At 40.0% G+C, this 144,179-nt stretch overlaps 1 protein-coding gene and 1 non-coding gene across 7 annotated transcripts; both read right to left on the bottom strand.

Moving 5' to 3' along the window:
- Positions 1–38,748: 38,748 nt before the first annotated feature.
- On the bottom strand, positions 38,749–137,714 carry LOC149005188 (protein STICHEL-like 3). 6 transcript variants are annotated; one of them, XM_089168795.1, is made up of 9 exons: positions 137,504–137,714; positions 134,575–137,357; positions 133,548–133,767; positions 129,512–130,057; positions 126,389–126,774; positions 126,126–126,292; positions 124,275–124,338; positions 103,773–103,861; positions 76,993–78,940 (listed from the first exon to the last, which is right to left on the bottom strand). In XM_089168795.1, exons 2-9 carry the CDS (start codon positions 136,633–136,635, stop codon positions 78,793–78,795), a joined length of 3,681 nt encoding a protein of 1,226 aa, XP_089024921.1. In that variant the 5' UTR covers positions 136,636–137,357; positions 137,504–137,714; the 3' UTR covers positions 76,993–78,792. The 6 variants fall into 6 exon arrangements, with proteins under 6 accessions (XP_089024923.1, XP_089024921.1, XP_089024920.1 ...); XM_089168797.1 differs by lacking the exon at positions 76,993–78,940 and adding an exon at positions 38,749–38,808 and having other exon boundaries at positions 126,126–126,774; XM_089168794.1 differs by having other exon boundaries at positions 76,994–78,940; positions 126,126–126,774.
- Positions 59,745–59,851, bottom strand: LOC149005189 (small nucleolar RNA R71). Its single transcript, XR_016170013.1, has one exon. It is a non-coding gene; the product is annotated as a small nucleolar RNA R71 (small nucleolar RNA).
- Positions 137,715–144,179: the final 6,465 nt, after the last annotated feature.

The raw sequence follows: 144,179 nt of genomic DNA, 5'->3' as shown, positions 1-144,179 counted from the left end.
CAAATTCCTGGCGATCGAAGGAGCAAGAGCGAGGGAGCTCCATTCTGCAGGCTTTCTCGGGATCCCGAGTCACCTGTCGGTCGGCTTCGGGGTCCACTCGGGGGTGAAGACCTCCTCATTATCCGTTGAAGCTTTGGATTTTTTATTGGAGGGAGCATCAATTGTGTCATGCCTCCTCTTGGTTCGGGCGGAGGAAGAGACATTAGACCTCTCCACCATCGGTTTCTTCCCTTTACCCGAAGCATCAGCCACGGGCCTGATATTCCTGATACCCCTATAAGAGGGGTCGGGAGAGGGAATAGAAGCCTCTTGATCTACGGTCAAGGCTCTGGGCGATCGTTGCTCGGCTGTCACAACGGCCCTAGCGGCCTTCACCCGCAGAGCTTTCGGGGTTCATTCTTGGAGGCACTTGCAAAGAAGAAGGACAAGAGTCGGAATTAAAACATATCACTTGAGTCAAATTAAAGGATGGTGGCTAGAAGCTCACAATGAGCCAAGCCCCAGTACTGAAGGATGGAGTTATACTCCACTTCAAGTCCATGTATCTCTTGATACCACGGAATGGATTTGATCTTCCTGATGGCCGCCTCGTCTTCTCTGGATAAGGGAAGGCCTCGGTTATTCTCGGAAGAAGAAGCACACCTCCTCCAGGTGGTTGGGAAGTTAAGATCTGATGGAGGCGCTCGACAGAAAAAGTATCGTTCGCGCCATCTTTTGTGGTTAGAAGGACAAGTTCCTTTGACAAGGATGCTGCCCCTCCAATCAAGTTCAGCCTTATTGTGTTTGGATAGAAAAACCCATCCGGGAGGATGGGAGATAGAAAGAACATGAAAATGTACAAAGAGAGAAAGAGATGGCGTAATGCCAAGTTCAAAATACAAACCCAAGAAGCTGACGATAAGACGCCAGCTATTGGGGAGGAGCATTCGGGGACAAATGTTCCAATGATTCGAAGCTGCGGAGAACAAAGGATTAAAAAAGGGAAAGCGAACCCCGCTTTCCGGTGCATCTATATACCAGATTCACCCGAAAGGGTATCAACCCCCTCGGTGGGAGCCCTAACCTGATATGAGGAAGGAAAATCAAAATCTTGGACAGCTGAAAGAAGGGTTTCCTCATCGTAAATGGAGGGAACAGAGCCAGGTCCACCATCGGACCCGGAAGTTTGAGGCTGCCTAGAAGACTCGACAATCTTGGAAGATCCAGACTTGAGAAGGACAGGAGAAGTTTCGGTTTTTCTTTCAAAACCATTTTGAGAAACTTCAGCAAACTCGCGCCAGAGGACAGTTAGGGTTTTGTTATCACTATCCGACTGTTCGGAAGTAGGAGAAGCAAAAGCCTCACTGCTATTACCAACACTGGGTACCAGAGAAGCCCTATCGTCCGCCATTACTTGTTTCAGTAAACTACAAAAAGAAAAAGACCAGTAAACTTACCGATTCGGTGAGGCGGAAGCTTGAGAGCGAGGAAGGCGCGAAGGCGCGACAACAAAGGTTCAAATTCCAGACAGGAAGAATGAAACCTACGAAGACAACGAACCGCTTTTAAAACTCCCGCACGAGTGTTCGAGAATCTGAACGATCGAGATTGATTCAAAATCAACGATCAAGATTGAAAGCCGTTTTGAAAGTTTGAACTCACGAATCCGAAATAGGCGTTCGGAAACCGTCGCTTGGATGACGTGAGCCACGACAGATAAACTGCAAGGAGATATGTGGCCTTACACTCACAACGCTCGAGGAAATGTGACCACCACATTAAATGTGATATGACATTTAATGAAGCATGCAGAGATTATCACCTGACGACGAACCCAGTTAAAAACCAAGCCCTCGGGATCGACCGAACGCTTGGTCTGGGGGGCTCATGATATGGAGAGATTATGATCAGACCGGGTTCATACCTGGTCCGACCCTCGACCCCGGTCGAGATAAAGAGATCCGACTCGCTCCCAAGCGAACCTGATCCGGAAGATGGCTTGCTGAAGAAGAAAGCTTATTCGGCTGCAAGCGCGCCCTAATCCTACTTATGGATTAGGGTAATCACCCTAATAATGGCAGACTTGAATTGACGGCTGCGGATAATCATTATCGAAGGGATAATCATCACATAACCTAAAGGTTATCTCAGGAGTCCTCTACTAGCCCAAACTAGTAGAAGTCTATTGCTCAACGGATCTAACTGATAAGATCCAACGACTACCCGAAGAAGGCTCAAGTGCATCCAACGAAGGAGATTCGAAGGTACACTCTATATAAACCTCACTACCATACAAGGTGAGGGGATCGAAAAGAATACTATCTGAGACTCAGGTTCAGATACATACTGATAGACCTAAACTATCAGCGATCTGCTATCTAGATCACCTTTCCCAGTTCTTCATTCCTTAAGCTCTGCGCTTCTAGCAGAGCCGTTTGTGATTAAGTTCATCAACTGACTTAGCCTTCGGAGGTGGACTCCCGACCCCAGCGGTCGGGCCACATCTGACGCTTTCGTTTTGCAGGACATCACGAGGAGATCTAAGGGCTGTGCAGATTTTTGACACATCAATAAGTCTATGTGGCTTTGCATGAGAATTTAGTTGAATTTTTGTTAGCATCTCTTTTGGTTTAAATGCGTATCCCATAGGTTGACTATGCTAGTGTGAATTGATGTTGCTTGTGTTGTGTTTTATGCTAGAATAGTTGAACTCATCCTTGCATATATATTGTCTCTAGTTTAATGGCTGCTACCAAGAGCAAAGTTGTTGACCTCACAAAAGGAGATAAACTGAGTAAGAGGAATTAAGACCTTTGGCACCGAAAGGTCTATTATCTCCTGGAAGAGCAGGACATGCTGGAAACCATAAACCAGACCATGTCCCCACTTGAGGAAGGTAACCCTACACAGCATTGTAGGGACCTTAAGCTTTACAATTCATGGAAGAGGGAAGACCAGGTAGCTAGGATAACTATCTTGAGCTCCATGAGGAATGACCTGATGCTTCAGTTTGAGAAGCATAGGACTGCAAAGTCTTTGTGGGAGGCAGTGATGTTCCAATATGGAGGGACTTCCACCACAAGAGGACGCAAGCTCGGCACTTTTGATGATTACAAGATGCGCCAGGGTAACACCATAAGGCAGCATATAACCATCATGTCCAACATGATTAGTGAGTTGAGTGCATTTGGGCGTCAAAAGACTGATGAGGAGCAAGTCTTTGTAGTCATCAAGTCATTGCCTAAGACTTGGAAGCACATGAAGTACTTGCTAATGAAGCTAGCACTAGTAGGGATGCAGGCTTTAAGCGCAAGAATGAAAAAGCTCAACCTCAACGGTTTGGGCAAAGTAACAAAGGTGGCAACAGAAATAAGAATGGCCCCAAGCATTCAAGAGGGACCAGTGCTAGCAAGAAGAAATCGTCTTTGATTTGCTTCAATTGCCGAAAGCCTGGTCATTTTGCTCGTGGTTGCACTGAGTAGGAGGTATGTATTGTGTGTTATACATCATCTTGTTATGTAACAAGTTCTACTATGCTTGCTGAACTAAATCCTTTGTGGATTGTTGATTCAGGTGCGATAGAACACATAACTAGGGAACGCTCGAGCTCCGTGGAATACCATCGTGTTCCAAGAGGAAGCAGGAGAATAACGATGGGGAACAACTCAAGTGTGGAGGTTTATGGCATTGGCACGTGCAAATTAGTTTTGCGAGGTGGCCAGACGTTGTTACTCCTTGACGTGTTGTATGCTCCATATATTAGGAGAAATCTTGTCTCTGTTATTTTTCTTATGGGACATCGTTTTAGAGTTGTATTTGAGAACAATTCTTTGGTTTTGTATCTCAGTGATACAATTTATGGTTTTGGTTTTTCTTAGAATGATTGTATTGTATTGGATACAATTAATAATTTATCTAATTCTAGTAATGCTTTTATTTGCCAAAATACTGTGTGTATTGATTCTAATATGTAGCATGCTAGACTAGGACATATTGGCTTAGATAGGATGAATAGGTTGGCAAGAGAAGATCTCTTGGGCCAAGGTTCACTATCTGATTTGCCAACCTGTGGGTCATGTCTAGTAGGAAAAGCAACTAGAAAACGATTCAAAAAGGCTTTGAGTGTGAAACCCAGCCCTATCCTAACCCTGACCCAGACCCGGATCCTTTGATGTTTGTAGGTCCGAAGACCCGAAGTGGTGTAAGAAGAGACTTGTGGGCCCTCGTAGTTGAAAACTTGGTGTATGATTCAAAGCCCATGGACATTGACAGTGATGCCCCTTACTTGGATGCATTGTCAGTGTTCAGTGAGGAACTACACCTAGAAGAAGGGAAGCTTAGTTGAAGTACTTGGTGCACTTCCAATCTTGTTTCAAAGGTATTTCTTTAATCTATACTTGTTAATTGACTTGTAGGAGAAAACCCAACTCAATTTGGATCAATCTAGCCCTTCATTTCCCTCGATCAAGCATGCTGTGTCCATGCTTGGTCGACTAAATTGGTCGACTGGGCCCAGTCGACCAAAGGATTCCCAAATTCGAGAATTAGATGCTTTTTGGAAATTCTCTTTTCTACTTAAGGGAACCTCGTGTCTTGAACCCTATTTTACATTCCTAGCTTGTTGAGAACGAGGGGAGAGCTTCCCAAAGCATTTCCTTGGTAGTGGTGAAGATTATTCCATTCAAATCATTGTCAATCATTACCTCTTGTCTCCATTTGCATCTACAAGGTATGATTCCTCTCTTTTGTTCTCTATTCTACTCTTTTCTCTTCTTCTTCTTGCTGTGTAACCTTGGAGTTGGTGCTGCAACCTTGCAACCATCACTCCAAGTGTTTATTCCTTGCTAATGCATGATTTCATTTCATTCCTACCTATGCTATGCTCTCATTTTGATTCTTGCATATGCATTGATATGCTTCTCTTCTTAACTTCTTGTATTCTTGTCCTAAACTGAAGTATGTAGTGTCACATCCCCCCAGCCGGTACCCTAACTGGCATACCCGAGGGAGTGATCCACAGCCCAAAAGATCAAGTTTAGGAACGATCATATCCATTTCGCAAAATAACATAATCAAAAGCAAGAACAAATTATAATGTTCAAGCAATTTATAATAAAAGTCAAGAAAGGATCTTAGAAGGATCACTATAGAATATCAGAGTGCGGAATAACAAGATACCAAATCAAAAGACAACTGTAGAGTATAGCGGAACTATACTCCACAAACATATGCGGAAGGTAGATAGAAATCTAAGTAAAGCTCTAAGCTAATACAAGTAAAGTAAAAGATAAGTCTAGAAGAAACAAAAAAAATCTAATCCACATCTTCAGTCAGCTCTTCTTGCTCTTCAGTCTTCATCTTCTTCACCTTGTGCTTCCTCATACGGACCGTCAAAGAAATCCGAACCTGTAGAGAAGTCTAACAACAGATTGTACAAAAAAGGAATGAGTTTCGAAAGAAGATGAAATATCGAACAAATAATGTATGTATGCATCTAAACTCTATGTATGCTGGTCTCTATAGTAGACATGCTTTAAGTCATAGCACCGTACTTCTTTGGGTAGGTCCGCTCACACCCTCAACCATATAAGATATCTTGGGTTCCCTCACCCATTTAAGGTATTCTTGGGCAGCCGGTTGGTAATGGGTCCCTGACGATCCTTTCCGGTATCCTTTCCACTAGAGTCCTAATAGTTCCGAACTACGGACTCATCAACCCTATTGGTTATCCACATATGGTAAACGGGAAGCTCTCATGTCCTCTCAAGGGTTGGTTACTGGTCTTAAGCGCCCATGAGCCCAAGTCTAGCCATATGCAACCCTCCAATAAATGGCCTCTTTCGAGTATCCACAATGTGATCCATGTCCTCTCACGGATTGGTTACCGGTCTTGAGCGCCCACGAATCCCCATTGCTACCACGGGTCGTTCGGTCTCAATACCCTTCCGATTTGGGTCTTATATAATAGGGGTATATCCTAGCCAAACACTGCTAGACAGCCCTAGGTATGACAACCATTGATTCGGGAAAGCGTCGATGGGCATCTTCGGAGAACATCCCATACTATTCCCTCCGATGTCCAAGGACAGAAGTGTCAAAATGACACTTCCCAATCCCAAACCAAACTTAAGCAAACACATTCTCAGATCAGTCATAACATATACAACCAACAGTTCATCATATACAAGAGAATGTAAAAGAAAAATCAGATTAGGCAATAATAGGTAATTCATATAACATGAAAAATGAAAAAGATAATATAAACAAGTGCTACTGATCTCACAGTAAGAGATCAGAATTAAATTATAATAACAGTAAGTAATCTCATAGTTTCACAAGGTAGAAACCAGAGAACAAGCAATCTATGTAGTTATGGAATTAACTGTCCTTACCTTGATTATCGAAGAAGATGATCCAAAGATCAAAGAGAGCAACTCCAAACTTAGCAAATAGACTCCTAACAATCATAGATACAACATTAGGGAAGATGCCTAAAAGATCAGAGAGCAAACGAATCAATTTGGGCGAAAAATGAAGCTACTGACTCCTTTGGTCGAGTGCTTGGTAGACTGGCCAAGTCGACCAAGCAAGTCAAGCAAGTCGGGTACAGAATAGTGAAAATTGTTTTGGCCATAACTTCTTCGTTTGAAGTCGGATTGATCCGAAATTCGAAGGGGAACTTCCTAAGGTATATTAGGATCATATAGGAAGATAAAATCATCAAGTCATGGTCAAAATTTGGGTTCTTGATCTAACCCAAGAAATTAGGGTTTCAACCTTATGGTTCCCATAAAAAGGTTGAGATCACAGAATGAAAGAAAATTAAATAATTAGCCAAAAGCAATAAGAAAATCATAGGAAAACTAATTTAGGTTAATAGAAAAATTGCCCATGAGGTTTCCCTCGCATGGGAGGTTACCAAGATTTTCCAGAAGGATGATACAAGGGTTAGGGTTTCAAGAAAATCTTCGGCTAAGGTTGAGATCATGATGATGATCATAGATCTCAAAGAAACGAAGGAGATCACGAAGGGATGGTTGCAAGGATGCAGCATCAACTTCCTGATCTCAATCAAGAACAAGATCAAAGAAAGATAATTATAATTTCAGAACAGATACTAACCTTGAATTGTTAGATCAAAGAAGAGAGGTTTCAGATCTGCAGAGGAATCGTTCGAAATCACCAGAGAGAGTTTCGGAGAGGTCTTCTCACATTCAAAAAGTGTTTAGGAGGCTGCCGTAACTAAGAAACTCGAAGTAGGGTTTAAATAGAAGTGAAAAACCCTAAAAATTACAAATTCTCGGATTTGGCAAACCCTTTGGTCGAGTGCTTGGTCGATTGGTCCAGTAGACCAATCAGTCGACCAAGCAGAACAGCAAGGTTCAAACAGGGATTCCGAGGGCTATAAAGGGTCAAATTGAGTGAGGTTTTCTTCTACAAGTCAATCAAGAAGTCTAGTTTCCAGAAATACTTTCAGATCAAGAATTGGAGTTCATTAGGTGCACCAAATAAGCTCATCTTCTTTGATGCGCAAGCAGGATTTGACAGACATAGTTCATAAACTTCAGACAGAGATTTGAAAGGTTATATGGGGTCAAATTGAGTGGGGTTTTCCCCTGGAAGTCCATTACGAAGTCTAGTTTCGGGAAATATATTCAGATTGAGCACAGGAGTTCATTAGGTATTTCAACTAATTCACCCCTCTTTGGTGCGCAGATTCAGAACAAAACTGATGGCTCTCATGGAAAGGCTAGGGGTAATCAAGATTCACCCTAGGAAAAGAGAAACAAAGAATGCACAATCTGAAAAGGTGTTGGGAAGTTTCCAACAGATAAAAGAACATTAGGGACTCAGATATGGTTACCTCTCATAAGAGTTGGTTACCTCCCATGAGAGTTACCCATAATAAACTCTCACAAAAAAACAACCCAAGATAGATAAAGGAACATCTCATTAATATTTCAAAATCAATAATGGAAATAGGAAGGGTGTACCAATGAGAGAAAAGAATGTAAATAAATTCAAAGGAAAGAAATCCTAATATCCCATGGGAAGACTAGGGAGAATAAAGATTCACCCTAGGAAATAAAGATAAAGAAATCATAATAAAGAAAGTCTTGGGGAGGATCCAATGAATTAATAGAAAATAGAAGGGTTGCCAATTGGTCCAAGGAAAAACAAGGATCAACTCCTCAATCATGAGGACACAAGGGAAGGTCATGGTAATAGTATGAGACCTTCCCCACAATCATAAAGATAGGTAGGAAATTCAGGGAAAGTATCATCAAGATTTTGGTGGAGTCAAATTCAAGAATCATCGCCATATGGCTTCAAGAACATAGAGTGAATTGAGGAATTCACTCTAGGGCTAAAAGAATTAGAGAAGAGGTCATTACAGCAGTGTAATACCCTTCTCATAATCAGAATATCAGAAGTAGAGAAGAAAGAATGAATTAAAGAAGAAACGAATTGAATACTAACCTTTTAGAAGAGAAACCGATGAAGAAATCTGAACAGATGTTTGAGGGTCTTTCTTGGCTTCGAAGGAGAGGATCTAGGGCTCTTCCCACGTTCTCCAAAGGCTTAGAACAGATTGAGAGTGAAAAACATGGAGTTCCCCCCTTTTAAATAGCACAAAGAGTCCAAGAATTACTAGGATTTCACCAAACTGACCAAATTGACCCTGCTGATTGATTGGTTGCCAAAGAGGAAGATCTAAGGTCCTTTCCACGTTCCATAGAGAGTTTGAAACCTAGTGGGAATGTTTACCACGAAATTAAAAGAAATAAAGCTTTTAAAAACCTTAAAAACAGAAAATTACCAAAATGCCACTACCTGGACAGCTTGTTCAAAAATAGGGATTTAATGGGCCTAACTTCAATATTTTTGGATGGGCTTCTTTCAACACATCATACTACTTACCTAGTATGGAGGGATGTCTTCAAACCAGGTCCAACTAAGCTTTAGGTCCATCAACCAAGTTCTTCTTCACTAGTGAGTAGTTCAACACCAAATCAATTAAAGTTTCCATAAGGAAACACCATCATCAATATCCATGGGTTTTGGGTCAAACACCATATCTTCTACTGAGATGGCCCACAAAGACATCATCCCTCATTTTGGGACATTGGATCAACCCTAAGAGAAAGGTCTGACATGGCTTCCTAAGATTTTCAAAGATAGTAAAACTGAAATCACGGTCAAACTTCAAAGTCAACATTAAACAAAACTGAAATCACGGTCCAACTTTAAAGTCAACATTTAAACTAACCCTTCTTTACGAAAAACAGATAGGGTGACCTGGCTAGGTTTGGGCTGGATTTCATATGTAGTATGCTAAGTCTAATTTCTATGCTAGCTAACATACGATCCTAATCCATTGTATATCAATTCCCCTAGCTAATTCCTTCAATTCCATTGCAATTTCATTTGATTTCAATTCATGCTATGATTCTTGTATTTAGAACATAGGGTTTCAATTTGGGGATTTCTATTTAGACCATTAGATTATGCTATTTACTTGCTAGATAGTGTTCTTATACTGTTACAATCAATCCCTCCAAGTTTCGGATCGATCCGAGCCCCGGAAGCTAGGTCTCAGATAAAAATCACTATTCAGCCCCGCATTGTTCACTTGGTCAACTGACCCAGTCGACCAAGTCAGTCAACCAATTGGTTGTTGAATTGTGTGCTTCGCCAATTTGACCCATTCGACCTTCAGTTTTCCCGAATTCTTTTCTAATCTTTCATTTATATTTGTCTAGGGTCTTAATACCATCTTTGGATCATTTTTTTGAGAATATTGGATTATCATCATCACGACTTAAGGTAGGACGGTTATACCCATATAACATAGACTATGTGATTATTACACTGATGTTAGCAACTTAGTAGGCTTAGCTTATTGGTTGTATTTGGACATCATATGACTATTGTAGGTACCTTGTCACTGTAGTATCATGTTTATTTACTCTTGTTTATCATGTCTATTCATTCTTGTTATTTACTTAAACACTTGATCATGTGATGTTATGACGTATCTTTCAATATGATGATGTATCATGTATGTATGATATGATGAAACTAAGAATGTGATTGGATAAGTATGATTTGGGATTGGGGAATGTCCTTTTGACATTTCTGTCCTTGGACATCGGAGGGAATAGTATGGGATGTTCTCCGAAGATGCCCATCGACGCTTTCCCGGATTATTGGATGATATACATAGGACTTGTCTAGATGTGTTGGCTAGGATGTCCTTGTTGTATCAGACCCGAATCGGAAGGGCATTGAGACCGAACGACCCGTGGTAGTAGTGTTATTTGATGGGCGCTCAAGACCGGTGAGTTATATCTGTGAGAGGACATAAATCACACTGCGGATACCCTAAAGGAGCCATTCATTGGTAGGGTTGCAAATAGCTAGACTTGGGTTCACAGGCGCTCGATACCAGTGAGTTATATCCGTGTGAGAACATGAGAGCTTCCTGTCTACTATTTGTAGATGACCAATAGGGTTGGTGAGTCCGGTGAGTTATATCCATTGACTCTAGTGTGAAGGATACCAAAAAGGATCCCGGGATGGGAGGAATGGACGTATCCAGATCTAACATGATATGACTGAGTAGATGACTTGCATTGGGCTAGGCTTTACCTTGACATGCGCCAATACTTAGACCAAATGGAGGTGTGAGAGAGCGGTGACCGAAACCCCAGCCATGGATTGTCCGAGATGGATGCAGGATCCAATTCCCACCGGTGCTGAGTGATTGAGACTTACCCAAAGAAGTATGGTGCTATGACTTAAAGCATGTCTACATTAGAGACTAGCATATGTAGAGTTAGAATTATGTTTGCATCATCTGTTTCATATCATTTTGCACCATGTTATGTTTTGTATCATATGACTTATGTATTATGGAATAATTGCCTTGTTGAGTTCTTTTGAACTCATTACTTTCTATGCAATTGTTTTGTTAGATTTCTCTGCAGGTATTGAAGAAGCTGATGGCTCCTTCCTCGAGATAGACCGGGATCCCTCATACTACTCTGAAGGTCTTGGCCACTATGAAGGTTACGGTGAAGATCCTGAGGGTGGTTACCCTCCGTACCAGGATTAGCCCGACCTTAGTGTGGGAAAGGCCGTGTTTGGTCTCCTATGTGTACACCTATGAGGATATCTTGTATAAAACCAAGGAGACCTTAGTTTAGACCTTTATATTGTTATTTCTTTGGAACATGGATCTGTAACTTTAACTTCACTGATTTACTTTCCGTTGTGTACTGAAGGAGTGAATTCCGCTCACTTCCTTCCTTTTGATTATATATTTGGTATCATTTTATTCTGGCACTCGATTAGCTATTCTTAACTTATTCATGATTCCTTTTATTATATGCTTTAACCTTGATTATTATTGTTCATGATTGTGTTATCGCGTATGTGAGAGGCATGGTTGCTCGATACTTGATCCTTGGGACTGCGGATCACATACCCGGGGATGGCAGGTAGGGTACCGGCTGGGTGGATGTGACATTGAGAGCCTCTCTTCCTCTATAACTTATTCATTCAGATGTATCCACACCCATGAATGTGCATACTAGAAAAGGACAGGCTTATTTCATCACATTTATAGAGGACTATACACGGCATGGTCACATTTATCTAATTTCTCATAAGTCTGAAGCTCTTGAATGTTTTAAGAAGAAGTTCATGAGCTTAGTTGAGAATCGGTTAGATAAAAGGATTAAAAGTCTTAGAATGGATAGAGGTAGACAGTATCTCTCTAATATGTTCAAAGGGTTGTGTGATGAAAAGGGGATATCTAGGCAACTTACTATTCTAGGGATTCCACAGCAAAATGGGGTTGCTGAGAAGAAGAATAGAACCTTGCTAGACATGGTGAGATCCATGATGGTGCAGGCAAACCTACCCATTTCTTATTGGGGAGATGCTTTGTTGACTGCGGCCTATATCCTCAAAAGAGTTCCAACCAAATCGGTTCCTTCCACACCATATGAGTTGTGGACCGGAAAGAAGCCAGATTTGAGTTACATGCGCGCATGGGGATGTGCAGCATATGTTCACTCCACCTCTCACCAATATGGGAAGCTTGGATCCAGAGGAAGAAAGTGTATTTTTGTAAGATATTCTGAACTCTCAAATGGCCATGTCTTCATTGGACTAAATGAGAGTGAGAGGATGAAACTTGAGTCTAGGGATGCAACATTCTTGGAAAATGATTTCCCATCTCTTTCAGGAGTTAGCAAAGAATCATCGGAATTCTTTGAAATACAAGATAATGATCTTGTCACTCTAGGGATTCGGACTCTAGATAATGAACCTAGGGTTCATCCAGAAGATCCTAGTGGGAGTGGGAGTGCAGATGTGACAGCTACCTCAGAGGGTGAGCAATATGACATGCACTTGCGCCGTTGTGGGCGCGGGCTAGTTCCTCATTGATGTTTCGACATAGAGGATGAAGCCTACATGGTAACTCCTGAAGAGACCGACTGTGAGATGACTCCAACCGATAAGCATGAACCGAAGAGCGTGTAGGAAATGGAATGTCTAAAAGGGATGCAAGACCCGATTACCACCGGAGAACCCAAGATACCGAGATGGTTGAGGGAGAGTGATTTGAGACCTACCCAGAGGAGTATGGTGCTATGACTTAAAGCATGTCTGCCAATAGAGACCAGTTGTAATATCCAGCCCTATTCTAACCTTGACCCTGACCCGGATCCACTGTTGTATTCAGGTCCGAGGACCCGAAGCGGTGGAAGAAGAGATTTATGGACCATCCTGATTGATGATCATGATTCGGAGACCGAGCCCATGGACATTGACAATGATACCCCTTGCTTAAATGCATTGTCAGTGTTTAAGGAAAGTCTGCGCATCGGAGAAGATTAATATGGTTGATGTACCAAATGACCTCCTGTGCACAATCCGAAGGTATTCCCCAAAACTAGACTTCTTGATTGAATTGTGGAAGAAAACCTCACTCAATTTGACCTTGTATAGCCTTTCAAATCCCTACTTGAAGTTGCTGTTCTAAACCTGAGTTTTCTGCTGAAAACATTTTGGTCGATCATTTTGGTCAATACCATCGACCAAAAGCATCGACCAAAATGTCCTAGTCTGCCAAGTTAATGATTCCATGGAATATTCCTTTTCTATTTAATATGACCTCGAGCCTTGAGCCTTTTGCAATCATTTTTTTCTCACCTGGGAACGTGGGGAGAGCTTCCCAAAGCAGCTCCTTGGTTAGTGTGAAGGGTATCTCATCAAAGACACTTAGTTTATCATTGATTCTTGCCTTCATCTTCTACACTAAGGTATGACTCTACATTCCACTCTCTACCCTACCATTTTCTACTCTTTTCTATTGTCATCTTGCTGATGGGACATTTGGAATGGTGCTGCAACCTTGCAACCACCACTCCAAGTGCCTACTCATGCTCAATCCATGACTCCCTTAGCCATTCATTGATGCTAATGCTTATATCTCATGCCTAGCATATGATTCCAATCGAATTTCTATTAGTTCCTCTAGCTATTGCATGCTATTCCTCATCAATGCAATCAATTCCAACTCATGCCATGATGTTTATCACTTAAACTTGATAGCTCAAATTGGGGCTTTTTAATTAGACCATTGGATTGGGTTAATTCCTTGATTTATAGTGTCCTACTACTGTTGTTAAGTATGCCTCCAAGTTTCAGATTGATCCGAACACCGGAAGACTCATTTCGGACCAAAATCCCCAAAATCCACTATTCTGCCTCGAGGATTATTTTGGTGGGTCATTTTGGTCGATACCATCGACCAAACCATCGACCAAAGTTGTTGCCGACAACAACCTTGGTCAGTTTTGACTCAAATGACATCCGATCTTCCCGACTTCTTTTCTAACTTATTATTGATGTTTGTTTAGGGCCTTAACACTTCTATTGGACTATTCTTGGTATTCTCAATTCATCATCAACTCATCCAAGGTAAGGATGGTTATATCCATAAACATATAAGTCATCAAATATTGAACTATGCTTTATTCAAAGAATGAAATCCCTAAATTTCTTTCAATCATTATGATACTGATACATATGTGTTAGAACAGTAATATTTAAATCTTTATACATTTGTTGTGTTACTCTATCATTTTGATTTGCTTATGTTTATAATGATTCGTTTCAATATCATGATTTGAGTACTATTATGAATATGCATTTGATGCATGAGAAATGATGAGATTTGATGTGTGATTGCTTACGTATGACTTGGGATTGGAGGGTGTCCTACTGACACTTCTGTCCTTGGGCATCGGAGGGAATAGTAGGGGATGTTCTCCAATGGTGCCTATCGACACTTTCCCGAGTTATTGGATGACATACATAGGAGTGTCTAGTTGTGTGGCTAGGTTCATCCTTGTCGTGTCAGACCCGAATCGGAAGGGCATTGAGACCGAACAACCCGTGGTAGTGTATGGTTGGATGGGCGCTCTAGGCCGGTTGCCAATCCGGTAGGGGACATAAACCATGCTACGGATACCTGAAAGGGGCCATTTATTGGTAGAGTTGCATATGGATAGACTTGGGCTCACGGGCGCTCAAGACCGGAAACCAATCCGTGAGAGGACGTGAGAGCTTCCCGTTTACTATATGTGGATGACCAATAGGGTTGATGAGTCCGAAATCCGGGATTTCGCTGACTCTAGTGTGAAAGATACCGGAAAGGATCGCCGGGGGCGAGGAATGGACGTATCTGAATCTGACTTGACCGACTGAGTAGATGACTTGCATTGGGCTAGGCTTTACCGTGACATGCGCCAAGATCTTGACCAAATGGTGACGTGAGAGAGCGGTGACCGATTCCCCTTACCATGGTTTTGATGACTTTACCGATCTTCCCCGGGCATTCCCAAGATATGGAAATGGGAGAGTGACTGACGACCCAGAGAAGTACGGTGCTATGACTTAAAGCATGTCTACCTTAGAGACCAAAGCATTCATAGAGTTAGGCTCATATCTGCATCATATGTTCCATATCACATTGCATTATTATATGTTCTGAATGTGTATGATTTCTAATTATGGAATAACTTCCTTGTTGAGTTCTTCGAACTCATTCCTTTTGTGCAAATGTTTTAGATTACATTCCAGGTACCGAAGATTACGATGGCACCTCCTATGAGGCGGACTATGATTCCACATACTACCCTCCGGGTAGTGGCGTCGGTGAGGATGCGTATATTGGAGCCGAGGAGGATTATTATTCGCACCAGGGTTAGCCCCACAGTTGTGCGGGAGCGGCAGCGCTGGGTTTACTTCATCCGTACTATTGAGGAGACTACCATTAGTATAGAAGAAACCCTAGCATAGTGCCCCATTCCCCTGGTGTATATGTGGAACCATTGGTCTTGTAACTAACTTATCTTTGAGGTTATCTTTTGACACTTAGACATGTATTTGACGTTATCACACTTCTTTTCCGCTGTTCTGAGAGAGTGGTTATCATACCTTCTCTCACCCTTATGATTATGCTTTAATGTTATTGCCTTCCGCACTCTGATTTATTTAGTCTTATCTTATTCATGATATTTAGTATTAACTGTTTTTACCATTGATTATTACTGTTCATGATTGTGTTACCATGTATGTGGGAGGCATGGACCTCAGTTCATTGATCCTTGGACTGTGGATCACATCCCGGGTATTCCAAATGGGGTACCGGCTAGGTGGATGTGACACTAGTATACATAGAGTTAGAATTAAGTGCATGTTTGTTCCATATCATGTTGCATCTTTTATGTTTTGCTATTATGCTTTATTGTATTATTGTGGAATGAATTGCCTTGTTGAGTTCTTTTGAACTCACTCCTTTTAGCAATAACTTTGTTAGATCTATTTGCAGGTGTGGATGATTATGACGGATCAGCATATGAGATTGCCCCGAACGACTCATACTACACACAAGGTGCTGGCTATGATGATTACGACGGTGAAAACTATGAGGAGTGTATTAGGATAAGTCATACTCTTGTGCTAGTACAATGATATTTGGATATAAAGACCTTTACTTTTAGAAGTGTTCTCTATAGACTTGAAGAAACTTTAGTTTAGATTTTGATTATTTCTTTTCTTTTCCTTTTATTTTGGGAATCGGTTGTAATCTTAGTCTAGTTTTGAGCTACTTTTCTGCTGCTATTGTGGAGTGATTTTCCACTACACTCTATGTGAAATCCAGCCCAAACCCTTACCTAGACACCGTGTTTGTTTTGGATGAAGAAGTGACTTGAATGGTGTTTAACCTTGAAGTGGGACCCAGAGTTTAGTGTGGATATCTTTGGAAGGTCCAAGGAAGTCAATTCAAACCTTTCCCTAAGTTGGTTGAAGGCCTAAGTGTTGGTTTTGACCTTGGAGATCCAAAATTCAGCAAGTTGACAAAGGGAGACCCTATGGTCGATCCCATCGACCAAAGCAACTCCGAAAACAGAATTTGTTTTTTTTGGAAGTTTTGGATTTTGGAAACTATATATTGCAACCTCGTTCTAAACCTAACTGTTTGACCTCTAAACAACTGGAGAACATGAGAAGAACCCGAGAGCCTCCTCCTCAAGCCAAGGAAGATCCCCAAGCATTCAACCAAGGTTTCTTCTTTGATTTCTCTCATTCAAGGTTTGTGATCTACTTCCTACTGCCATAATCTCTTCTCTCTACTGTTGTTTCTTATTGTTTTGATTATGAGGAAAGTATTACACTACTGTAATGACCCAACCTCTGATCTCCTTTGTCTTAGAGTGAAACCCCATTCACTCTATGCTTTCCTTGAAGCCATATGATGATTCTTTATGATTTTGGTTTAGTTTTGATAACATGATCTATTCTTAATGTAGTTTTCCAATATAATCTATGTTAGACTTGTTTCTTATTAGTTTTCTATGATGATCTACTGTCTTCTACCTTTTTGAATGAATCCCCATTCATTCTAGCCTTTCCGTGTTGATCTGTGGTTTAGCCTAATAGGGGCTTTGTTAGAATTATGTTCCTTTGACCTTATTAGATGTTTAAACCTTCATAGATAGTCTTAGTATGTTTTTGCGGAGCTTCCTTTCAAATTTCGGAGTAATCGGACTTCAAACGAAGAAGTTATGACCAATTTAGTGTATTTTGTCCGTACTATGTCTGCTTGGTCGATCCTCTTAGTGAATCCCATCAACCAAGGACCATCGACCAAGGGGTTGTTGATAGCAGATTTTCCCTCTTTTGTCTCCTTTTCGACTCCTATCTTTTGAATTTACTTCTTATGGTCTATACATGTTTTCTCAAGCTTGTTTAGGTGATTGTGGAATTGTTTTCTAAACTCTTACTTGAAGATTATAATTTCGGAATACGAGGTGAGTATTCCACTCACAATTTGCATATTTACATACCTTGTTATGATATGATTTGAATGCATGAGTTAGCTACTGTTATTTACTTTCTTTACTTTGTATTACTTCTACAACTATAGTAGCATGTTCATATTAAGATTTACATATTGGAATTGATTATTGAGTAATGAGAATGTGATTTGGACTATGATGTGAATGCCTAGGTTGTAGTTGTGGAATGGGGAATGCCCTTTTGGCGTTTATGTCTTTGGACACCAGTGGAAGTGGTATGGGACGCTTTCCTCTGGTGCCCCTTGACTCTTTCCTTGACTACTGGTTGACATACCTAGGGCATGTCTGGATGTCACATCCCTCTAGCCAGTACCCTATCTGGAATACTCGGAGGTGTGATCCATAGCCCTGAAAATCAAGTTTAGGAACAATTATATCCACTTAGCACAATAACATAATAAAAAACAAAAACAAATCATTGTATTCAAGTAATTTAATAATAAAATCAAGAAAGGATCACAGAAGGATCACAAAAGAACATCAGAGTGTGGAAATAACGATACCAAATCAAAAGATAACTGTAGAGTATAGTGGAAATATACCCCACAAACAAATGCGGAAGGTAAATCGAAATCTAAAGCAAATTCTAAAGCTATCAGAAATAAAATAAATTCTAGAAGAATAAAGTAAACTAGTCAAAATCTTCTGTCGGCTCTCCTTCTTCTTCAGTCTTCATCTTCTTCATGATAGGGTTGTGCTCTTGTAACATCGGATCAGCTTCTAGCTCACAATCCCATCGACAAACAAGACGATGCCGGCTGCCATCAGTAGGAGCCATCAATGTACTCCAACCCTGTGTGCTGGTCACACCACTAGTCATGACCTTCTCCAAGGATTTCTGAAGTTGCACCAAGTAGGGAAGGGTCCTCCATACCGAAGCACAGGTTCTCTTCTATTCTTACAAAAGCATCTAAAAACAAGTCCCTCGAAGGGTAAGCTTAAAAGAACTTAGCAAGTAGTTCAATCACAACAGCCATCTACAAACAATTCAAAGGCAAACATAAATGCAATGACATGAAACAATGAATGCAAATATGCTTCTAACTCTATATATGCTGGTCTCCATTGGCAGACACGCTTTAAGTCATAGCACCATACTCCTCTGGGTAGGTCTCAAATCATTCTTCCATCAACCTTCCCGGTATCTTGGTTTCTCTATTGGTAATTGGGTCATGCATCATTCCTGGACATTCTATGGCTGGGATTTAGGTCACCACTCTCTCACATCACCATTGGTCTGAGTATTGGCGCATGTACAAGGGTAATCTTAGCCCAATGCAAGTCATCTACTGAGTCATATCTACTTAGGGATAGATACGTCCATTCCTCGCTTCCCGTGATCCTTTCTGGTACCTTTCCCACTAGAGTCACCGTCTCCTTCTCGGCTACGTAGACTCTTAACCCTACTGGTCATCCACACATAGTACACGGGAAGCATGAGAGGACACTCTCATGTCCTCTCATGCTTCCCGCAATCTCGAGCGCCCACGAGCCCAAGTCTACCACATGCAACCCTACCAATGAATGGCCCCCACAATGTGATTCATGTCCTCTCACGGGTTGGTTACCGGTCTTAAGTACCCACAAATCCCCATTGCTACCATAGGTCACTCAATCTCGATTCCCCTTCCGATAGGGTCAGATATGATAGGGGTTTCCTAGCCAAACACTTCTACACATGCCCTAGGTATATCAACTAGTAGTTAGGGAAAGCAAAAAAGGGCACCATAGGAAAGCGTCCCATACCACCTCCACTGGTGTCCAAAGACAAAAACGCCAAAAGGGCATTCCCCATTTCACAACTACAACCTAGGCATTCACATCATATCATGATTCCATATATATCACATTCACATTCACATTACTCAATAATCAATTCTAATATTTAAATCTCAATATGAACATGCTACTGTAGTTACAGAAGTAATATAATGTAAAAAAAGTAAAACAACAGTAGCCAACTTATGCATTCGAATCATATCATAACAAGCATGTAAATATGCATATTGTGAGTGAACGAACTCACCTTGAATTCGACTTCGTAAACTTCGAGAAAGAGATCAATGGGCAAGTCCAAAATCACCAAAATAACCCTAAACAAAAATGGGTTAAGCATTAGGAACAAAACATAACGATCGGAGACAAAACGGAAGCAAAACATAGCAAAATTGAGGTCACTGACTCTGTGGGTCGATTGGCTGGGCAGCCAAGCCTAGTCGACCCAATGAACCCTAAATCGGCCATAACTTCTTTGTTTCAAGTTCAATTACTCCGAAATTTGAAGGGGAGTTCCCCATAAACATATTAAGACTATCTATGAAGGTCTAAGCATCAAACATGGTCAACGGAATAGATTTCTAATCGAACCATAACAATTAAGGTTTTACCTAAGAGAGTCCGTGTATCTCACGGGAAGACTAGAGAGAAAGGGGTTTCAGTCTAGGAAAGAAAGAATAGTATTCCAAAATCAAGAATTGGCATTGGGAAGGGTCTAACAAGAAAAAGAAAACAAGGTCTTTGAATGGATACCCCTTCTTGAAGGTTACCCTAAAATTTTCTTCAAAATAAACCCATAGTAGATTCACAAAGGGAAAAGGGAAACGGAATTCACCTAAAAATTATGGCGATATAAGGAGAGGTCAAAATCAATGTCATGAGACCTTCCTCACAATCACAGAGGTAGATAGAAGACAAAGAGAGAGTAACTAACTCATGATCAAAATATAAGAAACTCACCATATGGCTTCAAGGAAACATAGAGTTAACGGGGATTCACTCTAAGACTATGAGGATCAGAGAATCGGCCATTACAATAGTGTAATACCTTCCTCACAATCAAAAAAATTAGAAGAAATAGAGAGAGTAGATCTAGAGAGAAACAGATTGGTTACTAACCTTGAAGAAGAAGTTCCGACAGAGAAACTCTAATGGATGCTTGGGGATCTTCCTTGGTGAGGTCAGCAATGATGCTCTTAGTTCCAGTCATAACAACTAAAGATAATATAAGTAATGATGAATTCAAAATTTCTAGCATAAAATACAAGCAACAGTAAATTCACACTAGCATAGTCAACATACGGGATAAGCATTTGAACCAAAAGAAATGCTACAAACATCCAATCAAATCCTCATGCAAATCCACATAGAATTTATATGTTAGTTTTATTCTATGCTAGAAGCATGATTTAATAATTAAATAATCCAAATTAAAATTATTTTATTATTTACAACAATAAAACATAAAGTCATGTTCATTCTATGAGGTGGTTCACACATAACATTTCTATCCCTATAGCTCCCACTTAACTCCATTAGGTTTTTAATGCCCAAAAATTACTCAGAGTGTCGGGCTATAGGTGTCTAGAAAGTCTGAATGCATTTCAGCAATCAGACGGACTGCAATTTGGGATCAGAAGAAATTTTTCGTTTGGTCTTTGTGACTAGAAGGACGTCCGTCTTGTATTAGACAACACTCCATCTGGACGGGAAAATTTGTCCCCTCAAAAACGAACCAAAACGTTGCAGGATTGGATTCCTAGAACACATCATTCCTATGAAATCCAGCCCTAACCCTAACCCTAACCCGAAAACCCTATTGTCTATAGGTCCGAAGACCCGAAGTCAAGGTAGAAGGCAACTATGGGCCATCTCAATGGAAGACATGGTGTTTGACCCAGAACCGATGGAGATTGATGATAGTATTCCATACTTAGAAACCTTGTCTAAGTTGGAGAAGAAATTGCACACTGATGAAGGAGAGCCTGGTTGTTGGACTTAAGGCCTATTTGGACATGGTTTGAAGGCATCCCTCCATGCTAGGTAAGTTGTTTGATGAGTTGTGAGAAGCCCATCCTAAGATATTGAGGATAGGATTAATTCCCTATTATGGAGTTGTTGAAATGGTTGGTCAACTGATTAATCGATTGGTCAATCGACCAACCAATCGACCAACAGTGACTATAAGGTCAGAATTGGAAATCCTGATATTTTTAGGAGTTTTTGTGCTATTAAAGGGGGGAACTCCGTGTTTTTCACTTACAATCAGTTCTAAACCTCTGGAGAATGTGGGAAGAACCTTAGAACCTCTTCTCCAAAGCCAAGGAAGATCCTCAAGCATTCGTTCGAGTTTCTTCATCAATTCTTTTTCTAAAAAGGTTAGTAATCAAATCGTTTCTTGTTTGATCTATTCTCTCTTCTATTCTTCTGATCTCTTGAGTATGAGAAAGGTGTATTACACTACTGTAACAACCTCTTCTCTAATTCAATTAGCCCTAGAGGGAATCCCCCTTCTATCCCATGATTGAGGGGTTGATCCCTAATTTTTCTTTTTACCATGGGAAACCAAAGTGGTTGATTTTGGGGAAAACCCTTGGGTAACCCTCATGAGAGGGTATCCAAATTGGGGAACCCTAATCCTCTTTTAATTCGTTGGATCCTTCCCAACACCTTTCTTTGATTGTAAATTCTTTACTTCTCTTTACCTAGGGTGAATCTTTATTCTCCCTAGTCTTCCCATAGGATACACGAATTCTAGTTGGTAAAACCCTAATTGTATGATTAGAATTTGTTTCCTTTGATTTTATTTGAAACCTTGTTTTCTCTCATTGCTATACCCTTCCCAACACCATTTTTGATTTTGAAACACTAATTTTTCTTTACTTAGGGAGAATCTTTATTCTCCCTGATCTTTTCATGAGACCCATGGACTATATACAATAAAACCCTAATCCTACGGTTCAATTAGGATTCTACTTTTGACCATGTTTTGATGCTTAGACCTTCTTAGATAGTCTTAATATGTTCCTAGGAAGCTCCCCCTTCAAATTTCGGAGCAATCAAACTTCAAACAAAGAAGTTATGACCAATTTAGGGTTTTTCGCCCCGTACTATTCCATTGGTCAACTGGTTGTCGATTGACCCAATCGACCAACCAAGCTACCAACAATGACAGCAGCTTGTTTTTTCATCCGATTTGATCCATTTGACTTCTAATCTCCTAGGGCTTATTCCTAATGATTGTAATATGCTTATTTAGGGTTTATTTGCTAGTCTTGGACCTCTCCTCAGTATTCTCTAGAATTCTTTGAAGTTTGTTTTAAGGTAAGGGCAGTTGATCCCTAATAACCTAAGATAAATGTTTACCCTGTAATTGATCGATTGCACGATTATACTACTGTTGTAATACCATTCTTATAATTATATTGCTGCTGTAGTTTCTTCAACTACAGTAGTACTTGTTTATGTGATTCAAATATTATGATTGTTTACTTATGTTTTATATTTTCAGTTGTGCTTGTGAATGACCGATTTGGGAATTTGATTGCTTAAGTTGTGATTGGGGATTGGGGAATGCCCTTTTGACGTTTCTGTTCTTTGGACACTAGTGGAGGTGGTATGGGATATTTTCCTATGGTGCCCCTTGACGCTTTCCTTGATTACTGATTGACATACCTAGGGCATGTTTAGAAGTGTTTTGCTAGGATGTCCTTGTTATATCAGACCCGATCGGAAGGGAATTAAGACCGAGTAACCCGTGGTAGCAATGGGGATTTGTTGGCACTCAAGACCGTTGAGTTATATTTGTGAGAGGACATAGATCGCATTGTGGGGGCCATTCATTGGTACAGTTGCAGAAGTGGAACATGGGCCTTTGGACATCAAGACAGGTGAAATGACCCATGAGAAGATATGGGAACTTCATGTTAACTTGATGTAGCTAACCAATAGCGTTGATGAGTCCATAGTCCGAGTTAGTTGTAGCCATAGGATACGCTGACTCTAGGGAGAAGGATATCGGAAAGGATCCCGAGAGGGGAGGAATGGAAGTATCTAGATTAAGTTGATATAACTAAGTAGAAGACTTGCATTTGGTTAGGCTTAACCTTGACATGCGCCAGTACTCAGACCAAACGGAGGCATGAGAGAGTGTTGACCTAAACCCCAGCCAAGGTTGTTCGAGAAGGTTTTAGGACCCATTGCCAACCAGAGAACCCAAGATACATAGATGGTTGAGGGAGAGTGATTTTGGACCCTACCTATGGGAGTATGGTGCCATGACTTAAAGCATGTCTGCCAATAGAGACCAACATACATAGAGGAAGAAGCATATCTGCATTGTCTGTTTCATATCATATTGCCTTCTGTATTAAATGCTATCATGTGTTATTATGTTATTATGGAATGATCTGCCTTGCTGCGTTCTTTTGAACTCACTCCGTTTTGCAACATCTTTTGTTAGACTTATTTGCAGGTACTGATGATTATGATGGTCAATACTATGAAGACCAAGCTGATGATTCATATGGTACTCAAGGTAGTAGCTACGATGACTACATCGGTGAAGACTACCATTACAAGACTGATGCTTATCAGGATTAGTTCAACTCTAGCACTTGTGTGCCAGCAATGGGACATCGTCTCTTCTCTTTTTTATCTTTTTAGATTCGATGAGACCTTAGTTGTTTGTTGCCCTTTCATTTTGAAAGTATCTTTCTTTTGCTTTTGATCTACTTTTTCGCCGCTACTGTGGAGTGATTTTCCGCCTCACTCTACATTTCGATTTATTCTATTGGTATCATTTTCCGCACTCTGATTGTATTCTTGAACCTTATCTTGATCTTTTGATTAATATGTTAACTTTGATTTAATCTTGTTCTCGATTATATTATTGTAAATGTGGGAGGATGATTTCCTCAAATACTGGATCTTTGGGGTTGTGGATCACACACTCAGGTATGCCAGATAGGGTACTGATTAGGTGGATGTAACAATCCCATTCATCAAAAAATTCACAATAAAATTCAAGAAAAAAAAAATTTTAAAATATTCCATGGATTAACATATTAATGCATGTTAACAAATGATCCTTCACTTGAATCAATTAGAATCAAATTATCTAGTTTTCCATTTAGGATTCCAATAAAACCTTGGATCCTCCCTCTTGGATCCAATCCAAAATATCAACAATCAAATTCAGAAGGAAAATGGATCAACCATCCAATGATTCGGAAGGAAACAAAATATGTGGGAACCTAGCTCTAATGCCAATATTGGTTCTATTTAAAAGGACAAAATGATATGTAAATTCATCAATCCACAAGAAGAAAGAATAGAATCCTACCTAGATACGCTAACATGAAATAGTGTTGCAACCGAAATAGAAAATGGATCCACATAATTGTTCCTCCACACAATTCGTCAATAGAAAATTCTTAATCTCGAGGATAGAGAATGCAATCCCACAACCCAAGTACTGTTGTGGATGGATGGTCAAAAATGTGAGATCAAGCAAGATCAAGAAGATGATCCAAGTATGCATCTCTTCCCTTTGGTTTTCTTCTTACGTTTCTTGGAGAGAGAGAGAGAGAGTGTGTCCCACGAATCCAATATCACTTGTGATGTGTCTTAGTTCCAATCTTGGTTCCGACTGAGCCGTTCTAATATTCGGTTACCTTCCCGTTCCCAGAGACAATGAGCCCTGCAAGAAAGGTTAGATGCGGGCCTGCTAGGATGCCGAGTAACCGCCTCCGATGGCTAAGTCAGACAGTGATCAGATTAAGATCCCGTGCAAGAGCTACATAGGAATTCGCTAAGAAAGTGTTCATTTCTTACCAGAGGGATGAGTCTTTGTTTAAATAGTATGCGGGTTACCTTTTTGGTTACATACAGGCTTCCCCGATGGTGGTTCCGCCTAATCATCTCTAGAATTGACCTTCGGTTAATGGTGATGTTGCCATATAGGTCCAGCATGAGTGGGGCCTTCCATATACATGTTGCGGTTGGCTAAGATCCTGACTACGTTATTGATTTTGGCTCTGGTCGGGTCTAGACCCAGTCGGGTACAATCTTCCCGTATCACTAGCCCCTAGCCCGTGCGATGATTTTGACAGCGTCGAGCACGGTAGAGCTCCAGAACTTATGTTGAGGGGTATTTTTTGATTACTCCCGTCTTGGAGCATTGGCCTTGATGGTTGGGTTTCCCTAGGCGTTACCCCCAGTTTGGTGCCTCCACGTCATGCGTCAGAGTGGTTGGTTATTTATAATGACAACCTCGGGAAGTCCAAACATCTTTCGATTTGAACCGTTGATCTCATTGCTTTGTAATCATTCAATCGTGATTATCTTCTCTCCTTCTGGAGGTATAAATACCCCCTTCCATCCTTGTTTCGTTACATTACTTTCATTGCTCTCGACCAAGATCCCAACTAGTTTTTGCGTTCAGTTCTTCAGCTCTTTATCAGTAAGTAATTTGTTTTTTCTCGATCATGATTTCAAGGGGTGGTTTTAGGTATAGACCCAGTGTTCTCCTCCTCACAATTCGAGAGAAAAAAGGTCCTGCCCATGAGGGCTATGCCATTTAGGGTGATAGTGACCAGACGAGAGCGTTAACCTTGTGGGGGATCATTTGAAGGATTTGCATGAGCAATCCTTAGAGGATGAGTTCAGTTGCTCCTCGGGTGATAGTCCCCTTGATGACGACCCGAGGGCTTATAGAGAGGTTGTTAGATTGGCACGTTCGTTCGTGTCGAATGAACAAGCGGGTCCATCTTCTGTCCCGATTGCAAAAGTCCCCGATGTGGCATCTCGGATGTTTCCAGGTCTAAGGATGAATCTGCCACTCATTTTGTTTCTGCACATAATGCTCCTCTTCGCCCGGAATTGACAGCCACTTCCTCTCATGATCGTCCTGTATCTTCTTCTTGGACCGTTCCTTCCCGGTCTAGGACTTCTACTCGTCCACCCTTTCAGCACCCGAGCGGATTCCAAGGTCCTATCCCTCATAAGCCGGATAGGAAGAAATTGGATGCTAGAGCTTTAGCTTTGGCTCTGGCTGATCCCCAGACACCTTATCATGTAGATTTTGTTGTGGGTACATTAGGGCCTGAGTTTTACCCATGTTCTCTTACTTTTGCTGACCTTAATAAATTTCTTTCTTGTTTTCCTCTTCCTGATGGGTATGACAGTTGTCTTCTGAGAGACGAAGATCGGGTGAATAGTCCTCCGAGGGGTTTTTACCCTTTGAATTACGATGCTTTCATCGGGGGATTGCGTCTCCCTTTGCGTCCTCTTTTTGTTGAAGTCTTAAATCATTATTTGTTCAGCCCGGCTAACCTTAGCCCGAACAGTTGGCGTAACATCATTGGTTTTGTTGGCTTTTGCTACAATCTGGGCATTGTCCCGACCTCTAGTCTTTTTCACACTTTTTTCATGTTGCATCCCCATACCTACCGAGGTTGATACTTTTTGGCCAAGAGGCTATCTTCAGCCCTTGTGTTTCAAGGGAATTTCATTGAGAAGGATTCCCTCCCGTCCATCACTAAGAAGTGGAGGGAGTTTTACTTGTTCTTCCGTCCTCCTTCTCCCGAGCCCTTTACTACCAATTTCTAAAAGAGGACGAGGGAGGAGGTCTGTGAAATCCAGCCCAAACCTAGCCAGGGATCCCTATCTGTTTTGGGTAAAGAAGGGTTTGTTTAAATGTTGACTTTAAAGTTGGACCGTGATTTCAGTTTTGTTTAATGTTGACTTTGAAGTTTGACCGTGATTTCAGTTTTACTATCTTTGAAAATCTTAGGAAGCCATGTCAGACCTTTCTCTTAGGGTTGATCCAATGTCCCAAAATGAGGGATGATGTCTTTGTGGGCCATCTCAGTAGAAGATATGGTGTTTGACCCAAAATCCATGGATATTGATGATGGTGTTTCCTTATGGAAACCTTAATTGATTTGCTATTGAACTACTCACTAGTGAAGAAGAACTCAGTTGATAGACCTAAAGCTTAGTTGGACCTGGTTTGAAGACATCCCTCCATACTAGGTAAGTAGTATGATGCGTTGAAAGAAGCCCATCCAAAAATATTGAAGTTAGGCCCATTAAATCCCTATTTTTGAACAAGCTGTCTAGGCAATGGCATTTTGGTAATTTTCTGTTTTGAAGGTTTTTAAAAGCTTTATTTCTTTTAATTTCGTGGTAAACAATCCCACTAGGTTTCTAACTCTCTATGGAACATGGAAAGGACCTTAGATCTTCCTCTTTGGCAACCAATCAATCAACAGGGCCAGTTTGGTCAATTTGGTGAAATCCTAGTAATTCTTGGACTCTGTGTGTTATTTAAAGAGGGGGAACTCCATGTTTTTCAATCCCAATCTGTTCTAAACCTTTGGAGAACGTGGGAAGAGCCCTAGATCCTCTCCTTCAAAGCCAAGAAAGACCCTCAAACATCTGTTCAGATTTCTTCATCGGTTTCTCTTCTAAAAGGTTAGTATTCAATTCGTTTATTCTTTAATTCATTCTTTCTTCTCTACTTCTGATATTCTGATTATGAGAAGGTTATTACACTGCTGTTTACCTCTTCTCTAATTCTTTTAGCCCTAGAGTGAATTCCCCAATTCACTCTATGTTCTTGAAGCCATATGGCAATGATTCTTGAATTTGATTCCACCAACGATCTTGATGATACTTTCCCTGAATTTTCTACCTATCTTTATGATTGTGGGGAAGGTCTCATACTATTACCATGACCTTCCCTTGTGTCCTCATGATTGAGGAGTTAATCCTTGTTTTTCCTTGGACCAATTGGCAACCCTTCTAGTTTCTATTAATTCATTGGATCCTCCCCAAGACTTTCTTTATTATGATTTCTTTATCTTTATTCCCTAGGGTGAATCTTTATCCTCCCTAGTCTTCCCATGGGATATTAGGATTTCTTTCCTTTGAATTTATTTACATTCTTTTCTCTCATTGGTAGACCCTTCCTAATTCCATTCTTGATTTTGAAATACTAATGAGATGTTCCTTTATCTATCCTATGTTGTTTTTGTGAGAGTTAATTATGGGTAACTCTCATGGGAGGTAACCAACTCTTTTGAGAGGTAACCATATCTGAGACCCTAATGTTCTTTTATCTGTTGGAAACTTCCCAACACCTTTTCATATTGTGCATTCTTTGTTTCTCTTTTCCTAGGGTGAATCTTGATTACCCCTAGCCTTTCCATTAGAGCCATCAGTTTTGTTCTGAATCTGCGCACCGAAGAGGGGTAAATTATTTGAAATACCTAATGAACTCTTGTGCTCAATCCTAATATATTTCCCGAAACTAGACTTCTTGATTGACTCGTATAAGAAAACCTCACTCAATTTGACCCTGTATAGCCCTCCGAATCCCTGTTTGAACCTTGTTGTTCTGCCTTGGTCGACTGACTGGTCGAGTGGGCCACTCGACCAAGCACTCGACCAAAGGAAGGTGAAATCCGAGAAATTGTAATTTTAGGGTTTTTCACTCTTATTTAAACCCTACTTCGTATTTCTTTGTTACGGCTGCCTCCTAAACACTTTGTGAACGTGAGAACACCTCTCCAAAACTCTCTCTGGTGATTTCGAAGATTCCTCTGCAGATCTGAAGCCTCTCTTCTCTGTTCTTACAATTCAAGGTTAGTATCTCTTCTGAATTATTAATTTTCTCTTCTTAATCTTGTTCTTGATTGAGATCAGGAAGTTGATGCTGCATTCTTGCAACCATCCCTTCGTGATCTCCTTCGTTTCTTTGAGATCTATGATCATCATCATGATCTCAACCCTAGCCGAAGATTTTCTTGAAACCCTAACCCTTGCTTGAGTTCTGGAAACTCTTGTTAACCTCCCATGCGAGGGAAACCTCATGGGTAATATTTCTAGTAACCTAAATTAGTTTTCCTATGATTTTCTTATTACATTTGGCCAATTATTTAATTTTCTTTCATTCTGTGATCTCAACCTTTTTATGGGAACCATGAGGTTGAAACCCTAATTTCTTGGGTTAAATCAAGAACCCATATTTTGACCATGACTTGATGATTTTATCTTCCCATATGATTTTAATACATCCTAGGAAGTTCCCCTTCGAATTTCGGATCAATCCGACTTCAAACGAAGAAGTTATGGCCAAAACAGTTTTCACTATTCCGTACTGACTTGCTTGGTCGATTGTTTGGTCGACTGGGCCAGTCTACCAAGCACTCGACCAAAGGAGTCAGTAGCTTCATTTTTCGCCCGAATTGATTCGTTTGCTCTCTGATCTTTTAGGCATCTTTCCTAATGTTGTATCTATGATTGTTAGGAGTCTATTTGCTAAGTTTGGAGTTGCTCTCTTTGGTTTTGGATCATATTCTTCGATAATCAGGTAAGGACAGTTGATTCCTTAACTACATAGATTGCTTGTTCTCTGGTTTCTACTTTATGAAACTATGAGATCACCTACTGTTGTTGTATTTTAATTCTGATCTCCTACTGTGAGAACAGTAGCACTTATTTATATTATCTTTTTCATTATTCGTGTTATATGAGTTACTTATTACTGCTTAATCTGATTTTGCTTTTACATTCTCTTGCATATGATGAACTGTTGGTTGTGTATGTCATGACTGATCTGAGAATGTGTTTGCTTAAGTTTGGTTTGGGAATGGGGAGTATCCTATTGATGCTTCTGTCCTTAGACATCGGAGGGAATAGTATGGGCTGTTTTCCGAAGATGCCCATCGACGCTTTCCCAAATCAATGGTTGTCATACCTAGGGCTGTCTAGCAGTGTTTGGCTAGGATATACCCCTGTTATATCAGACCCGAATCGGAAGGGTATTGAGACCGAACTACCTGTGGTAGCAATGGGGATTCGTGGGCGCTCAAGACCGGTGAAAAGATCCGTGAGAGGACATGGATCACATTGTGGATACTCGAAAGAGGCCATTTATTGGAGGGTTGCATATGGCTAGACTTGGGCTCATGGGTGCTCAAGACCGGTGAAATGATCCGTGAGGGGACATGAGAGCTTCCCGTTTACCATATGTGGATAACCAATAGGGTTGATGAGTTCGTAGTCAGGGACTATTAGGACTCTAGTGGAAAGGATACCGGAAAGGATCGTCAGGGACGAGGAATGGAAGTATCTGGACCTGAGTTGATGTAACTGAGTAGATGACTTGCATTGGGCTAGGCTTTTCCCTGACATGCGCCAGTACTTATGCCAAACGGTTGTGAGAGAGTGTGTTGACTTAACCCCTTACCATGGTTTGATGTGGACTTTACCCATTACCAACCGGCTGCTCAAGACCGGTGAAATGATCCGTGAGAGAATCCAAGATATCTTAAATGGTTGAGGATGTGAGCGGACTTACCCAAAGAAGTACGGTGCTATGACTTAAAGTATGTCTGCCATAGAGACCAGCATACATAGAGTTAGATGCATACATACATTATTTGTTTCATATTGCATTGCATCTTGTTATGGTTTGCTTCCATGTTATTTATGTTGTTATGGATTAACTTGCCTTACTGAGTTTCTTTCGAAACTCATTCCTTTTTGTACAATCTTTTGTTAGACTTCTCTACAGGTTTGAATACTATGACGATAAGTATGAGGAAGCACAAGGTGAAGAAGATGAAGACTAAAGGAGAAGAAGAGCTGACTGAAGATGTGGAATAGTTTTCTCTACATTCTTCTAGACTTATCTTTTACTTTACTTGTATTAGCTTAGAGCTTTATTTAGATTTTGATCTACCTTCCGCATGTGTTTGTAGGGTATATTTCCACTATACTCTATAGTTGTCTTTTGAATTGGTATCTTGTTATTCCGCACTCTGATATTCTATAGTGATCCTTCTGAGATCCTTTCTTGACTTTTATTATAAATTACTTGAACATTATGATTTGTTCTTGCTTTTGATTATGTTATTGTGCGAAATGGATATGATCGTTCCTAAACTTGATCTTTTGGGCTGTGGATCACACTCTCGGGTATGCCAGATAGGGTACCGGCTGGGGGGATGTGACAAGGTCGACTTGTCGAATGCCTTGTTTGAAGATATAGTCGGGCAAATCAATCGGGTCAAAGGGGTTATGTTTGATGTCCACAGGTATTCCATGGAATATGTGCCCGTCCTTCAGTTGTGGGGTTTTGCCCCAGGTGAGCACCCTGTGCATATTAATATTTCCTTATGTATTCTGTTCTCTGACCTGATCATTTTTGTTTGTTGTGCACCTAAAGAGGTTCCTCTCAACGATCTCCTGGCTGCCTCTAGTGGGGCCATGTCTCTTGCCCGAGCTAGGAAGCCGGTGTCACAACCGAAGCCTCCATCCACTCTTGTTGTTGTGGCTAAGTCTTCTACTGCTGCAGTCGGGACTGTAAAGAGTCCCAAAAGAAAAGCTGCTTTTGTAGCCCCTGAGGGGGGTGTGGGGCCCAACTCCCTTGTTGGGTCTTCTGGTGCCTTCATCCCTCAGTGAGATTTGATAGACCGGGACTAGATCTTTGGTGACCTGGCCATAGCTCAACGTTGGGTCGAGGGTGCAACTCTTCCGGCCGATCAGGACTACTTGAAGAGTTCTCGGGATGAAGCATTCTTCTCGGATGCTTACAGGTGATGTCCTACTCTATGTTTTGTTTCTTCTCTTTTTTCTTTTCTATGATCCCGACTAATAGTTTCGTTGATCCTCAAGTATTTGGCTGGGGCAACCCACTGCTTTGCTAAGGTGATGGATCAGGCTCAGCGTCAGTCGGAGGAGTTACAGCTCTCCTAGGACCTTTGTCAACAAGCAAACCACAATTCCCACCAGCCCAAGAGGGAGCTTAACGCAACTCGGGCAGAAGTCACTTCTCTCCAGGAGGAGAAAGTTGAACTCTCCAAGGGCCGCAGGAAGTATAAAGAGAAGACCAGGTCTCTTGAGAAGATACTTGCGAAGGCTACCAAGATTTGGATAACGCCAATACTCTCCTGGATGCAGAGACGGAGAAGAATGAAAGATTAAGAAGACGGTCGAGGAATTGAGGGCCAGTTTCTTCGAGGATTCTCCCGAATCCAAAAGGAAGGTGATGAAGGATTATTTCAAAACTCCTCAGTTCAAGCATCTGAAGTTGGCTCTCTCGACTTCCCCTTTTAGGAGGGGGATGAACCAAGCCTTCAACAAGCATCCCTTCCGGATGTAGCTAAGCTGTCCGGGATTCTTGACCTGAAGGTGATGACGAACTCCAGATTCCTCCACCCGAGGGCCTTCCTAAGCTTCCCGACTTGGAGATTCCTTATCCCGTGGACTTCATAGACCCTTCTTCTCCTAGGGATGCTAGTGATGAGCTTACCAAGGAACCTAGGGTGAGGGTGGTGGGACCCTGAGAAACACCATTGTTGACACTAACGTTTCAAATGAAGGTTTGCCGGTTGACCAGTCTATAGAGGCGGGATCTTCCTCGAGTCAGTCATTGAGGGTTGATTGAAGCATCAAGGGAAGGATGCGAGTGACAATCCAAGATAGGGGTCAGCTCGTTGGTAAGTTCATGGCTTTCAATCGGCACGTGAATGAACGTCAGCTTTTGGTAAGTTCATGGCTTTCGATCGGCACATGAATCTCGCTCTTGGCGACTACGTAGAGTTCAAAGATGCTTCAGCATGTCAGTTACTGGATACTGGTTTGTCTCGAGTCATTTTGTACTTAAAAACTTTTGTAATTTTTAAGTCCTGAGTTGTTGTAGTCAAGCATGTAAGTCCCGAGTTGTTGTAGTTGAGCTTGTAGTTTATATGTATTCAGAAGGATGTATTCCCGACCCCTCTTTGTGAATGAAACTTTTGACCAAGTATTTTGCCACTTGCATGCTTCCAAGAATTATGCCTCATGTGTTGGTTGTTCTTAACCCGAGAGATATGATCTAGGGATATAACTTAGCTATTCTTTGATGTAACATCGTGACTTACTCGAGAAGAAGACGCAGAAGTAGAATTTTCCAAGTACGCTAAGTCCTCAAAAGAGGTGCAAAAGATGATTCCGGGGTGGTTCCCAGGTCCATTGTACGTATTTTTATGCTAAGTCCTCAAGAGAGGTGCAAAAAATGTGACTGAGACTGTTCCCAGATCATATAGTACTTGTTTGTACGTTTAGTCCTCAAGAGAGGTGCAAAAGATGTGACTGGGAATATTCCCGGATCAAGGTACTTGTTTGTACGTTTAGTCCTCAAGAGAGGTACAAAAGATGTGGCCAGGACTATTCCCAGATCACGATACTTGTTTTTACATTTAGTCTTCAAGAGAGGTGTAAAAGACAAGTATTTGAGAAGTCTTGTGGTGAACTTGGGATGAAAAAGCTTATTTTTGGAAAAAGATTCAAACTACTGGTAAACCTTCTCAAATTGGTGGAGTTCCATGATCGGTCGATCGGTTTTCCTGTTGTTGGCTCCTTTAGTCGGTATGCTCCCCGGTTTTGTTTCTTTGACAACAATATAGGGGCCTTCCCAGGTCAAACTCAGCTTTCCTTGATTTCTTGGAGCCGATGCTCCAGTTCTCTACAATGCGAGGTCTCCCGATCTGTACCTTCATTTTTTCACTCAAGAATTATAGTATTGTGCTACCCTTTTCTGGTACCGCTGGTTTCTGTGATGAGCCGTTTCCAAAACTTCTTGTAGAAAGTCAAGGTTGGTCCTCAGACCTTGCACATTTTCCTCTTTGTTAAAGGTCTGGTATCGAATAGACCTAGTCAACACCTCGACTGGAGCTAGAGCTTCGGTGTCATATGCTAATTGGAATGGTGTTTCTCCCGTGGGAGCCCGAACTGTTGTTCAATATGACCATAGAACAATCGGGAGCTCTTCGGCCCACAATGCCCAGCTATCTTCTAGCCTTTTCTTTATCTCGTCCGACAGAGTCCTGTTTGTAACTTCTACTTGTTCCTTACTTTGCGGGTAAGCAACCGAGAAATATCGGGGTTCAATGTGATATCTTTCGCAGAATGCCTTGAACCCAAAACCTTCAAATTGTTTGTCGTTGTCGGTTACCAAGATTCGAGGTATCCCAAACCTATAAATGATTTTTTCTTCAAAGAATTTTTCTATTTGTTTATCTGTGATGGAGGCTAAGGGTTCAGCTTCGACCCACTTCATAAAGTAGCCGATGGCTACAACTAGATATTCCTAATTCCTTGAGGCTTTTGGTAACTTACCGACTAAGTCCATCACCCCCACATGGCAATAGGAGTCGGGCATAAGATTGGGGAAAGAGGCACTGCCAGTCCCTTTGGAATGGTGACGTGTTTTTGGCATTGCTCACACTTACGAACGTACTCCATGGCATCCTGTTGCATGGTCGGCCAATAAAGTCCTGACCTTAGAATTTTTTGTGCCAGTGCCTTCCCACCCATATGGGCACGGCATATCCCTTCATGGACTTCTACCATTGTGTACTGAGCTTGGGATGGTCTGATACTGTCACATCCACCCAGCCGGTACCCTACCTAGCATACCCGAGTGTGTGATCCACAGCCCCAAAGATCAGTATTGAGGAAATCAACCTCCCACATTCGCAATAATATAATCAAGAACAAAACTAAATCAAGGTTATCAATATTAATTAGAAGATCAAAGCAAAGTAACGAAATAACATCAGAGTGCGGAAATGATACCAATGTATATATATAATCAAAAAGGTAGAGTGAAATGGAATCTCACTCCACGATTACAGCGGAATGTAGCTCAAAAGACAAAAAGAAGATTACAACCGATTCCAAAAGAAAGAAAGGAAGGAAAGAAGCAATCAAACTAAGCTAGAGTTTATTCTACTTTATAAAGAACGTCTTTATAAACATAAACTTCATAAATTAAGCACTGGTGCTCCCACTCCACGGTAGGGCTACATGGTACATAGCGTGATCACACGAGGGATCATCACCAAGATCTTCATAACTATCAACACCTTGAGTATAGTATGCTTCTTTAGCTTGTGCTTCCTCATACTGGCCGTCATAGTCATCTACACCTGTAGAATAAGCTAACAAAAGATATTTGCATGAAAGAAGTGAGTTCAAGAGAACTCAGCAAGGCAAGTTATTTCATAACAACATAAATAACATGATAACAGAAACATAGCATGATGCAAAATGATATGAGACAAACAATGCATGTATGAGTCTAACTCTATGTATGTTGGTCTCTGTAGGCAGACATGCTTTAAGTCATAGCACCATACTTCTTTGGGTAGGTCTCAAATCACTCTCCATCAACCATCTTGGTATCTTGGATTCCCTGGTGGTAATTAGGTCTTGCATCCCTCGGGACATTCCATGGCTGGGGTTTAGGTCACCGCTTTCCCATATCACCATTTGGTCTAAGTATTGGCGCATATCAAGGTAAAGCCTAGCCAAATGCAAGTCGTTTACTTGGTTATATCAACTCAGATCCAGATACTTCCATTCCTCGCCACGGCCGATCCTTTCTGGTATCCTTCACACTAGAGTCAACGTATCCTATGGCTACAACCAACTCGGACTACGGACTCATTAACCATATTGGTCATCCACAAATAATAGACAGAAAGCTCTCATGTTCTCTCACGGGTTGGCTACCGGTCTTGAACGCCCATGAGCCCAAGTCTACTAAATGCAACCCTACCAATGAATGGCCTCTCACGAGTATCCACAATGTGATTTATGTCCTATCATGGATATGACTCACCGGTCTTGAGTACCCATAAATCCCCATTGCTACCATGGGTTACTCAGTCTCAATACCCTTCCGAATTGGGTCTGATATAACAAGGAGTCCTAGCCAAACACTACTAGACAAGTCCTAGGTATGACAACCAATAATCCTGGAAAGCGTCAAAGGGCACCATCAGAAATATCCCATACTATTCCCACAGATGTCCAAGGACAGAAATGTCGAGAGGACATTCCCCAATCCCAAATCATACCTAATCAATCACATTCTCAATTCAGTCACAACATACATAACTGATATCTCATCATATGAAAGAATACATAAAGACAAGATCATTTGAATATGCAACATATATGAGTAAGAGTCCATACATGATCAAGTACAATAAGGAGTTGTAAAAGTAAGATCCTATTGTACTTATAGCAGTCATATCATAATTAGAAACTACAACATCAGTAGCAAATCTAGGTGTTTCCCAATTTAAAAACTAGGATTCACGCAATCTATGTTAATATAGAAACAACTGTCCTTACCTTAATTAGATTCGAAGATATTTCGGATGGACAAGATAATGAATCCAAAGTTAGGATCAAACAGATTGAAACAAAAGAAGAAATCCCTTGGTGTTATGCTAGGAAGACTGGCTAGGTCGATTGGTCCAATCGACCCAAGCAGTTGACCCAGTGAACAGTACGCGTCCAAAAACTGATTTTTGATCCAAAACCTATTCTACAAGATTTGAAACGCTACGAAACTTGGAGGGAATCTCTAACACAGTAATCTAAGACTAACTAGCATAGATTAGACATCAAACAACAATAAAAACCAATACTTACTAATTTAGAATCATACTTTCTAATTTGAAAAAAAATCATAGTTTTCAATGAAAACAAGCTATGAACTCAAGAGAAGAACTAGAGATGATGAGACCTCATTCTGGTAGAATAACACAGTAAATCAAGGGTATGAATAATCATGAAGATGGATCTATAATGCTAGAGAAATCATAATAAGAGTATGATCATAGTTTCATGAAGAAAACATAAGAATCATAGTTAGGATTGAATATGAAGATCATGACATAAAATAATGAATGGAGACTGTAGAAAAGATGTTTGCAAGGATACAACATCTTCTTCATAATCTCAATATAGAGAATAGATCATAGTAAGAGTAGATCAATACCATACAAGAGTAATTACTAACATTTGATTGAAGAACAAGAGAGGAAACTTGAAAGTTGCAAGAGTTGATCTTCTTCCACACTAATGGAGGCTTGGAGAGGAGTTCTCATCATTCTCTAGGTGTTTTGGAGGCAAGGGAAACTAAAAATACGAAGTCCTATATAAATATAGCAACGTAAACCTAAACAGAGGATCTTGCACAGATTTTGTCTATGTGGGTCGATTGGCCCAGTCGACCCAGCTGTTAGCAAAGCCTTGAAACAAGGAAATGAAGGCCTATCTCTTATCAAAATCAAATGGGCTTCTCACAACACAAACTATAACTCATCTAGTATGGAGGAATGCCTTCAAATCATGTCCAACCAAGCTCTAAGGTCATCAACCAATCTTCTCTTCATCAAGGTGTAGTCTCTTTTCTAAATCATCAAGGTCTACAAGTATAGGGCATCATCGTTAATCTCCATGGATTCGGAGTTGAACACCATGTCTTCTACTGATATGACCCATAGTTGACTTTCACTTCTACTTCGGGTCTTTGGACCTACAAACAATAGAGTTTCCGGGTTAAGGTTAGGGTCGGGTTTCACAGATACACCTCAAGAGTGGATCGGAAAAGGATCTCTTATACAATTGATCATCTAGGATACTGAACCTTGCCGCCTGAATCTTGACTCTTCTGGCCTCATTTTGATCAGTTGAGAGTTTGTCATCCATCAGGTTGGATAAGAGCATGGTCGTCCAGTCGGGTTCTTGCTCGATCTCCAAGATTTCGGTCACTCATATGCTCGGGAAATCCAATTCTTCTATGTAGACTTGCCGAATCTAGGTTTCGTAGTTAGCCATGGAGAGTCGTGACATTTCATCGACTTCTTCATTTTCTTTCTGAGGTATTTTTAAAAAAAATTACTCGATCAAATACCTTCTGAAGTTGCTCGACCGCTGTGAGTTATTTTGCCATCCGATCATCCTTTGCATTATACTCCCCTTTTATTTGATTTACAACTAGTTGGGAATCACTTCTGATTTCTAAGTCTCGCACCCTTAGTGCTCGGGCAACTCGTAGGCAAGCTTAATATAGCTTCGTATTCGACCTCGTTGTTGGAGACTGCGAAGTTGAACCTTAGCGCATAGCTAACTGTAAAACCACCCGGGCTTTTAAGAGTTAAGCCTGCTCCTGAACCCAAGCTGCTACTCAAACCATCTACATGCAATAACTGTCACATCCACCCAGCCGGTACCCTACCTGGCATACCCGAGTGTGTGATCCACAGCCTCGAAGACCAAGTATCGAGGTCCCAGCCTCCCACATAGACAATAACATAATCATGAACAATAATAATCAATGTGCAAAAGATAAACCAAAGATCCAAATAAGGAAAGGATAAATCATATATAATCAGAGTATGAAAGATAATCAGAATGTCAAATCAATAAAGTAAAGTGAGGCGGAATCCCACTCTACAACCAGCGGAAAAGTAGTACTAAAAGAAAAGGAAAAGGAATAAAATTAATCCCAATAATAGGTACAATAAGTAACTAAATTGTTCTCAATCTTATAGACGACATCTCTATAAGTATAAATCTCAAAAATGGCGCAAGGGCGCTTCCACTCTATGGTCGGACTAAGCATCGTACGCAGCATAACCACCCGCGGAATCTTCAGTGTAATTGTCTTAACAACAATCACCTTCCTGGAGATATGCCTCTTCTCCTTGCGCTTCTTCATACGAGCAGTCATGATACTCAGAACCTGTAGAGTAGTCTAACAAAACATTGTACAAAAGGAATGAGTTTCTTTGAAACTCAGTAAGGCAGTTAATCCATAACAACATAAATGGCAGGATTTCAAAACAAAGTAAAATGCTATATGATATGAAACACATGATGCAATATGATTCTAACTCTATGTATGCTGGTCTCTATTGGCAGACATGCTTTAAGTCACAGCACCATACTTCTTTAGGAAGGTCTCATCACACAACGCCTTTTGGTAGTGGGTCCTGCATCCCTCGGGACATTCCATGGCCAGGGGTATACGTCACCACTCTCTCACATCACCATTGGTCTAAGTATCGGTGCATGTCAGGGTCAAAGCCTAGCCAAATGCAAGTCTCCTACTTAGTTACATCAAGTCAGATTCAGATACATCCATTCCTCGCCCCTGGCGATCCTTTCCGGTATCCTTCACACTAGAGTCCTCATAGTCCCTGACTATGGACTCATCAACCCTATAGGTCATCCACATATGGTAAACGGGAAGCTCTCACGTCCTCTCACTGGTTGGTTACCGGTCTTGAGCGCCCGTGAGCCCAAGTCTAATCATATGCAACCCTACCGATAAATGATCCCCACAATGTGATTCCTGTCCTCTCATGGATTGGTTACCAGTCTTGAGCGCCCATGAATCCCCCATTGCTACCACGGGTCGTTCGGTCTCAATACCCCTCCGATTAGGGTCTGACATAACAGGTAATCCTAGCCAAACACTACTAGACAGTCCTAAATATGTCATCCAACAGTTTAGGAAGGTGTCCAAAGGGCATCTCCGGAAACATCCCATAATATTCCCGTAGTAGTCCAAGGACAAAAGTGTCAAAAGGACACCTCTCCTTTCCAAACCATACTTAAGCATACACAAGCATCAATCCATAACATCACATATATGGTAACCTCATATATGGAAAGAAATTAATAATAATACATAACTTGCATATATTTGGTAAGTAAATCATACATGAATCAATTTAATATAAACAAGTAATGATACTGAAATCAAGATAGTACAACAGTAGTATAACATTGTAAGAATCTAATTAAAGAAATAAACTAACAAGATTCAAATATAGAAACTAAGATATGCAATCTATGTAGTTAAGGAAGTAACCATCCTTACCTTTTATAACACACAAAGAAATCTTAAGGAATCAAGTAAGATCTTGACAAAACTTGAGAAGAAGGTCCTAAACAAATGTATACAACATATTAGGAAAGATACCTAGAAGGAAAGATATCAAAACATCCAAAACTGACCAAATATGGAGTTGCTGTACTCATTGGTCGATTGACTTGGTCTACTGCCTCAGTCAACCAATGAGTCGACCAACCGAGACAGTGGCCTTCAAAAATCAGAATTTTGAGAATAAAGAACCGAATTTGGTGGTTCAAAAGGGTACTAAACAAGGGGTAAACTACAATGGTAGTATACTATTATATAGAGGACTCCAAAACACTAATCAAATCAAGTCTTCAAGTTACAAATTAGGAAACAAAAAGTTACCATAATTAGATCAATCATGGTTCTTGAATAATTCATAGTAAAAATCATGGACAAGAACAATAGGATGATGGATCACTAATTGTGTTAAAGGAATCATGAATAGCATGCATGGATTCTCAAAAGAAATAGAGCTAAGGCTGAAGAACATCAATCTAAATAAGGAAAGAGAATGAATACAAGCTTTCCTTCAAAAGCGAGTGATGATCTTGATGAAGATCATCCACCAAGCTTTAGATCCTTAGGAAAAGAGAGGGAATGAGTAAAGAGATAGTTGCAACAGAGGTACAACATCTTCTCTACTGTCCTCAATCAGAAAAGGAAAGAAAAATAACGACGAATCAAATACGAAACACAGAAGAGGATTATCACATACCTTTTTGTGTAAGAGCACGAGTTTTGACGAAGATCCGTCAAGATAAACACCAAGGACGCAAGGGAGATGACTTGCAGAGGGCTCTGGTACGTTCCAAAGAGTTTGGAGGCAGCAAATACAAAGTAGACTCGAGATTGAACTTAAATAGAGCAAGCAAGACCTAATTAGCAAAAACAGAACCCATTGGTTGATTGTATTGGTCGACTGGTCCAGTCGACCAATCAGAACAGCAAGACCAAAATAGGGAAATGAAGGCTCAGATCAAATCCAAACATCAAGGGGTTTTGCACACACACCAAATGACTTACCTAGTAGGTAGAAATGCCTTTGAACCATGACAAAGAGCACTCCAAGTCCATCAACTAATCCGATCTTCATCAGGATACAGTTTCCATAAATGGAACACTGACATCAACACTCATGGATTCAAAGCCAGTCACCAAGTCTTCCACTGGGATGGCCCATAGCTGACTTATTGCTTTACTTCGGGTTGTCGAACCTACAAACAATAGGGTTTCCGGGTCAAGGTTAGGGTTGGGTTTCACAATAACCATAGGTACTCGACATCATCAGGTAGACCGGGCTCCAATTTTTTGCCCGTGGTACGCTATTTTCTACAATGAAGTCAGCTAGAACTTGGGCTTTGATGGCCTTGGCTTGAACTCAATCTGATATTCACTGAGTTCGACTGCCCAACCAACCATTCTCCTGGCTATGTCTGGTCTATGCAAGATCTTTTTCAGTGGAAAATTTGTCGGGACGATAATCGGATGCACCTGAAAGTAGGGCCTTAGCTTACATAAAGCTATCAATAGGGCTAGAGCTTGTTTGTCAATAACCGGGTATCTAGTCTCCAAATTGATGAGTACATGGCTCACGACCGGATTATAGGTTGTCTCTCCCTTGACCAATACTACACTTACTGCGGTCAGTGATACGGCCAGATATAAGGTTAGACTTTCCCCTATAACTGGTCGTGCTAAGACGGGAGTCGTCCCGAGTGACTTTTTGAGGTCTTCAAAAGCTTGCTGGCACTCTTCAGTCCACATGTCTTCTCCCTGAGTTGATGTGGCTTTAAGTGCTTTAAAAAAAGAGTTACATTTTTCCCCCTCGAGAAATGAACCGGTTTAGTGCGGCCACTCTCCCGGTTAAACACTGGATATCCTTTATAGTTCTCAGAGGTTGCATGTCTATCAAGGTTTGGATTTTTTTTTTAGGATTTGCTTGGATCCCCCTTTGAGATACCATGAAACCAAGAAACTTCTCGGATCACACCCCGAATGCATATTTTTCTGGGTTCAGACGCATCTGGTAAGTTCGTAATATATCGAACGATTCCTCCAAATCGGTCAGGCGAGCAACCTGAGCCAAGCTTTTCACAAGCATATCATCGATGTACACCTCCATGTTTCTCCCGATCTGTCCATTAAAGATTTTGTTTACGGCTCTCTGGTAGGTTGCGCCGACATTCTTTAAACTGAATGGCATTACTCGGTAGAAATAGCTTTACCGATCGGTCATGAATGAGGTATGTCTTTCATCGTCCTAGTTCATGAGAATTTCATTATACCCGGAATAGGCATCCATGAAACTGAGAATTTCATGCCCGGCTGTTGCGCCGATGAGTAGAACAATCCTTTACAAAGGGTAGCAATCCTTCAGGCAGACTTTGTTAAGCTCTATGTAATCGGTGCACATCCTCCATTTTCCATTTGCTTTTTTGACCATTACCATGTTCTCTAGCCAGGTTGGGCACTCGATCGGTTCAATGAAACCTGATTTCTCAAAGGTTTCTCTGTTTCTCTGTTTCAACTCTAACGGCTTTGTGTTTTTCTATTGAAAAAATTCTTCTTCTTTGGATGACTGAGATTGCATCCTTTTGAATCCAGAGCTTGTGTTTGGCTACCCTCATGTCAATCTCGGGCATATCATTCGCCAACCATGCGAAAATGTCTACATTGTCCTGCAAGAATTCAATCAACTCCTTCTTGAAGTCCTCGAGCTGCTCGGACCCTACGAATGTTCCACTCTCTGGGTGATCCGGGTGTAATTGGATCCTTTCTAGTTTCTCGACCGGTTCTGCTCTCTGCATGTTCTTTTCGTCCCAATCATCTCGAACCTCAATGGTCAAGGGCTCCCCGAACTTTCAGACCTTTGTATTTGCTTTAGGTAGTTGATATAACATTGTCGAGATGTGGATGTCGGACTTGCACTCACCTACCCTAGCTTTGGTCAGGAACTTTAGTTTCATATGCTTGGGTGATACAATTGCCTCTAACGCGTTTAACATTGGTCGCCCAAGTATCACGTTGTATGCGGACAAATCCTTTACCACCATGAAATTTACCCAAACTAATGTATCCTGGGGTGATGTCCTAATCTTCAGATTAAGTTGGATCGTTCCTTCAGCAATGGCTGAAGACCCTGCGAAACCATAAAGAGGGGTTGCACAAGGGGTCAATATATCATCGGCCAGTGTTAGTCTTTAGAAGGCCTTGTACGATAGCAAGTTGACCGAGGAACCTTTGTCTACCGAGACTCAGTGAGCATCATCATGGGGTGTGGCTATCCCGATTAGATCATCATCTGTGAAGCTGATTGGTTCAGGACAAACCGGATTTCTCCTCTTTTTGGGTAGATGTACAACTCCCATGAACCGAGCCTTTTGTTTGGCCTTTTTGATTGATTCCACAGTTGGGCCGCCCATTATGACGTAGATGGGAGACTCCTTTTGCTCTTTCCCTTTGTCGGCCTTCTTTGCAGCTTCTCCCGAAGTTGTCGACCGGGCCCTTTTCTTTTGTTCAAGCGACTTGTCCCGGGGACGTCCCGTGCTCTGGACATACTAGCCAAGCTTGCCATCTTGAATTAAAATTTTAATTTCCGATTTGAGACTTCGGCAGTCGTCTGTGTTGTGGCTATAATCCTTGTGGAAACAACAACATTTATTCATGTTCCGATCTCCCGCTCGGGAACGTATTTTCCCAAGCCACTTCAGAGACTTTTTATCCCGTAACTGCATTAGGATCTCCAATGGTTTAGTGTTGAGCCGGGTGTAGCTTTCTATATACATGTTGCGGTTGGCTAAGATCCCGACTGCATTACTGGTTTTGGCCTCGGTCAGGTACAATCTTCCTGTATCAACTTGTGAGAATGGGATGGCGGTTACCATATATCCTCATATATTGTAATCGCCTAATAATGCGATTCCAAAATTGCCCTTGGGCATAATTAAAATTCCCAACATGAAGAAAGCCGAGGGACCTCACCTATTCATCGCCCATATCCATTGCCTCAAAATCCTCACAGGGCATTTGTGTCCCTACTCATTCTTCAACTGAACAACATCTTCTGCATCCTTGTCCTCTATAGGTGGAACAGGCAAGTACTGAGCAAGCCATTGATTGCCAACCCCATCCTCTACGTGAGTGACTCATCCTTTAAACTCCCCCGGCCCAAACCTCTCCAGCACTAGTCAGCAGTCCTCCATAAGGTAAGTTCCTAGAGCAAAAGAAATCGGAGTGATACATCATGATATACATCATATGTCGGTAGGGGTGTCAATGGTTCGGGTTGGGCCGGTTTCGGGCCGGGCCTAACGGTTTCGGGCTGAAAAGCACTCAGCCCAAACACAGCCCATTAAGAAAATAACGGTTTCGGGCCGGTTTTGGGCCGGTGCGGTTTGGGTTCTGGCTGACTAACGGTTTGGGCTAACGGTTTAGAATTGTGTTTACTAACGGTTTGAGTATGGTTTTTGATGAGCACATTTATGTGTGAAATCTTAGGGCATAAAACATGCATTTTTAACACTTTGTGTGGAGCTACCTTGGGTTTTACGTTGTTTTTGCAGATTTTATGAATTTTTAGGACTTAGCGAATATCTGGAGTTTTGAGTATGAAACATGCGATTTTACGCGTCAAGAGGTCCGTTCAAATTCTCAAGTGCGAAAGTGGGCCTGATTTGGAGCATGATGGGCTAGAGATGCAATTATGGGCCAACTCCAGAATATCTTGTAAAATTAGATTAGGATTTTTATTTTATTTTTCTTTATTGTAATTGAGAATTGTATGGGGCCCACAAGTAGTCAAAGACTAGGATTTTCTATTTTAGAAGATTTTATTTTGTTAGATTTTATTTATTTCTGTAATTAGTTTTTTTTCTCTCTCTTCCCACTTTCTATTATTTTCACTATTTTATTTTATTCTTTTTCCTTAATTAACACAAAATCGTTTTTGTAAAAGCATATATTTCTTTCTTTCTCTTTCCTTTTTCCAGTCTTTCTCTTTCTTCACCTTCTCTACGTGTAACTCAATCTTAACTTTTATTTTATTTATTTTATTTTTTTTATTTATTCTTTTTCTCCACTTTCCTTCTTAACGTATTTCTATTTTTTTTTTTTTTTTTTATTTCTCCCCACATTCTCTCTCTCTCTCTCTCCCTTGAATTTCTAATGAATTTTAACTCTTTCTTTCTTTATTTATTTTCTTTCTTCTTCTTTTATTTTACTCCTTATTATTACTAGTATTATTAGTATTATTATTATTTTCCTTGTTTGTAAATTATTCTCCTTCTTCTATAAATATTACCTCCCTCTTAGGTCTAAATAGACTTTAATTTCTCTTTAGTTTTACTTTAGTCTTGCACTTTCTATTCTCTTTAGTTTGCTCTAGTTTTCTCTAGTTCTTTGAATAATTTGTGGGCTCTAGTTCTAGTTTTTAGATTGAATGTTTAGGAAGATTGAAGTTGTGTAATTTTTCTTTTATGCAAGTGATGCGTCCAAAATCTGCTCAGCCCTTGGATCTCCACGTGATGTCCTGCAAAACGAAAGCGTCAGATGTGGCCCGACCGCTGGGGTCGGGAGTCCACCTCCGAAGGCTAAGTCAGTTGATGAACTTAATCACAAACGGCTCTGCTAGAAGCACAGAGCTAATGAATGAAGAAACGGGAAAGGTGATCTAGATAGCAGATCGCTAATAGTTTAGGTCTATCAGTATGTATCTGAACCTGAGCCTCAGATAGTATTCTTTTTGATCGATTGATCCCTCCCTCACCTTGTATGGTAGTGAGGTTTATATAGAGTGTACCTTCGAATCTCCTTCGTTGGATGCACTCGAGCCTTCTTCGGGTAGTCGTTGGATCTTATCAATGAGATCCGTTGAGCGATAGACTTCTACTAGTTTGGGCTAGTAGAGGACTCCTGAGATAACCGTTAGGTTATGCGATAGTTATCCCTTTGATGATGATTATCCGCAGCCGTCAGCTTGAGTCTGCCATCATCAGGGTGATTACCCTAATCCATAAGTAAGATTAGGGCACGCTTGCAGCCGAATAAGCTTTCTTCTTCAGCAAGCCATCTTCCGGATCCGGTTCGCTCGGGAGCGATTCGATTTTCTCCGTCTCGATCGGGGTCGAGGGTCGGACCAGGTATGAACCCGGTCTGATCATAAACTCTCCATATCACGAGCCCCCCAGACCAAGCGTTCGGTCGATCCCGAGGGCTTGGTTTCTAACTGGGTTCGTCGTCAGGTGATGATCTCTGCGTGCTTCATTAAATGTCATATCACATTTAATGCGGTGGTCACTTTTCCTCGAGCGTTGTGAGTGTAAGGCCACATATCTTCGTTGTAGTTGATCTGTCGTGGCTCACGTCATCCAAGTGACGGTTTCCGAACGCCTATTTCGGATTCGTGAGTTCAAACTTTCAAAACGTCTTTCAATCTTGATCGTTGATTTTGAATCAATCTCGATCGTTCAGATTCCCGAACACTCGTGCGGGAGTTTTAAAAGCGGTTCGTTGTCTTTGTAGGTTTCATTCTTCCTGTCTGGAATTTGAACCTTTGTTGTTTGCTTCGCGCCTTCCTGCTCTCAAGCTTCCGTCTCACTAAATAAGTAAGTTTACTGGTCTTTTCTTTTTGTAGTTTACTGAAACGAGTAATGGCGGACGATAGGGCTTCTTTAGTACCCCATCGTTGGTGATAGCGATGATGCTTTTGCTCCTCCTGCTCCCCGAACGATCGGATAGTGATAACAAAACCCTAACCGTCCTCTGGCAGGAGTTCGCTGAAGTTTCTCAAAAAGGTTTTGAAAGAAAAACCGAAACTTCTCCTGTCCTTCTCGAGTCTGGATCTTCCAAGATTGTCGAGTCTTCTAGGCAGCCTCAAACCTCCGGGTCCAATGATGGACCTGGCTCTGTTCCTTCCATTTATAATGGAGAAACCCTTCTTTCAGCTGTCCAATATTTTGACCTTCCTTCCTCTTATCAGGTTAGGGCTCCCCACCCTGATGAGAGGGTTGATTCATCCCTTTCGGGTGAATTTTCTCTGTACATAGATGCACTGGAAAGCGGGGTTCGCTTTCCCTTTTTTAATCCTTTATTCTCCGCAGTTTTGAATCACTGGAACATTTGTCCCGGAATGCTCCTCCCCAATAGCTAGCGTCTCATCGTCGGCTTCTTGGGTTTGTGTTTTGAGCTTGGCATTACGCCATCTCTTTCTCTTTTTGTACATTTTCATGTTCTTTCTATCTCCCATCCTCCCGGATGGGTCTTTCTTTCCAAACGCAATAAGGCTGAACTTGATTGGAGGGGCAGCATCCTTGTCAAAGGAACTTGCCCTTCTAACCACAAAAGATGGCACGAACGATACTTTTTCTGTCGAGCGCCTCCATCAGATCTTAACTTCCCGACCACCTGGAGGAGGTTTACTTCTTTGTCCGAAAGTAACCGGGGCCTTCCCTTTATCCAGAGAAGACGAGGGGGCCATCGGGAAGATCAAATCCATTCCGTGGTATCAAGAGATACATGGATATGAAGTGGAGTATAACTCCATCCTTCGATCGGGGCTTGGCTCATTGTGAGCTTCTAACCATCATCCTTTGATTTGACTGAAGTGATATGTCTTGAATTCCGATTCTTGTCCTTCTTCTTTGTAGTGCCTCCCGGAACGAACCCCGAAAGCCTGCGGGTGAAGGCCGCTAGGGCCGTTGTGACAGCCGAGCAACGATCGCCCGGGGTCTTGACCGCAGATCAAGAGGCTTCTCTTCCCTCTCCCGACCCCTCTTACGGGGGTATCGGGAATATCGAGCCCGTAGCCGATGCTTCGGGTAGAGGGAAGAAACCAATGGTGGAGAGGGCTAACGTCTCTTCCTCCATCCGAACCAAGAGGAGGCATGACACAATTGATGCTCCCTCCAACAAAAAATCCAAAGCTTCGACGGATGGTGAGGAGGTCTTCATCCCCCAGTGGACTCTGAAGATGACCGACGGGGTTACTCGGGATCCCGAGAAAGCTGCAGAATGGAGCTCCCTCGGTCTTGCTCCTTCGATCGCCGGGAGTTTGAAGCCCTGGATGACAACTCCCTTGTTAGTCAATCTACAAGGTACCGGTCTTCTTGCTTACTTATGTTTTCATAATTTCTTATGACTTCTTCGATATCTTCCGTCTTCCCGGGGAATGCTATGTTGAGCTTTTATCAACACATGGAAGCATTGAGCCGGGTTGGTCGCACCAGCTCCTTGCCGCAAACTTGTGAAGAGAAATTGGCCAAGGCCAATTCTGAAATAGACCAGCTGACTGCAGCTACCGTGGAGCTGCAGAAAAAGCATGAGGAAGAAGTGATCTCCCTCAAGGAAGCCCTTGAAGCTTCGAAAATCGTGTCTCTGCTGCCGAGCGCAAGGCCGGGAAGCAAAAGGCAGGCTGCCACGTTGTTTGGTGACAACCTTGAAATCAAAAGTAGGGAGCTCGAAGAACATCTGAAGTTGGCGATCCCTAGCAAGCCTGAGCATATAAAGCCAGACCTTCGGAAGGAGTGCATTCGGAAATACCTGAACAGCGTACCTTTCTCCGAATTGCTAGATTTCTACGACATTCAAGCCTATCGCATGGGGCAGAACGACGTTTGGGAGCAGATCCTTGGAACGATCCCTGACTTCGACACTGCTCCTTTTCGTGAGGTATGCCACCCAGAGGTCTTCGGGAAAGTTGGTATGGATCTCCCCGGACCGGGCTCAGGGAGAAGATGATCCTTTTCCAGCTGACCCTCAATATGAGGCATATCTGAATGACGAGCCGGCACTTCCAAAGGAGAAATCACAAGCCGAGTCTCAAGTTGTTGTTGTAGAGAGTTCAGCCAATGCCACTCTTGAGGAAGGCTCTTCTCATGGTCCTGAGAAAAGTCCTCCCAACCAGGGTCCCTCGGGCAAAGATGAAGAAAAGGCTTAGGGAGTTGTTCTTTTGTAAAGATGGACCCTCAATTTAATGAATAGACATTTCTTTTTTCATGTTGGCCTCAAAATTTCCCCGTCTCCTGCCGAAATCTTGCCTTGAATATCAATGTATTAATGATAAAACTTATCACTTAACTTTTCATTCCTCGCCGAATAATGATCTTGTAGAAATATTGTGAAGATGCGTTTCGGGAAGATGCGTTAATCTTCCCCACTACTTCATTTATTGCAGAGTCCACACGTTTCCCTTCTACGAAGTTCAAACGTTTTCCTGCTTTTGTATACCATTCACTGTTTCCAATGAATCGGAAATACATCCATTATTTTAATGGCAGTGCGACGATTGGAGGTTTCTCTGCATCAGGTGCTCGCTTCCACATGTTTCCATGTGGCATCCCTTCGACCGTTGATCTTGCTTTTTGCGGATTTCGAAGCGTCATTTCGATCTGGGTCGTCGGTTGTCCTTAGCCTTCAACCGTCGTCTTATACCTGAGGCTATTTAAAGCCTTCGTGGGTACTCTCCATCTATCCCGACTTCGCAAGATAGATTTGCTAAAGTGCCAAAGCAACCTTTCGTCCTTCGGCCTGCTTCCGTATTCCTCGTACTCCAACGACAGCTCTATCCATTTCTGAACAAGTGAGTTTTTTGATTACTCATCTCTTTCCCCACTTCCCCCCTTAGTAAACTGCACAGTAGTTATACTTGGGGTTTATTTTGTTGGTCTGTTAGAAACTGTAGAAAACTAGGGTTTCCCCATTGTTCCTGTCGTTTATTTCTGTACTGATACGGCTGGTTTTTTTGTTGTTTTGCATAGTGGCTCCCAAGATCAACCCGAACTTTATCAGAGCAAAATCTCGTAAGAAAAGCGTTCCGTCGGTGGTGGTTGGGGCCAGTGCGGTGGTTTCAGCTAGTGAATCCTCCAAGCGTAAGGCGATCGCCGGCGGTGAATCTTCAAGTCGATTCCTGCAGCTTCGTTGATGCCGTCCCTGCGCCTCCTTTGCCCGAAGTGATCGCTCGTCTTTCCCGGGAAGATCTTGATCACTCCGTTGCCGATGGTGCTGCCGGCGCTCCCGCTGGTGAGCTTTGTTGGTGAGCCTGTTGGTGCACCCCCGAAGAAGACTCTTCGGGCATCCGAGGCAACTATGTTGGCGTCTCGATGAAGGTGTGGTCCCAGCAGGTGCTGCTCCTATTTCTAACTCCAGTGCTTGTTTGGCATCCTCCTCCTCTCCTTCTGAATTGGAGGATTTTGCCACTAGGAAGCGCCGTCGGGTGATAAGTGATGAAGCTCAGCCTTTGCTTGGTGTAGTTCATCCTTCTCATCCTTTGCTCGAATTAGTGTCAAACGAGTTTGACAGAGCGTTGGAATGGTGTACTCGCTGCTCGAATGACTTTTGAGAGCGCAGCTTCTTTCCAAACTTCCGGATGAAGTCTTTACGAAGTCACTTGGTGATGTAAGTCTTTCTTCATTATCCTCTCGATTTTGAAAAATTACTTTTCTGCTCCTCGCTAACCCGGAAGTTGTTTGCGGGAGTCTTCTCGGTAACTTCCACAACCAAGTGGAAGTAGTTACTAGACTCAATAGGTTGAGCAATGAAGTTTCTAGGCTTCGGGAAATCTCTGAAGCTAAAGATGTTGAGATTGCTCGCCTTCGGAATCTAGCTTGGGAGGTGGCGGGGAGAAAAAATTCGATGATTGGTCGTCTTCGGTCGGACTTGGATGATGCCGGGGAGAAGATCCGGCGATCGGAGCGAACAGTTGGAAAGTCGGGAGCCAAAGGATCTGAAACGTTACCCGAAAGGCAAGTTGTCGTTCCTTTGCCCGAATCCCTTCCAACTGATGTTCGCAGAGCCTGCGTCTTCAAGTATTTACACAGTAAGCCTTTTGTTGATATGCTGAATGCTTATAACTTGCAAGCGTACCGGGATGGTGAGAACGAAGTATGGGAATCAATATTAAGGAAAGATCCTCATTTTGATACGACTCCCTACGGTGTTGTTTGCCATCCTGAAGTATTTACCGACACGGGTATTCCTCCTCCCGATTGGACCAAGGATAAGATTGATCCTCCACCTTCCGATCCGGATATTATGCAATATCTGGAAGATTCTCCTGTTTATTCTCCGCTGGAAGAAGTCAATTATGACGAGCTTGTACCGAATGCGAGTTTGGTCGAGGACCATTCTCCTCCTGAAAAAACTCGACAAAGAGTATGAAATTGCGGAGGATTTTCTGAATATCGAAATATTTTTGTAATCCTCATTTCTTCTCTTCTTTTCCTTGACTCCCCACCAATGGTTGACTCATATGTTTGTTCTAGCAAAGTCGCGTCGATCTTGTATAACTTGTTAACAGTCACCTATAATGACTTTCTTCTTTGATTAGAGATTGTATCCAGCTCTTGTAATTGTTTTGATACTAGCCTCTTTGGATCTTCTGAAGAAATAAGAAATTACTTTATCTTGAACTTTGCTAGCCACTTGAATCGCCGTTGTATTAGGTCTTAGTTGTCTGAAACAATGCCTTTACATAAGGATTTCCGGAGAAATACAATAAGTCTGAGAAGGAACTCACTCGGGTTTTAAACCGATGCCTTATACTAAAGGATTTCCGGAGAAATACAAGTCTGAGAAGGAACTCACTCGGGTTTTAAACCGATGCCTTATACTTAAGGATAATTCAAAAATTCAATAAGTCTCGAAGGAACTCACTCGGGTTTCAAACCGACGCCTTGCAAAAGGAACTCACTCGGATTTTCATCCGATGCCCCGACTTAAGAAAGTTCGAAAGATTTTCCATAAGCGTTGAAGTGTTGAAGGACCCACACGAATTTTCATCCGATGCCTTATAGTTGGATCTTGTTCTTGAATGTGGTGTATGATGCCCCCCAATCAAAAGATAGTTTGTTGAAAGCCAAAAATTGCATTGATTGAGTTGAAAATGATTACATCGCGAACACAATTGAAATCATCCTCAAGGATAAAACTTTTTGAGATGTCTAGCATTCCACGAACGATCCAACTCTTTCTGGGAATCGATGTTCTTCAGCCTGTAAGCTCCTGAACCGACCGGTTTTACAACCATATAAGGTCCTTCCCAGGAGGGCTCCAACTTTCTTTGGTGACGCGGGTCGGAGGCTAGGGTGTTTCTCAACACCAGATCTCCGGCTAAGTACCGACGATTCTTCACTCGAGTATTATAATGAGACGTTATCCTTCTTTGATAATGTTGAGTTCGTGCTATTGCCTTTGCCCGAACTTCGTCAAACAAATCAAGACTATCAAGTAGTCCTTGTTCATTTGCTTTTTCCTCGAACTCACGATCCCGTAACGTCCCCGCCATTATCTCCACAGGTGCCAATGCTTTGGATCCATATGCCAACCTGAATGGAGTTTCTCCTGTAGGTGTTTGAACCGTAGTTCTATAAGCCCACAGTACATTATGCAGTTCTTCGACCCAAGAAGCTTTGTCAGCTTCGAGTCTTCTCTTTATTCCTTCCAGTAGCGTTCGGTTAGTAACCTCTACCTGGCCATTGCTTTGGAGGTATGCCACCGAGGACATACGATGCTCGATCATATATGTTCCACGGAATTGCTCAAATTGTGGACGAGTCGAACCGAGTACCATGGTCGATGACAATTATCTTTGGAATCCCAAAGCGATATATGATCGATTCAAGCACAAATTTCTCCACTTTTTTCTCAGTAATTGTCGCCGGTGCACTGGCATCTACCCATTTTGTGAAGTAATCAATTGCTACTATCCGGATATTCCCGTCCGCTTTGATGCCTTGGTGAATTTGCCCATGATATCAATTCCCCACATTGCAAAGGTAATGGGATTTAGAATTGAAGTCATAATTTCCGCCGGGCGCTTCGATCTTGTAGCATGAATTTGTGAGTTACTACATCGACGAACGTAGTCCATAGCAGCCTCTTGGATCTTAGGCCAATATAACCCAAGTCTTAGAATTTTGTGGGCCAGGGCTCTGCCACCCATGTGAGCGCCACAAATTCCTTCATGAACCTCAGCCAAAGCTGATTTTGCTCCTTCGGGGCCTATACATCTCATAAGGGGTCCGGCATAAGATCTTTTGTATAGTCTCCCATTCCGAATGACAAATCTAGCTGATCGAATCTTGATCAACCTTGCCTCTCTTTGGATCCTCGGGTAACTTGTCATCCCTTAGATACTCGATTATTGGATCCATCCAAAGCAACGTTCGCTTCAATATAAGAAATTTCTTTCTCATGATAACTTGGAAAAGTTATCTCTTCAATGTAGACCGAAGGGTCTAGATTCTTTTCCTTGGCATTGGCTAGTCGGGATAGCTCATCTGCCACTGAATTTTCATTCCTCGAAATATGAGATATCTTCAAATTCCGAAATTGGTTCTGAAATGCCTGCACTATCTCCCGATATTTTTGCAAGTGTGGTTCTTTAATGCCATACTCCCCCTGGACTTGGTTGACTATAAGCTGAGAGTCACTATAGATAGTAACATCTGCAATAGCTAATGCTTTTGACAACCGAAGTCCTGCTATCAGGGCCTCATATTCCGCTTCATTATTACTTGCATCAAATGCGAATCTCAAAGCATATCAAATAATAAATCCTGCTGGACTTTTTAATAGAATTCCAGTGCCTGCTCCATCTTTATTACTCGAACCATCCACATATACCTCCCAAGTGGTTGGTATAATGGGATCCTCAATGGTGGGTTCCATTGGTGCAGTAGTTTCTACTACAAAGTCGGCTAATGCCTAAGCCTTAATTGCGATTTCGGGCTTAAAGCTCACTTGGAACTCACCGAGCTCAACCGACCAGGATACCATCCTTCCGGACAAATCAGGTTTGTTAAGAACTTTACTAAGAGGAAAAGTTGTAAATACCTCAATTGGATGAGCCTGAAAATATGGCCTTAACTTCCTGGCGGCCATCATGAGAGCCAGAGCCTACTTCTCAATCTGCGAATATCTCGTCTTCGCATCTAGCAACACGTGGCTTACATAGTAAATCGGCCACTTGTTTCTTATCTTTCTCCCGAACAAGTACTGCATTTGCCGAAAGGGATGTCGCTAGATATAGCTGTAATATTTCCCCCTTCTCTCGGCCGGACGGGATCGGTGGTTGTCCAAGTGCTTCTTTTAATTCCTCGAAAGCTTTACGGCACTCTTCAGTCCACTTTGCTTCCTTACTGCCCTTCAGGTCTTTGAGTGCCTTGAAGAAAGGCAAACATTTTTCTCCAGACTTGGAGATAAATCGATTTAAGGCAACAACTCTCCCTGTCAAACATTGTACATCCCGAACGGTTTTGGGAGCCTCCATATCAATCGAGCTTGTATTTTGGCAGGATTAGCCTCAATTCCCCTCTGTGATGCCATGAAACCCAAAAATTTGCCCGAGGAGACTCCAAAGGCACATTTTTCGGGTTCAACTTCATTTGATGCTTCCTCGATCTGAGAAAACCTCGATCAAATTTGCAATGTGATTTGCTTTTGTAAAGCTTTTCACCAGCATATCGTCAACATATGCTTCAACATTCTTTCCTATCGGCTCTTTGAAAATCTTGTTGACGGCCCTCTGATATGTTGCTCCTGCATTCTTCAGGCCAAAAGGCATGACATTGTAATAATAGCTCTCACGATCAATCATGAAAGCCATATACTTCTCATCCTCCTTATTCATAAGGATCTGATTATACCCTGAGTAGGCATCCATGAAACTTAAAGTTTCATATCCTACGATCGCATCTATCAAGAGGTCAATCCGAGGCAACGGGTAGCAATCTTTTGGGCAAGCTTTGTTTAGATCCATGTAGTCTGTACACATCCTCCACTTCCCATTCGCCTTTTTCACCATCACCACGTTGGCCAACCAAGTTGGGCACTCGATTGGTTCTATGAAACCAGAATTCTTAAGTTTTTCAACTTCGCTCCGAACGGCTTCATACTTTTCAATAGAGAAATTTCTTCCACTGGTTTCGCCTTAGGGTCTATCCAGAGTTTATGCTCTGCAATGGCCCGATCGATCCCAGGCATGTCCTCAACAGACCATGCGAATACATCTTTATTCTGTTGAAGAAATAACTTCAACTCATCTTTAAACTTTTCCAGCTGTTCAGACCCGATATAAGTAATCTTTTTCTCATCCTCGGTACACAGCTGGATTTGCTCCAGTTTCTCCACTGGTTCGGGCCTTTGCATCTCTGTCTCTTCCCGATCATCTCGAACTTCTATGGGGAGGGTAGTTACCTTCCTTGGACCCTCCTTGTCTTTTAAATAGGCAACATAACACTGCCGAGAGATCTTCTGGTCAGAGGAGACTTGACCAATTCCCATATCAGTCGGGAATTTTATCTTCAGGTGCTTTGTCGAAACAATAGCACCTATCTTGGATAAAGATGGTCGCCCGAGAATCATATTATAGGCTGGTAGTTCTCGAACCACCAAGAAATTGATTCGGACAGTTGTTTCTTTAGGAAAACTTCCAATGGATAGATCCAACTGAACCGATCCTTCCGCTCTGCGAGATGACCCCGCAAAGCCATATAGGTGTGTAGATGAAGGTTTCATCAAGTCCTGATCCACCTTCAATTTTTGATACACTTCGTAGGAAATTAGGTCAGCTGCAGACCCTGTATCAATCAAAACTCTATGCACCTCCCGCCGTGCAATCTCTACCTTGATGACTATAGCATCATCATGAGGTAAACAAACGTCTCTCTCGTCTTCTTCGCTAAAGGTGATAGAATCTTCATCATTCAGCTTTTTCCGCTTCTGCGCCTCTCCAACTCCAATAAATTTGGATTTGGTTTTTAGACTCCGGAATGATTCCGGCTCTGGACCCCCGAAGATGGTAAGGATCGGTGACCGAGTAACAGCTTCAATCACCTCCTTGCCTTTTTTAGACTTAGGGGCCTCCCTCGATCGTTCTGAACTAACCAAACGATCCCTTTTTGGAGCAGCCGCACGTGGCCCACGTGGCTCCTCCCTTCTCCTGCTAACAAAACTGGACAGATGTCCCTGAGATATCAATCTCTCAATATCGCCTTCGGATGACGACAGTCATTAGTGTAATGACCATAGTCCTTGTGGAATCGGCAATACTTTTCCCGATCCTCTGCTCTCCGGGTTTCAAAAGAATTTTAGGCGGCCACTTCAAAATATTTTTTCTTTTGAGGATATTCAAAATATCGGCCCGAGGAGCATTCAATGGAGTGTACTCACTTCTACCGGGGGATCTTTGGCGCCAAGGCTGGGATTTTCCAACCCGATCGCGAACATTCTTCTTTGGCTTCGCTTCGCTCTCGGGAGCCTTTTGTTCCTTATTGGAGACTTTATTATCTCCTTGGCGCGCATCTAGAATCTCCATGACTTCAGCACGCTTCGGCATCTCTGTACCAACTCAAGCATAAGTCGTGGGTATATCCTGTAGTAATAACTCCAGGAGTTTCCGATTAGTGAGTCCTGTGAATAGAGCGGTTCTGGCTACTTGTTCATCCAAGTTCTCTATCTCCATCGTCACTTTGTTAAATCTCTTCAGAAACTCTTTGATCGATTCGTTCTTTCCTTGTTTGACAGTAAACAAGGTTTCTTCCGTTTTCTTGACCTGTATCCCACTCTGGAATCGCCCTATGAATTGGCGCGCCAATTCGTCAAAGTTTACGATCCTTCCAGAGGGGAGGTTAGAAAACCACTTTTGTGCCGCTCCAGTTAGAGATGAACCAAAAACCCTGCATAAAATTTCATCGAATTACCGAAACCGCCATGGTCCGTTGGTAATAGCCGATGTGAGCTGTTGGATCTCCGGAGCCATCGAATGTTGAGAAGGTAGGCAAACGGAAGTTATGGGGAAACCGATATCCCGCAATTGGCTCAGCAAAAGGAGTCTTCCAAATGACCGAGTAAATATCCTCAGTTATTCTTCCCTTAGCCAACTGCCCTAACTTCTCATTGATGTTGGCCAATTCTTGACCAATCTGGGTCGGGTGATCTTCAGCAATATGATCACGACCTCGATTAACACGATTATCTCGTGCTACTCGATCATCACGAACAGCCCGTCCTTCCCGAGCGTTCCTCTCGTCACGAACTGCTCGATCATCACGAATGGTTCTTCTAACAGTGGGTGAGTGAGTTCTTACCCCTGTATCCAACCTTGTATTTGAATCAGTTGTACTCTCTTGCGGTCTGTCGAACCGATCGCCTCGCCTTGGTTGATCATCAATCCTCCGAAGTCCTCGGTCTCCTTCCCGGAAATTCTGATCAACATTCCGGTCTTCAGCCATTCTCTGGTCACGTGGCAATGCACGTCTCCCTGAATCGCGTTGATCAGGCTCTTGTGGTAAAACCACTCGTCTGGTGAGCACGCGGAGTGCTTGGCTCACCTCCAAGAGTTGAATCTTTACCTGATCCAATTGATCTTGGATTGTATCAGGAGGAGGATTACGTCCTCCCATGCCATCATCCACTTCGATGGGATTTTGGATTTCCTGGGGAATATCTGGATTATTCACTCCAAGTATCTGAACACCGGAATTGCGTTGTGTAGCAGCTGCTGATCTAGTCACCATGGCTTTTCAAGTCTTTCCCACAGACGGCGCCAAATGATGCGTCCAAAATCTTCTCAGCCCTTGGATCTCCACGTGATGTCCTGCAAAACGAAAGCATCAGATGTGGCCCGACCGCTGGGGTCAGTTGATGAACTTAATCACAAACGGCTCTGCTAGAAGCACAGAGCTAATGAATGAAGAAACGGGAAAGGTGATCTAGATAGCAGATCGCTGATAGTTTAGGTCTATCAGTATGTATCTGAACCTGAGCCTCAGATAGTATTCTTTTTTATCGATTGATCCCTCCCTCACCTTGTATGGTAGTGAGGTTTATATAGAGTGTACCTTCGAATCTCCTTCGTTGGATGCACTCGAGCCTTCTTCGGGTAGTCGTTGGATCTTATCAATGAGATCCGTTGAGCGATAGACTTCTACTAGTTTGGGCTAGTAGAGGACTCCTGAGATAACCGTTAGGTTATGCGATAGTTATCCCTTTGATGATGATTATCCGCAGCCGTCAGCTTGAGTCTGCCATCATCAGGGTGATTGCCCTAATCCATAAGTAAGATTAGGGCACGCTTGCAGCCGAATAAGCTTTCTTCTTCAGCAAGCCATCTTCCGGATCCGGTTCGCTCGGGAGCGATTCGGTTTTCTCCGTCTCGACCGGGGTCGAGGGTCGGACCAGGTATGAACCCGGTCTGATCATAAACTCTCCATATCAGCAAGTGTAATTCCTTTAGTTTTATCAATGCAATTTCAAGTTCAAGTTCAAGTTCAAGTTTCAAGAGGATTCGCTTTCTCTCTGGGTCTAGCAATTGCAGATCTAGTTTATTCTAGATCTGGTTGTTAGGGTTGGTTGAGATTCGAATTGTTTATTCAAGTTTTGTTTAGAAGATGCAAGTAAGTAAGATTCTTCAATAGTCTTCTCTCCCCCCTCCATTCCCGCTTCTATCTACCCCTCCATATTCTTAATTTAGGATTTACTTTCAGCATTATTTATTGTTCTCCCTTCCCTTGGATCCTTGATCAGAGATGCCTATAGTCGTGCCTCTCTTTGGTTAAGGCTTCCTTTTCCTTTTATTGCTTTGTTTATTATTTTTTTATTTACTTTCTGTTATTTACTTTCTGCCTATTCATTCATTATTTCAGACCACATAACCGGAGCAAGCCTACAGTCGTGCCTCTGTTTCTGGTGACGAGTGGTGTTGCATCTGCATTTTTTTTCCTGTCTTTTATTTATGCATTAGTTATGTTTGCTTTATTTTTTTTGTTTCAATTCGATTGCATTAGATGTATGGATTAGGATCGTTGGTTTAGTTTAAATAATTAGTTAACAAAAATTGAATCATTCCACTCTCGCATTACTATTAAGAAGTTGAATTCTATGTGGCATATCTCCCTGAGATCGACTCGTTAGCTACACGATACTGTGCGCTTGCGGTTATTTTATTTTGCAAACAAGTTTTTGGCGCCGTTGCCGGGGAGATATTTGTTCATCTTATTTTTCTCATTCTTAGGTAAATCGAAGTGTTTTAAAAAAAAAAAAAATCAAAGATATTACTCTTAACTTGAGTAGAAACAAAAACGTATAGTAGTCCCCACTCTACTGCAGAATCCCCAGGATTCGATTGTAGGTGGCTCCGAAGACTATACGGATTCCCTTGCTGTCAAACCTATCCAGCACTCAGCTATACGGCAACCTTACGGCTTTGGAATCATTGTTTCAATCTTTGTGGTGGGGAAATCCATTACTTTCCCTTTTGTTTTCATTTTATTTTCTTTTCTTTTCTTCTTTAGTTTCTTTATTAAAAAAATAAAAATAAATAAAAAAACGAGTGCATGCTTGTTTGGACTCGTGATTCCACCGACCGACTTGTTCGAATATCTACTTTGACCATGGGCGACATATCTCCACCTAAGAGTCTTAGAGATAGATTTTACCCAACTCGGTCTGCACAACCCTCCTATATACGTTTACCTGACGTAAGGGGTAACAACTTTGAACTTAAACCTAATTATTTGTCTATGTTACCCCAATTTCATGGGTTGCCTGATCAAGACGCATATTTGTTTCTTAGGGAGTTTGAGGAAGTTTGTGTCCTTATGAAGGTACAACAACTCATTGATGATGCCGTAAGACTACGATTTATTACCTTTGCATCAAAGGACCAAGCAAAAAAGTGGCTTTATAGCCTACCTTTGGATAGCATTACCACATGGGAACAATTCACTGTCCTATTCTTGAAAAAATTCTTTCTTTTCTCCAAGACGAATAAGATAAGAAATGACATTCTTCAATTTCGTCAAAAACCCAATGAGTCTTTTGGTAAGGTAATGGAGAGGTTCCAAAGCCTCCTCCAAGAATGCCCTCACCATGGTTTAGAATTGTGGCATTTATGCCAAATAATTTATGAGGGTATTGATTATCAAACTAAGCAACTTTTGGAATCTATGTGCCCCACAGGATTTTCATCGTTCACTGATGATTCCAAAGCTTGGGAATTTCTTTTAGACCTAGCAGATAGAACTAGAGAATGGGAGTCAACTCAAGAATCTGAAAGGACTAGTAGGGGATATTTTGTTGATAGCCAAGTTCATAAGGATGCACAAATAGATAGTCTTTTGAAAAAGCTAGAGACTTTGGTAGTAAAAGTTGCACCACCACAACCAAATCAATCACTTTTTGTTGACAAATCTGTTGCTATATGTGCATGGTATCAATCTCCTACACATGTAATTGAGGAATGCCCTAGCTATTCTGGAAGCCAACATGAAAATGTCAGTGCGATGTTCCCAAACCCGTACAGTAACATGTACAATCCTGGGTGGAAGAGTCATCCTAACTTTTCATGGACTCAAGGGCAAAACCAAAATGGATTAAGCAATTATTCCACAAAAATCAATTTGGTGCTCCTCAAAAACAAAGTGCACAATTTTTTCATAATCAAAATGTCCAGTTCCCTCAAGCCCCAAATTTTCAAAATGCCAATTTAGCCAGGCCTGTCAATCCACCTGTTGTGCCTCGTATGCCTCACATTGCACAAAACCAATCACCACCTGGTTTCAATAGAAGTAATAATCCTAAGTTTTCTCGTCTCTCTACCTTAGAGAAGAATATGGAAGTACTTTCCAGTACATTCATGACTTCTATGCACAATATGGAAAAACAAATTTCCACTCTTGCAAGTGCGTTGTCTAAGCGAGAAAAAGGTAAAATGCCTAGTCAGCCTGAGTTAAATCCTAGGACTCAAATTCAGCCAAGACCACCAAATTTGCCAAATCAAATCAACCAAATTGAAACCACCTCTTCTTCTTTAGAGCCAATTACTTCTGTGTATGCATTGAGAAATGGAAAAGGGTACTTAACAGGTGAATCGCATATTTCTGACCAGAGCAAAATTAGTGACCATCATGTTGAGGAGGATATTCAAGTGTCACATAATGAGGGTTTGTCTGAGGAACCCATAGAAGTTGAGGATGAACCAATTGCCTTAGAGGTACCTAAATTTGATGAGTCATTATTTGAAACCTTGAGAAAAGAGCAAACTTCAAATGCGAGATCTTATGTACCTAAGGCCCCTTTTCCTAGCCGATTAGCAAGTAACAAAAAGAATGCAAATGTTGACAAAGTTCTAGAAGTTTTCAAAAATGTGAATGTCAACATTCTACTTTTGGATATTATTTCTCAAGTCCCTTCTTATGCTAAGGTGCTTAAAGACTTGTGTACTCAAAAGAGAACCACGAATGTCCCAAAGAAAGCCTTTCTAACGGAAAATGTGAGTTCAATTCTCTCAGAACAAGTCCCAGTTAAGTATAGCGATCTAGGATGTCCAACAATTCCATGTGTTATTGGTGATAGAAAAATCGAGCATGCTCTACTAGACTTGGGTGCTAGTGTTAATTTATTGCCATATACCGTTTATAAACAATTGGGTCTTGGGGAACTCAAACCAACCTCGGTTACTCTCCAATTGGCTGATAGATCTGTTAAAATACCCCATGGAGTAATTGAAGATGTGTTAATTCGAGTAGGAGAATTTATTTTTCCTGTTGATTTCATTGTCTTAGACACACATCCAGTTACAAATCTTAAGGACCAAATTCCTGTGATATTAGGGAGACCGTTTTTAGCTACAAGCAATGCCCTTATTAATTGTAGAAATAGTCTTTTCAAATTATCATTCGGGAATACATCCGTTGAGTTCAATGTTTTTAGGCTGGGAAAACAACCAAACTTTTCTGAGAATATTAGTACGTTGCAAAGCATTTCTGATGATATTGATTTCTCCCTTACGAAAGGTTTTGAGGATGATTTTTACACTTGTTTGGAAGAACTAGAGGATATCGGGAGTGAATTTTTTGCTGATATGATGAGCTTGCAACAATTTAATGAACCACTTGGTAAGTTGTCTAGAAATCTTCCTGTCCCATCTGTGGTTGAGGCTCCCCAACTTGAATTGAAACCTTTGCCTTCGACTCTTCGGTATGCTTTTCTAGGCCCCAATGCAACACTTCCTGTAATCATTGCTTCTGATCTTGCCAAAGACCAAGAAGATGAGCTTCTTAGTTTGCTTAGAGACAATCAAGAGGCCATAGGTTGGCAAATGGCCGACATTAAAGGAATCAGTCCCTCCGTAGTTCAACATCATATAAATTTGATTGATGGATCCAAACCCTCTAGGGAACCCCAAAGAAGGGCTAATCCTGTGATGAAAGAAGCAATTCACAAAGAAGTGTTGAAATGCATGGATAATGGGATTATCTATCCCATTTCAGATAGCCAGTGGGTTAGCCCAGTCCAAGTTGTTCCTAAGAAGTCCGGAGTCACAGTAGTTACATCCGCTAACAACGAGCTCATCCCAACTCGTATTCAAACTGGTTGGCGTGTTTGTATTGATTACCGGAAGCTTAATGCAGGTACTCATAAGGATCATTTTCCTTTGCCCTTCATTGATCAAATGTTAGAACATCTAGCCGGCCATGCTTATTATTGTTTCCTTGATGGTTACTCTGGCTATAATCAAATTCCTATAGCACTGGAAGACCAAGACAAAACCACATTCACATGCCCGTATGGAACATATGCCTATCGACGCATGCCCTTTGGGTTATGCAATGCTCCTACCACATTCCAACGATGCATGATGAGCATATTCTCAGATATGGTAGAGGATTATTTGGAAGTATTTATGGATGATTTCTCTATTCATGGGTCTACTTTTTCTGCTTGCCTTCACCATCTCCGCTTAGTTCTTGAACGTAGTAGAGCCAAAAATTTAGTTCTTAATTGGGAGAAATGTCACTTCATGGTGAAGAGTGGAATAGTCTTAGGTCATATTGTTTCTAAGGAGGGAGTTATGGTTGATAAGGCTAAGGTTGATCTCATCTCTAATTTACCATCACCTAAAAGTGTTAAGGATGTTAGATCATTTCTAGGACATGCTGGTTTTTACCGCCGCTTCATAAAAGACTTTAGCAAGATAGCTAGACCGTTAACTTCATTACTTGCTAAAGATGTCCCCTTTCATTTCACTTCTGAGTGCTTACTAAGTTTTGAATTATTGAAAGAGAAGCTCTCCACTGCTCCTATAATACAAGCACCAAATTGGTTAGAACCCTTTGAGTTAATGTGTGATGCTTCTGACTATGCTTTAGGGGCAGTTCTAGGTCAAAGGCTAAATAAGATGCCCATTGTGATTTCTTATGCAAGTCGAACCCTCAATGATGCACAACTTAACTATACGACAACTGAAAAGGAATTTTTGGCTGTTGTGTTTGCATTAGAGAAGTTCCGCTCATATTTGATAGGTAGTCATGTAATTGTTTACACTGATCATTCCGCCATCAAATATTTGCTAAAGAAGAAGGATGCAAAATCCCGACTCATTCGTTGGGTCTTGCTACTACAAGAGTTTGACTTAGAAATTAGGGACAAAAAGGGAACTGAAAATTTAGTTGCAGACCATCTATCCCGCCTTTCTAATTCTAGAAAGGAAGAGCATCCAATTCTAGAGACATTTCCAGATGAGCAATTGTTGTCAGTGAATACGATACCTTGGTATGCAGATATTGTCAATTATCTTGTGACTGATGAAACCCCATCCCATTGGTCCTCCCAAGATAAATATCGATTCCATTCACAAGTGAAATATTTTTTCTGGGATGATCCATATTTGTTTAAAATGGGTGCAGATCAAATCATTAGGCGTTGCGTACCTGAGCATGAACAAATGTCTGTTCTTTCATTTTGCCATGATCATGCCTGTGGGGGTCATTTTGGGCCTAGGAAAACTGCAGAAAAAGTGCTTCAATGTGGGTTCTATTGGCCTACAATATTAAAGGATTCCTTTTCTTTTTGCAGAGCTTGCAAGGCTTGTCAATCCCTTGGTCGAGTGACCAAAAGGAACATGATGCCCCTAAATCCAATCTTAATTGTTGAAATTTTTTATGTCTGGGGTATTGATTTTATGGGACCATTCCCTAATTCTTATGGGAATCTATATATTCTGTTGGCTGTCGATTATGTGAGAAAATGGATAGAGGCCATAGCTTGTAAATCAAATGATCACAAAGTGGTAGTCAAGTTCTTAAGGGAAAATATATTTTCTCGTTTTGGCACTCCTCGTGCTTTGATTAGTGATAGGGGCAAGCATTTCTGTAATCGGCCTTTTGAGGCCTTGATGAAAAAATACGGAATCACCCATAAGCTTGCTACTGCATACCATCCACAAACGAGTGGTCAGGTAGAGGTTTCCAATAGGCAGATTAAGCAGATTTTAGAAAAGACAGTCAACCCCACTCGTAAGGATTGGTCGAACCGTTTGATTGATGCTTTAGGGGCCCACAGAACTGCATATAAGACGGATTTGGGTCAATCTCCATACCGCTTAGTGTATGGTAAGGCTTGTCACCTACCGGTTGAATTGGAGCATCGGGCTTTCTGGGCAATCAAGAAATTGAATTTTGATCTTGACGATGCGGGTATCCACCGTCGCCTCCAACTCTCTGAGTTGGAGGAACTTAGAAATGAAGCCTATGAAAACTCAAAAAGTTACAAGGCTAAAACTAAAACCTTTCATGATAAGCATATTGTTAGGAAATCATTTTATGTTGGATGATAAGGTTTTGTTGTACAACACTCGGCTGCATTTGTTTCCAGGAAAATTGCGATCTAGATGGGAAGGTCCATTTATTATTCACCGTGTTTTTAACCATGGTGTTGTGGAAATAATTGATCCTCATTCTAATCAAATTTTCAAAGTGAATGGTCAACGTCTAAAGCCTTTCCTTGAAATGCCAAGTGTTGATAGTGTAGAGGTCATAGATCTCTATGAGTCCTTTTACACTGATGATTGAGAAACTTCAAGGTAATGCCCTCTTTTTGCCTTGTCATTGTCTTTCTTTTCATGCATGCATTGAGGACATTGCATTACTTAAGTGTGGGGGGAATACCTTTGGCTTCTTTGTGAATTTTAACTTTGGCTTTTGGTTAGTGTACATACTATTTCAATTGCTATGATGTGTGAAATGAGAGTGATTTTGGTACCCATTGTGAACACATAAAAACCCTGTTGAGAGGAAGGTAACTTGTATGTATGTTGAGATGAGAATTCCTTAGAAAAATAAGAGGCCCTTAACTTAAGGCGTTGGACCATTATGGGTTTTGTGGGTCCTTGTTCTTTGGCTAGAGGTTGAGATCAATTTTTTTGTATGGCATGACAAAAGTTCAAAAAGAAGTGAAAAGAAAAGAAGAAAAAAAAAAAGAGTAGAAAGTAAAAGTTGAATTTCTTGGAACTAGACAGGGCACTCCGACTCAGGAATCGAGGTGACTTGGTCGAAACTATTAGGAATGATATTATTGAAAAGAACTCTCGTATCACTGTCTATGTGGGCATATGCAAAGCAAAGCTACAAAGTAACTTGGGTTTCTGGTGTTTGCTCCACCATGTCATTCAAGCCAATTGTAGTGGAGTAAAGTAGACTTCACTACTCAAAAGAAAGAAAAAAAAAAAAAAAAAAAAAAAAAAAAGAAAGAAAGAAAGAAAGAAGAAGAAGAGAAATAAGTGCAACTGTCATCAATGCCTTGGTAGAAATGTTTGGTCAAAAATACTTCAAAACCTTAGTCCTTGGTCCTCTTACTCTATTAGTGGTTTTGCTTAAAGGAGAGGTGTACTTGAAAGATATAAGGTGAGTCTTTGATTGAGATATATGCTTAGTCTCAATAATCGATATGGGGAAATAAAGTTCAAGTGTGGGGGATCTTAAATCAATGGTGAGGAAAGTTGTCATAGCTATTGATTCTGTATAAGTACTTACCAATTGTTAGAGTTGAAATTTGTAATATTTTATTTTGAGCTGAATTGGAATTTTGGATGTATATTCTCTGCAAACATCCACGAGACAAAACTCGTCCTCTTGGGGTAGCCTAGTGGTTTAAAGGCTTGTTGCACATGCTAAGTGTAACCGTGATTCCTACGAAAGTGAGTTAGGATTTTATGTTGTTACATTAGTTTCTTTTCTGCATATGTCATTTTTTTATTCTTGCTTGAGGACAAGCTTAGTCTAAGTGTGGGGGAATCTGATGAGCACATTTATGTGTGAAATCTTAGGGCATAAAACATGCATTTTTAACACTTTGTGTGGAGCTACCTTGGGTTTTACGTTGTTTTTGCAGATTTTATGAATTTTTAGGACTTAAGCGAATATCTGGAGTTTTGAGTATGAAACATGCAATTTTACACGTCAAGAGGTCCGTTCAAATTCTCAAGTGCTAAAGTGGGCGTGATTTGGAGCTTGATGGGCTAGAGATGCAATTATGGACCAACTCCAGAATATCTTGTAAAATTAGATTAGGATTTTTATTTTTTATTTTTATTTTTATTGTAATTGAGAATTGTATGGGGCCCACAAGTAGTCAAAGACTAGGATTTTCAAATTTAGAAGATTTTCTTTTTTTAGATTTTATTTATTTCTGTAATTAGTTTTTTTCTCTCTCTTCCCACTTTCTATTATTTTCACTATTTTATTTTATTCTTTTTCCTTAATTAACACAAAATCGTTTTTGTAAAAGCATATATTTCTTTCTCTTTCCTTTTTCCACTCTTTCTCTTTCTTCACCTTCTCTACGAGTAACTCAATCTTAACTTTTTTTTTTTTTTAATTTATTCTTTTTCTCCACTTTCCTTATTAACGTATTTCTATTTTTTTTTTTTTTAATTCTCCCCACATTCTCTCTCTCTCTCTCCCTCCCTTGAATTTCTAACGAATTTTAACTCTTTCTTTCTTTATTTATTTTCTTTCTTCTTCTTTTATTTTACTCCTTATTATTACTAGTATTATTAGTATTATTATTATTTTCCTTGTTTGTAAATTATTCTCCTTCTTCTATAAATATTACCTCCCTCTTAGGTCTAAAAAGACTTTACTTTCTCTTTAGTTTTACTTTAGTCTTGCACTTTCTATTCTCTTTAGTTTGCTCTAGTTTTCTCTAGTTCTTTGAATAATTTGTGGGCTCTAGTTCTAGTTTTTAGATTGAATGTTTAGGAAGATTGAAGTTGTGTAATTTTTCTTTTATGCAAGTGTAATTCCTTTAGTTTTATCAATGCAATTTCAAGTTCAAGTTCAAGTTCAAGTTCAAGTTCAAGTTTCAAGAGGATTCGCTTTCTCTCTGGGTCTAGCAATTGCAGATCTAGTTTATTCTAAATCTGGTTGTTAAGGTTGGTTGAGATTCAAATTGTTTATTCAAGTTTTGTTTAGAAGATGCAAGTAAGTAAGATTCTTCAATAGTCTTCTCTCCCCCCTCCATTCCCGCTTCTATCTACCCCTCCATATTCTTAATTTAGGATTTACTTTCAGCATTATTTATTGTTCTCCCTTCCCCTGGATCCTTGATCAGAGATGCCTACAGTCGTGCCTCTCTTTGATTAAGGCTTCCTTTTCCTTTTATTGCTTTGTTTATTGTTTTTTTATTTACTTTCTGTTATTTACTTTCTGCCTATTCATTCATTATTTGGGACCACATAACCGGAGCAAGCCTACAGTCGTGCCTCTGTTTCTGGTGACGGGTGGTGTTGCATCTGCATTTTTTTTCCTGTCTTTTATTTATGCATTAGTTATGTTTGCTTTATTTTTTTCGTTTCAATTCGATTGCATTAGATGTATGGATTAGGATCGTTGGTTTAGTTTAAGTAATTAGTTAACAAAAATTGAATCATTCTACTCTCGCATTACTATTAAGAAGTTGAATTCTATGTGGCATATCTCCCTGAGATCGACCCGTTAGCTACACGATACTGTGCGCTTACGGTTATTTTATTTTGCAAACAAGTTTTATTAGTGGTATGTTTTGAGTATCTTGTTGATATGTGAAATTTATTAAGAGTATGTGAACACATATAAGCATTAAGTTATCTCCAAGTCTTTTGTGTTGGGTGTTCAAAATCAAAAACTTTTTTTCTACAAAGATATAAAATTTAAAGAACTAATATACAAAAGAAAGTTGGCATCTTGATGAATTTTAGTGGGTTGTCTTAGCTTATTTTCCTCCCCCTTCTTGACACTAGTAAAAATGGATCAAAATAAAGCATCAAAAGATTTTCAAATGATAATACACTTGCTAAATATTTACTAAGCCCATCTTCCAAATGGCGAAAGCTTTGACAAGCTTGATGTTTGCATATTCCAAAGCAAAACAATTAAGGAAAACAATAGATACTTGGGGTTTTCTTGTCTTTTACATTTAAATTTATTTTATTTTATTTCTTTATAACGGGTTTAACGGGATGGTTTGGATTCGGGCTAGTTTCGGGCCAAACGGTTTGGGCTAACGGGCCACACACGGGCTGGCCCGGCCCAGCTCGACCCATTGCGGGCTGAGGTTGTTCAGCCCAAACACAGCCCATTAAGCTTCGGTTTGGGCCGGTTCGGGCTATAGCGGGCTGGTTCGGTCCGGTTTTAACGGTTCAGGTTAGGTTTTGACACCCCTATATGTCGGGCAGGCGCATAGGATGATTGATATACAATGCTTAGGTGACAAAGGCCTGCATCAATACTCCTACCCAACGTTCCCTTCTATAGTGATGTTGTAGCTACAAATCCACGACAACACCCTCAAGGAGTGTAAGAATGACCCTTCATTGTGGATAACAAATGCCTCCTCCTAATTGGTCAAACTGAAAAGACCACACCATGCACTCCTTGTGAAGGAAAGTCATCGAGCCAGTAAGTGGAGCGCAATACCTCCACTCCGCTTTGTGAAAAACTTGGAAGATCTCGTTTAGCTAGCGGGTGTTGAAGGAGATCTGCACCCCCTTCACATATCTCTCAATGATGAAGTCCTCACCCTCGTGTAAATGGGCCAAGTTGCTCTGGGGACGACGAAGAAGCATCATCTCCCTCAATGATGAACTCCCCACCCTCGTGTAAATGGGCCAAGTTGCTCTGGGAACGACGAAGAAGCATGGATAACATGGCTCCTCAGAATGCAACATAGGACATAACCCAATGCCTCGAACCCCTTCTTGACTCGAAACCGCGCTAGATCCCTAGTGTTAACATACCCTGCGTATTCTATAGGTAAGTAAGCGAACTAATGGACATACTGAATCAAGACTACGTCATCATGGGAACAACTGACCATTGAATTGTGGCACTCCCCTACCATGGCCTCGTCCTACTCGACCACCTCCACCATGGGCTGCTATCGCGAATGAATTATTAGGAAAATAATAGAAAAAGGAGGTTAGCATAGAAGTGAAATGAGATGAAGGGAAAGCAAAGAAAGGATTAAAGTGTTATGATATGCACGAGGTGTTACTTGTAGGTATCCCAAATTGACGACTGTATTGTTGAGGTACTCCTTTTTTTTTTTTTTTTTTGGTAAGGATATTGTTGAGGTACTCATACTAAGTTACTTGAGGTTTTCAAAAGCGAAAGCCAAATCCATGAAAGGTAACTTAGTAGGGTAATCGAGGTTCTTAGACCAAAGCAAAGGTCGAATCCACGCAAGATAATGTTAGGTTTTTTATTAAAAATCTATATTAAGTTTCAAAATTAGTTTTTGCATTTCTTTTATTTAATTATTTTGTTGTGTGTGGGACCCTTGAGGTTAGGGTGGTAATGAGGCACCATGAGTAAAGGAGGCCCTTCATGACCTTGGTTATGAGGCTCTTCATGACATTGGTCATGGGTCTTAAAGGTCTTGATCATGGTGATGAGGTGGGCTTACTTGAATGGTGGAATTACTCAAATTCTAACTCTTGACCTTTATTTCTCATTTCATCTTCATGACCATTCATGGCCATTACCATGAGTGGGGGTTAAGGTCTTTGAATGGGTTAAAGCCTATTCATTCCAAAGAAGTGAATATGAGAGTTACTTCCCCAAGTAGTGGGGAGGTTAGGTCAAGGGGGTTTATTCACATTAGTGGAGGAGGGACAAACCATTAATTCTCCATTAGTGGAGAATTGGTTCTCCCCTTGTTAGGAGGTGTGGTTTGGGCCTATATAAACCCAACCCTTCCTTGCATATTGTGTGCTATTGTGACTCTCCTCACTCACATTATTTGTTTTACAAAGTTCATTTCTTTCTTGAGTTGTCTAAGTGTTGTGCTCTAGCTTTTGGCTCCTTGAAGGGACTAGAAGAACTACTTCATCTTCTAGTTGGAGGTTGTTTTATCTTGGAGGTGGTGGTGCGAAGAACCCTTGGTAGTAGGGTGCATCAATTACCTTAAAGACAGCATTAAGGTGTGACTCAAGCTCTTCAGATTTGCTAAAGATCTTCATCTCTCAATTGTATTGCAATTTCACTTTTGTATATTTGGAGAATTTGTAATACAATTACCCCCAACAAGTTTAAGGTAATTGATTTGGAAGATCCAATGGCAAGTCTTGGAGATTGCGACTTCAACAAAGACGGAGACAACAACATTGAGGTTGTTGATGGAATTAACACCGGAAGAGATCCTTCAAACAATACCGTTGAAGGTAACGTCAACAAACAAGCTGACGACACATTTGTTGCCATAGATGGTATGAGATATCCATTCCTTGCTACTCATGATTCAATCCCCACTAATGTAATTCCAACAGTGACAGATCTTATCCCGGATTTGGGTAAGATGAGGATTGTCACTGAGTTCGACAAAATCGAACAATTTGGAGGTCAAAACTTCAAAAGGTGGAGGCAAATGTTGCTATTTGCCTTAGCCCAAATTGGGGTGGCATTTGCCTTGACTGAACCCATGGCAGAAAAAAGTAATGATCCTGTTAAGGAGGGCAAAAAGGTGGCTTGGATTCAAACGGACTACCAATGCAAGAATCGAATTCTGAATGCATTATCTAATGACTTATACCATGTCTATAGTTCATTAGAATATGCTTATTCGATTTGGGATGCTTTGGTTAAAAAATATTCTCTTGAAGATGCTGGTTCAAAGAAATACTTGGTGGCTAGCTTTGTAAATTTTACTATGAAAGATAGTGACACAATATCAACCCAAATTGATTTATTTCAAATTGTGGTTGGGAAGCTAGCAAAAGAGAAAATGGTCTTACCTGAAGAATTTGTAACCGGTGCCTTGATTGAGAAACCTCCACCTTCATGGAATGCTTTCAAGATGTCTATGAAACATAAGAAGACAGGATTGACCTTAGACCAGTTGGTTGTAAGGATCAAGATTGAAGAAAGGAACCGGTTCAAAGACAAAGGTGAAAAAGACCTTGGAGAAAGTCGCTTAAAAGCGAACTTGGTGGAAACCAACAAGCAAAACAAGAAGAGGAAAAGTCATCAAGAATATGATGAGTCTTCTAAGAAGAAGAAACTGACTTGTTTTGTTTGTGGAAAGGTTAGCCATTTTAAGAAAGATTGTAGGTTCAAGAAGAAAAAAGTTGAAAAGGTGAACCTAGTTGAAGATGATGTGTTTGTAGCTATGATCACAGAAGCCAATTTGGTTGAAAAACCAAAGGATTGGGTGTTGGATAGCGGTGCTACAAGACATATCTGTGGTGATCTCAAGATGTTTTCCTCCTATTCCATGGGCTCAAATGATGAAAAGGTATTTATGGGAAACTCCCAAAGTGCCCTTGTTATGGGAAAAGGTAAGGTGACTTTGAAACTTACTTCGGGAAAGACTATTGTTCTCACCAATGTCCTTCATGTGCCGGATATTAGGCGAAATTTAATTTCAATTCCTTTGCTTAATAAAGTAGGAATGAAATTAGCTTTTGAAAGTGATAAGGCAATTATCACTAAAAACAATGTATTTGTGGGAAAAGGATATCTTAGTGAGGGATTGTTTGTACTTAGTATTTCCAATGTTGTAATTGAAAAGGCTAGTACCTCTTCTGCTTACTTTGTTGTTTCGTCTAATTCTTTTGATTTGTAGCATGGTAGGTTAGGTCATAGTAGTGTAAAATATATCACCAAACTATGCAAGTTAGGGATGATCACTGAAAAGGTGGAATCTCCCAAGTGTAAAACTTGTGTGGAGGCTAAGTTAACCAAAATGCCTCACAAGACTATGGATAGAAAGAGTGATCTCTTGGAATTGAATCATAGTGACTTATGTGACTATAAGTCATATGAGTCAAGGGGAGGAAACAATTATGTTATCACCTTCATAGATGATTATTCTAGATATACCATGATTTATTTGCTCAAATCAAAGGATGAGGCCGGAAAGACATTTATATCTTACAAAACGGAAGTTGAAAATCAATTTGGCAAGAAGATTAAAAGACTTAGAACCAATAGAGGGACTGAGTATTTTAATCTTGATAAGTTTTGTGAGGAAAATGGAATTATCCATGAAACAACCGCTCCTTACCAACCGGAATCAAATGGGGTAGCGGAAAGGAAAAATAGATCTCTTAAAGAGATGATGAACTCCATGTTGTTGAGTTCTAATGTACCACTTGATATGTGGGGGGAAGCCATGTTGACTTCATGTTATCTATTAAATAGAATTCCACATAACAAGACCGGTATGGTTCCATTTGAAAAATGGTTTGGTAGAAAACCAAGTATAAAACATTTATGTGTTTGGGGCTGTTTGGCCAAGGTGTTATTACCGGATTCCAAGAAAAGGAAACTAGGTCCCAAAACATGTGATTGTGTGTTTTTGGGGTATGCGATAAATAGCACGGCATACCAATTCATGGTAATTAAATCCATGAATGATGTTATTGAACCAAATAGCATCATAGAATCAAGGGACGTTGAGTTCTTTGAAAGAATATTCCCCTTTAACTCCGACTTACCTATAAGTAAGGAGAGCCAATTGATCAATGGGGAGTTGGATCCAATTGATGAGAATATCAATCAATTGGGTATTAGTGATGGGAATCAATCAAGAACAACCAAACGACTCAAAAGACCCAAATATAAGGATGATGAGTGGCTTGTTTACTTGGTAGATAAGGATCCTCTTAATTATAAAGAGGCTATCACATCACTAGATGCCATCTTTTGGAAGGAGGCAATCAAGAGTGAACTTGATTCAATCTTGGCGAATAATACTTGGGAATTGGTAGATTTACCAATTGGCTCTAAAACTTTGGAGACCAAGTGGATATTTCGAAAGAAGTTAAAAAGTGATGGGTCCCTTGATCGTTTTAAGGCTAGACTTGTTGTCAAGGGATTTAGGCAAAAACCAAACATCGATTATTTTGACACATTTGCCCCTGTGTCAAGAATTGCCTCAATAAGAGTTATGTTGGCAATTGCGTCAATACATAACTTGGTCATCCATCAAATGGATGTAAAAACTGCTTTTCTAAATGGTGATTTAGAAGAGGAAATTTACATAAAACAACCAGAAGGTTGTATTGTAAAAGGACAAGAGCAAAAAGTTTGCAAACTTCGAAAATCCTTATATGGATTGAAGCAAGCGCCTAAGCAATGGTATGAAAAATTAGACAAGGCTCTAATTTCAAATGGCTTTATCATCAACAATGCCGAAATGTGCTTATATAGCAAGTTTCACGGTGGTAAAGGCATATTTATTCTATTATACGTAGATTATATGTTGATAATAGGGACGAGCTTGGCAATAGTGAATCAAACTAAGCATATTTTGATGTCTAATTTTGACACAAAAGACTTAGGGGAAGCTGATATGATTCTTGGGATCAAGATCATCAATCAAGGGAATTGTATTTCACTATCTCAAGCTCGTTATGTGGAAAACATACTTACAAAGTATGGCTACCATGAACTTTCAGCAGTCAAAACACCTTTTGAGGTGGGATGTCATTTGAAAAGGAACTTGGGTGAACCAGTGAACCAGAAAAGGTATGCACAAATCATTGGTTCAGTTTCATATCTTATGAATTGTACACATCCGGATATTGCTCTTGCGGTGGGAAAGTTGAGTCAACATACTCAAAATCCTAGTAAAGAGCATTGGAGTGCAATTGATAGATTACTAAGGTACCTAAAAGGTACTATAGACTATAGTTTACACTATAGTGGTAAACCAACAGTTTTAGAAGGGTATTGCGATGCTAATTGGATTTCGGATACAAACGAATCCTTAGCCACTAGTGGGTATGTGTTTACACTAGCAAGTGGTGCAATCTCTTGGAAGTCCACAAAGCAATCATGTGGAACAGGTTCTACCATGGAAGGTCCGAGTTCATAGCTTTAGAGAAGGCGAGAAAGGAAGTCCGAATGGCTTAGAAGTTTAATGGCGGATATACCATTGTGGGAAAAACCGACGCCATTGGTATCACTACATTGTGATAACCAAGCAGCTATTCACTTAGCCAAGAATAAGGTTTACAATGGTAAAAGGAGGCATATACGCCTTAGACACAATCTTGTGCGACAGTACATAGATGAAGGAATGATAGCTATCGATTATGTGAAGTCAGAAAGGAATCAAGCTGACATGTTCACAAAGGCTATGTCTATCAAAAACTTGTGTATTGCATCTACAGGAATGGGGTTAATGCCTAATCCTCGGATCACATGATGGATACCCTACCTATGTGAAGAGGCTAGGCTAAATACCTGAATTAGGTTCAAGGGGTACAAACAAAGTCATGGGAAGACCGTCGTGACTACCATTTATAATTATTCCATTCTAGGGTGTAGATGAAGGTAATAGTACTACCACAAGGGTAAGGTTGAGCGAAGCTCTTAATTAGTCTAATCCCAAGGAATGTGGGGGGGTGTTAGTTGTGGTGCACATCAGAGACTAACCTAAGTGGATGTAGGTGGTTTGGCCGCTGCCAATGAGAACTTATAGGCGAGTTCTTTAAACATTCATGAATCCAGGATAATGGACATGGCCGGTTCAAAAGTCCAATGTGTAGTGTAAAAGGTAGCTCCAAAAGTCGACCTTTGGGACATGGATGATGGGGCGGTCAGCTACACTAATGAGGAAAGGTTCAAGGAGTCTGACTCTACCCGTACTCTGTAGCGCGACTCATTAGACCTAGTGTAGGTTCAAGTCCGAAAGACACCTACAACGATGTGTCCTTTAGTGTCTAATAGAGTCACAACACGAGTCCTTTTTTGCAATTTTGAAACTTGTGGGGGATTATTAGGTTTTTTATTAAAAATTTATATTAAGTTTCAAAATTAGTTTTTGCATTTCTTTTATTTAATTATTTTGTTGTGTGTGGGACCCTTGAGGTAAGGGTGGTAATGAAGCACCAAGATAAGGGTGGTAATGAGGCACCATGAGTAAAGGAGGCCCTTCATGACCTTGGTTATGAGGCTCTTCATGACATTGGTCATGGGTCTTAAAGGTCTTGATCTTGGTGATGAGGTGGGCTTACTTGAATGGTGGAATTACTCAAATTCTAACTCTTGACCTTTATTTCTCATTTCATCTTCATGACCATTCATGGCCATTACCATGAGTGGGGGTTAAGGTCTTTGAATGGGTTAAAGCCTATTCATTCCAAAGAAGTGAATATGAGAGTTACTTCCCCAAGTAGTGGGGAGGTTAGGTCAAGGGGGTTTATTCACATTAGTGGAGGAGGGACAAACCATTAATTCTCCATTAGTGGAGAATTGATTCTCCCCTTGTGAGGAGGTGTGGTTTGGGCCTATATAAACCCAACTCTTCCTTGCATATTGTGTGCTATTGTGACTCTCCTCACTCACATTATTTGTTTTACAAAGTTCATTTCTTTCTTGAGTTGTCTAAGTGTTGTGCTCTAGCTTTTGGCTCCTTGAAGGGACTAGAAGAACTACTTCATCTTCTAGTTGGAGGTTGCTTTATCTTGGAGGTGGTGGTGCGAAGAACCCTTGGTAGTAGGGTGCATCATTTACCTTAAAGACAGCATCAAGGTGTGACTCAACCTCATCGATCAGTGGTTCGTTCGGTTGCTACTTCAAGCTCTTCAGATTTGCTAAAGATCTTCATCTCTCAATTGTATTGCAATTTCACTTTTGTATATTTGGAGAATTTGTAATACAATTACCCCCAACAGATAATGTCCCATGTACTAGAGTAGCATGATAAGCATATGACAATGCATGGCTATAATATTCCCACAATACTCGGTGCACTTACCAATAGAGGCTTGTTGGGTGATCAGAGGTATAAAAAGGAGGGTATCAAAATGAGGACGTCCACCATCTTATTTATGGGTTTTCCAAAACGATGGCCGAACCTATTAGGAGCTACAAGGTAACACCATGATACTATTAACTAGGTACGTCCGGTTTCCCAAAGCGAATGCCAAATTTGTGAGGGTCATCCGAGAGTATACTAGGATTATCAAGTTGGGTCTACTCCAGAACTAAGGCCAAATCCACGAGGATTTCCTCTTGGAGAAACCCATGTTAACTGGGATATTCTCAGTGATTATCTACTCGTACTAATTTATTGTTATGATAGGGATATTCGTAATAAGGTACTCTTATCAATATCCCATTTCCAAAACCTTTAACTCTGCATACGATTCAGTTGGATTTTTGTTGGCGCCTGCGCAGGTATCTCCCGCACAGGCACAGGAATTTGACATCTGTTACTTGTTTCATCCAACCATTGAGAAATAAGGGCATTTTTGTAATTTTATTATTTTTGCTATATAACTTTTGTATTTACAAAACTAATCCCTGATAATAATTAAATTTACATGACAATGCCCAAATAACCTAAAGACGCCAAAAACGAGATTGTGTGAATCTGATCTCTAACCCAGAATACACCCAGCAGCCATAGCATAAGAAAACATGGATATATCCCACGGATTCAACTATTTGATTTGATTCTTTTGAAACGCTCTCTGGATTGATGGAGCATCCAGAGACGTGATAAACATCCTAAAATTTTATCAATAAGCGCCAACGCAAGGGGACATGAAAAGCAATTGTGATTGCTTTCCCCACGAGTGAATAATGATTTACTGCAAACAGAAAAAAATAATAGATATCCTCCAAACTATTCAAATTCTTAAGAGACTACGACCAAACATTCTCGAGTTAACGCGATAATCTTATATCTTTTTTGTTCAACAAAAAACAATTTCTATAATCAAATCATCTCTGATTGTCTCATTTTAAAGCGATTCCCATTGGATTAGGTAATCTCTAAGAACAAAATGATGAGAATGTCTATCCGGAGTTCTAGATTGAGAGCATTGAGCTATGATCTGCTCAAAAATACTTATGGCTTGCAGACATATTTTGTATATGCCAAGTGAAAATTTTATTTTTATTTTTGGTGAGGGTTTTGAAGAAGATGAGTTCGTCCAAAGGATCTGCAACTAAGATTAAGAAGACGGATCTAGAGAGAGGACGAAGAATAGAGGAAAAGTTAGGGTTCATGGTTTGCTGGATCTCTTTTTTCCCAAAGCTATGAAAGAAGCTTTTTTTGTGAATTTAATTTATTTGGATGTGAATTGATGTAATTTATAAAAGTTTATAAGTTTAATTACCAACCTACCCCAATACTTTAACCCTTAACTAACACGCCTGCGCAGGCGCAAATAAAAATCTGATTCAGTTTAGGTTGAATTAATTGTAGATCGTATCTCCGGAATATGTCCCAAACTCTAGCCGGTCAGAGTCTAAACCCGCATCTGCATTTCCGATTTTAAATTCACAAGACATCCCTGCTGTCTTAGACAAGCGAGCCGTGGGTTTTTGTCTTGTACAAAGTGGACAATGTTGCTCGCGATATTAAGGAATTAAGCTCTACTTTTGGGAGTTCAAGAGGGATCGGCCCAAGCACAGACTTTCCAATTAGAGCTGGAGTTTATTTGTTCCAACAGTGGGCATTGGAATGCTATTACCATACTCAGTATCCCCTGGTCAACCCATTTGGTATACAAGTTTGTTGGATCTATAAAGAAATTTGTGTACTCTCTTTTTTAATAACTCCATAGAATTCACAATATTTAAAGTGGCACTACAACAGGTTCAGCACCATTAGGTCTGATTGTGAAAGTTAAACTCAAGGTTTAAGGCAAGCAAATTTTACCATTTGTATAATATTTGTTAATTATAAAGATGAAGAATGTTGCCGTCATGAAGTAAAAGATAAGGGTTTTATGACTCACAGGATTGCTAAGAAAGCTAGACGGGAGAAAAATGAATGTCTGGAACTTCGATATATGAAATTCATGATTTTATGTCAATCGACAATTCCTTTTCATTCAAAAGATAAGAGTTCATTCAGTTAGAGAACTGTCATCAAATGGGAAGACGATGCCCATATGGGGCAACAGTATAGGAATTGGGATCAGAGTTCACAATACACTCCCTAGCTAGAATGGTGACAGCTCAAGTGCAAGATCTAAAGCAAGGAATTTAGATGGAATTAATAATCTGCAGGTTCTGAGTTATTTAGATCTTAAACCGCAACAAGTCCTAGTAATGAAATCACTTCCAACTAGAGCATTTGTTTACCTATAAAATTGGGTACTGTGAGAAAAACCAACACCATGTGGTGTCAGCTGAAACAAAGAAATGGTTAACTGCCAATAAATGCAAATGAGCTGTTGGTTGACAAATGGTGTAAAATGATTTTTATTTGTTCTTGAGCTTCACAATATGTTGACTGCCTTGTTCAATCTACAGATACCTTGAAAGGCTTTTCAACGGAGAACTCTAAACCCAAAAAAACGTAAAAACAGAAATCCCCCAGAAATACAAAAGGAACTTGGAGTACAAGATGAAAATAGACAGGAAGTATACCTCAATAATAGCATCAACGTTATTGGTGAATTAGATGTCCTCTCCAAATAGGGAACAGATAAAGGGAAGACAGAAGAGACCCAAAGAAAGAAGATGTGCGAACCAGCTCTGCACAGGTTCTGTTAACAGTTATTAACCAAGCCTTCCATTGCAGAGAGAACACACTTCACCACACCTCAGAATGCTCATTAATCATTTCGGAGTGAGCGATAAATAGCTCAAACATGCAGAATTTGAAAGCTTTATTCTTATCCTCAGAGACCTTCCCCCACCCCCTTCTTCTTCTTTTTTTTTTTTCAAGTGCTTCTGGATTTCTAAGATGATGTAAACATTTTATTATTAAGGGATACAAATAAGGCAAATAGGCACAGTTGCATACCAAGCCTATAGTACAATTATCTTAGTAATAAATTACATAATCAATGATGCAGTGGTAACAGAAATGCCCAATATAAAATTCTGGCCTAGAGAATTTTTCCTCAGCCACCTCATCAGCCTTTGATCGGCTGATCTTGGAAACAATCTGAAGAGTTGTTCACTGAAGATGACAACAGATCAGCCTTCCCTAATTAAGTGAGAACCTCCAAGGGCCTCTGTTGCCCATAGAAAACAACCCTATCACAACAGCAGAGACTCCCTTAATCAATAATCCCTGCTATTCTCATACTTTCATAACAACATCATACTTAAAGTCTTCACTAACAACTCATAATACTGGGACACAGAATCTATTAGTTAACATAACTCTTACTAAGTTCTAACATATTCTAAATAAAAAGCAGGCGTCCTCTTTGATAATGCATGTAGGTGTTACCATGGTTGGAGATCTTGAACTCAAGGGCAATCTCGCCCTTCAAAAAAACCGAGATCTCGCTCAAGCTGGCAAGATCTCCGCCGAAATATTGTAAATCTTGGGGGCTCAACTCGAGTGAACTCGAGAGCCTATCTCGGGGGGTTTTAAGAGTCAGGGTGAGCTGATACTTGGCATTTAGCCTATTTTAGGCCTTGTTAAACACATCAGTACCTTAGATTTGTAAGAAAACAACCCTATGTATGAATTCCAACTAGACCCTAAGTTTGAAACCCAAAATATTGTAAGAATGAAAACACAATGTTATAAAACATGAAAGATAGAACCATTAATTGATATAAACGAAAACTAAGTACATCAAATAAGTTCAGAATTCCATCTATATGAGTACAATACAACATCATCATTCTCGACTCTCGAGAATACAATAGTTAGAATATCATAAGTATATAAATCATAACTTCATAATAGAAGGAAGTGAGATGAAATCAATTAAGGCCTAGCTCCACCACTGGAAGATGTTAAATATATGTTTAATCCAGACTCAAAGACCCTACTCTAGAACATTTTATTTGGGGGGAAATTTCACCTTGCTTGAAGGACCCTTCAAATGCCTTCATTGATGTTGTTTTGTTGATGTAGATGTGCTATAGTGTCCTGAGACATGTTGCAGGTGAAGATCCAGCAAGATTTAGGGGGGAAATCTGGCCAAAATCGCCCTTGCAGGTTGCTATAGAGATAGGAGGCGAGAGGAGTGAGAGGGAGATGAGACAAGATTGGGATATCGTCTCGACTCAAGCTAAAGAGGGTAAAAACCTTGGATTTGACCGAGATGCTTGGTCAAACCGAAATCTTGAACCGAGATCTTGACTCGAGTTGGAGTAAAAAACATCTTGACCCTCGTCTTATCTCGCTGGGCTAGAAGTGTGAGATATCAGCAAGACCTCAAGAGGTCTGCTACCATGGCTGTTACTAGTAACGGTGTGATACTGAATGCATGACTGTAATACACTCCCCATTCTTATTCACCACTAGGTAAGCCCTTCTCCTACTGTCCTACATCAGGAAACTGTATCAACAGAGAATTCGATCATCTATTTCTCCTGTATTTGTTTTTAACAAAAGTATAATTAAAAATTTTCAAATAATGATCCATTGCTAAATATTTTTCCCATCTAAATACTTCTTTGTTCTGTTTAGGGAATGAGAGAACCGCTGCTTATTTTCCCTTGAATCTTGGAAACAACTTCCAATGCGTGTCGGTTGCACTACACAGTCGAGACCTATTTTACATCAGGAAACTGTATCAGCAGAGAGTTTCAATCATGTATTTGTCCTGTATTTGTTTTTAACAAAAATATCATTAAAATTTACCAAATAATGATCCACTGTTAAATATTTTTCCCAGGTTTTACGCTTCACCTTCTTTCTTCTCTTCCCTTCTATTCTTTCTTCCTTCAGGAATGAAAAAACTGCTGCTTATTTTCTCTTGAACTTTGGGAACAGTTTCCAACACGTGCCTGTTTTTGTTTCTTTGTACAACACTGGAGATCACTGATGGAAAAACCAGAGTGGTGTTTTTGCATTACTATAATGGACTTCATATGGAAAACTTGACTCTGCTGGCATAATTTCTTTTCTTTCTCTTTTTTGATAGTTGTGTTCGACGTTTTTCAAAACACCATAAATGCAAGAATATATCTATAAACATATTCTCCCCAACCCCCCCCCAAAAAAAAAAAAAAAAAAAAGAGGAAAAAAATCAATGTCAATATACGTCATGAAAATACAAAAGCTCCCTATCAGATTTGTGACTGCACCAAGTCCTTATGATTTCTACTGTAGGAACCAGCATGGTAGGAGATCTCGCCACTAAGAAAAGGCAAGATCTCGGTCGAGATCTACCAAAAAAAGGGCGTTGTCTCAGTGGCCCATCTCGATGGGTTTTAGGGCCCTGGTTGGGCTGAAACTTGGTATTTAGCCTATTTAAGGCCTTTTGAACACATTGGTGGCTTTAGATTTGTGAGAAAATAACCCTAACTATGTCTCCTAAGTCGACCCTATGTGTAAAACCGAAATTCTGTGAAATGCAAGGTTAGAGACAACATGTAATGTAAAGAAATCAAGTAATTCAAGTTAATGAGTTATCAACTATCAAGTATCAAATATAATAACATTACACATCAAGTATTCAAGTCAACAAGTGATCAAAGTTCAAACTATCAAAGTAATAAATTGTTAAATGTCTTCAAAATTTTACAACCATAAGAATTAAGAAGTTTTAGACTTTTAGTAAGTCATAAATCATAATCCATAAGTTCACAAGTCACAAGACTAACAATATCACAAGAGTACAAGAGACAAGAGTAACAAGATTAGAAGATTACAACTTACAACTTACAAGACTAAGACTAAGAGTATTACTCAGCATTCTGCATCAATTGATTCTGAACGGTGGTCACATATGACTCCCAAGTTAATCCATCATTTTAGTATGTCACATATCGGTTTATATGGAACTGATATGTCTTCATGTCAGAATACTGGAGGAATAGCACTCTGGGATAATCGTCAATCATGGGTGGGTGAAAGTGCCATTCTTGTTGTTGTTGTTCATATTGTTGAGTATGTGGGTAGGGGTTTATAAACCACTCAGTTAACAACCCACCTTCACTCCCATATGTGTACTCTCCAGGTGCAGGGTCTTGAAGAATAGTATGACCTCCATAAGAAGAATACCCACTGTAATCTGACCCGGTGCTGTGATCCCCGTATTGGTACCCCGATGACTGCCAACTGTCCAAACTCTGCTGTTGTGAATCACTCTGACCATGATCTAGGCTCATGCTTCCCATGTTGAATTCAAGATCATGCATGCTCGCATCATCATTCGTTTGCCCTTGCCCCTAGTTTGATCTCTTCCTACTCCTAGCATAAGTCTGAGAGATAAGGGAACTGTGGCTCACATGTGTCGGATGACTCAAACCTGGTGGAGGTGACTCCCTTTGTTGACGGTGACTTCCACCAAAAACACAACCAGCCTGACTGCCTCCATGACTCAAACTCGATGGCTGACTTGGGCCACTTGGCCCTCTGGTATCATCGGCATCATCTGAATCCCCACTACTAGTTGTCACCTCAGTTGTTTCAAGTCGACCAAGTGGCTCCACAAATGGCACAGTTGGTCCTTCTGATGCTGCTATAGCAGCCTGACCCTCATCAGAAGATACGTGCTCAGCCACAGCATTTGGGCCCATAGCAACAGCAATGGTAGGATCCGGCTGCCCTCCTGGCTCATCCAGCACTGGGCCACCTCAATCCCTAACCCACTAATATATGACATCATCTTCCTCATCTTCTGCGGGGGGCTCGTGGAATATATCAATCAACTCAATCGGTTCACAATTGTCGTCATCTATATCATCTTGTATGTGCCCTACTCTCAATCTCATGTTGTAATGCACATACACTAAGTCCTTGAGCCTCTTACACCCAATCTGTTTCGTACCTTACTATAGATGAGCGAGAAGGTGCTTCAATTCCTCTCGCAAATAGAGGATGAGCAAGTTTGTGAGAGTACTTTAATCGCTATGTCCCTGAGATTTGGCACACTAGTTCCATAAAGCACCCACCAGTCAGTTGCATAACAAAAAATAAGAATGCATTAGGCAAGTAAATCTTCATATTTATATAACTTATCAGTTATCATTTATAGAGTTATAGACTTATTGACTTAATGACTTATAGAGTAATGGACTATTTACCAGGATCATTTCTTTGCCTAGTTGCAACTGCAGAAGGCTTTCCAAAACTCCCAGAGACATCCCTGAACTCCCTGATCTGTACACCAATTCTTCAATTATTGTATTATGTATATGTTTATGCACTAATGCAAGAAGTTGAAGAAACAATTGAATAAGTTCTCACCTCTCCATTAATTGTCCTTTGCATGACAGGATTTGACACAAGCTTCTCCACCACGTCTTGCACCGCATTCATGAACTTTACATCAAGCCCCAGATCATTCTTGTAATGGTACTTTGGGTTGAGGTAGTAAGCTTGCATTGTGGAAATAAAAAAATTGGTTAGTAACTTAGTGATTTGGTTGTTTACTTGTTTATAAATTATAAGTTATAAGTTATAACTTATAACTTATAACAAATTAATAATGTAAATTAAAGTATACAACAAAAACTTAAAGACTTAAAAGTGACTCACTAGCCAAGTGCAAAGGATGCATCAAGTGCATCTCCCATCTATTATCGATGATCCTCTCGTAAGATTTGAAGGAGCTAGAGGCAGCAACTCTAACCAACTCTTTCATTTGCTCGAGGGCAGCATATATGTGGGACATTGTGGGCTTCTTCTCCGAATCCACCATCCTTAAAACAAACACAATAGGCTCTATAATGCCCAGAGTCCTATTCAGCTGCCTCCAAAAGGAATCATCAACAATGGTTTGTTGGGCTAGTACTGCATCAGGATGGCTAGATCCACGCCAACCAAACCACTCCTCACTTGCAAACATGTGTCGTAGACCCACCACTTTCTTCTGGAAGCTTTTCAGAGCTACATAGTTGGTGACGAATCTAGTCAATCCAGGTCTGACTAGATCACCCTTACAGTGGTTCCTCATCATCTTTAGCACATAACCATGGTTATAAATAAAATTACTTACCCTTCTAAACCTCTCAACCACAGTATTGATTGACTTTCTTTTCCCCAAGTCCTTCAATATAAGATCAATCGAATGTGCTGCACATGGTGTCCAAAAGAGGTGGATCCTGCAGCTCTTCTTCCTCATCAACATTTCACCAGCTTTTTTGAAGTTAGCACCATTATCTGTGACAATTTGGATAACATTCTTTGGCCTTACCTCGAGGACCACCTCCCTAAGAAGCTTGTAAAGGTAGTCAACATCTTTGATTTTATCTTAAGGCATCCACGGACTTAAGGAAGGATGTCTTTCCATTGTAGCTCACCATAAAATTAATGATGAACTGTCTAGTAGGACTTGTCCATCCATCAGCCATCACAGTAACACCATATATACTCCATTTTTCCTTTAATGAACCAATGTATTCATCCACCTCCTGCTTTACCTTGGGTCAATATTTATTCATTACTTCCCAAGCTGTTGGGCCTTTAACCCCTACACCTACCCTAGCAACTGCATTGATCATCCCCTGATAGTATGGTGTTTTGGCTACATTGGTTGCAATGTTGTGTAAAGCATGAATTTGCTGATTGCCAACCTAGCTTCCTCCTCCCTACTGCTATCTCTACCTCCAGCAAACATATATGGAATGTTTCTTTGATAGATGTCTTGTTGCTTAAAGAGGGAAGGGTCTTGGTCAAATGTGGAATCATAATGTCTAGTCTTCCTCCTCCTTTCGGTCCTCTCAGTTCCTTGAAAACTATGTCTAGGTGGCATGGATGCCCCTGACCCCGAACCACCTACTCCCCTTATCTGTTCATATTGCCTCACATTCTCAACATGTAAGGACTGTCTACTAGCTTTCATTGCAGCCTTTATCTGTCTCCACTCAGCCCGTGACTCAACACCCATAACCCTCCTCCTCTCTTCATCGTCGCTTGACTCCTCATCAACATCAAGAAAAGGTCTAGATAGCATTGTATTCTCAAATTCCCTTTGCTTTTGTGCCATCTCGTCCTTTTTTTGTTTCCCTCCCTTTAAAGTTGCTGCAATTGCTTTTTGCACTTCATAAGGAACCTTGGGACACTTGGAAACATCTTTGTAACCACCAACCAAATGTTGCTTTAATCTGGTTGAACCACCAAAATTCAAAGTCTTGAGGCAATACTTGCATCGGGATTTCTTCTTGTCAGCAATCAGTGGATCCCCATGTTGCGAAGCAATGTCCTAAGTCCCACTACTAGTGCCGCCACTACCACTAGTTGCCATTTAAGATTCAAATTTACAGCACTGAAAGTCTGAAATACATACATGAATGTTCCCAAATAATCATTAGAATAATTTTTAGATACATAAAAACATGTAAAAACAATTTATAAAACAACAAAACACACACTTTGTTCTAAGATAACATATATACAATGCTCAAACAAACATGTTTGTATTTTTTAAATAAACTACATAATATGAGCATCATTTAAAAAAAAAAACTGATAAATTTTTAATAACATATTATTTTTTACAATTATTTTATGTAAAAATAATTAATAAAACAACAAAACACACACTTTGTTATAAGGTAACATATATACAATGCTCAAATAGACATGTTTGTATTTTTAAAATAAAATACATAATATCATTTTTTTTTTTTAAAGATAATTTTTTAATAAAATATTATTTTCATAATTTTTTTAGTTAATTATTTAAATACAAATATAAAAATAAATACAGCAAGCATGATAATCAAAATATTAATACATGAGATTGTAGCCCTCTAAATGTAGTTTAACATAAATAATAATCACATTCATATCATAAGTATTTATTTATAATTTATAATTTTAATTTTTAGATCATATAATTTTTAAATACGAAAATTCAAAAAAAAAATTAATAACAGAAAATTAAAAAAATTTTTCCATGAAAGTGTAGATCAAAGCTTTATCATCAACATATATTTATACCACACTCATACAACCATTGAAGAACCTTCTATTTGAAAAAAATTCAAATTTAAGGGAAAATCTTACATGTCTTGAAGATCACTTGAAATAGGCTTGAATCACTTGAAATATGTTTGAATCTGTTGTTGTAGATGAGTTGATGATGTTGCTATGTTGAATCCCCAACAAATTCCGGCAAAAAATCGATTTTTCCGGCCAAAATGGAAGTTCCAGCGAGAGAGAGGCTCGAGAGAGGCAAGATATGCCTCTCTTGAGCGAGACAGGGGCTTTTTAAAGCCCCTAAAGTAGTCAAAATCTTCCCGTTAGCGAGATCTCGCCGAGATATTTGCGAGATCTCGAACCGAGATCTCCCATCTCTCATCTCTCGCTGACCCTCTCGTCTCGCTATCGTGAGATAGCGAGATATCTCACGAGATCTCCCACCATGGGAACCATAATGGTATTTTTGCATACGTATAACGTAAAAGTGCAAAAAGTAGGGAATCTTATAAAAATAGTCGCCCCAAAGGGGGGGGAAGAGAAAAAATCAATATCAATAGCTCAATATATGTCATCTGTTAAAGATGAAACTTACCCATCAGATCTGTAACTCTGCAACAAATTCTCATGATTTTTATTCCAGGAACCAGGATGGTTTGCATTCCGATAACAGCACTTCACATGGAAAACCTATGTAAGTCTCTCTGAATTTGAAGCATAGTTGTGAACATGGTTTTAATCTCATGTCATCTCAAGGTTTCAGCCAAGTCAGGACCGCCAAAATCACACTGAAACCTGGTAGAATATCTGCCATGTTTACGTGGGTTTTATGGATTTTTTTGGGTCTGGTTGTTCTTGGATAGCCTATTTTAATAATGTCTATAAACACATATCCATGGTTAGTTTGACTAAAGAACAACACAACTTGGTCTCTTGGATTTGCACATGCTTGGTAGTATGTGGACAAAATTGAATTTTGTATTTCACAAATCTAAACATGGTTGCAGTATAAATTTACATAAATGATAAGCAATTTCAATTGATAACCAAGTTAAACATCAAACCTACATTAAGATGTGTACAACACAACTAAAACTTTTATCAAAAAAAAAAATAACACATAACTAAAACTACCCAGAAGTAGTCAAATATCAAATACAACTTTATTCATAGGAAATACAAAACCAAAGAAGTTCCTCTAGACACTAGACTAATGGAAGCTGCTATGTCAGACTTGGTGTGCATTATGATTCTGACACATACGAATCCCACGTTGTAGAGACTGAAAATAACCAAACAAAATCTTATACCACAGACATGTCTGTCGCATCATCAACATATTGCAGGTAAGAATCCTAGTATATGGATCACAAAACTATGATGTACTAACACCAATACCCACTGATCCACCATCATACAATCATGTAGTGCTACCGTGTATGGGTATATGGTTGCAGATGTGTAAGGTAGGAGAACATCCTCACCGACAAACGACAATCTAGCATGGTTTTCAAAGCATGCACCTAGGCGGTAAGGCGGTTTTTCAATGGCCTTATTTGCCATCGCTTTGTTGACATGCAGTTTTTCAGCTGCTTTTTTGCCTAATTGCTATCGTTTTTTCGCCTTATGCACCTTATTGCCGCCTAAACGTCAAAGTGGTTGCTTTTTTGACATTTTGTACATAATAATTTTTTTTTTCAGATTTTTTTGGATCAAATTTCATTCTACAAAGCCAAGTCATTTCGGAATCGGGAATCAATGAATCATTAAATGGACAAGGCATTTATTTGGCATCACGCTATCATAAGTAAAAATGTAAATACTACTTTCATTTTCATACTTATAATTTGATATAGTTCATAGTCGTATGTTATGATGCTTGATGATATGAACTTATGTTTGTGTTCTTTTTTGGATAATCTTTCATAATTATGATTCTTGAATGCTTTTTTTTTTTTTTTTTTTGGATAAATGTGATTCTTGAATGTTTGTTTAGCTTATAATAGAAAATTATCAGTTTAAAAGTAGTTATATTGAAAAATTTTGACCCAACCGCTTTGATCGTCTTATTTATGCCTAGTTGCCGCTTTGTCACCGAGTGCGTCCCCAACCACTTTGGTCGCCTTACTGCCTTGACAACCAATTCAGTACCACCATACTATGAGTGGGATATCTGGTTAACACTAGAATCCGGTTGAGCAGGCACATGCTCCTCCATCCCAGCCAACTGACCATATGGGTTGAAATATGACCCACTCTGCTTCAAGGGTGCTATCTACAAACTACCATTGCCTATAATGGTGCATGCCAATATCCACTCGATTTGGTAACCCTCTCGCCGATACTCAATTCATTGATAGAGCCTAATAATTTATCAATATCCATCATATAAGTCTGTTTACTAGGTTGGAACTGGACACAGGGCCCTTTTGAGTAACCCCTAGTCCTAGAGGAGAAGGGCCTGGTCTTATGATGAGGTAATCCACCATAGTCTTCCTCTTGTGTTATATGTGTATGTTGTGATTCCCTAGTGAATCTGATGGGGCTCCCTTTATCTGGTAATGGAACCACATAATACTCCCAAAGTTCATCATAGTCATCATCACCACCATCACCTCCACCATTGCTAGCATTGCCTCCACTAGTAGCATCCTCTCCAATATCAGAACCACCACAAGTTTGAGTCTGACACTGATTAGGAGCTTGGTTCTCATCCAACTTTGTGCCTAACTCGAAGGTTGAGCCTGAGTTTGTACCCCACAGTCCCCATCACCACTAGCACCACCTAAGGAAATGGACCAATCTTTATCATATGTAGTAGCATCAACTCCACCTATAGATTGGAATGGTATGCTAATCATAGTTGTTAAGGCATCCCCTAGGCGACGCCTAGACCTCCGAACGCCCTATGGGGTCGTAAGGTGACCGTCACCTTATTGTTAGGCTATAATGCGGTCGCCTCGAACCCCAAGGCGTCCGCTTTTTTTTTTCTTTTCTTTTTTTTTTTTTTTTTGATTGTTTTATTTTTTAAAACCAAATCAATGATGCCAAATTGAAGGCAAAGAATTAATTGGCAATTAGAACCTAATGATCCACAATTAGTAACCTAATCCAATTTAAATAGCATGTTGAAGCCTAATGATCTCTACCTAGGACCATGTTTGCTAAAAAACCTATTTTCTTCATTACTATTTCGTCTTTTTCAGAATAGAAGGTTCATTTGCTACCAAAAAAAAAAAGAATAAAAGCTTCATTATCATCAAGACAAATGAATGCATCAATATATGCCATATAGGATGACTAGAATATAATCTTTTTCTTTTCCCTAACACATGTTCATTCACAATCACAGCCAAAATTTCACTTAAAATGCCTCGACCACCTCAAAAGTGCCTCGAAGGGCACCTCGTTGACTCATCGCCTCAACTAGCCTAAACTACCTCGCATCACCTTATCGCTGTGACAACTATGATGCTGATGCATCCTATGCATGTAACTGACCCTCATCAGCCATGAACTCAACATCATCAATACTAGCTTCCTCAACTATAACAAAGTCAAACCTCCCTTTAAGCTGATCCAAAAGTGGCTCACCTCTATTTACATTTCAAATATCATTAAATTTGTCATGTTAATTAAAAAAACATTATAGATTAGTACCGGACTCATCATGTATCCAGTCAATGTAGCTTCTGTACAAAATGTCCCAAATATGTCCCTAAAACTTTTTATCTACAACCATTTGTAATTATGGTTAGGTTATTACCAATGACTTGTTCACATTATTAACTTATTTCAAATGAAACTGCTATCCGACCTCAGTGTTGCTTATAGATTGGAGGATGTTATTGAGTTCCAACTTCACAACCACTTGCTTCACTGCCTCTTTCAAGTCTGTGTTCAATCTAAGTTTATTGTTGTCTTGGTGCTTGGGGAACAAATAGTATGTTTCACAATTAGAAGTTCCCAGTTACATATTGTCATCATCAATTTGTTAATTGATGTCATGTGTACAATGGTAATCAATGACCTTCAAGAAAGTTTCGCTGCCTCTAGCATTTATGTTGTAGATAGAAAATTTCCTTCATCAATTAATGGCAGCATGCAAATGTGGCAAGGCAGCGCCTTCAAAACAGAGTCCACCAAACGTATGACGCTTGTCACTGGGTCCATCATTTTCACCACATCACCCAGTTGTCTCTAGAAGTTATCACACGCAATGGTAGCCTTTGTTAGCCCACCTTCCCGAATGCGATATCCATTTCACTCAAACCACTCTTTATATGCAAACATAGATCTAAATCTATATTTCTAACTTTTAAAGCTCCTCAACAAAGCAATATTGATAGTGGTGGATCCAGAGGCAGAACTACATAAGGGCCGAGGGAGGCCATGTGCCCCCCCCCCCCCAAAAGAAAAAATTTATTGAAAAGGGAAAATTTTCCGAGTTGGAAAAATTTTGAAAAACATTTACCTAATAAGCTATTTTAAAAAAAGTTTTATTCAAATGGATTCTATTTTTGAAAATAATTACCAAACCCAAATTTTGTGATAATTTTTCTTGCCCAACTGATATGCTACAATGAACTACCAAATTACCCTCAAAGTCAAGTCTTTTATATATATTTATAAATTTAGTTAGTATTGTTTTACCTTATTAAATAATTTTTTTCCCTAATTCAGTTCCTATTAAGTAGCTAAACAATCTCACGTGAGTCTTTTTCTTTAAAATAAAAATAAATAAATAAATAAATAAACTCACGACTCCTCTTGTTTTGTGAGGTGGGAAATTTAGAGAGAGACACTTCTCTTATTCATCTTGTTCTCTGTGGCGGACAATTTACAAAGAAGTGTAGAAGTCCTATTGTTTTTCACTTGCAAATCATTATCACTAATCTCTGATTCTCATAGAACCAGTGAGTATTGTGTCTTTTACTTTCTATGTTGTATTTTCTTTTTTTCCTTCTCACTAATAATACAATCTTGCTATGAGAAAAGTTTTTTTTGTGTATTGTGGATATATTATCATAATCATATCATCATCTTTGCCTTTTTTTATTCTAATGACCTTGGTTTTTTTTTTTTTTTTTTTTAACTTGAATTGGCTGATAATTAAAGATGAGATAAGCGTTTTCACTAGAATTCCAACTACATCAAGTAGATTCTTAAAATTCTTCGCCTCTTCAACACTATAAAACATAGGAAATTCTTCTTCTTTTTTTTTTATGTAAAAGAGTCATGTGAGATTGCCTACTATTTTTTAGGAATTGAAAAAAAATGTTTTTTAAAAAGGTAAAAAAAAAAATACTAATTAAATTATATATATAAAAGACTTGACTTAGAGGGTAATTTGAGTAGTTTATAGTAGAATATTAATTGGGTTGAAAAAATCGCCACAAAATTTAGGATTTGATAATTATTTCCAAATATAGAATCAATTTGAGTAAAACTTGTAAAAAAAAATATATCTATAAGGTTTTTTTTTTTCATAATCTCTCCATCTGGGAAATTTTCCCTATTGAAAATAATTTTTAAAGGTAAAAATAACGAGAATAAATGCCATTCTCAATTATTTATAACCATTGAAACCCTATTTTTTTAAGTAAGAAAAAGTTAAATCCCAATTAGAAACCAACTCATAGTCCTAAAAATTTCTCCTTTTTTTTTTTATGGAACAAATATCCTTCTTTTTTTAGATGAATAAATAATTCATTACTAAAGAGGATAAAAGAAAATATAAGAGGACAACGGACAAAGCCCAAGCAAAGCAAGACAGAGGCCTCAACTAACAAGCAACTTGAGAGGCATCTAGCCTAGCAACACCTAAGAGCAACAATAAAAGCAAACTAGTTACACAAGGCACAAGTGGCCCAAAGCCATAATAACAAGCAATCTAAGAGGCATCGAGCTATGAACTACCTAAGAGCAACAATAAAAGCAAGCTAGTCACACAAGAACAAGTGGCCCAAAGCCCTACAATCAGACCAGAAAATACAACCACAACAAGTAGACCAAAAGGGCAGTAAACCCCACTAGAACGACGGAGTCTCCCGATCGGTCAGAGCCACGAGAAGCATTCCTTACAACAATGTGCAGGGACCTACGCAGCATCACCACATCAATGCAAGGGTTGGTAGCAACACAAGATTGAGACGAAAGAATGAAGTGAACATATCAAAGTTGAAAATAATTCGGGGTGTTCAACAATGATGGGCCTCATGGCTTTCCCCAAAAGCTAGAGAGGCCATCAAAGGCTGGAATCCTCAACGAACTGAAATGAAACCTTGAAACAGGAAGGTGAGGGGGCAAGAGAAGGAGAAATAGAGGGAGAAAGAAACATCTTGATCCGAGAATGAACCCTATTCAGAGAAAACAATTATGATGGCCCTCACGGCTTCCCCTGACGCCAGAGATGCCATTAAGGACTAGAACCCTCAACGAAGAAGCTAAAACCAAAAACAGAAAAGGGGAGAGGGAGAGAGAAGGAGAGACCATACTTGGGATCGAAACAGAATTAGAGAGATCAACAACAATGGCCCTCATGGCTTTCCCCCAACGCTAGAGAGACCACTGAAAACAAAACCCCTCAACAACCATAGACGGAAGCCTGAAACGGCCATTCTCTTTTCTTCTTTCTTCCCCCTGAACTGAAAGGAGAGGGTGGAGAGGAGATGAGAAGTAGGGAGAAAATGGAAGCAAGAGCAGAGAAACAAGGAGGAGATGAGATCGAGAGGGGGAGAAGTAGAGAGAAAGAAAGGAGAATCAGAGACCGAGGGGAAGGAGGCAAGGAGACACAGGCGGACGACCTATGTCTCTCCGCCTCCAGAATCACCCAACACTACCACGGCAGAGATGAGGAGGAAAGATGTAGAGGCGGTTTCTTACTACTTATTTTCTCCTCTTTCCATTCCTATTTATTCTCTCTACTTTCCTTTCCTATTTTCTCTCTCGTCTTTCCTCACACCTCATGGCTTAGGGAAAATTTGGAAATGCTAGTAGACATTGGAGTTTATTCCTAAATCTTCTCCACAATCAAATATTCTCTCTTTCTCAATTTATTATTTTATCTTTTTTCTGTTTTTCTTTCCCTTCCCCTCTTGATTTCTCTCTCTTTCAATTTTTCTGTTATTCTTTTTTAAGAAACCAGGAACTAATTTAATGTTTTTTCAGTTTAACTATAGAACTATTTTATTTTTTTCAACATTGTATTGAATCTAAACAAATCACTAGTATCTAATTCTTATTCTTTATAGAAAACCAAGGACTAAACAATCAAAAAACAATTCTAAAGCTATTGTTTTTTAACAATTAGTTCAAAATTGTCTATATTATTGTCTACTGATTTCTTTAGTTAGGCTCAATTTTAAATCAATTACTAGCTAAAGAGTTCAACAATTTTGTGGGAATTGGAATACAAAGTTGAGTTCAATTTCTTTTATAATTTTCAATCAATACAGTTGATGATGGACTTTCATCCTGGACCTGTCCATCCATCACATAATGGTTGCACCATAACTCTCTTAGAATGGCCTCACCTCAGCTAAGTACTCGTCAACCTCGGTCTTCTGTTGTGGAGAAGATATAGATTACTTATCTCATATGGTGTGGGCCCCTAACAACCTAGGTTAACCATAGCAATAGTATCAATTATAGTCTGGTATTGGGAGCTTGTGCAGTGTTTGCTGGGATGATGTTCTACATGATTGACTTTGTTATTGACTCATTTACCATGCCCTTCATGTTCTTTCAAACCCACTTGATCTTAAGCTACTTATCCTGCTTCTCGCCAAGCATTTGGAGATCCTACTGTAGTGCAAGATCAACCCATGTAGGAATTATTAGCTGTGGTGGAGCTCACTAACTCTATGATATCCTGAAAGGTTTAGCTAAACCATGAAACATACGACTTGAACTAGATGTACCACCTCTAGCTGCTCCAGCTCTAAAGGTACCAGCTCTTGCACTACGTCTTTGCCTCTCCTACTCCTCAGTTAATGATGCCCTACTTCTTGCTATTGCTTGACGCAATTCCCTAGCCTTAGCCGCAGTTTCTACATCACTAGCCACATAAATAGGATCATCATCATCACCACCACCACCACCACCTCTAAATGAAGGCCTCACTACCTCTTCAAGTGCAACCTTCTCTCTTTCTCTTCCTTCCTCTGGTGCCTCCCATCATATAATCTTTGATAGCCAGGCCACATCAACAGGATCATGACATGCAACTATATCTATATAAGTGCGAGCTAGATGTTGTTTAAGTCTAGTGGACACACCTCCCATGACCCTTTAATGAGAATAAATACATTATGTATTTCTTTTATCACCATCAATTGAAGTACCATGTGGCCATGCAATGTCACCTCCAATAGACTGCCTAGCTAGACTTTGGCTTGGCTCCTCCTGCCTCTATGAATTCTCCCTTCTATGCCTCCATGAATGAAAGTTCAAAATCTAGTCTCGTCTTGGTGTCTCGACAAGCTCGAGACAACTGAGGTTCCGAGATTCTACAAAAATCTTGGTGAAACATGGTACAATAATGTATCATGCTTTGACTGAGTAGGTTTTAGGTGGTCTTTAATGCACAACCTAGTTTGAGGTGGGTTTTCAATGTACAACCTAGTTTGAGGCCAATAAACACAATAACTATGTTGTTTTTGGCTAAGACCTAAACAAAGTGGTATTCTTGATTTGCACATACCCGGTTGTTTGTGGATGAAATCATGAAATAGGATGATGTATTTTCACAAATGTTAACCTGGATATACAAGAGAACATTGAAACTTGCATTAAAACACAAAAACATAAGAACGAGTAGAATTGAAGAAATCATGTCATAACTTAGTACTCAGTGATAAGTTACAACAAACAAGCTACAACTCCACAAGACACCATCAAATCATAATTCATAATTTTTAACATATGTTATACAAGTTACGTGATTTAGAGAGACCTAGTCTACTAAATGCTGCGGGTATCAGCTTGGCTCAATTCTAGTGTACGTCGGTTGGTCAGACCTGATGCTTACTTTGTGCCACACGTATCCCATGAAATAGAAGCTGAGAAGTATTGAACACAATAGGACACCACCTCCGTGTATGTGGCCTCATCAGCATGTTGAAGGTAACTAATCCTAAGATATCGGTCACCATACAATGAAGTCTACAATATCCTACTGACTGATCCACCACCACACCTATCATAAGGATCATATGGTGCCATTGACATCAAGTATAGGTATGTCAATATAGGTATGCTGGCTGGTGAGCAGGGATAGGGACTTGATAGGAGATCATCTTGTCAATGAAGGAAGACTTTGTGTCACCATATTTTGACTTAGTCTGTGCCTGTGAGTAAGAGGAACTATGTCAACACTAAAATAAGATGGAGCAAGCATCCCAATCCCAACCATTTGACTACGTGGATCAGAATATTACCCACACTGCTCTAAGCTCCTCTGGGTTGAACTCCCACCAATAGTTCCAATAGTCATGTCATAGATAGAACCCAATAAGCTCTTAATGTCCACATCTGTCTGTTACGGTGAGTGGAACTAGCCATGGGACCCTCTCTAGTAACCCCTAGTTACAGTGGATGAGGAGGGTTGTTACTGTGATGAGATATGCCACCATAGTGTGTGTCCTCCGTGGCATGTGTAAACTATGTAACGAGGGATAGAATAGAGACAAAGGATAAAGATGACAGGGAAAGAAGCGGAAATTTGAGAAGAGTCAGACTTCAAGAAGGGGAAGAAGGAGAAGAACACTCATAAGGGAAGGAGGGGGGGAGGAGAAGGGGGCTGCAAATGCACAATGCTAAAGCTCCTATTCATTCCCCCCCCCCCCCCCCCAAAAGTCTTCCTTCTTAATGCAATGTAAGGGCCTATTTATAGTTTGGCTAAAGCTTTACAAGAAATAGAAACTTAGTAAACTGAAATAGAAACTAATATCCTAATAACCAGTGACAATAGAATATCATGGAAATAGAAACTAATTAAAATTAGAAACTAAACTAAGGTCTTAAATCTCCCAAGAATAAAACCTTCATGCAATTTGATTTTAGGCCCCACAAATCATCTATGAAATGCTCATAGAATGCCAAATTATGGGTTGTGACACTGCTCACGTGAACAGTATTTTGGCCTCCCTTCTTCATATTTTGTCCCATTGCAGCAGTCCAAGTAGATTGGTCAAAATTGTCGAGGAAGGGGACCTTCTAGTTGGACCAGCTGGCTGGTTTGAGTTGACTTCAATGCTGATTTGAATTGGTTCCTAGCTAGTTGTTCTGCATTAATTTCTACCTCTCAAACAAAAAAAGTCCTTGAGTTTCATAGAAATAGTTTGCCTCATGATCTGCACCACAATAATATATCTGACAAACAGTTGCGGTTGCGGTATTTTTTTGCCACAATCACTAGGACAAGAAATTAAGAGAAAGCAAAGAAGGGAGGAAAAGATATAGGGGATAGAATGATCTTACAAAGGAGAAGAAAAGTAGGGAAGAGAGACAAGAAGGTTGAACAGACCATAAGATAGAGAACTAGAGAAGAGATTTACCCAGATTTTGGGTTCTGATACCAATTAATGAGGGACGGAATAGAGAAAAAGGATAAAGAAGATATAGGAACCATATGGAAATCCGAGAAGAGTTGAACTTGAAGAAGAGGAAGAAAGAGAAAACAATCATAAGAAAATGAAGAAGGGAAGGGGAGACAAAGAGAGGGGGGGCTGCAAATACACAATGTTGAAGCTCCAATTCATCTTATTTTCCAAGTCTTCGTTTTCATTGTAATGTAAGGGCCGATTTATAGCTTGGCTAAAGCTTTACAAGAAATGGAAACTTAGTAGGCTGAAAATAGAAACTTAACTAAGGTCCTAAATCTCCTAAGAATAAAAACCTTCATACAATTGGATTTTGGGCCCCACAAATCATCTATCAAATATTCCCAATATGCCAAATTATAGGTTGTGACACTATTCACGTGAATGGTATTTTGGCCTCCCTTCTTCATATTTTGTCCCATCATAGGAGTATAGGTTGGTTTATCAAAATTGTGGAGAAAGTAGACCTTCTAGTGGACCAACTAGCCGGTTTGAGGTGGATTTCAATGTTGATTTGAATTATTTCCTAGTTGGTTGTCCTATGCCACTATGACTCCCTAGTAAATCTGATGGGGCTTGATGACTTTGGCACCGATATCACATAATGCTTTGGAAGTCACCACCACCACCATCAGTACCATCTGCAGGGTTGCTAGTCTCATCTCCAATCATAGCAGAGCCTCCATCATCCCTAATATAGTCCCAACCTAACTAGGACGTTAGGTCTCGTTCGAATCCCAAGTTTAGAAGGCTGAGCCTCATCACCACTTAGATCTATAGACCAATCCTCATCATCTACACTAGCTCCACCGCATGATGCCCCAAAAACAACTATTGCCTCCCCCAACCATGGACTCATCCACGTCAATGCTGGCCTTCTAAGCTATAACTATGCCAGGACTGACTCCAGGTTGATCCAACAATGGCTCACCTCTGTCCCTCACCCAATCCACTATAAGGTCTTCATCATCCAACTCCACCTGGAAGACATTGGCAAGATTGATGGTATCCCTTTACCCATTTCCCTTTAAGCTTTACATATGTGATGGAGGCCTAACCTCAGCATATAGACCAAGTCATTAAGCCATTAGGAACCCAATCTGTTACGTCTCTTCAAGTGGATCAAGGAAAAGGTGCTCCAGTTCCTTTCACATCCAAATGTAGAGCAAGTCTGAGAGAGGACATTGATCACCACCTGTCTCAGATTCTCTACACTCCTGCGATATAGGACTCACCACTCAAGTGCATTTAAAGATGAATTTATTACATATTAGATAATCTAATCATTTGTAAAATGTAATAATGCTGAAGCATTATTGATCTAACCAGAATCACCGCATGGCCGGCCCTTACACTGCATCATCTAAACCAAATGACTTGAATCTGTCCCAAAAAGTCTTGATGTACAATCATTGTAATAACATTAGGAGTTTTAACATTACTAACTTCTTTCAAATGGAACTGCTAAGTCCTATCTATCTCACCTTAGTGTTACTAATGGATTGCAACATAGGATCCGATTCCAACTTCGCAACCATCTACTTCACCGTATCTATCAAATTTGTATCTAGCCCCCGTCTTTTGTTGTATTGGTCATTGGGGTTAAGATAGTAACCAACACCAATACAAAATTCACAATTAGATTCAGGTTGTGATCAAATAACTTCTACTAATGTATTAAATAACTATTACTTACTAGCTTTATGTAGTGGATGCATGAGATCTATAGTCCATAGATCATTAATGATCTTCAGGGATACCCTGCTGCTTGTTGCATTTTATGGTATAAACAGCATCTCATTGCCTCAATAGCAGCATGGATGGGGCATAGTGGGCCCTTTTGTAGAAGAATACCATATGCAGGAACTTTATAATTGGTCACTACATATCCCAACTGTTTAGTCCAGATTCTTGCTCCAAGTACTCCCCAAAGCAATGTAATTCATGACAGATCTGGTGATACCGGGTTATACTAGTCCTACACCCCATTTCTCCCTAAGCATGTTTAGGGTGTAGCTGTGATTGTAGACAAAGTTTGACTTGCCTTACCTTACCTTCTCAACTACACACTGCACAATCTTGATCCTCCCAATATCCTTCAACACAAGATCAATGCAGTGGGCAGCACATGCTGTCCAAAATAGACTATATCTGATATTACTCATCAACTCACCAGCCTTCTTGAAATTGCCACAATTATCTTTGACAATTTGCACAACATTATTCACCCCCACCAATTCCACCACATCCTTTACGAGCCTGTAGATATAACTGTGAGCCTTGACTACTTTAGATGTGTCAACTGATCTCAAGAAGACCTTCTCCCATCACATAATACCATAAAGTTGATGATGGACTTTCTTGTCGAGATGGTCTATCGATCACACATTACCATAACTATCCAGAAGGGCCTTATTCATGCAATGTACTCATCAAGCTCTGTGTTCTGCCGTGGTAGATACACATTCATTATCTCATAAGAGGTGGGGCCATGACAACCTGGCTAGCCTCTACAATAGTGTCAATCATTGTCTAGTAACAGGGGTCTTGTGCAGTGTTAGCTAGGATGATGTTGAAGAGCATCCACTTTGCAACCAATTCTTTAACATGCCCCTTCATGTTCTTGTAGGCACCTCTTATCTATGGCTGCTTTCCCCCCTTCTTCCTAAACACCTTTCAGACCATCAAACATACCACCTGACCTAGATTCTCTAGCTCTAGAGGTACCATCACTTGCACTAACTCTTCCCCTCTCCTATTCTTATGCCAATGATGCCCTGCTCTGTGCTATTGGCCAACGCAACTCCCTAGCCTTTGCGGCTATCTCTCCATCGTGACGCATAATTATGGGATCATCATCATTGTCATCCCTAACTCTATATGAAGGTCTTACTGCCTCCTCCAGTGCAGCCCTGACCCTCTCTTATCTGCCTTCCTTTTGTTCCCTCCCTTCATTAAGTCCTTGACTATTTGTGCAACATCAACAGGTCACACGCGGCATGCTGCCACATCTTTAGAAGTGCCAGCTAGATGTTCCTTCAGTCAGGTCATCCCACCTCCGATAAACTCTAGTGACAAAAGTTGCACTCAATTTTTCTCGTCTGCACAATAGGTTTATAATACTACCATGCAACATCACCTCTAGGAGTAGCAAGCTGTCCCTGTGAACTCCCCTTCCCTTGCTGTTGGGAAGCCCTTCTCTCTGCCTCTTTGATGATCACCTTGCACTCCCCGACATAACCACAGTTGCATACATAAAATGCTTGCACGAGTCACTGGAAACAAGTAGTTTTGTTCAAACTAGAAAAACAATGTTTTACCTTCTAGTATTATCCCTTCCTTGTCCATGTATTTCTATTTTTTTAAATATAAAATCACTTTTTAAAATTTTTCTGACAATAAAATTGCTTGCCCATAACAAAACTGACTATGAAACCATAGGGGTAGCATTTCAAAAACATATAGAAAGCCATTTCATACAATTTTCAAAACCATAACAGGTATTTTTTTCCTATTTTCATAGTTGTTTTAAATCATTATACTAGTTTAAAAAAAAAAAAAAAAACAATTATTAGGGTGGAAAAGTATTTTAACACTACTATACCGTAGATAGGCCACGGCCCATAAGTGATAAGCTTCGAGAAAGTCGTTTGAGGTGGCACGGCAACGTTCAACGGAGACCTATAAATGCCCCTGTACGGAGAAGTGATATAATCCATATTGAAGGAACTAGAAGAGATAGGGGTAGACCTAAGATAACCTTAGGAGAAGTGGTGAGAAAGGATATGTATAGCTTAGGCCTTGTATCTAGCATGGCCTCGAACAGAACTGATTGGAGGGCAAGAATCCATGTAGCCGACCCCATTTAGTTGGGACAAGGCTTATTGTTGTTGTTGAATACCATAGATAGGCCCATGGAGTTCAACATTTATTTATTCCATCATCGTACAAGTTTTGTAGCATATATAAGTTTTATATTTTATATGTAGGAAAATAGATTTTTCAAATCCGAAAATAAAAATCCACTTAGCGAAAAAAAGTCGACATCGTAAGTTCGTAGCTTGGACCACAATGTTCCATATATATTATTTTCATAAACATTAACCTACTACAAAACAACATTTTCATTAAAAATAGTTTGGAGAAGAATGGTATACCTATGTCAAGGAACACACTAAAGTTTATGAAATCAAGCTCAATCCCCTCCACACTGTGTTTGCCAACAAGATTTTAGTAAAAACCCCATGACTTGAATAAATTACTAAAAAAGGTTGAAAAGGTGAAAAGGTGAAAAGGTGAAGAAGAGATGAAGATAGGAGGAAGAGGTCTTGGTTCATCTCAGTGTGACGAAATTTCACACATTTTTAGCAAAATTTTGTCAAATTGGTGCTTTTATACTTGTAAATTGAAAAGAGACCCACAAAAAATGCATTATTTCATAACTTGACCAAGATGGGCAAAATTTTGCCGTTGTGCACCAAACATTTTGCTGGCCTATTTTGTCTAACGAAATCTACATTTTAATTGAATAATAAATGAAAAGGTGAAAATGAAACATGTATATTTAACATTAAAAAGATTAAAAGTAAAGCCCATAACTCCCAAAGAATGGGTAAGAATAAAAAAATTAAAAACCAAAAGATTACAGAATGGTGGGCATGATCTGGCTAAGGTCCTAGAGGCAAATAAAACAGTAACATAACCTATTAGTATAGCAAGAGAGAATGGTTCCAAATTTGATCGAATTGCTGGTCTCAATGATCACTAACATAGTAGTTAACACTTGGTCACATGTTTATCTCAAATTTGAGATTTTGGAGAGAAAGGGTATTCATGCCAATAGGAGGGAGAAATTCAGAAAGGAAGGTGTAATTTGTAAAGGGTAAAACTGTGAAATGGGTAAAACCTAAAAACTAAAAACCACCATAATTATAACATGTTATAACAGTTTGGGCATATATAACAGTTCAGTCTAACGGGCCACCAATGGTTTCGACTGAACCAGCCCAAAACCGTTTGAACTTTAACCCCTCAGCCCATATCCCCATCCAATGAGCTCGGTTTGGTTCGGTTCGGGCCATAACGGAATGGTTCGGCTTGGTCTACAAGTTGACACCCTTACCATTGACATTGTATGATCCATATGATTGTGGATCAATGGGTAGTACATCACAGTTTGGTGACCCATTTCCTAGGATTGGTTACTGCCTCATACACAGAGGTGACATCTGATTATGTCCAGTTCTTCTCAAAATCTTACCCGAGAGATCCTTATGTGTCACCATCAGAGCACAGTGGGATTGAGCATGGCTCACATAGGCACATAGAATCCTTCTATTTGATATTTGGTTACTTTTGGGAATGTTATAGCTATGCCTTATGTTTAATGTTTTACTTGATTATCAATAGAAATTCCTTATCATTTATGTCAATATATACTTCAAGCATGCTTAGATTTGCGAAAATACAACATTCAGTTTTGTCCGCCTATAACCAAACAATTACGAATCCAAAAGACCCATTTGAATTGGTTTTGGGTCAAACTAACCATGATAATTATTTATAGGACTTCAAATAGACTATCCAACAACAACCAAAGGAGGAAAAATTGCATAAAGCCCACCAAAACCTGGCAGAATTCTGTACCAGGTTTCGGTGAGATTTCTGTCATCTCAACCTGGCCAAAACCTCGAGATGAGAAAATCTTAAACCTTGGTTGCAGCAGCAACACTAAGAAAATACCTTATTAATAATTTCAATTGGTTTCTTTCCCATTGAGTGGACTTATTTATACATTTTAATAATAAGTAGGGAACTCTAATCTGATTTTAGCTCCTAACTGAACTCTTAACTCGAATCAAAAACTAGCTGACTTAGATTTGGAAACAGAAATACTAACCTAAATGGGTACATTTCAGACCTTTTCCTCGACTAGAACCCTAAATCGTCAGCCTTGTAATGACTTCAACCTGCTTAATAGTAATTTACCAAAATACCCCTCAGATTGGGCAAAATTACAAAACTGCCACCAAAATTACTAACACTGAAGAAAATGTATGAAAAACCTACTTGGCATACATGTAGAACTAGTTGCTTCCAATGCTGAGCTATGTACTCACATGTCACAAGTTCTTTGACTATGAGTTGTAGTACTTTATTCAGTTTATTGTTAGTTGTAGCTTTCACATTTGTATTGTTTGTCACACACGTCTGAACATAAATGTATGAATTGATTACAAATTCACAACAAATGATATGCAATAAAGGAAATTTTGAGTGACAAGCCTACAATAACTCTAGAACAAGGACATAATAGTAAAAGCATAGTAACCCACACAGACTCATGTACCCCTATGGGGCATATGGCATATGTATTCCATCGTGAGCAAGTTGACATTCATCATGCCAGGCAGTGGCCAAAGTGATACAGAATGGAAAATGCCAAAAGATATACCAGTTTGAACCACTGGTAGAAACATACTAATGAAAATGGAGAACTTTGTGAAGCAAGCAATGGAATAATGCTAGTTTTTTTTCTGGAGAGGTAGGCAACCAAAACATTGATACCGTACTGGCAATCACTTTAAGGAGCAAGTATTTGTGTGCCTAAATATTTCCGGTAGAAAGTCAATGGAAAGAGAAAAATGTTATGCTTATGTGTGTGCCAGTCTCAAGGAGTTTAGAATCCATTCTATGTATATTTCTCCCCTGCTTGATAGACAACAAGAATGGCATATGCATTATGAATATTACAGTGATTTCAGATGGATGGAAAATTTCTTACACAGAAAGGGTTTTCACCATGACTCTTTCCCCCTTTTTCCATTCCAAAAGAAGATCCAAGAGTTTAAAGCTCTTTACCCAACCTTTTGTTGGTGCATAGACATAATATTTCAAAGCAAGTCCAATGAAATAGTGAAGTACAAAAGGAATATAAATTATTTGCAAAGGTTACATGATTTCATTTTCCTTACAGATTTTCCAATCAGTATAAAAATTAACTTTACTAAATTTGACCAGACTGCTACAACTGACTCTCTAAGAGGAAGAAACATGAATAACTAAATTACAATGCATGAAGACCTTTACAGCTATCACAGAATTCTCCAGCAAATTTGAAAAGGTTACCTTGGGGATCTTTTAGAGAGACATCTTCCACAAGAAACAAGCTTCAACAGCGAATGTGATTTCCTTGTCTTCAGTTTCAAACGTGAAAGCTGCAGAGAAGCAATGCAGATCCAATCAGAGTAGGAGGCAACTAAAACTTATTATGCTGGTTCTGGACATGCAATGCAAGGGTTAGTAGCACCCTGAAGAATGGAGCAAAACTATGCAGGAAAGGGAGATACAAAAAAAGACAAGAATTATTTGGTTAATCAAGATTATATCTGAGGAGAAACAAGCTTCAACAGGGAATGTGATTCCCTTGTCTTCAATTTCAAACGTGAAAGCTGCAGAGAAGCAATGCAGATCCCATCTGAGTAGAAGACAGCCAAAACTTATTATGCTGGTTCTCAACACACAATGCAAGGGTTAGTAGCACCCTGAAGAATGGAGCAAAACTATGCAGGAAAGGGATATACAAGAAAGACAAGAATTATTTGGTTAATCAAGATTATATCAGAAGGAGAAGAGAATTTTTAAAAGCTTTCATCAAATGTAGATCAAAAGTGAAAAAAGTGACCCAAGAAGGCTGCAGCCAAGGACAAACAGAGCACATATCGGAGACAATAGAAGGTTTGTCTCAACACTCAAGGCAAGGCTCAAGGACTTGGGAAAGAGGTAATTGCCAGGACTCATGACCTGTCAAAGATGAAAACTGTTTCTATAACTTAAAAAGATATTATCTTTAATTAGCAGTTAGTGACTTAGGTTAATTATTTAATTTCATACTAACCTTGTTATTGTTTATTTTAGATGAGGTCCTTTAGGGATACCATTGGGTGTTTTGGTCACTCCGTAGCATTATCGGCACATTAAACCACCACGGGAGTTAGTCCAAATCGCTATATATTGACACTATGTCCTTACTAATTGAATTCCATATGTTTGTCGTAGTTAAGTGGTGCCCACAATATGGGACCAACTCACCCAACTTGTCAGTGATTGCATGTAAAGTTCTCTCACAGTCATCGGATATATTCTGCAACTAGATGTGAGTGGAATTGGAGCACTTTCCACCTCATCCACTCGAAGAGGCACAACTGAGTGGGTGTTAAGCGGCTAGAAGACCTTGTTATATGCACTATAATTTAAGACTGAGGGAGGATCACATTAGACAGGGGATGGATCGAGATAATGGCTTTATCGAGTTGTCAAAAAATTTGAGGTGGAACATGATGATGAGAATCCCTTATTTGAATGGGTCAATGATAGAGAAGAGCCATTGCCGGATGAGGAGGGAGGTTATTCCAGTAGGCATATCATACAGGAGATGGGATGACGTGGATGACTTCTTGTCCATGGAGGGGAGAGTGCATACACAACCTCCCCATTTATTCGTGCCACACCTCAGTGCATTAACGAACACTGAAGATAACATACAGTTTTTTGACTCCGGTGATGATGCCACTCAACCACCTATCAAGGCCTAGGGATCTAATGATGATGATGATGGACATAGCAGTGGCCAAGCACCAATTGAGCCCAACCACAGAGCGAGGTCTTAGCCACAGAGTGAGGAGATACTACCACCAGCACCAAGGTCCACAGGAGAGAGTAAGTGTCAGCCTGCAACATAGGATTCACCAGGTACATATACCCGTTGCAGACATAAAATTGGACATCAAAATGGTAGTTCTCAGATGGATATGGCCAACTTGGCAAGCTCCATCGAATCCATGAGCTTGGATGAGCCTAGAAGATCTGAATACTGGAGACCAGCATCATTCGTTGATTCCCAATCCCTAGATAGTAGCATGAAGAGTCTTGGGTTGCACCATATGGGGCTTCTAGTTATGGATATAGGGGAGCATATATGGTGGAGTTGGGGTTTTTAACTTATTTTACTGATGATGACAACAATATGTAGTCTACATATGGGAATGGTGATGGAGATGCATCATTACTGGACTCCATCTTTGGAGTTCCATCAATAGTTTGGTACCATCACAGCCAGTTGGGCCAGTTCTAGGAGCATGTGTCATACAGAGTATTTTCCCTTATGACACATTTCCTAGGATGGGATATTTACATTAGGTTGATGATCCCACCTATATAGACACAATGAATGATTTCCTAGACAACTTTAGGCATAACATGTCATGGGCCGCTTTCGTCCAATGTTCTAATACTATAAATAGGCGATGGATCCACCAATTCCACCTAGGCACTCAAATTGGAATTAAAGCCTGGGACTTTCTTTTTGGTTATTGTATTTTGTTGTATGTGTAATTTTGTATCAAACAGTTTATGTATGCAATACAGTTTGTTCAATTTTACAAAGTTTCTATTTCTTAGAACCTCTCATTTGTTAGTATACTTGAACGATAACTTTTCATTAGTACTTTTAGCAAAATGCCAAATTCATTGTGTTCATTATGCTTTAAATAGGTAGTAGGCAAGAAATCAAATGAAAAAAACCATTCGAAAAAGGGTCCAAACTGGCAGGAAAAGTTCCAAGTTTCACCATATCTCGGTTTCAAGCTTGGTTGAAACTGGCCTTAAAATCAAGATTTGGATCATCGTTTCAGAAGCAATCAACAGAAAGACAGAATCTTGCAGTTCCTTTCAAGTTGTGTGGAGACAAGGTGTAATCACAACTCAAACACTCCTGAACCGAATCCATGAGAGGTTAAAAGGGGACCCCTGGTCCCACCTTTCACAGGTCCTTGAGGAGAGATAAAGAGAAATAGCATTCTCTCACCAGCTCTAATCCCAATTTCAAAAAAATAAAAGAGAGTACAATGAGAACAGAGGATGACAGGAAGAAGACAAAAGAAAATATAGTTCATGGATTGCTTAGGGAAACTCAATTTCTCGAAGTTGTGATAAGTGACTACGATATTCTAGGTTCCTTTATCGGCAGCAAAGATAGTAAAGGCAGATACTGGCTATGTGAGCTGAGACTTCAGCCAAATCCTGCCAAAGACAACCGGTTGTATTTTTGAGAAGCACGAGCAGACCGCTTCCTCCAGTTAGGATGCAGAATGACAAAGGCAGGTCGGCCTGGAAAGAGAAAGGTAGAAATAGATGAAAAACCTAGGGAGGCTCCCGTATATTGACTTTCTTGCTTATAACATATGGATTTACATAAATACCCCAATACTAACATATGAAAAACCTAGGGAGGCTCCGTATATTGACTTTCTTGCTTATAACATACGGATTTACATAAATACCCAATACTAACATATGAAAATCCAGGGAGGCTCCCGTATATGGATTTACATAAAAACCCCAATACGAACATATGAAAAATCTAGGGAGGCAAAAATACAAGATATAGCAAAGTATCCATCGTTATTGCATGAACTCTTAACAATCGGTCCATGGTTTAAGTGTCATATTCGATGCACCATATATACTTTTCCAACGTACTGTCCACTGAATGCTCACTCATTTCCACTGTTTACAGGTCTTTTGTCATTCTTTCTGTCAACTTGCTATTCTGTCTTTAGAAAATTAACTAATTTTCTGTTCAGACAATTCATCTCTTCAGTTGATCCCTTTTCTTGGTATATTGTTCTTCTCAGTCAGTACTTTGTTTACCTCAAATTTGATGATCATCAAATGTTTTTATGAGAAGTTACGATAGTTCTTTTCAGTTACTATTTACTAATTTCTGTCAGTCTTCATTTCAACATATCCAACCCCTCAACCACCTTCTCCTTTGAGGGTGTCACCATAGTTTAGATCAGAATGTGTCAGTAATGTCAATGCTGATATGTTACTTTTTTTTTTCTTCACTGACTGTTTCATATTGTAACTAAAAAGTGTTGGAGAATGGAAGTCAACACAATAAAAATGCCTGATATATATTGACGGCATTGATACATATGATAAAGGTTTCTGTGGGTGCTTAAATATGTATAGATACTGGAGGCTGATACCATACAATATGACTGATATATTGATAGCATCGATACATCTGATAAAAGTTTCTGCAGTGCATGTGCTTTGATATGTATCGACATGAATTGGCCAATATGGCTCAATAGAGTCAATACCCACCAGTGCGTATTGATACATTACCATTACCATCAACAGAAACCATAAAAAAAGCCAGAAGAAGGGAAACTCTCAACTTGGAGTTTGACATCTTCCACTTACCAACTTTCAGTCTTCTGGAGTAGGAGTTTCTGTTAGGCTCCTGGCTCGAGTCTACACCAGGAAAAATTGAAACAGGGGCAGTGGGCCAACCAATGGATGGAAATTAGTTTTCTTGTCAGTTACGTGGTCTCACTGGAGTCAGTTAGGGAGTTAGTTGTTTGTGTTGTTTCTGTTTGGGGGAAAAGGGAGAGAAGGGGATATCGAAGAATTGTATATGGTTTGGGCAAGGAGACTTGCAGGAGAGTACTGATCTCTCATTGCCAGGGTGGTGTTACTTGGTTTCGGTTAACACTATAATCTGTATTTGCTGTTTTGTTCTATTCTGGACTGAACTAATCCAGTCTAGGTCTAATTTTAAGTGAATCTAACAGGAAGATAACATTGCTGTAATTGGGTTCCAAACAAATTGGCATCAGAGCAAGACTGAAAGTGGAAATGGTGAATTCAAGAATGGAAGGTCGAGTGGAAGAAATTGAGAGGAAGATGATGGAAGTTACCATTCAAGTTGCAGGGTTGGATTCCAAATTCGACTTCTTGGAACTTCAGATGTCTGGCTTCATGGATGAAATCAGGAATCTCATGTTGCAAGGAACTTGTGAGAAGCCAATAGTTGATGGAGAGGCTTCTCAGGCAGCAACTCCTATGCAGCAGGTGACGGCAGTATATCAAACCACAGTAGGAGAACCCCCACCTGAACCTCTGCTGCAAGAGAAGACATATCCACGGCTGGAACTTCACATCTTCACTGGCTAAGACCCAATTGGCTGGGTGGCAAGAATTGAGTGATACTTCTCACTCAACAGAGTTAGGGAGGATGAACGAGTATACTCAGCCATGGTGTATTTCGAAGGAGCAGTGTAAAGTTGGCAGCAGTTCCGGGAGGTGGGGAAGTCCTTTGGAGACTGGTAGCCATGAAGGAGGAGCTGTTTAGGCGATTTGGGGTAGGCTAGCATAAGTCTCCATGCAAAGAGTTAGCTCTCAAGCAGGAAGACACTGTAGCAGATAATCTCGAGCGGCCCTGTGTGGTTGAAGAGCATCCTCATCGTCAGACTGAGAGAAGATATCAGTGCTGAGTTGAGGTTGTTCACACCCACCACATTGGACAAGGTAATGAACCTGGCCCAATTCATTCAAGAAAGAAACTAGATTTTTAAGAAACTAAACTGGCCCAGCCCAACAGGGGGATTCATCCTTTATGAGCCCGCAAGTAGTGGTCCAACAACATAGTGGCCTGGAAGAATAATAAAGCCTAGCTAATGAACACAACTAAACAAGAATGGACAAGGAAACAATACTGTCCTAGTCAATATCAAACTTCTAACGAGAACTTCAGCAATTTAACAATGCAAGAAGACCTTGGATTTTTTTTTTTTTTTTGGGGGGGGGGGGGGGGGGGGGGTTTCTGTGAAACTCTACAAAGGAAGAGACATAAAGAGAAATACTTAGAGCTAAATATAATTACCTAGCAAAACAGAGGTTAGAAAGCTTTCCAGGAACAGAAATAAATAAAGAAAAATTCTGGTAAGGACTCAACAACGGACTGCAAAACTAAGAAGAAAAAATGCAGTAAACTGCCATACAGGAAGTGTGAAAAGAGAAGAAGGAGAAAGAAAGAGAAACAGAAAAAGGAAACAGCAGAGAAATAAAAAGAAAAAAGAGAAAAAGAAGAACTGAGAAAAGTGAAAGAAAGTGAGGAGAAGCAGCAGAGACGTTGGGGAGAGGAGAAGAAGAAAGAAACAGAATAGAAGGCAGAAGAAAACAAAGCAAAGAGAAATCGGACTGCCAATAGGATAGGGGTGGGGCCAGAAGCATTTAAGAGAGGAGAGAAACATAGGAGAACTTACCGTAAGAGAGAGTGAAAAGGAAGATCACGCAAAAGAGAGGGAGAGAGCCAGAGAAGAACTTGTGTAGAAAGAAATGCCATTTCTATTTTTTTTCATTCATTCAGTTGTGCCAATCAATTCTCAAACAAGCTTTAAATAATAGAAACTAGTCCCTCCTATTACATGCTGAATTCCCAAAATAACCCCAAATAACCTTCGACCCAACAATAACATTTAAGGACAAAACTAGAACCCCAAATAAAATCGCAAATTCTAACCCAAACCCAAAATAATCCAAAATTGGGCCAAAAATACTCTAGGCCCAGCCTACAAGGACTCAAACATAACAAAATTAAAAATCAATAGAAAATTAATACCCAACCCACTAGAACTCAAGAAACAAAATAACAAACTGTATATGGGCAGTGCTCGTCATCAAACCATAGGACCCTAGCAATCTAGTAGCCTCTGAACTTGTTGTCCATCCACCTAGATCATGTAGTTGCTTGCTTTCCTTTTAGTGAAATGTTGCAGTCTGATCCTTAACCATCAGCATATCTCCTTGTTGAAACTCTTGTAGTCGTCGATGCACATCAGCGTTGGACTTGTACTGATTATTACTTAGAGATATTCATTGTCTTATACATGCATGTAAATCAGATATGTGCTGCGCAAAAGGCTCAGCTGATGGGGACGTCCTAGAGCCGGACACAGCTGGAATAAGGTCCATGACAGCCCTGGGCTGGTATCCTAGACAAACCTCAAAAGGTGATAGACTAATAGTTCAGTTCTTAGAACTATTACAGGCAAACTCGGTGTAGGTAAGGACCCGTTCCCAACTGGTAAGGTACTCTCCTATAAGGCAACGAACAAATTCCCTAGACTCCTATTAACAACCTCAGTTTGACCATCGGTCTGAGAGTGAAATGCATAACAAAATTGGAGTTTGGTTCCCATCATCCTCCATAGAGTCCGCCAAAAGTGATTGGTGAACTTAATATCCCTATCAGACACTATGGTATTAGGCAACCCATGGTACCTGACAACCTTGTGGAAGAAGAGTTTAGCAACAACTAACGTGTTGTATGTCTTAGAACACGGAATGAAATGAGCCATCTTAGAGAAGTGGTCTACTACCACAAATACATAATCACGTACTCTCAAAGTCCTAGGAAGGCCAATTTGAAGTCCATACTAAGGTCTCGCCACAGAGCATGTGGCACAGGCAAAGGAGTATACAACCCGGTATTATGTTTCTGTTGCTTAGCGATCAAACATGTCTTACGCTGACTCACAACCTTAGCAACATCTCTTTTGAGTCCTGGCCAGTAATATTGGTCCTGTACTAGGCTAGTAGTCTTGTCTCGACCACAGTGACTAGCAACTCCCCCAACATGCAATTCCCAGATCAAGAAATCTCGAAGTTCTTGGGAATGCAAAGTACCGTTCCTTTAAAAAAGAAACCAGCTCTTAGTAGGTAATCCAAGCAGCTAATAGGAGGATCTTCACTCACGGAAGTGAATACCTCACTAAAATCAAGGAAGTGGGGTATTGGCCCTTGATTCTCTCTAATCCTATAACTTCAATGCTCATTGTATGAAGTAGCACGTTGACCCCACTTGTAGCATTTGTGTGGTGGAGGTACATATTGACCTAGCTCAATGCATTGGCAGCAGTATTTTCAACACCATGTCAATATTTGAGTACAAAGGTGTACCCTTGTAGAAATTCAACCCATTTGGCATGCCTTTGATTTAGATTCTTTTGGGCACTCAAGTATTTCAGGACCTGGTGATTAGAGTATAACACAAATTCTTACGGTAAGAGATAATGACGCCAATAGCATAAGGCCTAGACAACTGCATAGAACTCCTTGCCATAATTGGAATAGTGTTGTTTGGCTTACACCACCTATCCCAATGCTAGACGCATCACAATTGACTTCGAAGACCTTGGAGAAATCTGGAAGGCGTAGGACTGGAGCCTCCGCTATCAACTTCTTGATTTCTTTAAAAGCCTTCTCAGCACTTTTAGTCCATTGAAACTCCTCCTTTTTCATGCAATCCGTGATAGGAGACATAATGGTACTAAAATGATAGATGAACCTTCTATAAAAGGTGGCTAAGCCATGGAAGCTTCGCACCTCATGAATGTTAGTCGGTTCTGGCCACTCAACAATGGCTCTCACTTTCTTAGGATCAGCAGATACTCCCTGGGCTGAGTCGGCTGACACAATAAATCCTAAGAAAATGACTTGATCACTCATGAATGTGCACTTCTTAAGATTGGCATACAACTTTTCTCGTTGAAGCACTTGGAAAACTTGACGCAAGTGATCAAAGTGGGAAGACGGGGGTTTTAGTGTAGATGAGGATGTCATCAAAGTAAACCACTAAAAATTTGCCATTGAATGGTTGTAGCACCTGATTCATTACTCTCATAAACATGCTAGGTGCATTGGTCAAACTAAAAGGCATAACTAACCATTCATAAAGGCCATCCTTGGTCTTAAAAGTTGTCTTCCATTCATCCCAAGTCTAACCCTAATCTGATGGTACCCGCTCTTAAGATCAATCTTAGAAAAGATTGATGAAACAGCCATCATATCTAGCATGTCATCAAGCCTAGGCATGGGAAACCTATACTTGGGCTCTTTTTGGTATCAATTATCATTCTCTATTATGCCTATTTAAAAGAAATAAGTACAAGAATTCATTATTGGTCAAGAATGAAATATAGTTTGGTGAATTTTGTCAAAAATAGATTATGGAATGAAAAAATAAGATTGTTAGAAAATGAAAGTGAGCAAGTGAGAAAAGAGAAAAAAAAATATATGATTTTTATAAAGAATGTGTATTGACTACTTTACCCTCATCTTAACTATAAAATTTTAAGTAAACATTTGCATAAATGAAGAGAATGAAATTATCACCTTTGCATAAACTTTTTGGAGGCTTTTCTATTATTTTAAATAAAAACAAAACTGATAATAGATGCCAAACAATTCAAAATAATGAAAAAATCTCATAATTGAGAATGATAAATTGATACCAAAAAGAGCCTTAACAATGATCTTATTAATGGCTCAACTGTCTACACACATACGCCAAGTGCCATCCTTCTTAGGTGTGATAGGGCAGGTACTGTACAAGGGCTAAAACTCTCCTTAATGAATCCCTTTTGAAGCAATTCATCTACTTGCCGCTTCACCTCAACATGCTCTTTGGGATTCATGCGATAATGGGATAAGTTTGGCAATGAGAAACCCGGGACTAAGTCAATTATGTGTTGTTCAACATGCATAGGCAGTAATTCATCTGGTAATTCCTTGGGAAACAACTGCCTAAACTCCTCTAACAAGGGTTGCACCTCTCTTGGAACCTCAGAAAATTTATCCGATGTTTGATATACAAGGAAGAAAGTTCGGTCAAAATGGAAAATGGAAATTTCGACCGAAACTAGACATTTTTTATTAGACTCTTGGAACCTCAATTTTGGGCCTCATACGCACTCAAATTGATTTGGATTCTTGCATACTACCTATTTCAAGCATAATAAACACTATAGAACTACTAGTTTACTAAAAAAAACCACTGAAAATGTAACATCCAACTTTCCAAGTATATAGTACATAAGAGAAGAAGCGAGAATGTTACAACTTAAAAGTCTATTGTACTCAATGTCTCCCTCTTCCGTCTGCACCCCATACAAATGACAATACAACTCCCATGATGTTCGCCCCATATAGTTTTGGATGTAGTCAACAACTGCATCTCTATACGTGGCCTCATCCACATGCATAAGATTTCCTTACGGTGGAAAGTTGTGAATCTCCAAGCAAGGAACTGGTGGTGGTGGGCCTTGTGGCTGTGGAATAGTGTGGAAGATTTGCTTAACAAATGAAAGAGCACCTTGGCTGTCAGGAGAAGGATAAGGTCCATACTAATAAGGTCCTAGTGGCCGACTCTGATAGGTGACAGTGGGAGGGACACCATAAGCTCCATAGGCTGCTCCATAACCATAAGGCTCCACTAGTGGCTGACTGGCCTAACCTTGAATCTAATAGCTAGGAGGGACAATGACACCATATGGTCCATAACCATAAGTCGACTCGGTAGAACCAATACTCTCCACAGCAGTCTCATATGATGATTCTGCAGGCCTATGCCATCCAGATCCTCTGGAGGTGGAGTCTTTAGCATCATCAATGCTCATCGATCTCATAGATCCCACCAAGCTCTCGGCAACGGGTGGACAGTAGGACCCATATGATGGGGTGTCCTCTGTGCTGCAGCCGTGTTGTCTCCCCTTCCCCTTCCTCAAATATGTAGAGGAAACATTTTGGCCTCGAAATGCAGTTCCAGTATGGTCTGAATCCTGTGTCACGTGGGTGAACTGACTCTCGCCTGTGAATCTCGGTGGTCGTCCTCCCCACCCTTGACTCTCACGTCATGGTGGTGGTGGTCGTCCTGTCCCTAGGATCAGCTGAATCCTGATCATGAGGTCCAACACCCTCCTCATCCCCTCCATCATCACCGCCATCATCATCATCACCGCCATCTTCATCATCACCACCATCGTCGTCATTGCCGGAGGCCTGAGTCACCTCATCCTCAGTGTCGGACTAGACAATCAAATCCTCACTCTGAGTGGATGCACTAGGGTGTGGCACGAAGGGACGGGCGGGCTCTACATGTGCCCTCCCCTCCTGGGCCATGAAGTCCTCCACATCAGCCCCCATCTCCTCTGCAATCTATCTACTGGGTCGACCTCCCTCCTCATCCAACAATGGCTCTCCACTGTCCCTGATCCAGTCAACTACTGGGTTATCATCATCATCCATCTCAAATATGTCAACCAACTCGATATTGGTACTCACTCTATCCATCCCCTGTCTAATACGATTCAGTCTCATATTATAGTGTATGTAGACAAGGTCCTCTAGACGTTTCACACCCAATCGCGCCTCTTTGAGTGAATGAGGCTAAAGGTGCTCCAGTTTCGCTCACAACTAGTGGCAGAACATGTCTGGGAGAGCACTTTGCTTGCAATCACACTCAAGTGGTGTGAGTCAGATCCATATTGCAACCACCACTCAACTGCAACAAACATAGACTCCAAGTCATTTTAATACTTAAATAACTAAATTAAAGATATAATATAATAATTAAATATATAATGAAATAAATGAATGAACTTACCCACAGGGGCGGATTCTCATCCCGATACGGCCACAACACGACCGAAGCTCCCAGTGGCATCCCTAAAAGCCTTTATCTAATATATAAAGAGAAAAAATAATAACTAGTTACTAGGTTAATGACTTAGTATAAAACTATGAATTGTGAATATCAAATGATTCAAATCACTATCTCACCTCCATAAGGATGACTGCTTGTTTAGATGAATCCGGTTCAAACTTCTCCACTATAGTTTGGACGGCATCCATCAAATCTTGCCTCATCCCAAGATTGTCCTTGTAATGGTTCTTGGGATTTAAATAGTATGTTGTGTAAGAAAAAGTATGTCATAAAAGGGAATAGTTAATGCTTAATAGTGTGATAACATAATGAAAATTAAATTAAATTAAATACTAGACTAAACAACTCACCAGCCTTATGCAGTGGATGCTACAACATAGACCGCCATCTAAGTTTGATGATTGGAGGACTTTCTTGTTGCCATGTGGATGGACCTGAGCAACTTGCTGCTTCATCCTCTCTACTGCAGCAAATATGTGTGGTAAAGTAGGTTTTCTCTGCTAATCTACCATCCTCAACACATGCACCACAGGCTCAAGCATCTTCACCACTATCCTCACATTATGCCAGAAAGTCTCATCGAGTATGGTCAACTGTGCTCTCCTTCCTCCCACTGATGAAGAACCCTCCCAGTTAAACCACTCCTCTGATGCAAACATGCTCCTAAGGCCAATCTTCCTACTCTCAAAGCTCTGCAGTGCTATCCAATTAGTAGCAAATCTGGTTATGCCTGGCCTCACTAACTCATCCTGACACTTGTCCCTCATCATCCTTAATGCATAGGTGTGGTTATAGATGAAGGTGCTAACTTGTTGGGCTTGCTCCACGGTCTTCTTCACAAGCTTGACATTTCCGATGTCCTTCAACATTAAGTCATTGCAGTGAGTAGCACATGGAGTCCAAAAGAGCTTATATATGTCCATCCATCAAGGCATCAATACAAAGTTATAAAGTGTACATGTAATGTAAATATATGCATTTAGTTATTTACAAATGAAAATTAATACTATATGTTTAGATACCTAGAGTTCTCCTGCATCTTCAACCCATCTTTTTTATAGTTGGAGCCATTATCAGTCACAATTTAAATCACATTTTCCACTCCAACCTCCTTCACCACTTGCTTCAATAATTTGTAAATGTATTTTGCATCCTTCTTCTCACCGGATGCATCTACTGACTTGAGGAACACTGTCCTCCCATCACAATTCAACATGAAATTGATAATGGACTGTCTAGTGGGACCGGTCCAACCATTAGCCATCACAGTCACTCCATAATGAGCCCACATGGGCTTTAATCCCTTAATATACTCATTTAAGTCCTCTTTATGCTTAAGCAAATAGACATTATATATCTCATATGGAGTGGGGCCTTATACACCACTCCCAGCCCTGCTTATCTCCTCAATCATATCTCTATAGTAGGGGACCTGGGCTGTATGTGCTGGAATACTATGGTAATAAGCCCATTTGGAGAAAGTCATCCCCACTTTTTCCTTCACACTCCCCCATAAATGCTTTAACTTTCTCTGTTTATGCTCAGGCCTCGCAAATAAGGCCAGATCATTGCGAAGAATTTCAAGATCCGGATCTGTAGGATGTGCTGATGAAGCTTGACCCCTTGTAGGGGCCCGTGGGATAGGAGCCTCCTGCCTCACACTCTGAGTCCTCCTCATAGGGACTTGGGAGCCACCTGTGCCTCCCATACCTACTGGCTCTCTAGAGGACCCACAACCCAGACCCCTCTGTTGCCTCCTCATGTCATCAACCCTCTGTTGCTCCCTACTCATCATCATTGCCCTCCTCAGCTAATCGGCCTCTGGATCAAGGTCACACTCTCCTGGCTCATCCATACCATAATCCTCAGGATTTGGAAGGTCATCTAAGCATGCATCCTCGAACTCATCCCTCTATGTTCTCTTCTCTTTCCTCTTTTGCTTTCCACCACTAATATATGAGGCCATTGCCCTCTTGACCTCTACGGGCACCTTACTACATCCCTGTTTCCACCAGCTAGATGCACCTTCAGTCTAGCGGCCCCACCTCCTCCTATTTGTTTCTTACAATAATTACACTCGCTCTTCCTTCTATCAGCTGTCAGTGGCTTCCTGTGTTGCCAAGCTATGTCTGACATCTTTGAAACTTGAAAGAAAGTGTCTGATACAAGAAATACACACTAAGTATCTTAAAAAGGTCCACAATATGCTCCAAAAATGACATACATGCTTCTAATAATAACCTCCTATTTTTAAATATATATATATAAGTATTTCTTGTACATATATATAAGTATTTTTTTAAATATATATTTATATATATATATATATAAGTATTTTTTAATATATAAATAATTTAAAAATGTATAAAATCACACTAACTATCTTAAAAATATCCACAACATGCTCCAAAAATTGCATACATGCTTCCACTAATACTCTGCTATTTTTAAATTTAAAACAGGAATTAATTAGTTTTTTTAATATTATTTTTTTAATTATTTAAATATAAATTAAATATGTTAAAATTACATAATTAACACAAGAAAAAAATTAATTCAACACCATCACAGCAATATGGTGTCTCAACTCTCACATACATTAATTTGAAGCTCATATGTGTACTACACATACATTTTTAGCAATATACATAATTTACTAAATAATTTTTAATAACAGAAAAATAAAAAATAGTAGGAAGAATCAAAAATTAATTTTGACACTACAAATTCATAGATCAACACTCTAAAGTAAACATACATAAATTTGAAAGCAGTCTAAAATGATTTAAGGCACAAATAATAAATAACAACGCTTACAGCGCCTTTTTTTTCAAAAATCTCTATATCCTCTGCTGAAAAATGAAGACTAAGACTGGAGTTTCGTGGAAGAAAAAAAAAAAGCCCTTTATCGGATTTGAACCGATGACTGACGCTATATGAAAGCAAAGTCTTTTTAGCAGTGCTTGCTATAGTGTTTATGCTTTTTTATTAGCATATGTGCATTTGTGTTTATGCTATCTGAACTAGATTTTTGCTATATTCTTATCCTATGTGAATGAGTATGCAATCCCCCCTCCCCGTAAACCTACCACCTGCTCACTGACACGCTCTCTTCTCGTGACTAAGGGCCCACATCTTTATTTGGATTAAAGACCCGCCTAGCTCAAAAATAAAAAAAATGAGGAAGTTGGTTACTCACCTTGCAAGATTTGAGAAAAAGCACAAATGGCGGAGCAAATATAGTGTTTAAAGGAAATGGAATTGTAGAAATTAGGTGAAAAGAGGGATAAAAGCAAGAGAAATAAAAATAAAAATAAAAACTCAACAAGGGCTCGAAATCTCGCTGGCGATGTGGGTCGAAACAGTCGAAAAACACGATAGGTCAAAAATGAGCTTGAAACAGGTTATTTTATAACCTGCGTAAGTGTCATTTCGGCCCGATATGGTATCGGGCCAAAAATTTTGACTCATATCGGTCGATACGATACGATACATGACACATTTTGTGCCTGTACTTGTATTTTGTTTCGAATTGAAATTTTGTAGGCATTTCGGTCGAAATTTCGACCATTTTGATCGAACTTTTTTCCATGGTGATATGTAAATGGGTTACTTCGTGAGGCAACTAGCGCATAAACAACTCCTGACTCTTTACACTCAAATTCAAATTGTCACTAATTTAGTGTGCCAAGTGTTTTAAAGGGAGTTTGTTTGGTGGTACTAACCTTATGTACCCTTGTTGTCAATTGGATGTTGTGGGTTAACGCGTGGGGGGGGGGTCTTTGGAAATTGGTAGTGTTAGGGGTAGACCTTTGGAAACTAGACTTCGTGGGCTGACTGTTCTTTTGAGGAAAAGTCTTCATAGACGTCTCAAGTTCTAGAGCAATTTTAAAGGCTTAAGGGACACCCTAAGTGAGGTGAAAGTCGTGATTGGATATATGAGTTAAGTCCAATAATAAACCTAGAAAGTGTTTGCTCAACATCTTCACAAGTACGACTTCTAATCTAAACTTCATTGAATTCGGCCATGTACTCAGTCACAGTTAATTTCCCTTGCTTTAAGGTGTTCATTTCATTCAACAAGTTCAGCCTATAGGTGATAGATAAGACTCCCTCTTAAGCCTTTCTTACATCTCAGCCCAAGTGGTCACTGGCTCAAGTCCTCTTGGTACTCTAATTCTGTCCAAAACTCTTGGGCAGCTCCGGTAAGCTTAATCTTAGCAAACTTAAAGCGATCCTCTTCCGACATCATAAAAATCAAAATACCTATCCATTTGCCTAATCCAGTCTGGTAAGACTTAGGCATCTATTTGACCATCATAAGATGAGGCCTCTAATTTGACTACCCTCCATCATAGGTGTCAAGACCATCATCATGCTCATAGGTTGCATGATGTATAGGACTAAGGTGTCCATGTGCTCCGCGACCTCTACCTCTACCTCAACCTCACTAACTACCTTAGAAATTATCCCCTGTTCTATCAAGATCCTCATAACGGTGGTCAAAGTTTTGGAGGTCCACTTGGTAGTTTTCAATCCTAGGTCCATTAGCTTGAGCATTATGTCCTTGTTGCTCTCGTTGTCCCTCTAGAGTTGTAAGCCTTGTTACAAGGGTGTGAACATTATGCTCTATGGCCTGAATTGTGGTGGCTTGGGCTACCTATTCTGCCCTGTGGTTATTGAACTCCTCTTGGGTTGCTTTAATGACCTTCAAGATCTCTCCATTTTGTTGGAACAGCTGGGTCAATTGGTCAGGGGCCAATTGGGCACACAATGAACTGGTCATGTTGGAATCTTTGTTTACTATTCGGGTTACCACCATACATTGTCTGACCTAAAGACACCTAACCTAAAACCAACAATTCTAACAACCGAAACCTAAAAGTCCAGCTGTACTAACACTCTAAACCGTGCCCTGATGCCAAATTCGATGTAGGGAAAACCTAGAGACTAGGGAACCTACAAAGTTGGCTACTAGACTCTTAAGAGAGACACCTATTCTTGGCAACTAGTTAAAAATATAAAGGAGAAATAATGGCAGCAGCTGAAATCTGATTAACATGCAGATAAAACTATTAATGCAAAGGGAAGAACAATAAAGCCTAGCTAATGGACACAACTAAACAAGAATAGACAAGGGAACAAGGGGATGGGGGTTCATAGCACCATAACTCTAAATTGCATGCGAGCAAATCAAGAAGTCTAAAGAGAACAGGGCTGAGTTGAGGTTTCACACCCACCACATTGGACAAGGTAATGAACCTGGCCCAATTCATTCAAGAAAGAAACTGGATTCTTAAGAAACTAAACCGGCCCAGCCCAACAGGGGGATTCATCATTCATGAGCCCACAAGTAGTGGTCCAACGACATAGTGGCTGAAGGAGAAAACCAATTGATGCAGGGAAAACCCTAGAGACTAGGGGACCCACAAAGTTGGCTACTAGACTCTTAGGGGAGACACCTATTCTTGGCAACTAGTTAAAAGTATAAAGGAGAAATAATGGCATCAGCTGAAATCTGATTAACATGCAGATAAAACAATTAGTGTAAAAGGAAGAATAATAAAACCTAGCTAACGAACACAACTAAACAAGAATAGACAAGGAAACAAGGGGATGGGGGTTCATAGCACCGGAACTCGAAATTGCATGCGAGCAAATCAAGAAGTCTAAAGAGAACAATACTGTCCTAGTCAATATCAAACTTCTAATGAGAAATTAGCAATTTAACAATACAAGAAGACCTTGGAATATTTTTTTTTTTTATTTATTTCAGTGAAACTACAGCAAAGGAAGAGACATAAAGAGAAATACTTAGGGCTAAAATTAATTACCTTCTGTCAACTGGCTGCAAAACAGAGATTAGAATGCTTTCCAAGAACAGAAAAATAAATAAGGAAAATTTGTGGGTATTCTTCTTATGGAGGTCATACTATTTCTCAAGACGCTGCACCTGGAGAGTACACATATGGGAGTGAAGGTGGGTTGTTAACTGAGTGGTTTAGAAACCCCTACCCACATACTCAACAACAATATGAACAACAACAACAACAAGAATGGCACTTTCACCCACCCACGATTGACGGTTATCCCAGAGTGTTATTCCTCCAGTATTCTGACATGGAGACATATCAGTTCCATATAAACCGATATGTGACATACTACAGTGATGGGTTGACTTGGGAGTCATATGTGGCCACCGTTCATAATCAATTGATGCAGAATGTTGAGTGATACTCTTAGTCTTAGTCTTGTAAGTTGTAAGTTGTAATCTTCTAATCTTGTTACTTTTGTCTCTTGTGATCTTGTCAGTCTTGTGTCTTGTGAACTTATGAATTATGATTTATGACTTACTAAATGTCTAAAAGTCTAAAAGTCTAAAACTTCTTAATTCTTATGGTTGTAAAATTTTGAAGACATTTAACAATTTATTACTTTGATAGTTTGAACTTTGATCACTTGTTGACTTGAATACTTGATGTGTAATGTTATTGTATTTGATACTTGATAGTTGATAACTCATTAACTTGAATTACTTGATATCTTTACATTACATGTTGTCTCTAACCTTGCATTTCACATAATTTCGGTTTACACATAGGGTCGACTTAAGAAACATAGTTAGGGTTATTTTCTCACAAATCTAAGGCCACCAATGTGTTCAAAAGGCCTTAAATAGGCTAAATACCAACTTTCAGCCCAACCAAAGCCCTAAAACCCACCGAGATGGGCCACCGAGACTACGCCCTTTTTTGGTAGATCTCGACCGAGATCTCACCATCTCGGTCGAGATCTCGCCTTTTCTTAGTGGCGAGATCTCGCTCGTGAGCGAGATCTCCCACCATTAGTGATATCCACCGCCACGATGTCCAGTTTTCATTGGGAAATGAAATTTTTCTACACCTCCAGCCCTATAGATATCGGATATTGGCTAAACGTCTCAATGAGAAACTCAGCCACTGATATCACCAACCATTTCCAGTGTTAGAGCCTGTTGGCCAGGTTGTTTACAAACTCCAATTACCCTCCACTTGACTAATACACCCTGTATTCCATGTTTCTCAGCTGAAGAAGGTCGTAGGGAGTCAACTCCACCCACAGCCCCTTCCTTTTGCCTCGTCGAAGATTGGGAACTACAGTTGGAACCAGAGGAGTTGCTGAACTATCGGTACTCGCCTGTGGGTCACCTGGAGGTGTTGGCATGTTGCTCAAATGGAGATCACCATTCACTGCCCTCCTCTGAAAATACTTGGGAGGATTTTGATGAAGTCAACTCTCATTTTCCAGCATTCCACCTTGAGGACAAGGTGAAGCTCAAAGGTGGGGGGTATTGTTAGGCCCCTCACTCAAGTCTACACCAGGAAGAACCGAAACAGGGGCAGTGGGCCTACCAATGGATGAAAATTACTTTTTCTGTCATTCCGTGGTCTCACTGGAGTCAGTTAGGCAGCTAGCTGTTTGGGTTGTTTCTCTTTGGGGGAAAGGAGAGAGAAGGAGACATCAAAGAATTGTATTGGGTTTGGGCAAGGAGACTTGTAGGAGAGTAATGGCCTCCTTATAGCCAGAGCGGCATCACTTGGTTTCCATTAACGCTATAATCTGTATTTGCTGTTTTTTCTACTCTGGACTGAACTAATCTAGTCTAAGGTCTAATTATAAATGAATCTAAGAGGGAGATAACATTGCTGTGATTGGGTTCCTAACAGTTTCTAATTCACACTCACAAATGAATCAAGGAGTGGTATTACAACATCCTTTGCATCATCCGAGAAGCTGAGGTCAGATATTTAAGGAAATCTACAGACAAGGTAGGTTTTCTGAAAAACAGATGAGGTACATATGGAAATACACTTTTTTGCTCCAGAGCTTCTATATCTATCCAAACCACATCCATGCATACCTATAGTGTATGATACATATCTACAATATGATACGAGACAACACTGTGTCTCTTAAAAGCACCCTCTCAACCCAATTACCTGATACCAACACTTTAAACAATTAAACCTTGGGTGCTAGTGTCATGTCAAGAGGGCTATTTGGTCCAATTATCAGCCCCATTAACCTGTCGGATCTTGTTTTATTTACCCTTCCCACTTCTGACATATTGTGTACTGTTGAGATAGTTGTGCTTCTGTCCAGTGGACATTGTTAATGCTACCTAACCAACACTAAAACACCTTCACGGTGTGCAGGAAGTTTTTTCTTTCTTCAAAGGATGTCGAGCTCCTTCAAGTGCAAAAGTAAAGCATAAGCACTTTGATTAATCTGAACATTCACTAGTTGCTCATAACATGAAACTCCTTTTTTGGGGACTTGAGACCATGGTAGGAGATCTCACTCTCGAGCGAGATCTCGCTACCATGAAAAACCGAGATCTCGACCATCTCGAGATCTCGGTCGAGATATGCCATTTTTTGGGCGTCAACTTGGTAGCCAATCTCGATGGGTTTTAGGGTCCCAATTGGGCTAAAACTTGGTATTTATCCTATTTAAGGCCTTTTGAATACACCAGTGGCCTTGGATTTGTGAGAAAACAGCCCTAAGTATGATTTCTAAGTCTACCCATAGTGTGAAATCGAAATGCTATAGGATTAGAGAATGCAAGGTTATATAACATGTAATATAAAACCATTAATGCTATAGGATTAGAGAATGCAAGGTTATAACATGTAATATAAAACCATTAAGACATATAAATGAAAATCAAGAGTATCAAATACATCAAATAACTTAAATGTCATCAAGATAACATTCATATGAGTATTACAATCTTGATTTTCTAGAATAGAATGATAAAAGTATACAATCGTTAGAAATTCTATATAAGTCATTAACACATAAGTTCATAAGACAAGTAGAGGATGATTGAGCTTCCTTTGATGTTGTAGATGTGCTAAGAGTAGTTGCAAGTAAAACTTTGGCTGATGGCGAGATTTGGGGCGAGATATAGCGAGATATGGCGAGATATGGCAAGATCTCAAGTGAGATATCCCATTTCGCAGATCTCGCACTTGATCTCATCTCGGTTTATGAAAAAACCGAGATATCTCGCGAGATCTCCCACCATGCTTGAGACCATTAATACTGCCTTTCTATTTTTTTTAATTTTTTTCCCCTCTTGGTAGAAATATTGCTACTAACTGAGCCTCACTCATAATAACAAAGAACACTACAGGAAACAGAAATTCAGTGAAGTTCTCGAACATTTTATGGTTCAAAACTAGTAAATATAATTCAGAAAGATAAATGTTTGACTGTCGTGGAAGCATTACCTTCCTCCTAGTTATGCCAGATGTTTTCCAGCAAAGCAAGCTTCTTGATTTAGGTTCCATTCTCCTGCAGATTCAGAAAATAAGACCCAAATCAGAGATGATGAAACACTTTTCCATTTCAATGAAAGGTGAAAGTTTTGTATAATGCAAACTATAGAGAAGTAATCATTTATAACTATGAGCCTTCAGGCACTAAAATCTATGTATTTACCTCCATTCATTCAATTTGACAGTAATATATATAGATAGATAGATAGATAGACAGACAGACAGACAGACAGACAGACAGATAGACAGATGTATCAAAGTTTTCTGAACAAAATGATGACTCCATAACATCATCTGCGATCAGTAAAAGAAAGTCGTAAAACAATCCCCTTTCAAAAATTTAACAAATTAAAAACATAGCAGCTTAGAGGAAAACAAGGAGACTTAACTTTTAAAGTATGCGAAGAAATATTCTACAGTCGTATGAGAGAGATCACAAATATGTAGCAAGCAAAGATGGAGAAAGAAATGAAACAAGTAAATCTAAGAAATGGAGAAGTGATTCTAAAGGGACTTGAAAGGATGTCACAGAGAAGGAAATGTGTTTCTGGAGTGCTGCCGAATCTACATGTTCATAAAATTATAGTAAAAATCCTATAGGATAGCTTAAAGACCAACATGTTTTGCAGAGCAAAATGCCGGGCATAGTAAGAAGACTAAGATGGATGAGTAATAAACTACGAGATGTAACACTGGATATTAATCATTTCAACAAGTTTGTCATCATAAATTTGAGAAAAATGTGTACTTACTATTAGTAATTGAAAACAAACTCCTACCAGCTAGAGATATTAAGTCTAACAAGTGAGTCGTGGTGTGATAGAGCAAAAGCTCTTTCTCATTTTTGGCCAGGTCAATGCATGTCAGATGACTGAAACGCATGGAGACACTTAAAGATTTTTTTCCATCATTTTCCTTTGAAAAGAAAAGGGAAGAAAAGAATTGTTTGCGACATTTTTGTGAAAGAGACAAAGGAGAAGGAAGCAACAGAGCCCACTAAGTGGGAAGGTATATATATAGTGTATCAACTTTCACTTATAACAATGAAGAGAAGATTGACTATTGTTCCATCGTTCCACTATGGGATTTCCAACAGAAGAGAATATAATACCACCCTTAGGATTTCTAGAAACAAACATTCTAGTTCTGTATACACAAGGATTCAATAGCCATATAGTGAATTTCAGGTTACAATATCAGATACTTCATACCCAAGTTGGACACGCCAACACATGTTTATATCCTTGCCACATAGTAATAACTTTAAAAAATAATAATAATAATAATAAAATGACAAGGGATTGTAAAGAAAATAAAATAGAAGAAGCATGTGAGTACTACTTGGCTCTAACAAATCAGAAAGCCTGCCAATTTTCCAATGAAACTAGGAATCAACTTTGGCAAGGCACTGTCAACTATTCAAGCCCACATCTCTCAAATATACCCTAACGTGAATATAGAGAACGCTGCTACAGAATTAAGGAATTTGTTTCTAGGGGCAGCACTCCCTTTGTATCAGAATGCAACTTTTCCACTAGAAGCAAAGACCAAGCTTTTGGATATAGTAATAAGATGCATCAGCCAAATTGATTTTCATTAGGTTCCAGACTTCCACTGTCCAGATAACAAAGGAATGATGCAAGAAATGGCATTGCCTGTTAAAATTTTATGACTCAAACTTCAATGTTTGCTGGGGTGGACCTGACTAAACCCTATCTTCTGTCTATTATCATATCTGGGAATAAAACAAACTCAAAATTGAAAAAGTAACCAAGGCAAGAAATGACCAATTGCACTACGTACAGGTTATCTTGTTCAAGCTTTTCAGCAATAGAAATTGCCTTGCGTCTTGACCATTCACTTCGTTGTGTACATCCTTCTGCCTGCTGGATTACATGAGCAAGGGATAGTTTTCTTTTCACTAAGCTCTGACTCTGAGCTTGTGCTCCAATCTTTCTGTTTCCTCTTTCCTGTAAGGAACCCAACGATTTCTGATGAGAAAATGCTTCTTCACCCATCCATAAACTCTCCACACCTACTTCATTCAAATGTACATTGTTCTTTACATGCTCAATGCACTCATTCCCTTTAGGGGAAGCAGCTACTTCAACAATTTCGCTTTCTCCCATCTCACGTAAGCCAGATTGCAATGACTTGGCTCGACTAGGACCAACTGCTTTGACAGTGCTATCGTTTGAAACAATATTAACACTACTATCATTTCCTGCTTTCATAATCTCCTTGTCTGTTGCCATTTGAGATGAACCTTCCCCAGCAGCTGGCATTAGAAGAGGAACTTGAGTCCCTGCTTTAAAATCTGTACTAGCACATCTGATTTCAAGTGTCACAGGGGATCCTAAAACAGATTCAAAAGCTTGTAAAATCTCCCCCCTGAATCTTTCTTTTTTAGATTTTGTCAGCTTCGAACTGAACATCAACAGTACAGTTGGAGCTGCAAGACAGAAAAACTAAATTAGTCAGTCAATGCAAAGTCTTTCTGTAGGTGTAAACTAGCAATTAAAAAGTTGGATAATAAAAATCTTTAAAATCTGAGAGTGTAGGAACTGAAAAGTGACATTTAAACCTACAAAAGTAAGACAATTGGAGATCCTGGTCAAGTTAAGAGACTCAGCTTAGGATATTATATAAAAATGATAGCAAATCAAAATTCGAAACCAAAATAAATTTCCACTAACAATATCTTAAATAGCAAATGTTGTATACATAAGACGAGAAGCACACGGATGATGTCTTCTTTCTCTTAATTAACAGGTATATAAGTTAATATACAAAGAAGGTGAAATGTTGGATGATGTTTCACAGAGAATTAAAGTTGGAGGGATGAAACAGAGAGGTGCATCCAAAGTGCTGTGAGACCGACCTATGCCTTTAAAGCTTAAAGGAAAATTCTATAGGATTGGGTACAATTGGCTATGATGTGTTATATAAGAAGCTGTTCATGGCAAAGATGAGGATGTTAATATTAATGTGTGGGAAACTTAGGAAGGATAAAGTAAAGGTTGAAACGTATCAGGGTGGAATTGGGAGTTGCTCTGATCAATCTGGATGAGTCATTTAAGGTGGTTCTGTTATTATCATATTCAGCAGAGGCCTAGGATAGTAAAGAAATGATACAAAAACTTAACAGTGTAGCTCTTGGCAAAACCAACCCATAATTAAAAGATCATGAGTTCAAACCTCCTTGGGGTCTATCAATCCAAAACGAAAAACGAAAAAAGGAAAAGGAGTGGTATGATTCTGGTTGATGAAGATGAAAATAGCTAGGGGAGGCCAGAAATGACCATAGGAGAAGTTGAGGATGGACATGTGGCTAGATTTAATACCAAATATGACCTTGGATAGAACTTATTGGAGGGTAAGGGCAAATCCAACAGAGTATAAAACTCACCAAGATCTTTAATATCTCGATTTTCCCGCTGACCTAATACTGATACAAGATTGCATATGAGTTCAAATCTCAGTAATATCTCAAGATTGGAATCTTAAATATCTCAGAAGTTTAGTGTAATTTTATGTTTTTCACACAAATTTGGCTGTGATTGCAACAACAAAATTCACCCCAACTTGGAGAGATCAAGGTCCACCTCAGTTTTTGGACCATCAAATGGCCTTCGAGATTGTTTTCAAACTATGCCAGTAGCAGAACCCATTTATAAGTCTTCTGATTTATTGGGCTGTGATCATTCCTTACTTTCCCTTGCCAATTTTCTACTTATTGTCCATCAGTCGTCTGTTATTTCCTTCTTTTCAGATTTCAACATCTTATTTTGTTAAATCCATGTAGCTGACCCCATTAAGTTTGGATAATGTGAATCTGTTTGGATAATGTGAATCTGTTGCTGCTGCTGTTATGAGTTCAACTAATTGAGAGTTATAAATAAACTATACTAGTTAACATGAACGGTGATCTCTATTAGGCAATTACCGGCCAGATGATGCCACAGATGAAGTGAGACTGAAACTAGGTTGTTCTTGAGAGCAACGATTGGCTCTTTTTGATAAATCAAATTTTCCAATCAATTGGCTATCAAACAGACACTGAGTAAGAAAGCTAATTAGTGCTCTACATGACCCAACGAATGAACAGTTCATGACATTGTCGGCAACCCAGTATACCAGAGAGAATACGTTTAAATCCTGACAGCTTCTAGGAACAGCAACATTAGACTCCAGGTGGATTAATTAAACACAATTTTCCTACCTTGGATGTTAACTGCAGGTATATTTCAAGAAAGGGGCACACCAAACCCACTGCAGTGTACTAAAACAGAACACTGGGAGCAACAATGTCTTCCCTCTCCTAAGCATAAGGTCAATGTGGAGTAAAATAAGAGATTTAGCTTTTCCAACACCAAGGAAACAAGTGTTTCAGGATGGGAAGTTCTTTCAACATTAGATAGTTGTAACACAAATATATACATAATTATGCAATACCAAAAAGATAAAAAGTTTAAATTGGACTGTATGTTACCGAAAATTTCCAGGAGCAAGGGGTAAGCCAGATTTTACATACAGCATTAACGATCACTTAAAAAGTTATGGCCTGGATTAGACAAATCCGCTTCCCTTTCAGTAAAAGGCCATAATGAAAGATGATCAAGTCTTGCAAATTTTGTCAGGTAAGTCCTTAACTAAATGCCAAAAGGTTCCTTTAATAGTTTACTGGTGCCCTCTTTTTTCTTCAGTCAACCACTGAAGAAGCTAGCAAGAGTAACCCAGGTGTGGGTGGAGATGGTGGCATCCTTCAAGATCAGAGTGGTAGACTTATAATGGCCTTTTTCCACTACTATGATGCTTGCACCAACTCATGATGTGGAATAAGAACCCTTTTAGGATTTGTTTGTGTGTAATGATGGGAATTTTTGGGTTGTCATGTCAATTCAAACTCTTTGACTATTGTGTGTTTCATCATTCATAGAGACTGTAATCTACATAGATGCTGTGCTGGTTCCAAAAAGCACTATCAACTATGGATATTTTAGCTAACTTTGCTTCTGATTCTTTGGCTAGTTTTTATTTTAAAGTGTGACCTTTTGAGACTCTCATTTGCTTGAAGATTAATGAAATAATTGAAATGATATCCCAACAAAAAACTAGAGGCATCTCAAAAATATATCTGTCTGATGCTATTGATCATTTAAGGAGCAAATAATAATTCATAGACTGACCTGCTCCAAAACTGACTGACATCAGTTTCCCTTCTTGTTGCATAAATCGTCTGAGAGCATATGGTTCAACCTTCTCGAGAACCGCCAACCATATTTCTTCTTTGTGGCCTTTACCCAGTGTTTGCTCACCACTTGCTCTAGATACATCAGTAGGTATTGAGGATGTTTGCTGAGGAAGCATCTCAACTTGTTTTTTCCTTCCTACACCGTTACTGCTGATATTGCCCTCATCCAAAACATCATCAGCATTTCCATTTTGGAGTTGCATCCCAGTACTTGGCAATAAGCCCCTTCCATTGTTAGGCATATCAGCATGACGAATGTTATTTTTCCCGGCTATATCTATCCGGCAATTATTATTTAGGACCGATGGACTATGATTAAAACTAGTTTCCCCAGAAGACAAGATGTACTGCTGTTCAGGAGCAAGTTGAAGCAATGCAGCTGTTAGCCATGTTAGTTTGTCATTAGACATTCTCAGTTGTTTCTCAGCTTCAGAAAGAGTTTTTAAAGCTTGACGCAGTTTCTCCATGTCTTCTTTGGATACTGATCATCAATGTAATAAATCAGTTAATATTGGAAGAATAAGAAATATAGATCATAAGCAGCAATTGGAAACACAGCATTTTAGAAGAACTAAAATCAAATCAAATCAGTTGCAAAATTATTGAACTATGGTTTTCAGAATGTAGAAAGAGATGGGACAAAAGGAGAAGTTGAAAATAAGGGATAATTTGCACAGATATGAGCAAGTGCCATCCACTGATAAGCATATACCATATGGATTATTCATGCTGACCTTTCCTAAGAGTTCAAGCTTCTAAGGTGAAACAGTAGTGAGCATGGTATTAAAGCATGCAAAATCTACAATATTGGTATCACGTAATAGATTGGAAATGTGATATTAAGTGACATATTGTATTATATCGGAGAGAAGCAAGAAAATAATGACGCGTATGGAAATGTTGTCATGTTGAGGATATATGAGAAAACAGTTTTGAAACATAAAACACTGTAAATAGGAAAAGTGACACAATAGCTTGCAATAAGGGCACTAGACCCATATGTACCATGGCATATATATTTTATCATATTGGAGAGAAGCAAGACAGAAGAAAGATGCATATGGAAATGTATAGGATATACTAGAAAACTGTTTTGAAGCATAAAACACTATAAATAAGTAATGTGGTACAACAGCTTGAATGAGGACACCTGACTCAGATGAGCCTGATATAGCCTCTCTTTTTTTTCTTTTTTCTTTTTTGATAAGTTAAATCATACTGCAAACAACAAGTGTGGGTTAGTGGCCCCAAGGAGGCACTCAATTTTACTTTGAGTCCTTTATATTAGCTTAATGAACTACAGGAATGAAAGAAGGTCAGGTTGGGTCAGGCTCTTGCAAACCCTAGCCCAATCTTGGCACCCTTTAGAATAGCCCAGGCCCACCCTAACCGTTCTTTGTATATAAAAAGAATTCAGATGTGTCCTTATTACATTAAATCTCAGCACATTGAAGCTCTTAATGAACTTGAGGGATGAAACAAGGTCAGGCTGGGTCAGGTTTTTGCAACCCTAGCCCAAGATTTGGTACCCTTTAGCTTAGCCCAGGCCCACCCTAACCCTTACTCAGGGTTGACAAACCTCAACCCAGTCCCAACCCTGTTGTGTCCAGGCTATATGTTCGGGTAAGATACAACAGTTACAGCACAGGATGGAGGGAGACAAGGATGAGAGCTATCAGGAAAAGCACAATTGTAATTGAGACGACTGGGTGAAGTGAAATTGAAGAAAATTACGAGAGTAATTTTGAGGGTCTATTGAAGATTAGGTAAATTGAGAAATCAGCACGTTGAAGCTCCAAACAGCAAGAATCTTTGTTTTTATTTAGTTTGAGAACCCAATCTCATTCTTCATAGCTGATTGTCAATTTGCAATGTTTCTGTTTGCTTTTGGTTATGTAAATATCAACTTGCAAAGTATTATGAGAAGCCAGTCAAGGCTTTTGGAGCACATCATACCCACAGCCTTATCTTATTTTTCAGAACAAAAATAAGAAATACTTTCTCTGAAGGACAAAAAAAAATGACATGGGTTATGAAGTGTGCATGAGGGGTTTGTACAAAACAATGCTACTCTGGGATTTGGAATAGCACCTATTTGTATTTCCATAATTCCATTCTATATGCTACTTAAAAATTTAATGATGTAGAGAAACAAAAGTTCCCCCAGATAGGAGTTATAAATAGATTTTTGGTCTTCTAGCCATAATATATGTAACCCCACAAAAAGAGAATAACTAATTTAAGTATTTGGAAATTATTCATTAACATAGTTTAGGGGCCCCTTTTGCCAAAAAGCCAAAGTTCTCATTTTCCAACTTAGGCCTTTAGAGAACAAGATCCTAGTCAATGAGGCTCACTCCAACACATGTTAAACAGTGGATCTGATGCAAAATTGAAGACATATATGAGAAAGAAGAAGCCCATTGGATCAGGTCCATCAAAGGTCTAAAGCTATCACCCAAATCAGCCCATGGCTTTCATGGGCTAGGACTGTTTTAGTGGGTTAAAGTTAGCCCACATATGTTAAACTTCATAGTCTAGACCTAAGCCCAAGTCTAGATTTTGAAAAGTCAATAAAAGGGGCTATGGTTTGAAAATAAAAGAACTCATTGTCAAAAGAGTTTTCCTTTGTCAAAGAGGTAGGTAGTAGTTGAATTATTAATAGGTAGGTGATGTTAGCTAGTGGTTGGATGTTACCATTAATGTTCATGTCTCTTTAGAATGATATATAAAGATACTTGTGTAAGAGGTGAAGACACAACTCATGAATTGAAATCAAATTGCTTGCTAGCATTCCTCCTCTTTGGAGAACCCTTGTGTTTGATCAAGATAGGTTGGTGTTCGATCCAATCGATCCACCTTGCGGTGTGAAACCCGGGTGTTACATGTTACATTGTTATTGTCACTTTCTTCATTATAGTTCTGCCCCTATTTGAAGATCTATTCAGCCCGTTTCGTTATATGCTATTATCCTTATAATACCATTCTAGTTTCAATCCTCTTTCACATCTAAATTTTGTTTCATCTTAAGTCTATCAAATCTGAACTTGATTCCCTGTGAAATGTCCTATTTGGTTACTGTTTTGATCAATCAAATACAGTACTACATTAGGATCAAGGTTTAAAGTATCTCACGATACCTTGCGATATTAGCCGATACATATCCATATTTGACCCAACCGATACGATACATATCGATCCGTCTCTCCAATGAATTACACTAAAATACATTAGCTAGAGTGATACAATACTCGATACAGGACAATACGTCTCTTAAAATCACCTGACCGATACGATACTTGATATCGATACTTTAAACCTTGATTAGGATCCCTTTTGACATTCATAGTTTTCCCAACTTCCTATCACTTTACAAGAATCCACATTAGTTACACAAGTTTTTCTTCAATTGAAGGATATGGTATGCTCGAGCTACTTCTTATGTGCTTACTAGGAGCCACAAAAAAACAAAAAAAATAATCCTCCCTGTCCACGCAATTTAGGTCCAATCAGTTTCACCCACTATGATTTTACTGGAATAGACAAGCCTTGATCGTGAAGTGACAAATTTATGGTTCAGGATGAGATTTTGGGGGATCAAGAAAACCTATCAAACCAATGCTGGTAACTACAGTACTGACAGAGCTCTTAAGGCATGTTTCCAGATCAATGGCCTATACTTTTAGTTTTCCTTGAGAAATTGCAGAGTACTAGAGAAAGAAATATCCCTCCACCAGGGTCTGAGATGATTACTGCACCCGGATTTAAGTGCAATCATACATTTGTCAATGAAGATTTTCCCCGCTGCTGAGTAACCAAGACAGAAATGTTCCAAGTAACTTCTGCTGGGTATAAATATCAGCCAACTCCTCAACCCAGAAAATTACCAATTTAGGGGATGAGTAGACAACAGTAAGCATTCACATAAAAAATTACCGAGAAGGTAAGGGTGACCAGATAAATTTACTGACATGTTGATCGGCGGAAGAACTTGCTCCTTAGCCTATCCTTGGTGAACAAATAGCTTCCAGCAAGAATGTCAGTTATTATTGTAGCAAGCTGTGACATCAATGCTAACGGCTCCACACCAGCTTCCATAATCTCTCTCAAGTTTTTCACAGTGTTAACAGTGTCTGCTGATAATGCCAAATCAAGTAGATCTACCAATTTTTCATCAGAGACCAACCCAACCTGGAAGAAAGTTGTAATATTAAGTCTGATGAGTTCTAAGCAGTTTCTCGTCATAAAAACACATTTCAACCAGCAGGGGCTGGGAACAGATTCTCATGTAAGAATCAACACAATAAGGGTTTTTTTTTTGTTTTTTTTAATTAAACCTTCAAGTATCATGAAGTTGCAATAAATCGATAACCTTTTGAAAGGTTCACAGGATCTAAAAGGATAACATTAACAACATTAATTCGATAAACAAGAAAATGAAAGTCCATGGACCAAGACCCAGGTTCGTCAAAACAGTTTCACACTAAAACTTTAATCATCTGCCAGTGAGGGGAAGAAAAAAAAAAGTTTCACAGAGCTCAGACCACCTTATTTAATTTGGGAATGTAAATGTAAATGTAAATAACTTTAATAGCAGTCACTCATGCAGAATTTGATAAAATAAAATAAAAGAAACATAACAGCAACAAGGCTACATGGATGAGGGTCAGAAACAGCCAAACAGGATAAAAGGAATGCCAACACCATAAAGGTGATGGGTGAAAACTGAAAACTGAATCTTCCAATAGGAAAAAGATGAATAAAGAGCATATCAAAAACAGAGAAATAAAAATTATAAGGGAAAGAGAACATTAAAAATCCATCAACATCAAAGAAGTGGCGGTCCTTTTGTGGAAGAACATCTTACTAAGCATTTATTGATAAACCCAGGACTATATCTGTTTCTTCCATAACCATGTTCATGGTAATTAGACAAAAGGATGCCAGGAAAGAGAAGTCAACCCATAACGTTTAGAAATTAAATGAAAAAGAACTTACAAGCTCTTGAACTAACGGAACAGTGATTATCTGCCCAAGCAAACTCAATTGCTCTAGCATCATCTCCGCATCTCTTAACGATCCATCTGACCGTGATGAAATAATTTTTAATGCATCCCTATCAATCTCTAAATCTTCTTGAGTCGCAATCCACTGTAAAGTATAGATGATATCTGCATCCTTCAGCTTTGGAAAAAAGAACTTCTGACACCTAGATATGACCATATGAGGTAAATGGTCGAGACTTGTACTAACAATGATAAAAACAACACGTCTGGGTGCTCGATCAATGACCTTTGAAATAGCATTCCAGGAATCAGGTGGCAAATTATCACAATCATCAAAAATGAAAACTCTATATTGTGACAGCAGCTGGGACATAATCATGTTGTCAATTAGATCCATGATGCTCTCAAAATCAAAATTTCCAATAGGACCAAGTTCCTTCACATTTCGGCTCTTACCCAAATCATGTGCAATACATGAATTGCAGAAACCACAAGGCTTGGGATGATCTGAAGATTGGCAATTGAGAGCTCTAGCAAATACACGAGCACATGAAGTTTTCCCAGTGCCATGAGGACCATAGAAGACATAAACCAAGCCAATTTTCCTTTTCGCAACAGCATTTGAAAGAGCTTGTACTACCAAGTTCTGTCCCACAAGATCCTTAAATGTTCTTGGCGTGTATTTCTGTGTCCAGCTTTGGTGTCTAACATGGCGGTGACGTCTAAAATTAGGACGACCACCAGATCTTGCTTGAGAAGCAAGGTCAGAATCTACTTCATGCTTCATACTGTGATGCCCAAAAATTCCTAGCTCCCCTGAATAATCTCGCAGCCAAGCTGAATTGTTAGTGCTGTCCTGAGATCCTGATGGCTCAACTAGTAAAGGTACTGCCTCTGCATCAGATTTGGTAGATAAACTTGAGTGATCAGATGCTGCAGGCATATCTGAAAGATCTCTTCTTTGGGGAATGGAGCCCCCTTTCCTTAACCTTGAGTCAGACAATCCACAAGATAAACTCCTTCCAGCAATGTCCAGAAATGTTTTACCCCTGTGGTGTATTCTAGACCAATTCCAAGGAATGCCACACCCATTTCCTGGAGCCTGTGTGCCATCCAGGTTAGAAACCTCATCCTCTTCCCCCTCCATGTAGTACTTAGGTTGTGAACCCTGGGCTAATGAATTTGAAGCCACAGACATTTCATTATGACCTCCAATATCTCTTGGATCAGAAGCAGTCCGAGCTTTCCTCACACCACAAGACCGATGCCTTCTTACCTGGTGCAGTCCACTGCAGTAGCCATGATTGCTTGCTTCTGCTTCCTCAGTGGTTCTCTCCTGTTGTAAACGTCTTCCATGTTGATGAAGATGAGAAGAATCGACAATGTCCGTTGGAAGATCATTCAGCTGTTCTGAAAGGGTCTTAAGCCGCACATCTTTACAAGCCTTCCCCTTCTGTGAATTCCTTTTAGCATTTGGTTCTGCCTTTCCTGAAACCAAGTCACTGACTGAGTCGCAGGCGTCTTCTAAAGTAACCTCAGTGCCACTCACATAATCACTCCTATTTTTCTGACTTGTTTTCTCATCTTTTATTCTTCTGGAATCTCTAACTCTACCTGTGTTCCTCCGATCACCACAAACTATCCCTCCTTTGTCGCCTCTGCTCACTTCTACAGCAGTAGCCTTTGGTACCAGTTCACTTGCCAAAGGGAAGGAGCTTCCTGATAACCTTCTTCCCTCCCTTCTACGTTTTTCAATCCTTACAGACCTTCTTCCTTCTTGTATTGTATCATCCTTTTCACGTTTCTTAGACAATGAATCAGTGATAGAAGGAGAGTGCCATGAGGAGGTACTAGTTGAAGGATCTCTGAGAGACCTTGACCTCTGAAGGACAATCAAGTCCTTCATAAGTGACCTTTCGGTCAATATGGGGCTCTGCCGGTGCATATGGTTCCTCAAATGAATGCAATTTGTCAAATGAACATGATTGCGGAGATGATCACTTATAGCACCATTCTCATCTTTGAAATATCTACTACGAACAGGTCTGGTCATGATCAGAATAGGAACAGGTGCCGCAGGAGAAATGGAGACAGCGGCAGAACGGCATATGAAAGAAAATCAAGCATTTTCCGTTTCGCCGTTACCAGACTACTTCTCAATCAGAGCATATCAAAAATTATACAGCGAAATAAGAAAGTCCTATACCGCTCGTGAAGTTTCTACGTAAGGATACTGATGAACGCCTACTACGATATACACACTGAAGAAAACAGTATTACTGGAGAGGACACACATAAAAAGAAGAATGCAAGTTCAGATACCATAGTTCCCCGAACAATAACTCCAAAAAGTTGATCACTGTAGAACACAGAATTTAACCTTCACGTTTTACTCCTTTTCTCTCGAAGCACCAATAGCATCCAAGAACTGCACTCCTCAACAAATGTAACTAAATCATCCGCCTGAAAAGGCGAATCAAATACAAGAAACTTGACGAAACTTTGACGCATAAACCATAAAATTCAGCGCCTGTTCTTCCGCTGCCCTGCCATTCCTAAATAGATTATCTCTTCGAGCAGAGCTGAAACAACACAGATCTCTGCAACAGCCTTTCTCTTCCCCCTTCAACAGAATTCATCAGAAACACTCTCTTCATTTTTCAAACTCACAGAGCATACAAAAGGTTATAAGCGTCGTTGCAACCATCTGGAACTCGGTTGCTCTCACTCACTCTGCTTCCTTCTTCACCAACAGCCTAAGAAGCTTCACCATTTCTGCATATTCAAAAGGCGAGGAAACGCTGAAACACCTAGATTCTAGACAAGAATCTCATGAACAATTTAAAAGCAATAGTATCAATAATAATAATCCAACAAGAAAAAAAAAAGAAAAAAAAGTGAAGAATAGTCACCGAACTCACCTGACAGGAAAGCAACAGACCCGGTGGTGATCCAAAGCTCGGTTCTTTGTTTGACTGATCTCTCTCTTTGTCCCTCTGCAACTTTCTCATGTACTTCACGAGGATTTCTTCCTAGAGACGAACGAGAAAGTGACGGAGATCTACTACGGAGCCTCGAGATATCGAGACTGAACCGGGCCAAACCCCATTTAGTTCCTTACTTTCAGAGGTTAAACATTTTTTATTTTTTTTCTAATTCATGAAAAAAACCCATAACCCTTTTCTAATGTCAGAGAAAACAATGATGAACGGGACAACCGAGAAAATCAGAAAGGTCCCCGTTCCGTTGAACTGGGCCCGTTTCAGAGCATGAAGGTGGGCCATCCTCCACGTGTTCCATTGGACGACTTATTTGTAACATAGGATCTCTACCTGTGGGACACCTAATAAATGGTGAAAAAACGGCGTGTCTATAGACTTTGCTGTCCCCTCTAGGTCTAGAAAATTACGGTGGTCCATAACTACGAAACCATTATGTCACTTTCAGTGTCTCTGATTCGCATGACATAATTCATCACCCTTGGAACATAATCATGAGTCATGTACAAGCCCATATGGGCAGCGGACAAGTAATACTAGATTTATGGTAAGTTATCCTGTGTGTTTCTCTTACATCCTGCCATCGTACGTTCAAAAGGTCCAATAACGTCTGTCTTCACTCTAGTTACGCCGATGAATGAATTTCTCCTTAAATATACAGCATAAAAATATGAAAAAAGTGTAACCTGATGAGTAGAAGATTTAGTAGTGTGACTTCCATGCTGCGCAGCATGTGCAGCGTTCGATCTCGACCGTGCGCTTCATCGTGCTGCGCATTTAATGCGCAGCACTGAAGCACGACCCAAGATGTAGACCCACCCAAAGAAAAGTGTCAATTCTAAAACTAGACTATCAAAATCTATTATTGACGTATTTGTCAGCCATTCATGGGCCAAAGAACTGGTTCTTGAACCAACCCCAATTGGCATTTCTAGGCCCAACTGAAATCTCACTTGTCTGAGAAGGTACGAAAGGATAAAACCTCCCTTTAGAATGGGACTTGGCGGAAATGCTCCACGTGGCGGATTCGCATTAAATGCATCCAGGATCTCCATTATCCCCTACGGATGGCAGGAACTTCGCACACTCAAAGCCTCTCTCGAGCTCTGGAGACACCAACTTGATGGCCCCTCTTTGTGGACTTCGGTCACATCAGCAAAAGGGTATGATAGGATTGTTTCCTGCTGACAGGACGTTCCGACAGCTAAGAGCAGCCTCGCTGGCCGCATCATCAGCACGTCATTTTTGGAAGCCATCTCCACCGTTCACCTTTCTATCAAGAAACCTACTCATGGCTTGGGGTCACCCAAAGGCTAAAGGTTTGTTATAAATAGTGGTTGATTACGCAGGTAAGAGGGGGGCTCTCCAGTTGATACGGGAAAAAATATCGTTGAACCGAGTCCGTCCTTGGTTCAATCCTCAACCCCGATCGGGGATGAACCAACCGATTTAAGTTCGAGCGAACCAGGTTCGAAGATGGCGTGTCCAAGAAGAAACCAAACATGATCAGCTAGCAAGCATGAGTCCGAGATTCTCGAGAAGAATAACTTGTCAAAGAGATGGTTATTAGAACTCTCGGAAGCGGACGATCGTGCCAACTCGAATAATTGCCAAGCCCTAGCATCAAGATCGTGCAACCAAGGGAGGTTATCCATTACCCCACTAATTAATAGGTCTAACCTTCAAGATCAGACGGTCACCGAAAGAAAGCACATACAAATTCAACGAACATGATTAAGAGGTAAACTCTATATAAGTCAAAACCTACGTACAAAGAAGGTATCTGAATCGTATTCCTAGTTATCGTATTCTTACTTTAGCTCTGTAGTTAGTCAGAGCCTTTGTGATCAGTTCATTAACTGACTTAGCCATCGAAAGTGGACTCCCAACTCCCACGGTCGGGCCACATCTGACGATTGTTTTGCAGGTCATTCTCAAGTGATCTAAGGGCTAAGAAGATTTTGGACGCATCACCAGCCATTACTCCCTTTCTTAACTCCACCAAGAACATTTCCTCCATTAAGCTCCTGCATCCTCCTTGAACATTTATTCTTCTAGGAGTGATTCACAGTTTCTTCTTCAAGGACTGACTTAATCATTGGAGGTGGCTTCCTGTCCTCAGAGGCGGCCAACTCTCATCTGTTCTTTGATCTCAGGGACGAGGTTTGGATCAAGAGCGGACTAGGGAGGTTAAGGCATTATTTCTCCACACCAACAAAATCAAACTAGACTTTACCAAAAAAAAAATTGGAACTAGACTCACCCAAAGAAAAGTGTCAATTCTAAAACTAGACTATCAAAATCGAATCAAACTAATACGTTAAAACCCCAAATTAGATCATTCCGACCCCAGTTTTCACATGCTTGGTGAGGCCCACATTATGGACATTTAACTAGGGCAGGTGACAATTCCTTCCTTTATCAACCTGTTTATAATTACTAAAACAAAATGTTAAACTAAACATTCTTAAGAACAAACAAACAACCTTTTTGACAGTTTGACTCATAAACATATGTACACAGTTTAAAGTCCTCTCATGTTTACATTTGACCTTTCCACAGTGTCTAGTAAAATACATATAGTCTCAAAGAAATATATACATTCACAGTTCAGTCAAACTAACATCAGTTGCAACAAAAAGAAAAATGTTTCCATCTTCAACTTTAAAGGTACTATTAAGTAGCAGCACCCTTGCCCTTATCGGGTATCTGAGGACCTGTCAACATTTTCAATAATGAGCTTTGTGGCCCAGTAAGCAATATAGACAACCATGTAAGTATGTCAGGCAATTCATCATGCATCAATAATCACATTAACATCATACATTCCAATTTTTCCTTTCATTTTCCTTTTCCTTTTCCTGTTCCCTTTTCCTTTTCTTTTCCTTTTCCTTTTTCCTTTTTCCTTTTCTTTTATTTTCATTTCTGTTATCTGACATTATAGTCTTGAGCCTAGGCAAATCCAGAGGATGCACATTTCTCTTCACCACCGAAGTGGCTTCTGTCTCTTCACCACCGAAGTAGCTTCTATCTCTTCACCATCAAAGTGGCTTCTAGGCACAAGGCCTTGTAGACCTTGTGATTTGCCATCGGCACAGACTCATTCTTTTCACTTTTCAGTCTTGCTTCATGCCCTCCCATTTGGGTACATTAAGCACCAGGACTTCAAGAAGCCATTACATTTTCATTTCTTTTTCTTTTACTCTTTTCATATTCAATTCAACATTGCGTTACCATGCTCTGTCTATCTCAATGTATCTTTTTCATTTCAATCATCATTGTCACACCCCACCTAGCCAGATCTGGCCATACCCGAATACCCGTGGGGGTGATACACTGTAGGACCTAGGTTCAGTGACAATTCCATACAACACAAGATATAGCATAATTAAAAGGACAAGACTAAATAAAGTTCAAGTATAAAGTTATCAAACTTGATTGATCAAAAGATTACAGTCATCCATATATCTAAAGTTAATCAAAATGGACATCAGAGTTTGAATGAAACATAGTTTGTTGCAGCGGAAATTAAACTAAACTGATTCCCTAATGGAATCCAATCTCATAAGAATAGTCTTTGCACAGGCATGAAGCTCCATGCAAGTCTACATCTTCTTCAGTCACTCCTTCAAGAAAACCTGCCGACGACGAATCCTCCACTTGGAAGGAGTTCTCATAACTGCCAGAATATTCTAATAGAAACAAACATACAAAAGGAATGAGTTCAACAGAACTCAGTGAGGTCAACTCAACATCTTATCATACATTCGTCCACAAGATTCCACATCATATCGTGCATTCGTACATAAGATCCCACACCACACATATAGTTTGAGTATCGAAAATGTAATTAATGATAGTGATATGATGTATGAATGATTATGATATTATGCTCCTAACTCTATCATGAAGTCTCACGTCCTCTCACGGGGGGATTCCGGAAAAAAAAAAAAAAGCAAAAAGAAAAGAAAAAAAAAAAAAAGAAAAAAAAAAAATTAAAAAATTTTGTGTTTTTTTTTGGGGATGCTTTTTTTAATTAAACACCCCTCTCCGACTTCTTTAGGAAAGTCCACTCACATCCTCAACCATTTAAGATATCTTGGATTCTCTCACGGATCATTTCACCGGTCTTGAGCAGCCGATTGGTAATGGGTCCTTCATCCCTCGGGACAAACCTTGGCGGGGGGTTAAGTCAACACACTCTCTCACAACCATTTGGTATAAGTATTGGCGCATGTCGGGGTAATACCTAGCCAAATGCAAGTCTTCTACTTGGTTACATCAAGTCGGATCCGAGATACTTCCATTCCTCGTCCCCGACGATCCTTTCCGGTATCCTTCACACTAGAGTCAGCGTATCCTATGGCACCGACCAACTCGGACTACGGACTCATCAACCCTATTGGTTATCCACATATGGTAAACGGGAAGCTCTCACGTCCTCTCACGGGTTGGTTACCGGTCTTAAGCGCCCGTGAGCCCAAGTCTAACCATATGCAACCCTACCAACAAATGGCCCCCACAATGTGATTCCTGTCCTCTCACGGGTTGGTTACCGGTCTTGAGCGCCCATGAATCCCCATTGCTACCACGGGTCGTTCGGTCTCAATACCCCTCCGATTAGGGTCTGACATAACAGGACATCCTAGCCAAACACTACTAGACAATCCTAGATATGTCATCCAACAGTTTAGGAAGGTGTCCAGAGGGCATCTCCGGAAACATCCCATAATATTCCCGTAGTAGTCCAAGGACAGAAGTGTCAAAAGGACACCTCTCCTTTCCAAACCATACGTAAGCATACACATGCATCAATTCATATCATCACATATATGGTAACTCCATATATGGAAAGAAATCAGTATAACAATCACTTGTATAACATTGGTAAGTAAATCATACATGAATCAATTCAATACGAATAAGTAATGCTACCGTAATCAAAGTTATGCAACAAGAGAATATCATTGTAAGAATCTAATTTAGGAAACATATTAATGATATTCAAATATAGAAACTAGATTCATGCTATCTATGTAATTAAGGAAATAACCATCCTTACCTTTTATAACTCGCAAAGAATCCAAAGAAATCAAGTAAGATCTTGGCAAACTTGAGAAGAAGGTCCTAAACAAGTATATACAACATATTAGGAAAGATCCCTAACAGAATATATATCAAAACATCCGAAACAGACCAATTCTGGAGTTGTACTCATTGGTCGAGTGGATTGGTCGAGTGGTCCATCGACCAATCGATCGACCAATGCAGACGAAGAGCTTAGAAAATCGGAGTTTTGAGATATGAAACCCGAATTTGGTGGTTCAAAAGGATACTAATCAAGGGGTAGACTACATCAGTAGTATTCTAACATAAAGGGGACCTCAAAACACTAATCAAATCAAGGTATCACGATCCAAATTAGGAAACAAAAAGTTACCATAAATAAATCAAACATGGATCTTGATGAATTTTGAAATAGAAAACAAAGACAAGAACTATAGGAGGATGGATCATTGCTTTTGGTAATGAAAACATGAAAACATGCATAGGTCTTCATGGAATAAGGCTTAGAAGCATAAATCTAAATAAGGAAATAAAACCTACCATATATGTACTATCATGCATCATGAAGAACACATAGTAAGGTAGAAGAGAGCAACTAGAATTCTATGGATTATGGATCATAGAAAGAAAACACAACCATTAACCACTAACATGATCAATGAAAGAAGATCCAAAGAGATCAGAATTCAGATTAGGAAATTAACAGAGATTAAATCATGGTTTGATCATGAATCCTTCAAAAGCTTGCAATGATCATGGTTAAGATCATTGTTCTAGCCTTAAATCCTTAGGATGATCATGAGAACATGTTCGGAGATGTTTGCAACAGAGGATGCAGCATCTCTTCCACTGTCTCAACTCAAAAAGGAAAGAAAAACAAAGATGTAGGAGAAGAAGAGAGAGTAGACATACCTTTTGATGCAAAAAGAAGAGTTCCGACGAAGATCCGCCAAGAAAACTCCAAGGATGCAAGAGAGATGACTTGCAGAGGTCTTTGGTTTGTTCCAGAGGGTTTGGAGGCAGCAAATACGAAGTGGACTCGAGGTTAGACTTAAATAGAGCAAGAATCAACCTAATTGCCAAAGACAGCACCCATTGGTCGAGTGGATTGGTCGACTGGCCCGCCGACCAATCAGTCGACCAATGCAGACAAAGAAGGCCAAAACAGGGAATTGAAGGCCCGAGATCAAATCCAAACCTAAAGGGGTTTTGTACACAAGTCAAGTGACTTACCTAGTAGGTAGAAATGCCTTCAAACCAAGATAGAGAGCACTCCAAGTCCATCAACTAATTAGATCTTCATCAGGATTCTGTTTCCATAAATAGAACCTCATCATCAACCTTCATGGAATCAAAGCCAGACACCAAGTCCTCTACTGGGGGCCAGAGGGGGGTTTCTTCTTACCGGGGGCGGGGGCCCACAAAAAAAGGGGGGGGGGGGGGGGGGGGGGGGGGGGGGCTTCCTTGGGTGGTGGGGGGGATGGCCCAAAGCCGGCTTCCTTTTTTTCCGGGGGGGGGGGGCCCCCAAAAA

Source organism: Hakea prostrata, chromosome 9, assembly GCF_041222555.1.
Source record: "Hakea prostrata isolate BN-2017 chromosome 9, UWA_Hpros_2, whole genome shotgun sequence".
NCBI lineage: Eukaryota > Viridiplantae > Streptophyta > Magnoliopsida > Proteales > Proteaceae > Hakea > Hakea prostrata.
This window is presented reverse-complemented; position numbering and strand designations above follow the sequence as displayed.

Bases quoted from the DNA above. Each gene is read 5' to 3' on its own strand.
- LOC149005188 (XM_089168794.1), bottom strand. From the start codon at position 136,635: ATGACCAGACCTGTTCGTAGTAGATATTTCAAAGATGAGAATGGTGCT. The intron at 103,862-124,274 runs GTAATGCTTCCA...GCTTCTCTGCAG, and splicing joins CTGGCATAACTAGGAGGAAG to CTTTCACGTTTGAAACTGAA. The intron at 78,941-103,772 runs GTAACCTTTTCA...ACATCATCTTAG, and splicing joins CTCTCTAAAAGATCCCCAAG to AAATCCAGAAGCACTTGAAA.